The sequence below is a fragment of the Rhopalosiphum padi genome, chromosome 2 (genome assembly GCF_020882245.1).
Source record: "Rhopalosiphum padi isolate XX-2018 chromosome 2, ASM2088224v1, whole genome shotgun sequence".
Taxonomy (NCBI): Eukaryota; Metazoa; Arthropoda; class Insecta; order Hemiptera; family Aphididae; genus Rhopalosiphum; species Rhopalosiphum padi.
The window spans coordinates 73,307,822-73,449,120 of record NC_083598.1 but is presented as its reverse complement, the minus strand read 5'-3'; the positions used below and the strand labels follow the sequence as shown (position 1 = coordinate 73,449,120).

General features: G+C 25.1%; 6 protein-coding genes, 1 long non-coding RNA gene and 1 other non-coding gene across 22 annotated transcripts; 5 read left to right on the top strand and 3 right to left on the bottom strand.

Moving 5' to 3' along the window:
* Nucleotides 1–6,125: 6,125 nt before the first annotated feature.
* On the bottom strand, nucleotides 6,126–6,207 carry Trnal-aag (transfer RNA leucine (anticodon AAG)). The gene has a single exon. It is a non-coding gene; the product is annotated as a tRNA-Leu (tRNA).
* A 28,130-nt stretch (nucleotides 6,208–34,337) lies between these two features.
* On the top strand, nucleotides 34,338–44,204 carry LOC132919824 (solute carrier family 22 member 21-like). The gene is given in 11 exon segments (XM_060981700.1): nucleotides 34,338–34,466; nucleotides 34,468–34,505; nucleotides 39,340–39,589; nucleotides 39,661–39,767; nucleotides 40,624–40,778; nucleotides 41,132–41,300; nucleotides 41,417–41,579; nucleotides 41,689–41,783; nucleotides 41,912–42,126; nucleotides 42,917–43,098; nucleotides 43,226–44,204. Coding segments are annotated over 11 exon segments (1,623 nt in total). The 5' UTR covers nucleotides 34,338–34,364; the 3' UTR covers nucleotides 43,373–44,204.
* A 3,099-nt stretch (nucleotides 44,205–47,303) lies between these two features.
* On the top strand, nucleotides 47,304–51,852 carry LOC132919826 (uncharacterized). 2 transcript variants are annotated; one of them, XR_009660673.1, is made up of 4 exons: nucleotides 47,304–47,454; nucleotides 47,578–47,859; nucleotides 47,947–48,188; nucleotides 51,172–51,852. It is a non-coding gene; the product is annotated as an uncharacterized LOC132919826 (long non-coding RNA). The 2 variants fall into 2 exon arrangements; XR_009660674.1 differs by having other exon boundaries at nucleotides 47,305–47,454; nucleotides 47,947–48,124.
* On the bottom strand, nucleotides 51,802–53,336 carry LOC132919825 (proteasome subunit alpha type-3). Its single transcript, XM_060981703.1, has 6 exons — nucleotides 53,152–53,336; nucleotides 52,910–52,992; nucleotides 52,721–52,844; nucleotides 52,403–52,651; nucleotides 52,144–52,256; nucleotides 51,802–52,080 (listed from the first exon to the last, which is right to left on the bottom strand). Exons 1-6 carry the CDS (start codon nucleotides 53,170–53,172, stop codon nucleotides 51,909–51,911), a joined length of 762 nt encoding a protein of 253 aa, XP_060837686.1. The 5' UTR covers nucleotides 53,173–53,336; the 3' UTR covers nucleotides 51,802–51,908.
* A 1,272-nt stretch (nucleotides 53,337–54,608) lies between these two features.
* Nucleotides 54,609–62,842, top strand: LOC132920895 (biotin--protein ligase). The gene is made up of 18 exons (XM_060983622.1): nucleotides 54,609–54,900; nucleotides 55,023–55,252; nucleotides 55,319–55,467; nucleotides 56,004–56,174; nucleotides 56,262–56,421; nucleotides 56,500–56,592; nucleotides 56,652–56,760; nucleotides 56,829–57,182; nucleotides 57,259–57,513; nucleotides 58,714–59,043; nucleotides 59,113–59,272; nucleotides 59,390–59,554; nucleotides 59,618–59,800; nucleotides 60,272–60,404; nucleotides 60,610–60,773; nucleotides 60,837–60,951; nucleotides 61,019–61,232; nucleotides 61,308–62,842. The coding sequence occupies exons 2-18, from the start codon at nucleotides 55,105–55,107 to the stop codon at nucleotides 61,477–61,479; spliced, it is 3,075 nt and encodes a 1,024-aa protein (XP_060839605.1). The 5' UTR covers nucleotides 54,609–54,900; nucleotides 55,023–55,104; the 3' UTR covers nucleotides 61,480–62,842.
* Nucleotides 62,843–65,384: 2,542 nt separating this feature from the next.
* Nucleotides 65,385–75,138, top strand: LOC132922821 (uncharacterized). The gene is given in 24 exon segments (XM_060986542.1): nucleotides 65,385–65,767; nucleotides 66,611–66,813; nucleotides 66,884–67,024; nucleotides 67,086–67,170; nucleotides 67,232–67,268; nucleotides 67,271–67,380; nucleotides 67,535–67,713; nucleotides 67,781–67,954; nucleotides 68,908–69,018; nucleotides 69,099–69,297; nucleotides 69,365–69,624; nucleotides 69,924–70,168; nucleotides 70,227–70,340; nucleotides 70,403–70,534; nucleotides 70,746–71,188; nucleotides 71,265–71,341; nucleotides 71,416–71,487; nucleotides 71,551–71,705; nucleotides 71,781–71,939; nucleotides 72,451–72,613; nucleotides 72,682–72,880; nucleotides 73,990–74,113; nucleotides 74,467–74,594; nucleotides 74,890–75,138. Coding segments are annotated over 24 exon segments (3,591 nt in total). The 5' UTR covers nucleotides 65,385–65,705; the 3' UTR covers nucleotides 74,909–75,138.
* A 2,061-nt stretch (nucleotides 75,139–77,199) lies between these two features.
* Nucleotides 77,200–79,491, bottom strand: LOC132922820 (GTP-binding nuclear protein Ran). The gene is made up of 5 exons (XM_060986541.1): nucleotides 79,322–79,491; nucleotides 78,280–78,534; nucleotides 77,839–78,027; nucleotides 77,606–77,776; nucleotides 77,200–77,546 (listed from the first exon to the last, which is right to left on the bottom strand). Exons 2-5 carry the CDS (start codon nucleotides 78,520–78,522, stop codon nucleotides 77,502–77,504), a joined length of 648 nt encoding a protein of 215 aa, XP_060842524.1. The 5' UTR covers nucleotides 78,523–78,534; nucleotides 79,322–79,491; the 3' UTR covers nucleotides 77,200–77,501.
* Nucleotides 79,492–86,666: 7,175 nt separating this feature from the next.
* On the top strand, nucleotides 86,667–112,895 carry LOC132922819 (syntaxin-1A). 14 transcript variants are annotated; one of them, XR_009661057.1, is made up of 11 exons: nucleotides 86,667–86,952; nucleotides 88,881–88,985; nucleotides 91,940–92,039; nucleotides 103,891–103,965; nucleotides 104,041–104,223; nucleotides 104,990–105,063; nucleotides 105,120–105,257; nucleotides 108,487–108,597; nucleotides 109,139–109,247; nucleotides 109,945–110,003; nucleotides 110,080–110,427. XR_009661057.1 is itself a non-coding variant. In XM_060986532.1 (10 exons), the coding sequence occupies exons 1-9, from the start codon at nucleotides 86,920–86,922 to the stop codon at nucleotides 109,223–109,225; spliced, it is 906 nt and encodes a 301-aa protein (XP_060842515.1). In that variant the 5' UTR covers nucleotides 86,667–86,919; the 3' UTR covers nucleotides 109,226–109,247; nucleotides 110,481–112,895. The 14 variants fall into 14 exon arrangements, 9 of the variants coding, with proteins under 9 accessions (XP_060842515.1, XP_060842517.1, XP_060842513.1 ...); XR_009661058.1 differs by having other exon boundaries at nucleotides 109,139–109,257; XR_009661056.1 differs by lacking the exon at nucleotides 108,487–108,597 and adding an exon at nucleotides 108,043–108,153 and having other exon boundaries at nucleotides 109,139–109,257; nucleotides 110,080–110,423.
* The last annotated feature ends 28,404 nt before the right edge of the window (nucleotides 112,896–141,299 follow it).

Below are 141,299 nucleotides of genomic sequence, written 5' to 3'. Positions count from 1 at the left end.
GCCTTATTGTTTTCAACTTTGGTCATTCGTTGTAAATTTTTTGATAGTAAAAGTGGTTTGTGATTAGTGGAGTATTTACAAGGGAGGGAGGGCATGGGATCCGAACCCCCGCTGTAGTAAGCCCAAACACACTTTTCTATAGAAATGCGAACATAGCATATATTAATCATAGTAATTTGGGGAATCTATAATATATGTAAAATAGAGTAATATTAATAATTTACGCACGGTGCATAAACTCGACTACAAAAATAAGCCTAGGTCAAAAAGGTGAAAACAACATGTTTTTTCCGATTCATGTAAATTAGAATAAAATATATTAATACAATGATCGGATAGGCTAGCGGGGGCTCGCCACAGCTGATAGGACCATATAAATACGAGTAGAGCATCAAGTGTAGTCAGAAAGTAGTCAAGACTCTATACTGACTACTTACCCCATTGTACGATTATTGCTCGTCGTCGACTTTGTCACAGCTACATCGCCGCGATTACTTAATCATTCCCAGTAGTAGGTAGTATTTTTATGTTAGCAGTAGCTAAAGTAATTGTTTGTTACAATAAAGTATAACTTACTTACTAAGAATTTACAAGTGTTCATTATTTCAACTATCTACCTTCTCAATACCACTTCAAGCTCGACAAGGGCGTGTGACATAGTTAAATAATTAACGTGGAGCATATCGCAGTGTCCTGCACAGCGATCACTACACTACTGATCTCCCTAATTCTTATCTAAAAATCTAATATATTTTATATAGGTATATTAATACATTTTATGCTAATACAAGCTGTAATCTGTATACCTTTATAAAATGTTATTTTTTCACGTAATCAAGAAAAAAAATGGTATCATAATTATTATCATTCATGGTTTGAGTTTTGAAGTAATGCAATCTTGAGTATTATCATGTAATTGACTTTAAATATTTTAATAGAATTTAGCAAATATTATTGACGTAAAAATATCAAAAAAAAAAAATAAATGTACAGCAATAGAACAATGTAATAGAGTGAATATTCGAGTTTCTTCTATAAAATATATTATTATAGAATGATAGTGTTTGTATCAATATAGATGATTATATCAACCAACATACTACCCAATTTTTAAATCATATAAATCAGTTTTTAAAGGTATAGCTATTGATTTATCTACGTTAATATAAAAACCGGTATTAAATATTGTGTTCTGTAATCTGTATATCTTTTATACGGTGAATATATTTTATAATCTCGCATATTTTCTCCAAATCAAACCGTTCAATACAATACGCATTGATATAATATATTAATAACGTATACATTTATCAAAAATAATAACATTGCTTAGTACCGCACACCAGTTAATCATATTTAATCAAGATCAAAAAATCATAAAAATAAAACTTTCGGGATTATACAGAAAAATCAGTTTTATTCCAAAAAAAAAAAAAAAAAAAAATGATAAAAATTCACAATCTGGATTATGGAAAAAACTTTTTGGTTGCCTTATTTACCATCACATTTCATTCCTCATGTGTTTGTTGAGATTATGGCTATTTGACTAGATGAAAAACAATTTTATGATTTTGCTGTTTAATTTTTAATTGTCAATCAAATGTATACGGTTTTGAACTATCGATCTTTCAAATTTCCTTTTTTAACAATAGAATAAATGTGTGTGGTATTGATCGGTGTAAGATGTGCGGTTATGACGACTGCCGGTTAAAAGAATGATTTTTTCAAATATAAATTCTTTAATTAAGTTCATTTGCATGTTACTAGTGTCAACAGCAACGCCGGAAGATGTTTTTCGATCTTTTCAAAGTTGAAAAAATATCTAAGATCAACAATAATTGAAGTTATCTTTTAATTATTTTGGAAATATAGAATATATAACTTATAACTGTATTTTTAATTTTATTATTATGTAGACAAGGTTAAAACGTCTATTCATCAAGACGTTCATCAAGATGTGAATAAAATCAACAACGATTAGCATTAAGTCTTAGGAGATTGGATTTTGTATTAAAAATGTTGTTTTATTTTATTAAAAACTAATAATAAATTATCAACATAAAAATGGTGTTATTTTTAATGAATTATAAAAAATTGAATTTCTATTTCAGTATAAAGCTGGCGGTTAAGGGCGGGTGGAGAAGCACTCCAATTAAATATATTTTGAAAATTAGATGGACCTCTTCATGAAAAATTCCTAAATACACCTTGCTCCTGAATAGAAAACAATTTGTTGAATTATGTATAATGATTTTTGTCCAATATCTTAATATTCGTTAAGATATAACATTATAATATGTAATTTTAATACATAATTATAATAGTATTTATTAAATTTAGTGTATTAGTGTATAATGTGTTATATGTTTATACATATTAGTATATTACGATTATTATTGTTGATTATATATGAATTAACTCGTAAAATTAGATAGGTTTATGAAAAACTGAAAAAAATTATGGCCCGTGTAGGTAAAAAGGTTGCAGACCCCTGCTTTTGATTTTAGACCATACAATTACATAATACGATATATTACCAAATAAATTTAGAGACATATGCACAATATTAGATATGTATATACTATAGACAGTATACCTATGACGTATCTAATTTCATAATAGTTTTCAAAAATTCTGATTTAAATATACAGTAGACACCTATTAGACCTAAATAATGTACATAAAATAGTTTCGTTAGAAGACTTATGTTTTTGATGACAGTCGTTACATTATAGTGTAGGTATTATTCATTGCTATAAATAAAACGCGTATAAATCGTATAATATTTCGTAATACGCAATTTATTAATAACAATCATAACAAATTTACATAAAATATATAGGTATACTTTATAATATATTATTAATATATTATCACATGCACTATAGCTATATCCAAGCTACGACGATAAAATCAAATATTCACATGAGAATTCAAAAAATTTGTTCTACATAGATAAAAATGAAAATAATTATTTTTCTTTTGTACCTAATTAAAAGTTATAGTAACTTTAATAATTTATTTTTTGTATTGAAGTATTTAACTGTTTAGTTTCTCACACTTACGTCATAGAAATTAATAATTATATAATAAGTTTTTATATTATAATATGATTGATATAATATAGGTATGTTTAACTGTTTAAGTGACTGTATTATCATCAAAACAATGTATCTAATACCAAATTAGTATAATTGTGTTATTCTTAATGTATTTATTTACAAATTATAATATCATGTAGTCATTAATTATTATTCGTTAATTAAACCTTTGTTAATTTATAATTTCTTTTAATTTACTTTGCTGTTTTAGAGTTAGGTACCCAAATATTTTTTGGATCACAATATATATAATTTTATTTGGCATTATACGATTATTCAATTTTTTTTAATATTGTTTCACTTTATTATGCCGAAAGAATAATCAGAAAATATTATCTTGGTTATAAATTTAATGTAAAAAAAACACACAACTATATCCGTGAGGGTGAGATAAACAAATAAACATCGAAATTTAAGTTCGATTTTGTATCCCTATAACTAATAAGTTATAAGTTCAAGTATTTATTTGTAATTAAGACATTAAGTATACCCACCTAATAATGGAGGTTTTCATTTTTCGCCAAAATGACCTTCGCCCATTATCATCATCACCGTTTTCCGTCAAAAGTTATATTCCGATTTCTACCAAAAAAAATTAATTAATTACCTATTTAAAATGTTTTTTTTGAGAACCTCTGAATCTAAATCCGTCAACTAGTAATGATTACGATGTACACGCCTCGCCTTGTTTTACAGATATTGATAATAAACTATTATCTATATCTTATCTTACTTTCAAATATTTTTTGTAAACATCTTAGCAGCGCAATGTTTATTTGTAGCACTTCCGTGGAGTAATGCCGTTTTTAGATGTATACACTGTATAAATTAAACATTTTGTATATTAGCATAATATGACCACGGTTACTTGATATCACTTGGAAATGTTTTTGAACTTTTCGTTTACGTTGTCGCAGACCGCAGTTTCAACTGATAGGTGCAGACTGATAGCGATCAATAACCCGTTAATTATTTGCGGATAACGATGAAATAATAATAATAAATTAGTAGTAATCATAACTCTATTTCCACCACAAGCTACATAAGCTTACAGATGGTAAGTTAATCAAATCTGTAACTAATCATAATATCAAATCTATAATTTATTGATTTATGTTTGATTTTTTCAATAAAAATAAATAAATAACGTGATGGGATATAACTGATATAATGGGTTCTTATTAACTATCTTAAATAATAATTAATTATTAATTTGTTTTTTTGGCAGAAAAAAGTCACGGTGATAAAGGACGTGGGTTATTTTGGAAGAAAACGGTTACGTCCCTAATAAAATTTAAATTTAAAATAATAATTTTTTAGTAATGGTTATTACTTTATTCAACATTTAAATTCACAGTCATCAAATATTTGTTATGATTTTGTATACAATTTAGTCAGTACCTATATGAATAATTACCCAGTTTAAAATATGTACATTTATAAATCACTTAAAACATAAAAACTTTCCTGGTCGATGCTTGTAAGTGGGAATATAATATTACTGCAGATGGATCAAATTAAGTCACACTAAAATTTAACTCACATTCACCCAACAAATAAAAAACCTTGGAAACCCTTCCAGGACACGAACATTGCAAAACATATGAACAGAAATATAGAATGGTTACTTTATCATCTATGTGACTGCGGCTGACTGATTAACACGTGAAAGAAAATAATTATTCAAAAAGTATCAAGCTATTGAGTGAAATAGCCAAATAGGTATATCTATACTGAAACATGAAAACATTCCAATGTTGTTGAAGTATTTGAAGATTATTCATAAGTCAGTACCTACCTAAAATATTATACAACTTAATTTATAAGCAAAATGTATAGAACACATGCTTATAATTCTTTTGTGTTTCAATCATATCGTATTTTATATTATTTTTTCTGTATGCAATGTGTTTATTTTAGTAGAAACTACGGATAATTAGGTACTTTATTAATAATAATGACAAAAACACTAAAAATGTTTTCTAAAATGATTAGATTTAATTTTGTCAGCTAATTAAAATTTACAATAATACTTTGTGTTAAACAAAAATATGAAAATTATTATTTTAAATATTTATAGTGAAAAAAATCGTATAGTTTTAACTGATAACTAAGTTTCAGATATTTCGTTTTAAGAAGACTTTTACTTGATATATGAATATTCCTTAAAAAAAAAAAAATTGTGATATACGGATATATGATATTATAAATAAGTTAATAAATTATTACTTTTAAGAGATTATATTTAAATGGCGTAATTCTAAAAATAAAAATTTTAAATTTATCTAATTTAATTTGTTAAAAGTATTTAATTCAAATTAATAATTTAATACAGTTTTCGATTTGAACATTTTAAAATAGCCATAATTTACTCAGTAGACACAGGCCTGACTCAAGTGTTTAAACATACCTAGCAAACTTGAGTTTTGCGGTTTTGCCACCCCTTACATATAAATACTACATAAAATATTTTTTTTTTTACAAAAATGTTATATACCGTCTCTGAAAATTGCCACTCTAGGTCTATGTCGCCTACCCCACAAGTAAAATGTTAACTTCACGAATTCATAAAAATTTAAATTATAATTAGATTATACAAATAACACGAGAAAAATTATTTTTTAGCCTAGAAACTATAATAATAAGCAGTTTTTAATTGCAGTTGTTATCTATTTAGCATGGTAAGTTTAAACATAAATATTAAATATAATATTGTCTATTGTTTAAAATAAACAGGAAGCCGGCTTTCAAAACACATAAGTGCATATATCATAACTATCGAATTATCACATTTTTACCAAACCGTTTGTTTAAAATAATAATAATACTATATGAATCTATTATATCTTATATTATCTAGGTAAATATAAACCTAACTTCGGCTCGGCCCGAATTGATTACCAAATAAAATGTTCGACCCAGTTTAGTCCAGATAGGTCTTCGTCTTCATTTATCTACAGACAATTGCTAATATTAAGTTTATTATTTTTCAGTTTGTTGATGACAAATATAAAAAAATTTATGTGGCAGCGGTGGGATTCGAACCCACGCCTCCGAGGAGACTGGTGCCTTAAACCAGCGCCTTAGACCGCTCGGCCACGCTACCTCAATGACGTTTAGTAACAAAACGGAGGTACTTTCGATGCGGGTAAAATATTTCTCACTCGTCTTATTATTGATCACACAAAGCTTCTATGGTTTTTTACAAGAGAAGATCCCCCTAAAAATACCACATGAGGAGTACCTGAGTACGTTTCACTATCAAACACATTTTAATTGAATACAAAACCTACCATACTATATGACACTTGACTACTTGAGACTTGAATCAATTCATATCTTCGACTCAACCGCCCAAATAATTAGAGGACACTATACTAGCATGTGTTGTTTCAGTCTAACAAATCATTCACAATCAATTTCTATCACTATATCAAATATATCGCTGCTCAACTGCAAAACCAAATATAAAATATTTTCCTTATTATTATTATTTTTTTAAATATTTTTATTCTGTTTTTATTTGCACATAAATAGGTAAGTGTGTAAAAATAAATGTTAACTCAATGGTCCATGTCACCAGGAATTTAAAAAAATGATAATAAAAAAAAAATACAGGCGTCGTATACATATAATAATATATACTATACTTATACGGTTATTGATTAAATTAAGATTGCGTGTAGAGATTATTATCTACTTAAGTCAACTATAGTTTATAGTGAAATTAAAATATCTATACATCAAGGTGAATTGTAATAGTACGAAAATTAGAAGAAGAATTTACACAAGTTCAATTTTTAACTATAAAAAATTTACTTTGTGAGTTATAGAGTTGTATTGCATGAAGTAGATCCAGATCATATAAGTATTAAGTAGATTACTTGATGCTAAAATAATTATGTTGGCTAATCAGACTAGAGATTAAGAATATAAATTTTAAAATTTTAACCCATATGTATGTCAATCAAAATGAGGTGCTCTATAAACAAAACATTGATATCTAGCATATAAATCTGATTAAATTATTTTTAATTTTGTTTAAACCTTGGATTTGTGTTACTAAATATAGATACTACATTATAGAAGCCAGAAGGGCAAAATCAAAATGTGAACGGATTAAAGTATTATATAATTTATTTTATGTAGATTTATCTCTAAACTTTCGACAGGTTGCAGGTGCGTTTTAAAAAAACCAAGTAACGAGAATTCAGGGCAGGGTAAGTTAACGATTTGTTTTAACTCGTTAAGTTAAGTTATTTAAAAAAATAATAAAGTTAAATTAAGTTAAAAGCTATTCATATTTTGTTCGTTAACTCATTAAGTTAAAAGTTAACTTTAAAAATAAAAGTAACTTAACTTAGTTTAAGGTTAAAACTTTCTAATTTGCAAAAACAAAAAATTCCAGACACATAATTGTGTATTGGATAGTTTTACTTTACGTTCAAAAAAATTACCAGGGAAATTTAAAACGACATTAAAGTACCAACTAACTATCGAAAAACCTGATTTTCTAAAATAAATCCTAAAATTTTGACTTGATGTTAAAAGTTAATTTGAAAAAAAAGTAACGAGTTAATTAACTTAATTTTAACTTTAAATTCGTTAATGCCCAGCCTTTCGAGAATTTTTTCAGAGATAATTTTTGTATTTTATACAGTTTGAGTACGACCAGAAATGAAAAAATAAAACCAAGAAAGATAAGTGGTTCAGTAAATCTTAAAATTTTAAGTTTATTAAATAATAATTTATGATTCATCATTTAAAAAGTTTTTTTCCATTTCGGTATAAATGACATCTGTTTGTGATTGATTTTTAAATGAATCTAGGATTGCATGTTTATTTAAAATGTACCTATGTTGTAATACATGCATGAATTTGTTATTTTTAATTTATATTGCCTAAAGCCATGTTGGTTATTTGATAATAATTTATTGCATAAAAGTGTAATAGTTTTTGGGAAGCATGAAATTAAGAAAATTAAATTAGGTATTTATTCGCGGGGCTACAGCCTCCCTAATATTTGGTAATGGCCAAATGGCATGTCTATAATTAAAGATATTTTATCTTCAAATAATATAATTGCCACCTACATGATATACACATATAGTTTTTGAAATCTCTGATGTATGATCGCATCTTTAATTCCGATATTGTGTTAAAAATAAACAAAATTTATTATACTACTGTTACAATACTTCCGCATTATAATGTTTACTATACTCGGACGTGCTCGTTCCATTTAACAAACGATATTATAGTTTTATAATTATTAAGGCAACTTTGGTGCGTGGGAGTCTATTTTACGGACAGATTTATAAACAAATAAATAAAGTACAGATAAATAAATACCACATTTCCGTTGAGCACGAATAAAAATATACAAACAAGCCAAATATCTATATATCAATTTAATTAACCCTTTGTCTGCTTGTCGGGGCTTAAATAAACCCCACGTGAAATTTCTTTGTGTAATATAGATTCTACTAGTAATTAAACTCCATACAATTTTCTCCTCCGTAAAATCCTTCATTAATAAGTAGGTACTTTATGATTAAAAATAGTTTTGGTTAAAAAATAACTAAATGCTTAACCGTTATTATCATATCATGAGGTATGTATATGAGTGATATCGATTTATGGGTACCTATTTCAAACCTCTACACATTATTCATGTATGTTTATCAGTGGCGGATTAAGCATTCATTAAACATTGTTAATTAATAATTTTTTTTTATAAATAGATATTTTAAAAAGACATTTTAGAACTTGGTAAACAAAAAACCAAAAGATAACAGAATAACACCTTTAGTTTATAATTTATTGTACCACGAATAGTATACGATTTATTTCAATAAGTAATCATAAACACAATTTAAATTTTAAATTTGGAATAATAATACTAAACAGTTTATTTTATTTTGTTTCAGCTATTAAAAAAAAAAATCACTCACTTTTTTTATTTTTCATCTTGACATTATTTGTAAATTATACAAATAGCTCTACAATTTTTATACGTGATTCAAACCAAATATTTAATTAAATAAAAAAACTAAACTAACATTCATGAATGTTTGTGCACAAACAAACTCGTGTTTTTTTATTTTCAAAATACATCCTAATTCCTATGAAGTTCCTATGAATTCCTATGATAGTATAACACAATTTTTTTTTTTTAATGACGTTTTTTAAATTATTATTTTATTAATTAAGGATAAAAAAAACAATATTAATTATCTGGTACAATGTTGATAATTATTAAGAAGTTGGTTAATTTTGTATTTCAAACGTAAGTTATAAACAAATATGAAATGCACGATTGTTGTGTCATAAGTCATAACTCATAATATTATTATATAAGTATATAGTCACCAAGATGCGATTTAGCCATCAAGATCCTACCGAAATGTCAAAATATTAAATCCACGTGTCTAATTTTAAACCGTGGATTCTGGACTACCGCCCGTCACCGGAAGCGCACAAACCGAAACCCGCGATGATGATGCGTGCTCCGTGAACGGGCGGCGCGGAAGCTCTATAACTTGGACGACTCGCGCGGTCGTCTGTACACCGGCAGCGCGCCGAACTTCCGCTCACGACGTACGCGTGCGCGTGTACGTACTGCGTGGTACAAAAATTGCATTTATTCAGTGGCCTTATTAACGTTCTTTACGCGTTAACTAACAACGACGACATCGAGAAGCTGCCGCAGTAGTGGCGTGCAATGTGTCAATGTTTATACAGTATTATATGAATAGGATAAAATTAATATTATACAATTTCCGCAAAGGTACAATAATAATAGGATAAACCTATAGGTAAACGCGATGGGCGGAGCGGCGTCGGTTACGGCGGACGGCCGCCAGACGCCGCCAGCAGCAACAGCAGTAGCAGCAGCTGCAGCCGAGGCGAGGTAGTTTGAAAACTAAAAATTAAAAACCTCCGTACGGAACGCGACGAGGTTTCTACAATAATATTTATGCGCAGAGGGAGACACTGTGACGCGAGCGCAAAGCGAAAACGGGGAAAAAATTACAAAATATTATTGCAAATAACGTAAAACAATAATAATAATATAATTCACGTCGACCACCACCTGCACCGGCCAACCACCACCAGATCAGTCGGTGGGTGGGCGGCGACGTCGGTACGTCACACCGCGTACAAAGATAATATGTGTACCATTAATGTACACGATGTTGTGTATTGCGCGGCGGACGACGATATATACACACGATATCCGCACATTCAAATATATATATTTATTTGCACGGACCGCCGGCGCGGAACACGCGAACTCTCCGGCGCGCCGTCAGTGTTGTCTGCGGCGTCTTTGGCGTACGTCCATACACGGCGACCCCACGACGCTCGCAGAACACAGCCCCCGCGAAACTCGCGACCAGACTGTTGTCGTCGTCGTCCTCGCCGTTTTCAGTGGTAGTCGCGCACCCGCCCGCAGTCGTCACAGTTTACGCCGACGACAGTCGTGCATGCGCGCACGTTGCCGCCGCGGTCTCGTCGCACGTGCTTTTTTTCTCCGATCAAACCGCAGGGACTGTGATAATAATAAAAATAATCATATTGATATAGTCGTTACCGTTCCAGAACCAGATCGCCGCCAAGATGTTGGTAAGTGGCCGTCGTGTACCTATTATTTTGTTTATTTTTGCATTTATTTATATCTGTTATACGCACCAATATAATAATATATCGTCCGTGGTTTTAAATAAATAATAATATATCCGCAGAGTCCAGAATGATATTATCGTGATCTTGATTTATATAATATATTCTAAACTTCCATATGGGTGTATTTTTTTGCTACTCGCCACGTTGCGCTGCGTATCGCATATTCGCATCCCTATACATATTGTATGCCTGTCTGACGCGAATCGTCTATAATATATTTTTCGAACCGCGGTATGTTTTTACGGTATTATTCAGCGAATTATAATGATAAAATATTTATTAAGTCCTTGGAAGTTTTGAAAAAAATCGTACAATAAACTGCATTATTGTACACGTCAATTACAAATTGTAAGTAAGAAGTGAACGTTGCATTGTGCGGTACAGGACCGTCGCCTGGACGGACTAAAAAATAACGAGACTCGTGTCGAACAAAATATTAAATCGTTCGGAAAATAAGGGAAAAGTTATCGCAGTCATTACAACAATATATTAACGCTCGTTTATTAGTTATTACTTATTATATACCTATTTATATAATGAAAATCTGGCCGATTTGCGTCAAAATAATCCACCCTGTACGCGTTCGATAACGAACGAGAAACTGAGGTCACGCGGACCGTTTTCCTGGATAGGAGTACATACGATTTACAGATGAAATAGTTATTCGTCTCAAAATTGGTCTCTGTTCGCGTACTTAAAATACTTATTAATTATTATATACTATTCTATATCGGTTATGTAATCTGATCGTATTAATCCATTTAGTAATATTAAACACTATTTAAACGTACATACCGATAAATGTTTATTTCTTTGGTTCATTTGAATTTTATTACGATGGAGACGAAATCGAACACTTTTACAGCTAGTAATGCTAGAATAACATTAAAATGCGAGTAGTGACCCGCGCCGCCGTCGCGACGTCACGCGTAAGAGACCGCGTTTATTGCGTCATCGTTTTTCCCGCCACCGCTGTTGCAGTCGTCATCGCTAAAGCCACAGGCACCCCCCAAATTTGACGCATACACCAAACGGCGGCACGTTTGTTAAATATATTTTTTTTTTTGGCACCGCCGTCTCTTCTAACTGAAATGAGTGCCACATACGCAGACGTCAACCCGTTATCGTTGCAGGCTATATCGGAAAATGTCTTTTTATATACCAGTCCGCCATCATCCGTTCATTGAGTATACGAACCTCATTGTCCTCATTACTGATGAGTATCAGTCCTCACCTATACTCATCTGTCACCTACAATGCAGTATAGGTACGCCGGCAGTCATAACTAGGTTATTATTTGATTACACATATACGTTATAAAATACAATATAAAGTGCAATATCGGATAGTCATTAAACCGTAAATTGCATGTTGTTGATCTACTGCCGTGACAAAAATATACAGCCGATTATAATATGGGTTTTCATTGTTTTTAATATTATAGATATTTATATTAATATATTAATGCATAATAGTCGTTTATAAAAATTTCGTATAAACCTTTAACAGTTATTTCAGCGGTGTGTTTTGTCTGTAACGACTAACGAGTAAAACAGCTTTAATTTTTAGTTATTGTGATTTGGCCATTTGGGTAATGTTTAGTTTGACTTAAATTTGTATTTCTTAGACTTTGTGTCTTTGTAAAGCATATTAAGTTTGGTTAATTTGATCGATAATTCAAATCTTACTTTGTTATTTAATTACTTTTAATTATTTAATCCGTGAATATATGTCTTCAATATCTCTAATTTGGATTGAAATTTGAATATTACCTATATTCAAGTGTTTAATTCAAAATAATTAATTTTTTACGCAGATGAAGTACAAAATAATATTTATAGAAATTAAAAATATATATATTTATAGATTACCGTGATAATTTAGATAAGGTTAAACGGAATACATAATATATGTACATACCTTATATATTCATTATAGGTACTTATTAGTCATTACTCATTACTCATTACCCATCATTGTAAGTTTCTACTTTTTATAGTTTATCCAACCATTTATTACAATAGTATTATAGCTAGTCGTTACATTTGTGATCCACAAATCATACATATTCATTATTCTATCAAATGCTAAAAATTTTGGGAGAAACTAAATAAATGAAAAAAAATTTGAACATGCAGCCAAAAGAAGATAAAATGTTTTAAATGAAAAATATAGCCAGAAATAACGGTAATCAAGTTATTCGAACGATGCTAAATTATTATGATTTAAATTAATGAACATTTTATTATTTACGAAAGCTATTTAATATTCGTTATTTTTAATCATAAGTTATACATTATCTATGCAATATAAAATGTACAATAAGCGAATGTGATGTAAGTAAGATTGGCTATAATTTATTGTTACATATTTAATTGAGAAAGAAGTCACTAATTAAGCGATACTTTCAATCTATGGGAGATTTCTATTCTAATCAAAAAAATAAAGGACACGTAGTTATTGTAAAAATGTTCAAACCTATTATTACATAGGTATAGTTTGGTTTCAAATCAATTGACATGATTGTAATCATACTTATTTCATTTTTTATATACATTTTTATTTAAAATAAACAATCTATACATAAAATGCACAGTAGCATTATAAGTTATATGCTAGGGAAGGAGTCCAATATTAGCGACATTTATCTTGATTCATTTTTTTAACTACTATTTATTTTAAAACGATTATGATGGATATGGATTATATTTGTAGTAAGTCACAACACCACTTTTTAACTTACAAAATATTATTTATTTAAAATATATTTTCATTGTACATTTTTTTGTTTTTACTAACTTACTTCTTATTATTCTGCAATAATTATTGCTTTTCTTAAAATATTGTTATTTATTCAAATTTCTACTAGAAATATATCTATATTTATATTCTTGAAAAATGTTTAATATTTTACTTTATTTTTTAATATATGTTTTTAAATAGATGTTTTTTTTTCAATTAAAATTTTTTTATAATAATTTAGTAATATTTAATAACATTAAAAAAAATAACTTGGTAGACAAATTATTAATCCCAGTACCTAATATATACCTAAATATATTTTTACTATGGATATTGTATTTTACCCTACTCAAGTATACATATAATTATGATGAAATATTAACAAGTTTTATTATACGATTCTAATCACGTATTAATACTTAATAGTTTCAGTTAAATAAATTATTTATACCTATGGAAATATTTATGATACTATGATACTCAGATTATGTAGACAAAAATATATTAATTTATTAATTGATTAAAATTAAATAAATTGTTTATTGTTATAATAATATAAGCATTTACTAATCCATTATCCATATGTTATATTATATATAAGTAAAATTGAGTTGTATTATTTTTTTCGTTGCCACTTAAATTCACTATAAACAGTAAACCATGTACTTCAACTATCAGTTATAGTTAATAATATATGATACATTTTATTGCCTACACGGTTTCACATAAATGTAAACTTTTATTATCATTTAGTAGATGACATTTTTACTTAAAATAAATATAAATAATGAATAAAATGTATAAGTACTCATATATATTATTAGTCTTTAAAAACAGATGAGTTTAATAACTAATTAGTAACCTTGGACAAGAATAAAATTATTTTATATTAATTTAACTTTTACATTTTTAGATAATTACAGTAAAATATTTAATAAAAATAATATTATATTATATATTTTTTTAATATTTATAAATCATTCCAAAGACTCTAGATTCTGGGTGAACTGCGATAAATGCGTATTAGTTTTATAACGATAAGTTGTATGTCATCACATTTTATAGTATCAAAATGCTCGTATCTTCAACTTTGAGTGTGGTTTCTGGTCGAATTTTAAATTTAGTTAGTGCCTTGGAGTGGTTAATTTTTCGGGAGAAAAAATTAAAGAAGATGTTTACGAACTAAACTAGTTTTTGAACAAATCGATAGTGATTCAATATCGTTTATATGTTAAATTCAAGGTTGAGATAAAAATCAAATTAATTATGATTCATTATAATTTCTAAACCCACATCTAAAACTAAACTAGTCATTTTTAAGAAGTGTTAATAAATTATTGAACGAGTTAATTTTCATAGTGACAAAATTATTTTTTATTTTTATTTTTACTATAGTCTATATATATATTTAATTTAAAAAATATCATGTTTGTAATTTGTAATGCTTTGTTTATAATTATATTAATTATTTATAGTATAAATTATAGCTTATAGGTATTTATATATTTTCAATTTTAACTATTGATTTTTATGTTAAAAATGTTTTTAGTAATTTTTTGTGTTACTGAGTCTTGATAAAATTGTAAAAAAATTGATCAACTTTTAAATTACATATTAGAATCACATGGATATTAAAATTTATTCTCAATTTTTATCAATAGAAAATATTTTTATAGGTAGAATGGTAGAAAAAAAAATAACTAGCTCAGTCTATGGTTATATTACGAAAACACAGTTCCTTAGCAATATTTATTTAAAAAAACACACATATATATATAACCAAATATTACAAATATACAATGTCACTAGGAGACCATCCAGACTAGTATACTACTATAATAGTCAATTGCTTACCTATATTATGATGAATTGATCAATCGTCTTACATACAAATTTTATTATTTATTAATTTATAACTTTTAATTATTTGACAGCAAAATATGTATGTTAACAAAATATTAAGTAGCTATCCAAATATCAACATTATCCTTCTTATTTATAAGGTTAATTTTTCCTATGTGTATATTATGTTAATCCAGGTATACCTATTATTTATTTTATATTTTGACAGTTAGTTCGCCAATGCCTATAATAAATATTATTATTATTTCCCCCGTGGAGTACCAACTTTATTCTTCACATGCCTAATATATTTTCCATTAACGTCTGAAAATTACATTCTTTAGGAATTAAGAGTATTATCCGGTTCTATATTTAATGGATAGCTCTTTTGGTTTTTCGGTCTGATTTTAGTGATTTTTTTTGTTTTTAAATATTTTGTTATATTAACAACTATTTTTAAATTAATATTTTTACTATAACTATATAACTACCCACTATGTCCCCATACACAAATTTTACTCTTTAAGTACGCATATATATTATTGCAAATAAAGAAAAAAAAATCTAATGAACCATAATTTTATTTTACACCGTGTTTATTATTGAGATATTATGGAAAATATTAATATCATATCATATCATTACATATCATTGGATTCGAAAAACGATTAAAGACAGCAGTAGCAAATTATAATTTTTTTTTTCTCAAAAATATGTAGGTAATAATACTCTACATAGTAACCCTTTGCTGTTATTGAAATTTATTGTTATATAATTTTTTACTTTTTTTGATTGACAATCTACAATTTTAATTTCATATTCTGAAGCAGAGTATTTTTTGGAATATTTCAATTTTTAAAAATTGAAATTTTGACGAGTTTTTAATGAGTTATAACTTATAAATATTTAAAGTATAAGTACACGGAATAATAAATAAACTTTTTACAAAGTACCTATCCCCGTACTGTTACATCCAAACTTTAAATACCCATCTCATAAATTACACATCCAAATTTCGATTTTTATGTATCGAAATACTCTGAAAAATATTCTGCTTAGGAATATAAAATTAAAATGTATCCTTGTCTTTAAATACAGTAAAAACCTTAAAAATATAATTAATGATGTAAAAACAATATTTTCAAAAACATAATAGCATTTTAAATTATGAGTGTAATTTTTATTGAAGTAAAAACTATTCTGTATATGTATATATTCATAGTATTATGGCAATGGGATATAAGATATAACCCAATTGAACAACCGCTGGTGAATAACAAAACTTATTATTTATAAATTTTCATTTTGGTAATTGTTCTCTTTTACTATTTTCTGGAACTGAAAGATTATAGAAATGGAAAATTATTAATACATGTATACCTTAATTATATAAAATAGCTAAATTAAATTAAAACTGAAAATACCGAAAAATTCTCTACCAACAAATATTGATCCAGTTCCGATTTAAGTTCCTAAGAAAATCTAAAAAGGGTTTCGGAAAGGGTTCGTATATCTGTATTTTTAATTTCGGTACTAAGTGCTGGTCCTATTATGTACTATTTAGTATTTACATAGGAAAAGTTGAGAGTAAGTATATATAGTGCAGTGCTACAGCCTATTTTAATTAAGTATAAGTATAACTGGTATGTTGTGAAATAACTTGATATATATTATTATCACATAATAAAAGCGATACTGGACTAAATCATTTTTGCAACTTTATACAGTTTTATCGGAGAATATTTAAATTATTGTTATCGTACACTACGTACACATCAAAATAACGTTTCATCACGTCTCAAAAACTATTTTTAAACAGAATGAATCTCATCTTTCCTGCATTATTTTGTAATCTTTGTCTTACAAGTGTGTAACATTACAATTCGCAAAAATAAATTCAGTAGTTTTGTGTTTTAGTTTAAATATTAGAGAAAGATTATTTATTATCAAAAGCTAATAATATAAACATACTTCATATATGGTCTTTTTTTTTGGTTGGAATTGTTTTAAATTCTGAGCGGAGCGATGTACGTATTCATTTTACAATGATAAATGTATTCTTTTGTGTTTATATGTACACGATAAGTAATATAAAATGATACGATTTTTAACATAAAGGGTGTTTTTGGATAGAAAATTAAATCTAGTTTTTACTTCAAACTTTAAAGAGTTCAAAAGTAAATATTCCCAGTACTTATTTTTTAAATAGGAAAAAACCAAATAAAAAATTAAGAAAAAGCGATAATTTTCACGTAAATCCCATAAAAAAAAAAAAATTGGTTTTGTTTTTTTGGTAAAACTTGAAAACAAATAGGTAACCGTAAATACTTGAAATTTTCATAAAATGTTTGTATTATCATATTCTTATTTACGGTTCAATTGAGAACATTTCGATTACCTATTTTCTATAAATGTCGATTAAAGATTATTCGCTGGGCAGAAATGTTTCAAAATTTAATACAAAGCCTCATAAGTTGTTGATTTATCAATTTAAAAAAAAAAAGTAGAAAATCTATAATTCCAAAAAAAATTGACAGCATTTTAATTTATAATTATGTCAAAATTCAATAAAATCTTAAAAATTTACAAACTATTTGGTAGTTAGCAATTCATAAACATTTTTGTTTTTATATCTAAAATTTTTAAATTTGATAAAAAGTTATATACAAATAGTAGTATAAATTATAAGTTATACAAAAATTCTACTGGAAAGTTAATTTACATTTTTATGAGCATTTGAGTAACACATTTTTACGAAATTATATATTCATACATTGAATAATTATTTCACCACAAACAATTTTTTATATTGGTTCCATTTCAAAAAAATAATAATAATAATAGTAAATATTTGAAATTTTCTTTAAATATTTATATGTATTATCATTTTAATTATAAATTTATATGTTAAATTTAAAATTTTTTTTATTTATAGACATGACAAATTTTCAAAATTGTTTAGTTTATTTTCCTTACGTAATTGTCACTTAAAATTAATTTGCTGATTAAAAAGTTTTGAAAATTTAATACAAGATATCACGTAAATTATAATTGATATCTATATGAAATATTAAAAATTCATAGACAAAATTTTAAATTTATTCAATCAAATTCATGTATAAACAAAGTTGTATAGTTGTAAGTCACATAAAGTTAGTTTGAGTTAATGTTCAATGAAGAACATTTAGTTACTTAAAACTGTTGTATTAGCTAGGTATGTACCATAAAATTAAACTGATCAGACTGTTCATATTTATGAAAGTGAGTATATAACTCACTAGCTCGTTTAATAAAACGAGTTTAATTCCTGTTATATTGAATTTTTTGCTTATTATATTGAATTTTGAAGGAATAAATAAATTGCAGTGACCATTTGGAAAAAGACTACTCTTTGTTAACTTGCCGACCGAAACTTTTTGCTCGTTTTCAAATTCACTTTTGGTAAATAAATTAGTAGAAGATACGTATTATAAATATTAATTGTATTAAAATAGTAATAATAATAACTTGAATTTTTTTTAAATCTTAAATATATACTATATGGTTATTAATTTATTATTATGTTTATAAGTATATTATTGTATATATTAGGGGTGTATCCAGGAATTTTTCAAATTTTTTTAACATATAAAAATACAAGTATACAATCAGTAGTTTACACCTTAAAAATATTAAATTCTATCAATCAATGATGGAAAGGATCTAGATCCGACTCCCTCCCCCCACCCCTTGGGTACGCCACTGGTATATACATGCATGTTTATTGTATATACAGTAGACTCCATAGTTAATTCGGCCGTACGGTAATCCGGGTACATCCAGTTATCCGGCTATATTTTATTTTTATTTTTCTATTTTTGCTTAAAAGACTACAAGAAAATGTTTTAAAAGTTAAAAGCATCATTTCAAACAAAAAAACAAAAATAAATAATTTTTTACACCATTCCCATCAAAAGATTTATTCAACACAGTAATAAATTAGTATTTACCTATAAGTATATGTACCATTTATATGTTTTAATAAAATAAAATAAAGGTTTTCAATAAGTAAAAAATATATGTTTTATGTGAACCTCCATTAATCCGACAGTTCTCTGGTCTGATATCTACTGGATTACCGAGAATCTACTATATTATATTGATTATTGTTTTTTTTAAATTATCAAAAAAAACTTTGTACAGTAACACAAGTAATGTAATTTTTCAAAATTCTAGTAAATTTCAAGAAAATTATAAAAACATCAAATAAACTACTTACACATTTTTATCATTTTAAGGTATATCAATAGCTAAACTTAGAATTATTATTTATCGATTACAGTAACTTGAATAACAATAATTACTGTTCTATTCAACTTTAAAGACGCCCGTTTCATTTTTAAGTAGAGGTTTTCTTTAGTTGAATTAGTTATAAATATTTTTTTTTATAACATAACTTTTAGCACTAATTATTTATACACGGTCTTTAATAGTGTATATTTTATAGTTCTGATGCCTTAATGATAGTATAATAGAATACATTTTTTGTATCGACATATTTTATGATAATAACATTTACCTGCTACATAACACACGTATGTCCAGGTGCCAGACAGATAAATTATTTTGTGCATACAAAATATGTTTTCAAAAATAAATTTACATTTTAAGTTTTGAACGGTGCGAAGAATAAATTGATTTACAATGAATAATGATTATATTTCTAATATATTTAGGAGCAGAAAATTTGCTTGTAAATCTAAAAGTCTCAGTATATTTTTAATATTAGAAAAAATTGTATGAAATAAAATAGCGATTACAAGAAACTATAATATTCACATAACATCAGTTTATGATAAAACTGTTTTTATTCTATTCATAAAGGATTAATCGCTGTAATTTAATATTTTCATGAATTTAAACATCAATATATTTTTAGATATATATTATATAACTTTCAGAATATTTTGGCTTTTTTCGAGGTATTTGTACAGACATTTGAAACTTTTTTAGTTTTATAAGTGTCTAAAGTTCAAATATTTACAGTATTGCATGGTTATTCAAATTTAGTATAATTATTTCTACTCTAAAGTTTTTAGTTATTCTGTTGTTATACAAAAAATATTTTAAATATTAAATATTGAAACTATAAACTGTTCACCACTATATTATACATTTTTATTTTCTATACACAATACAATTTTCAAAATATTTAGATTAATTTTAAGTTGTTTATACGTTATACCACAAAATTATTCACACCATTATTCCGTACGTCCGTACGTTGATATTAAATTATAAGTTAAATTACATGTTTTTGGCAAAAGTTAAATTAGCATACCGAATTGAGAAATAATTATAAAAATATAATATAACATAACATAAACTATCATTTAATATAATACTGATCCACTCATTGTTTTTGTCGTTAGAATCGGTCTTTTGTGTATAATGATTTATCATTGAATTCAAATTTAACGTATCTATTATTATAGTGTCACAATGACGATGACCTACTCTATATGATGAAGTGCACTCAAAACCTCTTATACGACAGGGCGAGTTTCACGATTTTATCAATTTAACTAGAACTGAATAAAGAATTAGAAACATTAACAAGTTTAATAAATTTAAATTATTCGCCAAAATTGTATTGACAAATTTCACATAAAATGTATAACAATATTGTTATGAATTTATGACAATAGTGATCACATGATGCGCATAAATTATAATTTAGGTGTTTGTCTCGTAAATATTATTAGTACAATTATGGATAAAACATTTTCGCTGACTATCATCTTAGTAATTGTCCAATAAAAAAAATAACGTATGCAACACAATTTATGCATTAATGCATTTACATTTCATGGTATGTATACTGAATGTTAAATTAATGACAAAAAACAAATATGATTTACGAAAGGCGAAAGTAGGATAATAGGTATAACGGTTAATATATATAAATTAAGTATACACATACTCAATCTGTAATCAATAATAAATAATAGTAGGGATACTCTAGTGGGGATCTACTATAGAGATGCTCATAAATTGCAATCGGATTATACTAGATGTAGTAGCATCAAGTATCGAGAACTGTCAACACCGACGCTGTTTTTCTTATTTAATATTTATCCACCGTTTCAAACTCACAGTCTCATTCAAAACAATAACCTCAGGTGACGTATATTGTTGAATATGAATTGATACATATTATTGTTATTGTTATTATTATTATTGTGTTAAAAAAATCGCTTAAATATCAATTATGTCTACTCAATAGATATTAATTCTAAAACGTATACGCGGTTCACACATCCTTTGTCGTTCTTGTTTGTACTTATTTTTAATCGGAAAAATAATGAAAACCATATTTCTTTAATACCAAAATAGAATATAAAAGTGCATATTAATGAAAATTGTGTTTAGTTTTCTATAGATGGTTTACTATAAAGGTGTTTTTTTTGCACTGAGAAAACTTTTTTTTTCAATGCGGAAAACATTTCAAATTTAATATTACTTATAATATATTATATGTTTAATAATATTTGAAATTAGTATTAATTTTAAAATTGTTTCGTGTAAATAGAGTAAATTGTTTATGTTATGTAAGCATAATAATTGTATAATATTTCATTTTTTGATCGCTATCACATTTTTATAAAAAATAATTTTAATTTTTCTAAATTTCCTGTAAACCTCCAATGTTTAAATTTAATTTCAATCCTAACAATTAATCTTTTTTTATTCTAATTGTACAAATAATAAAATTATTTACATAGGTACCTATACCAATATATCACAGCTATTACTTTTGACATATTCCAAGATAAGAATAGGCAAAATAGGCATATAGGATAAATGCTTTGACAAAAATATCAATTATGATTAAAAGTCAAATGTTTATTATAATCATGGTTGACCCAGAGTTAATATATAAATTGATAAAAAAAAATAATTATAAACATCGAATGCTTCAATATTACTACATCGAATAAAATATATTTAATTTACCTTTAATAACAAATAAGGTACATATTATACCTATGTAGACTTAATTTAGTCATACCATTATAATAATTGTAATTTGTAATTCATTAGACTATTATAAAATCTGTTATTTATAACTTTATAACATGTAATTTATATAACGTAAGATGTACATTAGGTCTAAGTATTTTACATTTTTATAAATGGTACCTATTAAAAATATTTTTAATTATTTTATTTACCTGCGTCTTCGTATTTACATATGTGTTAACAGATACTGCATCAACTATTAAAAGAAAAAAATAACAATAATGTTATTAACTATGAATGGGCCTCGTAGGTACACTTCATGTGTAAAAAGAATATTAAAATTGTGCATTGGCACTTTTCTTGATAACCGTATACCATAACGACGTAGATCAAATCGTACTTTAAATAAATAAAAAAAAGTAATACAATTAATAACATTGTTTTATATATTAATTTTTAGCATTTTTTATAAATTATAATTAACGCTTGTGTACTAACACAATTTTTAGTCACCAGTCTATGGACATCTAATATAATCTGATACTTGGGTTTAGAATAAACAAATATACAATGAATTACGCATTAATCTGATTTTACAATATTTACTTATATGATGATTAAAATAAATTGACAAATGTATTTGCTGTTTCTTGTATCACACTAACGCATTTACTTAAGTATCCAATAATTTATAAAATGTTTACGTAAAATCAATTTATATAGGTAGAAGCTATACTCAAGGTGCAACACAATTCTTGTACCCACTATGTAGTATGTAGGTTATTAAATGGTTGTTAATATTTTACGTACATAACTATATATTTTACCATGTAAATTCCGAAGATATTATACATATATATTGTAGGTAGGTACTTCATAAAACCATATTTCATACACTCAATACTCATGCCTTTAGATCATGGTACAGTAAGTGTGTGTACTACATGACATGCTTTGATTTGAAAAAAAAAATGAATGTCCATTATAATCAACACAGTTTAAAGCCATATCAGTAAGTGTATAAAAATACATAATTTCGATTCATTCTGGCAGATTAAAATTGTTTTATATATTTTTATATATTAGAAATCAATCAAACATATTTTAGTCCAGATTTGTCAATTACACTAGTCTTATCCATTTATATAAACTAATCTACTTATAAAAATACCTTGTAAATCATTGTGTACGAAACGAGTTGCGTGAAAAATGTTAAAAAAAATTACATTTAAAATAACATTTAATGCAAACGTATATTATGAAAATAATTCTCGACTTTCACATCTTCATTTAAAATCTTTTGTGTATAGCCATGACATATTTATGAGGAATGGGGTTGGAATTCAGTCGAATTGCTTTAAGTTTGTGGTCTGACAAATTAAACGAGTTTGTCAAACGTTTAAAAATCATTTAACAATCTTAATTGACTTCTTAGAAATATAGTTAATACCTAGTGAAAAATTGTTTGTTTCGGCTTGGAAACTTTTCAATATTTTTTGGTTATAATTTTATAAATATTTATAGATAAATGTTTTGTATTAAGATACATTGCATACTCAAAAATAAAGTAAAAAATGTCAACTCTAGAGCAATTGAACTTTACACTTATGTGTATTGTTGCATTCTTATTAATCTTAAAACTATTACAGTTTTACAAATTAAAAATACACGATATAAATATTTTTTTATGTAATACTTACTTCTTAAAAACATGATTTTGTTTTTTAAACACGTTTAAAAATAACGATATCGTCATCAAGGTTCATTTTATACCTACACTAGAATAATTTATTTAATCGTTGTATATTTAATTCGTTTAATTTTAATTTTAAATATTGTATGTGTTGATAACCATATATATAATTTTCATAATAATTGATATTCATTTTAATTGATTTTAAATATTTTCCTTGCATATTATTATTGTATTATCATAATTCAAAAGTGGAAAGGCCAATTGATATAACCCTCCCTTTCTTCGAAATTGGGGTAAGATAAACGAGTCACAAAGACTCTTATTATAGTTAAAGTATCGTATAAATAATTGTTTTCTTTAACCACTAAATCAATGTTTTGTTAATCAGATATAATGAGTAATGACCAACCCTAACACAAATTTAATAATCATATTATTTAAATTATATAGGTAGTAATTGTAAAATTATATTATAAAATTACATTTTATGAAATGTAATTAAATTTATGTCAACATTTCCAACGCTTATCGATCGACCTTTTTAAATCTTAAAAAAAAAAAAATCTAACAAACTATAGTATATTAATAAAAGGTAAACGCCCTCCAAATAGTTATATTATAGTAATAGTATAGTTTTTTAGTACCACACTATTATACGGAACATTCAAATACTAAATACACGATCACCAAAAGAGGTAGACCTGGGTTCAACCCCCATCCCGCCCCCTTCTTGGGCGTTTAAAATGTCAAATTAATCAAAAATCAAAATTTTAATTCTTTAAATTACATTTTTTTTTAGATAAAATGTAGAAATTAAGTGTGGTCATTTTTATAACAACAGAAAGAGTATTTTTCTAGATTTGCACATTATAATTAGTTTTTGTCCTATAATATAAAGATTTTTTTCTTGCGTTGCGATAATAATAGATAAGTAGTTTTTTTATAACCCCTCTTTGAAAAAATCTTAGTTGCACCACGTGGTATATTTTACATTGAATATAACGTATTTAACGTCATGAATCATAATACTTCTGCAGCAAACAGCATTTATGTAGGAGATATACACATGTCATATGTATACTGAAACTTAAATATAAATATCCGTTTCAAAACTAGTATTGTTAAATATTTCATATGAGTGATATGACTATTGGACTCAATACATCATTTCACCTAAATACCTGATACGAATAAGTAAAATCTCAACGCTATCGATTAAACTGCGATGTTTTCGTAAACATTCCTGACCTTGACCTTCTGCATCAGTACACTGTAGTTAGTATCATTCGTTGTTTTTTCTTTCGAAATTGAATTATTCATAAGTAGTCGTATTATTTCTTCATCTTACTCATATTTTACTCATGAAAAATATTTTATGTCTATCCAAAATTGTTTTCTACTTAATTGATGAATAAATAACGTGTTTTTATAGCTGTAATATATATAGGCATGTAGATAGTAGTTGTTGTAGATATATTTATACATTAGGTTCCTACCGAATTTTGATTGTATTTTAAACTCGTTTTTCGAAAAGCAAAACCTATGCGCATGACTTCAGTGATATAATTAAAACATTTTTTTTTAATTCATAAACGTGTACGCAGATCACTCTGCAAACGATAAATTGCGTTGTCTTACACAATATTATATTTATTTTATTTTATTAATATTTTAATATTATTATTATTACATGTTTTACATGTTTACAATACATATGTACGATTGAAAAATACATTGAATATTAATATTGAAAAATAATTAACGAATGAAAAAATATTAAAAATGTAGACATTTTAAAGCCAAGTTGTAGTTTGATCACTCTATACAGAATATTAATCTTACTGCGGTTGATATTGTTTCATTTTTAAGTAATTTATAATTATTTTAAAAGTATTAATTACTATAACTTTAATATGATTAAATAATTTCAATAAATTATATTTATTAACTAAATGGAAATTAATATACTTTACATTTTACAGTTAAATTGCACACAAACAAAATGTACATGTTCGTCATTTGCTTAATAGAATATTATATAATATTAGTTATTACGCAGAATAATATTCGATAAATTATTAGTTCATATGTTCATATTCATCACAATATAACTGTCTCCAATCTTCGTATGTATGATTTTAATTAAAATATACACTTTTAAATTTTTTAATAGTACCATTGATTAAAAACGGTAGTATTTACAACCAATGCTGTAGTACCCATTAAATAAGCCTAAAAATAAAAAAAAGCGAACAAATCATTACATTAACAAGTAATCGGAAAATTAATCCAATTGCTCTTGATATTTATTAGTTATTACGATATACTAACACTCGATTTGAGTACTAGATAGTTGATGAATCTCGGGTGTTTACATAAGATACGTACATGTCTTTAGAGTTGTATTAATGAGAAACTAATTGATCTAAATTATACGTTTCTTAATATTTTAAATGTACAGTTATAATGAAATTAATTAAACGCATGTGATTTTTTTTACTGGGATTTCGTGAACCTAAGCTGATTCCACGACTATTGTATTTCAATTTAACGGTCTATGAAACATAACACACAGGCGCCAAAATAATTAACAGATGACCCCGAATTTCCATCCACTCAAGCTACTAGTCTTTTATTTCCACATTATTATTATTATTTTTTTTTTTAATTTAACGAAATTCAAACAACTTAGGTGTGACATGAATACATGATTACAAATATTTATATACTGCCAGTATAATGTATACCTTAATAAAACAATTGCTTCGTATTTAACCCATTTATATATACCTATATTTTTCCTGTTATAATTTAGGCTAAATTATAATATTATAAAATTATTATAACTATACCTATTATTTCGAGGATGCGTGTGGCGTGTCATTACTATTACTTTCTATATGTATGCGCTTGTGGATATAATTTAATTCTAATAACAACAATAAATAAATAGAACTTATTTTAAAATAATGTATTTAACGTCAAACTCTATAGTACTTATATCAATAGTAATGAATAATTTTCTATGCACGTATGTTATATACATATATATATATATATATGATCTAATATTTCTTCGTTGTTATTATTATTATTTTTTAAACATTTGTCGGTATCCGTTTACCATATCTATTATAATTATACGACAGTTCGATCAAATTTTCTTATAGACTATACAATTTTACAATATACATTACGTAAAGAAAAATACTTCTACTCAGCATATTCTACAAGATATATATTACTGTTATTAGAGTATACGTTTTTTCAACATTCGAACAGAATATTGAGAGTCGACACCGTCTTTTGGTATAAGTATATCCGAGTATTGTAAAATTTTTTATATTTTGTCGATAAACAATAAATAATAAATTTAATATTTTTAACGATTCTGAATGGAACTAATTCAAAAATTGAATATTTTATGAAAGAATAAATAAAAATATATAATTATCTTGAATTAATCAAAACATACATATACATACCTAAAACTTTTAAATGTAATAAAAAAATTAATTTTCTGTGTATATTGCTATTCTAATAGCAACGGGCAAGAGTTTCAAACCACCGTAGCATATTAGCATTGATAATTTTTAAATTCAATAGGCAAATATAAAACAGGTATGTGTATGTCATAGATTTGAACGTTTTTCGTTGCCTATACGCATTAATGCATCGTGAAGAGTGAAAATACGTGCATGGAAATCAAAAAAACCCACCAATGTCTAAAGTGCACAATCTACATTAAATTACAATACATGAATATTTTCAGAATTTTTTTTATTATCCAAAATCTAAGACCTAAAATTTAAGGAAAATAAGCTTAAACGACACTGTAACGCGTGATTATAATGATATATATAGTGTATCGTACGCGGCATTGATTTTTTCAAGTGCGATTCAAACAAACGTTGACAAACAATAATAATGTAATACGACGATAGGCCGATCGTCTCTGAGAATCGTCCTTGGGCTGTGCGTTCGCTCCAATATAATAATTACATGTCATGTTGTCGTCGGAGATGTACGTCTACCGCAGCCAAAGAACACGCACGGTGAATGCGCATTCGTTCGCGACGGGTGGCGGTCATTCGCTGGTCGGTCGGTCGGTCGAAACAAAACATTAACCCGAAGAAACTCGCAGCTTATGAATTATGATAATATGTATAATATTATATATTTCATATACTCTGCTGGATCATCCACTCGATCGTATGCACAGTATAAATAAGATTGCAACATTGACGGATATTTGGTCCGGAGAAGGGGATAGACAGATAGGCTAGACAATTTGTATCCATTATCAAAATTACGCAGGCTTGTCGACCTTCGACTAACAGCATAAATGTTGCCCCCTAAACATATAATAAATGATGATACATTTATATTTTAACGTCATAATTAATAAAAATTTATTAAGGTTCGGATTTAGTATCAAATACTTTTTTGGCGGTGAATATGTTGAACAAGTAATACTAGTAATTCTTAAAATAATATAATTATATTAATTAATGTATGCATTCGTTTCGTATCATTCTGAGTGTAATGAAATACAATTTACTTTATTTTTTTTTCCCTAGTTGTACTTTTTTTGATAATTACTGAATAATTTTCATAAAAATCGATATTGTCATAAATGTATTTTTTGTATTATAATAGCCAAGTTAATTACTTTCTGTTATTGCTAGGCACAGATTAGTTTTTTTATGTTTCGTTTTCGAAATTATTTGGTTTGTTATCGAGAAAAATATAGGTTATAATTGATAGATGGTAATGAAATAATCAGAATACAGGTTATTGTGGTTTCAATAAAACTGCCTTTTTTTAATTTTAAAAAAAGAAAATGTTTTGACAATGTACATTTTCATATGATAGTAAATTCATTTTTTAATCTTTATATATTATACCTAAAAATTATTTTGATATTATTTGTTTTAAATATTTCAAACTTAAATTAAATAAATGCTTTTTTAATGATTTATTTTGCGACAAGATCCGTGTCCTATAAACATACAAAACTATATTAAAATAACGCCACACCCACGTGTTCGTCAAACAAACATACAACATGGATTTTCATTCAATAGAACCAATTTTGTGTGTTTAACTTAACATTTAGAGTGAAATGACCTATTATCAAATTTAAAAGTAAGAAAATTATCTGTTCTCTAGACGATTTTTTACGGAATTTTAATTTGTAAGTAAGTTATGAATATGTAAAATATTAATATCAAAAAACACTCATAATTCACTGAAAATTTAAAAAACCAACAAAAGAACACGGATAATGTTCTTACTTTTAAGTTTGATAATAGGTCATTTCACTCTAATATTTAAGCTAAACACACAAAATTGGTTAAACTGAACGAAAATTGTCATGTTCTACGTTTATACAATACATACAACACATGCGAATATATAAGTGTTGTTAACTGAATGAATACATTTTTTTTTGGAGGGGGAGGGGCTTGAAATTTTTTTTGCGTAAGGAGCTCTTCAACCCTCCCACCCTAATGTCAGCATAAGGATTTCAGTATATTCAGTATAATATATATTTATTTATAGAGAGAGATTTTTTGCTGGTACTCTGATTATGTTTTACTCGGACGGACGCGTGGTGGACGGAGAGAAAAACCTATGTCTGTACCGTGTCGAAAGAGGTGCGTTGTAAAAAATGCGCTTAGATTTTATATTACGACGCACAATGTAGTATTATGTTACGCTATCACTATATAGAGTATATACATACATACATCTATGCGCTATTTGTGTACAATATGATGGCTATACCGCAATCGTAGTTTTTCTTTTATTTTTTTGTTTTGTTTTTTAAAGATACTTCCTTTAATTGCAATTTTTAAGACCAAACACGTGAAACGCAAGATTATTTACGAGTAATAAGTGACGTTAGAAAATCAAGGTCAACATCGTTATTCTGTAATTATACAACAATTGACGAGTAAAATAACAAAAACACACATTATGCACAGGGTGTATACCGTGGGTATATAATATAAGTTTCAAAAAACTTTGAAATTTACCAATTGTTAGAACGAGAAGAATTTAAATACGAAAAACTTATTTTTTGCGCTCTACTAGAAGTGTGGAATTCTTTAGGTTACATGTTACTTAGCGTTTGATTTAATTTGGTTTTTTTAAATTTTTTTATTTTAAGATAGTCAAACTACTTATCTTGATACAAATCGATTTACGATGACACTGAAACAATTACAACACATAATATTATGTCAATGTATAGTACGTATACGGTGTATACCATGTGGAAAGATTATCTGTATTATAATAGTATAATACAATAATGTTGCTTATCATCGTACTTATATAACTGTTTAAGATTCAGCAACTTAGAGCCAATGTGATTCTATTTTAGAGTACCTGCCTACTAAAAATGTATCGTTATAATTTAGTATGTAAAACCTGCAGAAGATATAACACATAATTGTTATTTGTTTGCCAAACAACAAAATACCTAGGCGTTTTTTTTTCAACAGTATAGTTAACAAAAACGTTTGCTGAAAAATGTGTCATAGTCATTATAAATAATAACTTAATACCCGTTTAACTTTAATGTTTTATTTTATTTTTCACTTACCTACAAAAAACGGTCTACTAAATCCACGCCATTGAATATTTTAAGTAATTTTAACGATGTAGTATAGACATTGTTTGTTAAACAGATTCGACTGACTAAATATAACTTTAAAACTCTCTTTAAGTTTTTTAGGTATTAAATAAAAAATATTGAAATGCCTTTATTTTATTTTTACAGTACCGAATAATTGTGTTTCAGTTGGATAACTGTTATGATTTAGAATTTATATCTCAGCAAATTAATTTTCGAAAAATCACATTTTATCGTTTATCGTGAATGTCTGGAACAATTGCACGATTTACATATTAATTGACACACATATTTTACACACTAGTTGCTGTCCGATATTAGTAAAGTCGAGTCACTCCTTAAGTTTCTTGTTCTCGAATGGAAAACCACTAAATCATTTAAATACCTTGACATGCCATGTACTATAATTAATATAATTATTAACTTTCCTCTCACCCCTACCCGGCCTACCCGACAAAAAAAGATATTAATAAACGTTATTCTTATAAGATATTTATTTATTTTAAATTTTAACAAACAGTAGCCCAATATAATATAAATATAAATTATTTTAGTTTATATTATAATAAATGTTTTAAATTATAACCCTATAACGCATTAAATGTTGATAAACTATTTTTAATAAAATTCCTTCAAGTGTAATTGTCAAAATATAACAGCCATCGTTTAAAATTTTAATGTAAAATAAACATGACGATTTACGCAGTTTTATAAATTATATTATACGAATTAGATTACGTAAAAATTATCACAAACAATATAAAATGTATAATAAAAGTGGTTTTCACTTCAGAAATTACGTCGAGATATAATATGTATTACGCAGAAATATCTTTTGCCGATTCATTGGCGCTTGATGCTATATTAATTAAATAAATAATACATTTTGGAATTAAATTTAATATAATATAATATTTTAAATGTTAATTCAAAAAAATACTTATCGACTTGTAAAATGATCATGTTTATTTTTAATTGTCTATCGTTTTATTCATTGGGAGTTCAAAAGCGAATACCAACGGAAAACTATATATACTATACAGGTAGGTCAAGTAGTAAAATCTGCCAACATACTAGCATCAGAGTTAATGATAGATTTCTTATAACTCCGTCCAATATGTACATAATATGTGATCATGTAACTACTAAATATAATGTCAATTATCATTAATCAATATGTATTTATATTAATGTAAGCTTTAAAAATAAACTCTAAACATTTTATTTACCGAATTACATTCACTACATCTTATAATCCATATTAATTATTAAGTGATTTATTTATCATGAGAGTATATAGTTATTGATAAGGTGATTGGAGTGGCAGGAAAATAGTTTTACATTCTTTAATTTTATATTGTAATATATAGTAATAGTAGTAATACCTATATACAATAAATAATATAATAGATATCTTATAAGCTATTAACAAAATATTATAATTTTTATGAACATCCTGTGAAAACTTCAAATACCTATCTAAGATTATTAGTTTTTAAATTACAACCAAAAAAAAAGCAAAATCGATTTTGTTGAAAACTAGTTATACCGTTTTTTTTTTAATTTTGTATTTGTTTTTACCATATATTTTGTAAAATATTAAGAATTTTTATTTTTTATTTGTATAAAGTACAAACTAAATTCAATTTTCTATCAGAAACCCTCAGCGTTTAAAATCGAAGCATTTTTTCAACTACTCATCGTGTACATAGATAGATACAAAAAAAATATTATAAAATCAATATTTTTATCACTCCTGTCAGAATCTAAAATAACTATCACCATTTGAAAAGTGCAATAAGTAATACTTAAAAAAAAGAAAAAAGAAAATTTGATTTTTTTTCTTGCTTATATTATATGTACAATGTATATAGGTATTATAATGTCAGTACAGTACTAACTTACAAATTAAAAAATAAAGATTGCTAAAATTCATGTTGAATAAGATTAAAAACTAAATTCTTTAAGAATACATTTTAAAGAATAATTCCAATGAATTTAAAATAAAATATGACTATTTAATTCATAGTATTACCATTGATTATTTATATAACTGTATATCAATTAGTGACAACTATCTATTTATTAATATAAAATAAATGATGTGGACACTGTTGTAATATTCATATTAAATACTACCTACCTATTTCATATATATAATATTTATATGATTATCATTAGTTTTTAAAACAATTTTATCTATCTCTTAAAGATTTTTTTATTCAAATTGTTTTACTGTTCATACAAATATTCGTAAGCATAGTAGGTTCTACATTTGATAATGATATCTATTGCTACTTACTATAAACATGCAGACATGATAGGCATGATGAACAAACATATTCAGCGTAGCACATAATATAATATGGACTGTAGAAAACTTTAGCTTAATAATAATATTATTTTTCCCATTTTTATTTTAACGTACTCTAAATCCAACGTTTCAAGTTATATCTATTATTACATATTTTATCGTTTGTTTTATTTACTCATTAGTATTAATGTTAAACATTTTAATTTGTCATGCATATAAAAATAAAAATTATAATTGTATATAATTATCATATTATGCATTTGAAATTTCATTCGTTTGCGTTTTCAAAACACTCGCTATTATTAGTCCGCTTTTGTTCAACAATATACGTACAACTCGTACAAGTGTACTACACAAACGTTTTAAATGCTATTAGTGCGTTTAATTACACACTTTAAAGTTGAATGTAACCTATCTAATCTAGTATCCTGAATATTATTATCTCATATCATCGTATGTTAGTGTTGAATAAAACAACGATGATACATTGCCTATATTATTATAGCCGATAATATTATATTTATATGTACTTACCACCAGCGGCGTGGCTGTATTATAATTTCCATCCCATATCGTTAAATACATCATTTTAACAGCATAAAATAAATCATTTTACTGAAATCTCTACAGTATATCATTCACCGATTGTTTTTATTTTGTTATTATTATTTCTATTGTGTATCATCAACCATACATCTTATTATTATACCTACATATACAACACTACTACAGTACTACAATATGAATGAGTGTAACGGTTCTGATAATAAAATTTAGTGATATCGCAGTGACATTATATTACTCGTAATATATCGAGTATAAGACTACAGCGTGGATTGTTGTAACTTTAATTTAAATCCTATCCTAGAGAATTGTCTATTTCAAATCATTGTTATTTGTATTTATTCCGAGAAACTATACTATAAAAATCAATATCGTCCATTGTATCGTATACATATTATATTATATAATACCTATATCTTTATGTTCTACCTATAATTAATTTTTTCCTCTATTATTTTGACCAATAACTATTGTTCACTATCATTATTATTTATTTTTTTTAACCGAAATATATACCCAACTAAAAATAATTATGATATCTATATAATCTATAATATAATTTTATGATAGACCTTCCTACATACCTACTATTATTTAAACGCTTGACCATTTTCGTAAGACATTATTCGAGGGTATTCAACTCGCCGCACTAATCATGTAATGGTGTAATACTATATAAACACGCATATACTGTCGTTCTGTGATTTTAATGATCGTAACGTTGTTTTTTTTTTTCGTGTATAGTACCAAGAAGTGAACTCCGGAGAAATAATGGATTTAGACGAGATCTTAAGCAACTTTGGATTGGGCTCATACCAAGTGACCGTCTGTGCTCTGATGGGACTCGTGCTTATGTACTCAAACATATCACCGCCTTAGTTATGCTATTACGGCTAGTGACCTTAAATACAGGTAAGCTTGTAACATTTTTTTTTATTTTTTTATTATTCAAATTGACTGCCAATCGGACAAAATAATATCGTTGACTCCTAAAACCGCACATTTTTGATAAAATACAGGATAAAACCGCAAAATTTTGGTAGGTTAAAACCGCACACATTTAATATGTTAAAACCGCACAATTTTAAATATTGTCGTATCAAAAAACCGCACAGTGATAATTTCGACCCCCAAAAAGATCGATCAACAAAAACACATATGTATATGTATAATTAATTATTTATTCTCATTATTCTCATATTTCATCAAAAAAAATTATATATTCAAACATTTAAAATATTAATTTAAAAAAGTTTAAAACTTTCAAAGTTTGATTGGCTGAAACCAATTGCCAACGTTATTTAAAAACTTTTATACGATCTCCGTCATGTAAAAATTCTTCCTAAAATTGAAACAAATGCTCCTAAAAATAAATAGGATACTAAAGACTTGATTATTGTATAGTACTTATCTTATAAGTTATAATCTCATCGTTTTACTATTTTCACTAAAAATAGTTGTACGGTTTTAACCCTCTCTAAGACTCTAAATGTTCGGTAATTTGTTATAAAATGACCGATAAGCTGTACGGTTTTTGTCTATGGACCTTTTTAGGGTCAAAATAAAAATTGTGTGGTTCTTGGACGCAACCAATAATTACCTTTTAATTATAATATATATCTTAGTACATAATTATTTAACTGGGTGGATAGTATATACTATATACTATAAAATTAACAATTAATACATATTATATGATACAAATTTGTAATTTGAATATGATATTATTGATTTTATAATAAATTATTTTATATACGTTATGCAAGGCGTCATTTAACCGGAAATTTCTTGATAAATCTGCATTATGTTTTTTTTTTAAACTCCAAAAAATCTATTAAACAATTTTATTTTTAAAATAATTATTATACATTTATAGAACAGTTAGTCAATCTTAAATATGTTATAGATTTGTGTGTAGATTTATTATACTTCAGTGTTATCAAAATAGATAATTCATATGTAAATATGACCTATTCGAAACGTTTAAAATAAAATTTAAATTGTCAAATACACTCAATAATTTAAGAATCAATTTGATTATTCGTGAAGAAGTCAAATTCTATGATTAGGTATTTAAATAAACTCAGGTAAAAAATAGTTAAATTAGTATTTCTTGATAATTAGAAATAAATCATAATTAAAATGTTCACTTCACTTATTAGTCATTAGTATAAATTGTAATATATTATGATGTATAATGGAACTGTTTAGTCTATTTATTTTATTTTTTATTTGAGCAAAAGTATATTTACAATCTATAATATTATTATATATAACAAGTAAATTTTCTAACCTTGTGGAAACCCTCTGAAGTCTAATTAAAATATTAAACTATTTTATCTTTGCTATAGTCTTTATCTTCAATGCATATTATCGTCTTGAAACATAGCAAGATCTGTTAGAAGAATTACCTTGAGCATAAATAGGCTTCTAATCAGTGAGAGATGGGACCGTGGGGGACAAGGCAAAGTATTCAAAGATTGGATAGATCACAACTAAATATGTGTACACATTGATAAAATTGTATAAAGCACAAAAGTAGTGTTAAATCCATAACACAAAACTATTACCTACACGGTTATACACATTTTTTGCTAAACTGTTTTTAAAATGTTTAATTTAAAAGTGTTCAAGACTAAAATATTGTTAAATATTATTTATTCAATATTTCAAAATAATTAAAATTAATAAGTAATAACATTCAACTTACACGACGTTTTATATTTATATATATATATATATAATTTAAAATTTAAAACTAAAATATAAGAAAATAAAATGCAATCTCCGACACGAGAGTGGGGAGGCGAATACCTCACTGCTACTTCTTCGCTACGTACATTCGAAGTGACATTCGAAGTGACCGAAGTACAGTTACATTTTTATAAAAGACCTGTATAATAACAGAATTAATTAATTAATAAATAATTTGTAAGCTACATAATTGTGTTATATGAATAAAGTTAATCAAATAGCACAGTTACATACACAAATTGTCTAATGGAGTGCTACTGCTGCTACTCGTATAAGACATAACTATAATAAGTAAGCAAGTGATAAATAATAACTAAAAATATATAATCTGTACCTATAATTTCAATTTTAATTATTTGATTTATTTTGACTTAAGTTATAAACACTTAATGCTGAAATGTATTGTATGTTTTGATGTCTTGCGAGCATTAAATCGTTTGATTCGTTAAAAATGTATTAACATAGATATAAATAAAAAAATAGATAAATATAGATAAATAGATTAATATAGGTATTATTTTAGGTATACTTATATTTGGAAGTTGAATATTTACAATATTAAATAATTACCAAAATTATCGTTTGCGCATAGAATAATAAAAGATAAAAGAAAAGACAAAATTACATATTTTTTTTTTTCATTTTTTCATGTCTTACTTTATCCAAGTCTGGTATGGATTTTTTATGTAAAATAGTGTGATTTTTTAGCACAAATACGATTTGCGATTTCCTAAACAAATTCTAGAGAGACCTGAAAGTGGCATTTAAAAAATATCATCGGAGTACAATTTATAATATATAAGGACAAACTTTTTGAACCACTTATTTTACAAGGAAATATGATTACATAAATAAAAACTCCATCATTGTAAAACCAATATATTCCTTCAGAAATAAAACCCTTGTATATCTATAAGCTAAATTTTTTTTGTCGTGTTGGCGACGGTACACTTTTATAATCGAATTTCATCGTTACATTGCAAAGAAAATAAATTGAATTTAAATCTATATAAAAAAATTTAATTTAAATTTCAGGAGAATACATATCAGCAAATAAAGTTTTTATAATTAAAAAATAACCAACTTATCTTTTTTCTTACTCGAAACAATCAAATAATTTAATATAATACATAGAATAAATAATTTAACTGCAGTACAAATAGTATAAAATTATATTTTAATGCAAAGTTAACGAATCTTGGAAAGTTGGGATAGTTCAGTACTAAGCAAATAATATGTAAATCCTCCAAGCTGTTATTTAATTTTGTTACAATAATTGATATTATACTTCCGAAATTTTTTAAATAAATTTAATTGATTTTTGTTCAAAAAGTATTATATTGTATACTATACTTTTATTGACTATATTTTTTTGCTTAATTATTTTATTATTTCCGATTTTAATTTAAAATACATTTCTTTTGAGTATTTTTTTTTTATATATATAGTAGTATGTTTGAAATTAGTTGAATACAAACAAAAAAAAATTTTAAAAATGATAAATCATCTTGAAATATCATTAATTTTACTTAATAATGAAATTTTATTATAGAAAATGCACTTAGTACCTAGTACCTACAAGAAAACAAATTTTCTATAATCTAATATAAGGTATTATTGTGTCAAATAATACAATGATAAATTAATTTTTACATCCACTCTCATTTCTTTTAATTAAACTATTCACCATATGCAGTACCATTTATATTAATAGAAAATATATGCTACTACTGTATAGGCGTACTATTTCTTAAATTTTCTTATGAAAACAAAATAAGTTAAATAAATTGATTAAAAAAAAACATATCACATTATAAATAATTATTAAGTCATATGCAAGTATTAAATGTAAAAACATGATGGATATTAAATTAATATTATGACATATTACATTAGTATTAACAATTAAGTATATCGCTATTACCTCATTACATTCAATATAAAAAAAAATATATTTAAAAAACACAACAGAAGTGATGATTTTGAATAAAGTAACAATCATTATATAATTTAACTTCATATTATTCTTAATTAATGTGCAAGGTTAGAAATGATTAATTTGTCAATCTTGCTGCGTTTTTATAAATGCACATAATAAAATACGCATTACTAAATATTATCAATTGTATTGGTAATTAATAATTATAATGCATTTGAATATGTAAATCTACTCGAATAATTAGATTTTTTTGAATATTTAATTAGGTATACATAATATGTATTATTCTAAATAAAAACGTTATTTGAAATAATAAAAAATGTAAAATATAAAATAAAAATATTATATTTAATATTTTTTAACCAGGCGCATTGAATAGGCATTTTTAGTACATTCATGCAAATCAGCTTTATTGTTATAATAAAATACTAAATATAATAATTAATAGTTTACTTTTATAGTTTTATATTATGAACAACAATTCGTTGATCGTTTATTAACATTTACCATTCAATTATAAAATAGATTATTAATTTTTTTCTAGATTAGAACTTAAAAAGTAATGATGTAATTATCTAGAAATTAAAAAGGTTCATGTGCTTATCTGTTGTAACATATCGGACTAAAAGAGGTATGCTTCAAAAACTCCAAACAACTGTATCTATCATATAAATCGAAAATATGAGTAAAACTTTATCAATATTTTTTTTATAAGAGGACATTTTTTAATTTTTTATGATTTTAAAAATACACAGATTGTTGTATTCAAACAAAATCATAGTTGTAATCGTTTTCCACTCTCGCGGTCGTTTAGTGAATACAATGAATTATCATTTATGGTTGCTTTTAAATTTAATAGCACTGTATCAAATATCGGTCATGTCATAATGTGGTACACATATAGTGTCTTACACAATTCCTGTTATAGCTCTGTTTTTAGATACCTAACGAACGTAACACAAATAGAAATTAGTGTAGGGTTATTTTAGGTACCATGTATATTCAACGTATTATTATTTTTAACTAAAAAAATTATTATTATTATTATTCTAGATGCGAAATCCCGCAGTGTGATAACATCGAAAATCCAATATACGATCCGGTCTGGTTAAATCGCGTGGTACCTTTTAATGAAAAGACCATAGAGCCATACAAATGTCTAAAATACCACTACCAGCCGACTATAAACGGGACAGACATCTCTGCTAATGGCACTTGTAATTTCAAAGCATTCGATGAAAATTCCAAAGAGAGGTGCAACAAATGGGTATTTGGTGAAACGGAAAGAACGATAGTGAACGATGTGAGTCTATAGTTATGATTATATAATTTTTAGTTAAAACTCTCAATACCTCAATAACCATTTTGTCACAGTTTGGTATTATGTGCGAGGAAAGCAAATGGAAACTCAGTATGGTGGGAACCATCAACAGCATTGGCCAGTTTGTTGGAATTCCTTTAGCAGGATTTATTTCAGACAAGTGAGTATAATAATACTATTATCTATAAAGTTATATGCTTCTGCTACGTCACTCTTCAGCACACGATTTATCATAATTTTATTAGGAATTTGTATAGACAAATATGCTGCAGTAATTATTTATCTTTAAATATTATGTGTTTTATTTGTCTGGATCAACTCCATATCACTGATCCCCAAAATGGGGCATAAAAAAATAAATGTGTGAATACTACTTTAACTTATTATCAAAAAAATCATAAAAATAGTAGTTTATTCATTCAAGCTCGTGAAAGTCGTTGTGGGAAATTAGCTTACCGGCTTTGCCAGATTAATTCGATTATGTTACTAATATTTTACAAATAAATCATTCAAACATTATAAGCTAAAAACTATTGTGAAGGGATCAACTTTACGTAGCTCTCCAATTTTTTTCTATCAACTCAAAATATAGACCAAACAATGAATTACACGTTTATAGAATGATTTTTATCTTATAAAGCATTTATTTGTTTTATTTACTGACGCCATGATAGGCATTTATTCAGACACAGCTTAAATATATGTTTCGAATGAAAAATTAAAACTATGTGTACTTGAGGGGGTTGGAAAAAAATTGTATTGCGAATTCTAAAATCCAATTTGTAATTAATTAGAAAAATATTAGCATAAAAAAAACAATACCTATAAAACTAAATCCATTATCATAGTGGATACGTTTTCAATTATCTACTTATTCTACCTATATTAATAAAACCGTTTTTATTTTGTACAATAATTATTAAGATGTATTTTATACAAATTGTTTCCATTGTGTTTCTAATGAGTATGTTATATATAGTATTAAATAACATACTTTTTTTTTTATAAATATAAAGGTATGGACGCAAGTTTATCTTAATTATAGGATCAGTTTCATCGGCCATACTCGGTACAGCCCGGTCTTTCACTACCGATTACTACTCATTCCTTCTTTTCGAACTTTTGGATTCCATGGCTTCCAGTGGAGTGTATGCAGCCACATTTGTATTAGGTAAAAAACCAAACCCTCGTAATCATAAAATATGATCTAAAATAAATATATATTTTTAGTTATTAAATTAGAAATAAGTTAAATTAATTAAACCAAGCCCTAAATAAATATTTATAATGTTTTATATATGTTTTTAAATATTATTTATATCAATTGACTGTTATTAAAATATGTAATTTAAGTAAATATATATAATTAGAGTTAGTAGTTACTAAGAATTGTTATTTACTGAAAATTGAAAATATTTTGACCAAACCGAGTTATTAAACATTTTATTTAATTAGAAAAAAATCAAACTACATATAACATAACATTAAAAAGTATTCACTATAATATCAAAATTTATATTTAAGGTCTAGAATTAGTCAGTCCAAAATCACGGGTTACCGTCAGTACTCTGATGGGCTGTTTCTATCCCATGGGTGCGGTTATCATGGGCTTCGCAGCTTACATGATTCTCGATTGGCGGATAATGCTTAGGGTACTTTACTTGCCCGGACTTCTTATATTAGGATATGCTTGGTAAGCTTAATGATCATTTATTGTCATTGCTATCGTATACATATACGATTACAGTTTGAGTTAATATGTAATGTTTTAAACACATTTGTCTGGATGCCGTTGCAATATGTTTATAGGTATGTGCCAGAATCTATGCGATGGCTTCAAACTCAAAACCGAATCGAAGAAATGGCTAACGTGCTGTCCAAAGTTGCTAAATCCAATGGCAAAACACTACCGTCTAGCGTTAAAGAAGCACTGATCGCTAACACCAAAGCCAATGCCGACGCAACGAATTCGGTAATGATAATTTATATAATATTTATATCCCCACAAAATTTGTAAAATATAACGCTCGACTGTATTAAAGTTATAAATTGACATGATATATTTATCGGTGTCGTTTCAGCCCGACGAAAGCCAATTATCTTGTACTAAATTAATGAGTAAAATATTTAGTTCAAAGGAGATTTTCCTGCGACTGGTCAACTGTTCGTTTTGCTGGTTGGTACAATATCTAAATAATATATAACATATACATTATACAAGTATCTACGTTATAAATTATTTAATACTTTCAATCTTGTTATTTTGATGTGATTAAATATCTTGATACATTTTTATGACTACAGGACAACGATTACGTTAGTTTATTACGGCCTTTCATTAACTTCTGTGGAGTTCTCCGGTAACAAATACTTGAACTTTATGCTTGTAAACATTGTAGAAGTACCAGCGTTTTTGACATCATGGTACTTCATGGAACACTATTCCAGACGAAATACTCAAGCGTTTTCATTCCTCTTCAGTGGCATCGGATGTATTATGGTCAACTTAGTACCTACGCGTAAGCAATCACTTAATTTTAAACAGTATCTTATCCCACCTTACATTATATAAATACCTTCGCATGTTATCTGGAATATATAATAAATAAATTTGAAGCTTATGGCCGAAGCATCAAGTAAAAATATGATCCTATTCAAAACATATAAGAATTTAAGTTAATATTATAATTTATAAGTTTATAACTAACTCTTATTATAACATAATATGCAAATATATTAATAAATAATATATAAATTATAGTTTATTTTATTGAGGTAAATATATTTTTGTATGTTTATTTTATTTTTAATTGTATATAATATAACATAATACATTTTCTTTACTTAAAAAAGCAAGTGCATTTTATATTATATGTTTTTAATTTAGCAACTTAGTTTAAAAAAAGTTGGTTGTTCAATATATGTCTAATTTTATAATTTTGTTTACTTAAAAAATGATTAAGTACCTTCTTTAGTTTTATAAAAATAAAACTGTTGCTTACGGCGTTTTTATGCCGTATTCATTATTTTTAAAATCATTAATGAATATATTAATTGGTAAATTAAGTTAAAGAGTTAGAACAAGTAAATGAGACTGCACACCTTGGAAAAATATTCATTCTAACATACTCTAATTTTATAAAACAACAAAATGTTAATTTAAAAAATAGGACTTGAAATATTGTGTATGTTATTAAGGTCCCAATAAACTTAGGTGTTTCGATTTACTTATACACATATTTATAAAAATACACTAATTCTATGTTTGTATGGCTTTTGCAATAAAATTCATGTATCATAAATTTATAGATTATTTGTGGGTGAAACTGACATTGTTCTTGAGCAGCAAGTACGCCATCACCATGGCATTTAACACCATGTATGTGTTCACCGCAGAGATGTTCCCCACCGAACTTCGTATGTCACTATTTGGTATAGCTTCCATGTTTGGTCGAATGGGTTCTATGTTCGCTCCACAGATGACGCTGTTGGTATGTATTTGAAAAATTTATTTTTTAATAACCAAGTTTAATGAAAAGAAAAACACTATGCATACGTCATACACGCATTGTAATATGTACGTCAGACATGAATAATTATATAAATATTGTTTCACAGAGTGCATATTTTGGACCATACATACCAATCTTGTTGTTCGGAATCATATCGTTTATGGCGGGAGCGTTAGCTTTCTTGTTCCCTGAAACAAAAGATCAAAAATTACCTGACACAGTAAAACAAGCTGAATTCGTTGGAGAGGTCTAAAAAGATTCTAAATTGTTCGAAATTCAACGAGAATACACCGCGAGAAAACACATGTATTGCAGTCGTGCCTTATGAAATTTGTAAATTAGTTTTATTTTTAATAATGATTCCATGTGACTCATAACGTATTAATTTATTTTTTTAATCATCTAACACTAAGCAATAGTATTTTATAAACTTTAAGAGAAGGAAACAAGTTTCTATAATCATTAAGTCCACATCATTCATGTGTACTAACTCCACTAACTGTGCATGTATGTATTCATAATATATATATATACACATTACACAATCTGGATCATTTTTAATGTATATACAATAGATATATTACATAATATAATGTAATAGTAAATAATATCTCAAAAAATTCCATTTCCTCACCCTTTTTTTCGGGTGTTCTTTTTTTATATTTCTGAAATTTCTGTGATATTAAATATGTATTAATTACACGATTTTAAAATCTAAAAAAAAATATATACTGTATTACTATATAGTATATAATATTATGTATTATTTATAGTTAATATATATATATTTATGTATTAAAGTGCTAATAGTGTACCAACACTGTAAACATAATGAGTACTGTTAATCTTAGCAATAATGTTGATTAATGATTATTATTATAATATGTTTTATTAGAAAATACTTATACGAATGTATATTAGCATAAATAAATTTAAGAAAATAAAGACATCATATTATTATATTATTTTAGTCAAAATTCTATGATATAATATAATATTTTTATTTTAAAAAGAAACCATTGTTTACAAATTTGATGTATCGGCAATTTTTGTTAAAAAAATTAATAAAACACTTATATTACAAAGTTTTTTTTTATTAAGCAACTAGAAATTAATTTAGTTATAGTCAATATCAATATTTTGTTGAAAAAAATAATAATTATTCAATATTGTATAAAATATACAGGACAATTTACCAAACATACTCATCCCCTACCATTTTAAAATTCATACGTTTTTTTGTAGCTTGTATTAAGGAGTATTATGTTTATTAAAATTCAAATTTTTAAAATTTAATTATTTTAAATACAGTCTCAAAAATTTTAAAAATTATATTCAAGAATATCTTAATTTCAAAAATCAATTATTGAAGAAAAAAACAGAGCGACCATATGATTATTGAATCACCTTATAATTTTTACATGCATACATACCATATATTGTGTATAATATCGGATCTCCAAATTATCTGCGTTCCGCGATTCTTCGACTATCAATTCACATATGACATACCGAATGCAGTCAGATATTTGTAATTTTGTATTTGAATCACGTTATCTGCACTTCGATGCCATTCTCACTCCCCTATCTCTTCCAGCAATTGGTGCTCTTGGAATGCAACAATCTACTACAGTGTTTAAGCGCACTAAATACAAATTGAAAGACATCTATTTTAAATGGTTTTGCAGCTATACCAAGCCAATAATTCAAAATACATTATAGTTTGTCCGAAAAAAATTTTTCTGAATGAAATAAATTGCATATTGCTATTTTGGTGTATACAACATTTAAAAAATATATGCCTATCTATACTAGACATGTAAAAACATCAACATATTATGTATATAAATGTGTTTATCGTGTGGTAGTTGCAGTGAGACACCGGCGCCGCGCCGGTGCCTTATAGTCATTTGTCCGTAATTATTACTAATTGCAAACAAATTGTCACTAACTATCACAATATTGTACATATTATTGGTATGTTGACTTCCACCATTTCACCATCATCTGCCGTCGACGATATACAGTTGGCCGTATGGTAAAACTGTATGCATTTATTTTTCACACATTTTATGATTGGGATATTAATAACCACGATGCTTAACATTTTATTTGGCGATAATTTCTTTAACACTAGATCAATGTCATGCGGTCAAAAACCGGAATATCTTAACACTCCATATTCCCTCACCAAATAATGACTCTGAATCATTAGATTAGATAATTTTTTTTTAGAACTGTCTACAATCGATTACGAAACTTATTAAAAGTTTTACAAATTGAAATCAAAACCGAAACCAAAATGTTGTTAAAATTAGAGAATGAACAGTAACAGTAACAAATGCTAATATAATAAGAGCTCGAACAGCACGAGCTTCGCCAGTGACAGATCCAAGGAGGGGGTGACAGCCTGGGCCCCCCTTGACAATTATATTATATATGTAAGGCCCGAAATCAAATCCTAAATAGTGTGTTTACAAAATTATATGATATGAATATAATAATATGAAAAATTTTGAGCCTCCCCCCCCCAAAAAAAAATTCTAGATCCGCCACAGATCTTTGCACTATACAATGTACTTTCATACTATCCTTGTCAGCAGACTCGTATTTATTTAATAACATAATAATATATGTGTACAGCTGTCTGAACCTATACCATCACATATATTGTACACTATACACTTGCGTTATATACCTACTTATTTAACACGCACGTTGTTGTGTGTATGAACTATTCAATATAGTTACCATGAAGCGTATGTTGCGCCAACCAGAGAAAAAGTATGAGGAAGAGGGCTTTAAAGACCCAAACAATAAGTATTATAAGTAATTATGATATTATAAACTGTATTTTTAGTACGAAAAACTTCCCAGCAAGTTTTTGAGTCTGTACAACTATATATTGGAGGAGCTAGAGCTATGTTTTAGTGACCACAAACCCCTATTATAATCGCGGCTACAGTACTATCACAAAGTGTAGCAGATGATGCTCTATCGAATTCAGTGGGATTGAGCAGTGTTATATAATTACTATATATCTTATAATAATGGTATTGCATACGTCATGTATTATATCGGTGTGGTATTTTGACTACACTTATACTAGTTATACTTATACAGACTATTATCTCAAGTTTATTTTGTATTTGAAGTCTTCGAGGTGTGTAGGTATAATGTATATAGTGCGTTTCTCACGCGTTTGTTGACTTAAGAGCGCCATAAACCTAACCTAAGGTACATATACGCACAACGTGACACGAATGCGTTTACATAAGTGTTCTACTATATCTACAGGTGTAGTGATAATAATTGTACGACGATTTGAACGAAGCGCGTAATAATAATTAGTCGAGAGAACAATAATAATTTATGTACCTATATTTCAATAACAAACGTAATTCGTGAATTTTTCACTCATAGAGTAGATATAATAATATAGGTATACTAATTTTCAAATCGACGTCTTTGGAAAAATAATTTTTGTGTATTCGTGATTCTACATTTCTACAAAAATCATCTAATCTCTTATTATTTTTTAGCGTATCGATTTTTTAATTTTTTAATGACAGTATACATAATTGTATTTTTATAATCAGAAATATAGAAAATAGAATAATACTTTACTAAAATGCTCGTTGTATAAATATCAAATACTCAACACTGAATACGTAGGGGAAAATGTTTTTACTTTATATAAATATTAAATACTGTATACACACTTTAAGTATTTAACCACAGCTTAAGATTTTACTCGGTATCCCTTTTTCATCTTATACAATTCGCCACTCGCAATAATTTATGTCTACCTTTTTAAATCCTGACCAATGGTAGATAAAAAAAATATATCTGTTCAATAGTATTCGATGTTTGTATATCAACAATATAACGAAAAAAATATTGACGGCAGACGCAACGTTGACATGCGATGTCACACATAAAAAGTACCTAATCGTAACCTCCCGCATTCGTAAAAAGTGTTTTTTTATATTCTTTTATATCGTTATATTTAATAAAGTTTTAAATTTATAAAATTGTCCGTATTTACCGAATTATATTTTCAAGGGACAACGTCTGGAATAATGAAATTCTGATCTGTGTGTAATGTCTGTATAATGGGTTATCGCGTGTTAATATCCGTACGTTCGATGATCGGGTTTTTCGACATTCCCACAATCGACACAATCCCACCGCGATGGTTCTACGATAATAAAATTGTCGTTATATATTATGTATTATTTTGACGTTAATACTGCGGTATGTCATCATTTGAACTGTAACACACGTTCCCGGCGCACGCGTTATACCGCGCACGACAACGTTTATGATATTTAAGTATTAAGTAGGTACCTACCGATATATTGTTTTTTTTTATCAATGGACAATAATTATTTATTATAAAAATAATGTATTGCTCGTGTATTTATATTGTACTCTTCGGAAATCATCTTATTTTAGACCACGAAACGCAGCAACAAAAATGTTCAAATACGTCTATTTGGCTGTATGCATATTGTGTCTGTTCTACGTGCTTGCCGCTGTCTATGTGCTGTTCAGCGATTTGATATTGGATCCGTTGTACGGTTATCTGTTTGGCTGAGGTTAGGGTATTTCCATCGCAAATCCCGACGTATTCAAACCGTCCGCACAACGTCCTACTATTATTAGGACGTAGGTACCGGACTAATACTAACTGCTCCCGATGGACGTAACCATTATATTCACGACCAACTCGACCAAGTATTTATCATATTAATAATTACAATTAATTATAACATAATTAATCATATTTATACTGTCATCGCCATGATCATAATATTCATTTAGATACTGCGACCGCAGTCCGCATCGTGTTCCACCGCAGTATGGTCGACGGTCGTCTGCAATCACTAACCGTCGTCCGACATATCACAATATTAATGTTATAAACTATAATATTAGATATCCGACGGATCGCGCGCGCCTACACGTGGAAGGACATAGGGACAATACTGACAGTTAAACGGTTCGTGTATAGCCTACTAATAAATCGATTAAGACTGTTAAGGACTTCTGCATAGCCAACATAGGTAAGTATTATGCAGTATAGTTGTATATTATATACAATATTATATATTTATATAGTATATTCAAAGTGACTTAAATATCATACGACACAGCATTTCAGAAATAAAACGTTTTTAAAATTAGTATTTTTAAACATAATTTTATTCGTTACAAAACAACACTTTTGAAAAACTATTTTTTTTATTAATCTTTTTATCATTTTTAAAAAAAGATTTTAATTTTTTTAATGACAATATAAATTTTTTATTTTGTATTCCAAAGCAAGTATTATCAAAAATGTACCTAAATCGATCTATAAAAATCAAATTTTGGACAAGTAGTTTATATTGATTATAAATATTTAAAGTGTAAGCTAATGTATAATATAGCTAATGGACCAACATATTGCACGGTACCCTTGTATCATTCCATTCCGCTCATCAAAAATTTAAATACTTTTAATTATAACTCAATTTATGTATCGAAGAACTCAAAAAATATTTTACATATCTACTTTAGCATACGGAATTAAAATATTTATTGTCACTAAAAAAAAGTAAAAATAAAATAAAAAATATATATTCCTATAAGAAAATTATATCAAAAATTCAAAAAATATAAATAGATTTTAAAATATTAAGTGTCTTAGTGTTTGTCTTACTATGAATTACTCGTAATAGTACCTATGATAATGCATGAATTTTGTTTCTATCTTTGCCTAATGTCTTTGGCGACCGTACATTATAATATTAATAATATGTTATATCTTATATGGCCTTAATTTTATATTTTCATACTGGAAAAATGGAATTTAACTTTGATAACTTTAATCATTTATGGTCTTACATAAAGGGTGAAAATGTGCAATACTGCATTGTAAATTTGTAACCATTTACTCCCCTCCGATGACCAACTTATTTTTTTTATAGTTTTGATGTTAGTTTTCATTATAAAACTATAATAATACTTGAAATTTATAATATTAATTTTTATTGTTCAATATCAATAGTCAATTATCGTATAATTTTTTTTGTATTTATAATTACCAATAATACCAATTAATCTTTAAAATTCTCCAAAAATGTTTCTATAATTCTAAAAGGTATGTCACTGATCTCGAATATTATTCCATAACTATAATCCTAAAATAGAAATCATCTTTTATGAAAATAGCTTTTATTCTTATCAGTTATCGCAATTTAAGAAAACAAAATATGGTTATCTTGTTCTAATAAAAAATATTTACACTTTAATAGTAAAATCAAGATGTAACTAACCAACCATAAAACTAACTACTATTTACTAACTAACCACAAATTTAAATGTCCTAGTAATAATAACATACTTGTTATTTGTTAATTCGTAGTATCTAGGTTCCTTAGGTACCTACTAATTAGAAATTGTTTCGAAAAAATTAGCTAATCGAGTTTTAGTTTACCTAGTTATCTTTTAATTTTTTTTTTTCATCACAAATCATAAATAAAAAAAACCAAGGAAGTTGGCCTGTTATAAAATAAAAGTCGAAATATTGAGTGATGTTTAACAAAAAAAAAAAACCATTATAATATTAAATATAGTGGTTATTATTATTATGTTATCAGGCAACATGAGCGTCCGGGGAATAAAGAATTAACTTTTTTTAAATGCACTTTTTGGTGTCTGATTTTATTTATGCCTCTCTTTGATATATTTCACGTGGCGGCGGGCGCCCAGTCACTAGCTGTCAACACCGACATACCATAATAGATCGGTGTGAATAAGTTTGTCATATAAACTATAAATAGCTTATTATTAATCAAAATATTTTAAAAACTTCATTGTGTGCCCGAAGAAAATAATAATATACGTAATACGGTGAAATGTTTTAAGTCCCTGATGAACTGTTCGAATTATATTTTTTAATCACAATAAAAATCGTTAATTTTTGCTTAAGTAAACATAAAATGTCAAAATGTTTAACCTGGTATCTGTAAAAACAATTATACAATGTACATATATATTTTTTACAATTCTGTAAGAACAACTTATAAAGAACCTGGCATTACATTTCCAAGCGTTTTTATTATTTTGTGGTTATTGAAAAAACACTAATCATAGAACTTGAAACTTACCACATTGAGATCGTTCTGATAAAAATGAAACGTATACAACACTAAAAAGATTTCAAAATATTTTTACGAATTTAAAGCTATTAATATTTAATAGGCATTTGATGTTTTCAAGTTTTATTTTAGACTTGATTAAAAATTAAAATGTTTAATTAACAATCTTGAAAATACAATATCCCATTGTTCTAATAAAAGCTTGAAAATATGGAAAATACATAGGCAGGATTTTGTATATAATTGATGGAATTTCAAATTTTTAAACAATTATCTTCATCACGATCGCGACAATTTTTTATTTTTTTTTATAATTAAAATGTAAAATATTTAAAAAAAAAACTTTTTAAAATGATTGAAAATTAAGTATAAGATTTCTCATAAATTATTAGAGAAACAGCCTAAACAATCCCTCCAATTACATTTACAAGGACTAATGTGATATATTTTTTCATTAACTTTTACAATTTATAATATAGATAGTAGATACACTTATTTTTTACTTGAATGATCAATCTTTGGCTATGAATTATGAATAAACCTGTTAAACTTATAACATTTTTTTCCCCATTTTCGGGGTAGGCTCCTAGTTTTCTTATAACAAGCCGACCCTGACAGTATGTTGATATTGACTTGTAACTCAATAAAAAGTAAATAGTTGATAATATTATTATTACTATTTAATGTATGGGTTGTTTTGGAAAAAATTAATCCAACCTATTATTGTATTGTATTATACTAATATTAAAACTATACTTATACATTTTTTATTTATATCAACTACAACAATTTAAAGTATAATTGACTCTAAATAAAATAAATGGTTAATGCTAATTCATTTTTAAACTAACAAACAACTTTATGAAAGTAAAAATGTCTAATTTTAATTGCTTTGTATGTTCAGAAAATAGTTTTGCACATTGAAACTGGATTTGGTATGATTCATAAAGAAAATTGGCTGGTTAAAGAAAATGGTAGCAAACAATTATGGAATTACACGTACCAGGATATGTCTATTGTTAATTTTAATGCAATCTATATTACTTTTATTTTAATATTATTATTAAATTAATACATACATATTGCTTTTAGCTTTTTGTTAATGTAATTAATGTAAATAATATTGTAAGTTTTTTTTAAGTAAACTTTATTTTATAATTTTATATTAATTCTTGTGATATATATTTTGTAAGTTGTGAATATACCAAGAGTTATAGTTTTCTATAATGTACTGTTATAAAAAAATATTTATCAAATACTTGAAAAAATGTTAATATTACTTATGCCAGAAATCAGAGTAGGTATAGTAAAAAAAATAATACTATAATGTGAACATTTCTTACTTATTACTATATCTAAGGCTAGGAAATTATAGCATTTGTATTTTTAATCATAATACTCAAGGATATAGCTTATAAAAAACTAAATTGTAGTGTTATTGGTAACTATTTAACACCTTTACTGTAAGTTTTCAGTATATCATTTTCCTAACCTTAAATATATATCTATTAAAAGGTAACAAAAATAAATCAAATTCAAAAATGTTATTATTTTTTATTAAATAAAAAAAAAATTATATTTTTAAGCTTATGTACCGTAATTTGACAAATAGTCAATTTTCCTTAAATTATTAACAATAGTTTACTCTCCATCTGAACCAGAATCATCATCTAGAGACGCCTTAGCATATTTCAAAGCATCATCAAATACATCTTTTGAAACTTCTTCATGTTTTCCATTAGTATGGCTACCAACCCAGCTAAGTTCAAGTTCAAATTGTTTGTCTTTCAATTCATCATGTACCATATAAATTCTATAAAATAAAGTCAAAAATGTTTAAAACCATACTAATATAAAATAGGAAATATTTATATACATCTTAGCTGCTTCTTTAATCAATTCTTTACATGTCATTGTCTTCAAATTCAGTTTTTCTATTTCAGTTTTTGCTGTTTGCTTAGCTTTACCAATAGCACATCCAAAATATCCCTAAAATTAAAATAAAATAATAAATAAAAGAAACTAAATTTATAGTTTTTCCTATAATATAGCATTAGAAAAATTATTTTATTGAAATTTTGGTGAATTTTTTTACAACCAATGTATAGGTATAATATTTATAAAGAAAAACATACAAATGATACTCCAGCTGGATCAATCATATACATCTGAGGACCATCCTTAGGATCATAAGAACCAATAATGACAGCACATCCGAAAGGCCTAATAGCACTGTACAATGTATGAGCATGTATATACATGGATACTCGTTCATTTAAATATTTCAATGAAATGGGCATATTGTATGACTGGCGATATGATTTCGCTTCCTCGCGTGCAACATCTAATATGGCACTAGCATCAGCAGTCAATCCACCAACAGCCTAAATGGAAAGATATATTATTAATTTATAGGCTACAGTAAATATATAGTTGAATGTTTCAAGACTTACCATTCCAATATGATCTTCCACACTAAACAATCTTTTTCCTGTACTATCTTCATGAAGTTTTGACGTAACCAATTTTTCCACGGCAAAAACAACACCATCAGAACCACGTAAAGCTATGGCAGTTCTAGCAAATATAAATCATGGATTCAATTAAAAATAACAAAACAATTATAGCTATATGGCATTTACCCGCTATTTTCAACTGCTTTAAAGGCATATTCAACTTGAAATACTCGACCGTCAGGTGAAAATTGAGATGCTGATAAATCATACTAAACAAAAAATAATTCACATATATTTAATAAAATCCAAAAAAGTGGTCAAATAATTTAATTGATTAATTTTTTTTTTGTGATTCAAACTTAATAAATGATAAATTACCAAAAATATAAAATGAGTATTGTTATTGAAAAATAAAAACATAAACTTACACCAGTTCCAATTGAACTCATTTTGGATGATTTATAATTAATGCAATTTATACAAACTAAAAAACTCTAAACACCACTAAATAGTAAAATAAATTAAAAGAAAAAAATGTATACTATTTAGTATTTAATTGAATATTTATCAAGCTTTTTTATAATTAATATTATGTATGAAATTTTGCAAACTAACACTGATAATGCAAATAAATTTGATTATAAAAACATAACCTAACAAAACCAGTTTGACCATTTGTCATTTACCTATATCCTAAATATCCCTATTTTGAAAAAATGTGCACAGAACGCAATTTAAAAATTTAATTTTAAGCTACAAATCTTCAATGTATTTCAAAACGGAATAATCATTTCAAATACTCATTCATTTAATTCTTAGTTTGTGGCCTCATTGACTTATACTAACTATCAATATATTCCCTTGTTCATGGACAAAACGAACGCCGCTTTGTTCGCAAATCACAATAATCTATTCAAGCCGTTCAAGGAGTTCAAGTATTAAATTGTAGGTAGTCTGGTTGTTCTATTTTAAATTTTAATACATTATTTAAAATATGTTTGTCCTCATCAGAACATTATTAAAATTCCACTCTTTATTCGAAAAAAAAAATCAAAAAAAATTGTTAGACGCGTGTTAAATATGTATAATATTTTGGTCCAGATTCCAGAGTATTATTGTCTATTGATTACTATAAATTAGAAATACTAATTAATTTAAATTTATAATCAAAATAATTATCACGTGTATCATTTACTCGTATATACAAATTTTGAACAAGACTGGATGAAAAATGAAAAATAAAAATTATTATAATAATTTATTAACGCTTCACGAGTTCACGATGTAACATAAAACCATAAAGTTTAGGTAGGTACCTACCCTATGTATAAAATAAAACACTACTTACTTGGCCAGTAGCTACCATCTACCTAGTACCTACCAAATACAATTTATAAATCGTAATAGATATGTTATTGTGTTATATGTATGTATTAATAATTAACAAGTAATAACTATATTAAATTTGAAATTATTAAGTACCAAAGTGGACTGTTCATCACGTTAGTTCCAAAATGAGGCAACTTAGGTACTTATTAGCTTACTATAGTTATAGTATATAGTCTATATACTATTATACTAAAAAATAATAATTTATAATGAAAAAAATAGGTACAAATCATTCATTAACACCCACCTCTTAACCTCTAGCAAATTACTTATTTTTACCCAAAATTAAAATCAAGGTGGATTGATTAATTCACCTTGGTTAAATTAGAATGAGAATTAGATTAGAATATTTATAAAACGTCAAAAAAGCAAAAATAAATTAATAATATGTAACATTTGTGCTGCCATCTAGGTATTACCTGCATACCTGTCAGAGGCATTGGATTATGACAAATTAGATTATATTATCACAGATTATTTTTTATAGTACTTACAATTGGTTGTATACAAATAATTAATGCAAAAAACAGAACTATTAAAAATAAATAGTAAATAATAAATATGTAATTTTTCTCATATCAACAACGATCGACAACTATCGAATATAATATCCCTATAATTTCTAATCTGATTAGTGATTATACCAATTGTCGGTTTAAAGTCAGTTGAATGTCATTCTGGCTATGCAATTACATAGGATCTAATAAGAAATGTAATTTTTCGAGTTTAATTTAATATATTATACTTATTTATCACCATCGTAATTCGTAATTGTCGTCCAGATGAAAGTAAGTGCACAGATGACCTTCTACAAATAAAATTTTTTATTTTAAACATGGAACATAATTATCATTATGGTGTTCATCAAATTACAAGTTATGTTGTAATTTATTTTTATTTTATATTTCAGATAGTAATTGTCTGATTGTTGGTAAACACTAATGTTACCAATTTAAATTTACGAGTTTTGTTGATGGTATCCTAAAGAGACAATGCTGCTGACGCTCTATTATATGGCTACAACTTGGTTTCAATCATATAGATTATCGATTATAAAATCAAATTTAAAAAAATACCTGACTAACAATTTAACTCTTGTGCTGTACAAAGAAAAAGATTTTGTAGGATTAGACAATGAACGTATGTATATTATTAAGTAACTTTATTTTTATTTATGAAAACATTTTTATGAGATTCTAATTTTAGAGTTGTACAATAAAGAAAATAGTGATATATTTCTGTCCATAAGACCTCGTGGTATTACTTCTGACAGTTGCAAAGATGCTAAGTCTGCTCAACTTGATCAGATCCTATCATTTGTTGGGCACAAAAGGTCATGTTCAGTTTTACCTGAGGTAAAATATTTATGTATATTTAAATTTTATAACATAGTTAGAGTTGTAAATGTTCCCTAAAGATAGTAGTTATTGCTTGATTTAGATTTCAAAAATATTACAATGCAACTTTTAATTAATAATGTTTAATTGCGGTATACAACTTAAAAGTTATAGTATAAAAGTTTAGGAAAAAGTAATAGAAAGCGAGATTACAATTTCAAAGAATATTGATTATGGAACCAATATTAAATATAAGGCAGATTGTGAAGAAGTACAAGAAGAAAATACTTTTATGTATGATGTTTATAAATTTGGAGAAAGCAATATGAGAGTTCAAAGAGTGGGAAGGAAAAGAGTACTAAGGGTGTATGTGATAGAAATATGGTTCCTTTAGAAATGTTAAACAAGGATGGCTGATCCTAAATAGTTTGGATTAAAGAAGAAGATGAAGAATTAATAATTTATAAAACAATTGTATTATAGATAAATTATATTATAATAATATTATCTAATTTAGTTATGCCAGTCTTGACTAGATTATTTTATTTTATTAGCAAATACTAAATGTGGATAGTTGGATTCTTATTCCAAATAAACCTATTACATTTCCTGCACTCTTGAATACACACAAACCAATAACTTTAAGTCTAGAAACAAGACTTCATTTGTTGGTTGAAGCCACTTATAGAATGTTCAACGTTCATCAAAACATAGACAGATGTTTAGTAAGTTTATAACTTGATTATATTTTTTTATTTGTATGTTGTAATTATATATTAATATTAATAATATTATATATTTTTTTATTGTAGATTGAAGATTATGGTGTGCTTAAAGCTTGGAACGCTGGTGAAAATTTTGGACTTTTGTTGGAAACTGATCTGGATCATTTTGCTAATCTTACTAGTAATTTTATGGCCAATTCAAAATCATTATATCTGGGAAACCATATGGAATTACTACGAATACAAAGTCTGTTATAAATTATTTTTAAAATATATTACTAATAATATTGTTTAATATTATATGTTGTCTTCTTTTTTCGTATAGCTGTAAAAGTTGAAGGTCAGCCGTGTGATATTGAAAATAATGAATCAATTGCTTCTAATATTGACTTTATTTATAGTTTACATGATAATTATGGTAAATTGTAATTTATTTTTATGAAAACATGTAATTTTACAGAATTATTTTCCACTTAGGTATTAATAATGTTACAACTGTTCAGTGGAAAAACTACTGTGACACACTTTATGCTGTATCTGTTGCTGCAACAAATGTGTTAAAATTTGGAAAACCCATTAATTTTTGGTAACATTTTTTAACCAATTTTAAATAGTTTTTCATAATTCTTTAATGAGTTATCTCAATATTTCCAGTTCAGCAGTGTTATCAAAGAAACTAGATGATGAAATAAGTATGGACGATTATGTTGTTGTGGAAAATTTACAAGATGAAGTTGACGGTACTATTGTGAAAAGTGTTGAATCAAAATGTTTTACTGAGAGTAAAATTCATAAAAACACTCTTCCTGCACTTGAAATTCCAAAAGAAAATCATTTAAAATATGTTCAATTTAATAATGAATGTGAATTAAACAATGAATCTAATGGAAAATCAAATAGTGAATATGACTATGAAAGTTCTTCAAATACTAGTTCCAGTGATTCTATTAGTTTTCGAAGAATAGTACTCACTCCAATTGAAGAAAATGAAATAAAGTTATCAAGCGGGTATGAAGATTTTAACTGTGTAACAAATATCAATAAAAATATTTCTGTCAATTATTTATATTATTTTATTTTTTAGAATGAAACCAATCAAAAGTAGCCCTGATGTATTTGGACTATATAATAACTCATTAAATAGTTCAATGATGAGAAGTCATCGATCATTTTCAGATTTTAGTAACAATATTGAATCAAGACCTCGATGTCATACACCTGTACAACATAGTGGTGAATCAAAAACTGGAAAACCACCAAATATTATTATATTTAGTGAAAGTGCTTCTAGTGCACAACAAATTCAGCATTCATTGGAGTCTGTTTTGCATAGATACAGGTAAAATTATTTTCAAAATATTTAATTTAACCTGTCATCGATTTCGGTGTTAACATTTCCCTATATTTATTATCTTATTGGTATGATAAAGTATTGGTAAAACTAAAAACAGTATTTAATATTCATTGATATCAATACCACAATGTTATATTTATGATGATGTGTATCACAATAATATTATGTGTCTAGTACCTACAACTATAAATTTATACCCGGTTTTTATTTTTCACATGTTAACCAATATTGGTAAATTAGGCAGTAACCATAAGACATATAAATATCTGATGTATCCTTATGTAGTGTGGATACTTGTGTTTATTTTCAGTGATAGTTACCTTAAGTGTATACTGTATACAAATTTTACATAAGATAAGAAAAACGCTCAAAATTATATTAAAATATATTTATTTTTATTTTTTATGCATATTTATTTACTAAGTAAATTTTTGCTGAAATGATTGGCATTTGAAAATATAATTGTATGTATAAAATACAATAATAAACGTAAGAGTTTAATAACTTCACAATAATGTTTAAATCATAACAAAATTAATAAACATCTTTATTCATAGTTTGAATATGTTATTTTGTCAAAGTTTAATTTAAAATGTTTATAAAAAATAAATTATGCTAATATTTTAAAAAAATATTGTGACTATACATTTTTGATATTTTCTTATGGTAAATAAACAACTTATAAGGAATCTTGTATTAAATTTTCAAGCATATTTTACTAGTGAATTATTTTTATTGACATTTATAAAAATGGAACATAACAAGTATCTAAAATTATTACTCATTTTTAAGTTACAGCAAAATAAAAACAAAATTGAATTTATTGAAAACTAGTTCTGTATAAAAATTTCTATTTTTTCTTAATTTTATATTTGTTTTTCTCAGGTATTTTGAAAAATACCAGGAATTTTTAATTTAAACATTTCTAAAGTACAAACTAGATTTTTTTACCCAAAACCATAATTTTACACAATAGGTGCATAATTAATACTTGGCTTATGATAATATTATAAAATTAGAGTATTTTATATTTTAAATAATAACAAATATTTTTAAAGCTCCCTAGTTGTTTAGAAGATGCTTCAATATTGTAAACCATTTTAAATTATAAAGTATATTGATTATTATTGATGTAGGGTCTTCTAATATTAAATGTCTATATTTTATTATCAATCAATGATATAGATACACAATCTATACATTGAGCTTAGATAAAATGCTTCATTCACCATGGACATCACAGGCCACAATGGTAGTCGTCTACGGTGCTGTACCTGATGAACTTTATCCATTACTAGAACAATACCTGTTAACAGAAGGAGGTCGAATCTTATGCTTGTGTTCTGATTTTCTCGGTACACTGCTACCAACTGCTTTTAGTACAGCTGAAGTGTGTTCTGATGACATAGTCAGCTTCACATACCGTCCATTATCCATGCGAACATCTCTCTTACACCACATTCTCTGTTACCAACCCAGCACCCCCAATAATGATCATTTTCCATCTGAAAACGGGTAAAGATAAATTACTTTATTCAGTAATTATTTGAGCTGCAATAAAAATGATGTATGTTAATCCATTAGCATTAAAGAAGATAAGAATTTAGACATTGTAGATATGTTTGATACAAACAACAAGCATCATACTATCAACATTGAAGTCCTAGCTGCTGAAGATACTTGGGAAACACCAAGTTTAATTTTAGCAACTGCTCCATCTGGAGGAAAAGTTATTTTCTCTCAAGTAATTATCAATAATGACTTTCTCATAAAATCTTTAAAATCTTTAAAGAGTCTATGTAATATTGTATTCAAATATATAAATAAACAAATAAATATATTAACATTATAACTACTTTAGGTACATTTGGAAATCGATCCTCATCAAAATGGAGAATACCATTCAACTACTGAAGATAGATACCTATTAATTAAGGATTTGTTGAGCACCCATTTGGGACTGGATTGTGTGTCATGTGATCAAGAACCAAAACATACGGCTGCTTATTTGCTGGGAACTGAAAATGTATAATTTAATCTTATCTATCTTTTTTACATTAATACTCAATTTTTTTAAATTTTCTTATAGGATAAAGTTAAATTTTTAACTTCTTTAAATGGAAAAGTATCTAAAAATAATGTATTGTTATTGAAAGACTTAAAAGTTCAGTTTTGTACAAAAGATGAAATGTGTATTGGAGCTAGTGAATACTCCTTACCTGTAATTTGTAATGATTTCCCAGTGGACTTCAGTGAAGAAGAATATTTCAAAGTAAGATTTACATATAATTACTAATAATAAAATATTAAATAACATATTATGACATTTTAATTAAATGTTTAAACAAATATATTCTACTTATACATTTAATAATTTAGTAATTAAAATAAATAAGACTGAGTGATGTCTCGGAATGAGATTTTGTGTACTACACATTTTTAAATAAAAATGAAACAAATAACTGTAAAAAATACATTTTACACTTAAAATTGTTTTTAATTTTGTCAGACTATTTCTAACTTGACCGATTAAGTGTTTTCAATGACCCATTAATAAATAATATATGTTTTATTAATTGATTAATTATAAAAAAAAATGAAATATTATAAAAAAATTTATCAATAGATGTAAAAAAACAAAACAAATCAAACAGATTTTTATGCCATATAATTCACTGAATGATTAATACAAATATTTCATACATTTTTTATTATATTTTATTACATAATCAAATGTTTATAGAATCTTCATACTGAAGAATTAGGACGTTTAGTAATATTTGGAGAAGTCATGTCATCGTCTATGAAACTATTAAACGATCCAATATCCCGACATGGGCTTGTAGTCATTCCAAAACAACAAATTACTGGAATTGGTAAACTAATTTTTTTTTTCTAGTTTGTATTGTAGTTTTTATTAAAATAACAAAAAAATTAGAACCATTTGTGAACATATGCATATAGCATATACCCAATTGCTTTAAAATATTAACATTAATAATTATGTTATAGCAGGCTAATGGCCTAGTTTAATAATAATAAAAAAAAAAAAAAAAATTATGTTATATTTTTTGTAAATAGGTAGAGGCGGTAATAAATGGTTGAGTCCAAATGGCTGTGCCATGTTTTCTGTACAGTTACACATTCCGTTTGATTCTCAACTTGGTCAAAGATTAGCATTGCTACAACATGTTGTTGCATTGTCAGTTGTGTCAGCTATATGTTCACTGCCCGGTGGTTATAATGTAAATATTGGTATTATTTTATTTATTGTACTTTATATAGGTTATTATTTCAATTGTTTATAGAAACTTGATCTCGGTCTAAAATGGCCAAATGATATATATGCTGGAGGAAATGCAAAAATTGGTGGCCTAGTCATCAGCAGTTCTGCAGCAGGAAACACTGCCATCTGTTCGATTGGTATAAGATAAAAATGATACAATTATTTTTTATTATTGTTGGTTATTTATTATTATTCACTTTGCAGGATGTGGTGTAAATTTAAATAACAATTTACCTACCACTTGCATAAATGATATAATAATTGAGCATAATGCTAACTCTCATAACCAACTCAACACATTGACTTATGAGCAATATTTTGCCACTGTATTTACTGAACTCGAAAGGCTGTTGAATCAAGTTCAAAATGGCAATGTAGACATAATATTTGATCTTTACTATAAATACTGGCTTCACAGGTAAAAATAATTTTTTTTTAGTTATATTAATATTTTTTTTGCATAATATCTATTTATTATGTATTTTTCCATTAGTAATACTGTAGTAACAGTGCTTAAACCGAACAAATCGACATTCAAAGCCACGGTGATAGGACTTGATGACCATGGATTTCTAAGGGTTCGTTCAGAAGATGGAGACATCATAGATGTCAGACCAGATGGAAATTCCTTTGATATGCTTGCTGGTCTCATAGCTCCAAAATAAATTCCAATCTGATATTTATGTTAACCATATGTGGTTTTTGCAAATTTTATTATTTTTCAATACCTCTCGGCCTAGTTATTCATGATAATTATATTATCATATCAATTAGAACAATTCATAATTATTATTATTTTTTTTTTTTGATAACATTATTATATACACAAAATTACTATGATTTTATTTAAATTATCTGGTTATTTTACAATTTTAATGAAATCTCGTATTTCATTAAATTTCAAAACTTTCATTTGATAAATAATAATAATAATTGGATCATTTTTTAGAATTAAAAATAGTCTATAGCATATTTAAATTTATTTCATAGTAAGCTTCAATGCTTAATAATCATTATTATTAATTAATAGGAAAATGTTTTCAACTAAACATTTTTTGTTTCTATCAAGACTGGGTCGGCTTATAAACTATATACTTAATTACTTGGCATTTCAAATATATAAGACTAATATTAATCAGATAATTTTTGATTTTTTTTTCTAGTTGGTTTAGGGGTTTATAATATTTATGTATGTGTGTATTTCAAGTACCAAATATTGTTACCAAAAAAGTTATGTTTAAGTACCGATTTGTTATACTTTGCATTATTCAGTACATAGTAAATAAATAGAAAATTAAAAGGAAATATTTTTTCTAATAAACAATAAATACTTTATAGATACCTCAGCAACTACTAAATAATATGATTAAAATATAATTAATTGTTATTCTCCTTATTGTATAAATGCTCATCGCTTGTTATCGGAATTAAAAAATTTTATCTTTTATATATGGTTATATGTATAATGTATCCATTGATATATATATATATATTATTATTATATAATATTTATTGTGTACCTATGCGCAAAATTAGTGTAGCATAACTCATTTTACCCCTATTTTTTAATGTAATACACATAATATAAAATTGTTTGATAGATATATAACTGTTTTGTTCAACATTTTTAACAAAATGTTTTTCATATTATATTATAAAGTATATAAAAAAATATATCTTTAATGTTTGAATAGTTTATCTTACTGTTATGTATTTAATAGACTGATTATCTGTTTTTTTTTATATATATATATATATATATAAATAGGTACTTAATCATTCCATTCATATGATCTTCGGTTGTAGGTGTATGATAATGTAATTTGTTTATGTTCATTTATTTTTAATGTAATAAAATGTTAAATATACTGTACTAATTATTAAGCACAAAATTTTTAATAGTTTTTGGACCACTTATTAAGAATTTGTTTTATCCATTCAATGCAATATAGGTATTTATACTAGCTCATGTAATTGTTTCAACATATAAAATATACCAATAAATATTGATATTGTACAATTAACATACATTAATGGTTTTTCTTATTTGTAGACTTCTGCTAGTGATATATATATTGAAGCCTAAACAATAGTCAGATAGATAAAGTTTTTAATGGATCTAAATTTAGCTGTCGATTTTCTGATCTATGCTTGAATGCACAATTTTTATCTAACAGAGCCTGCATTATGTGAATCCCAGGATCATTAATGTTTGGATCAATCATTAACTATGAGATCTTTTTTCTTCAATGGAAAATAGTGGAAAAGTTTATCTTGTGGACACAATTTTAAAAGCAAAATAAGAGAAATTCAAAATATTTTAGATACAAAAAATGTTGACTTAAAGGACAGTTTGTTTCTACCATTTTGTTCCCAATAAATATTTAGATGATACATTTGGTCTCCTGCCTGAGAATTCTTAGCTTTAAAATGTTTGGTTCTATCCGGTTTTTTAAAATTATTATTTATTAATTAATTTCTTCAAATTTATTTAATTTTAATGAACGATTTAATGTTAAATGACAATAATGAAAGGAAATTAAATATTTAAAAGTAAACTGATATTGTGATATATTATAATTTATAATAAAACAGTTAAATATTCAGGCACTATAGGCATGTGCCTATAGCGGCAAATTTTTCAAGGAATTTTTTTTTCAATATTAATGGTGTTGCATATTGACTCTGTGAGAGTTATTATATTGTTTTCTGTTATTGTAAAATACTCTAATAGCCACAACAGCCAATACTATTATTTTAAATTATTGAAAACAATGGAATTGGTTTAAAATAGAATTCGAATTTGTTATTTTTAAAGTTTTCTAGATTGACACAACATTAAGAATTTTCGTGAGTGTACCAGTATCCAATTGTACAACCGAGAGATCGTTTTAGTGCCTCAAACGCGTAAAAAACTATTTAAGGTCCATTCAAGCTGATGAGAAGTTGAACAGTTTAACATTATTCTTGATAGAGAATCAAGTGTTAAACGAATTGAATTGCTAGAATTTAATTGACACATTTGCAAGAACCTAATGTCGACGTAAATCGATCGTCTAACAAGTAATTTATTGTGTAAGAAATTTAGAATGTATACGACAAACATTTTGTTATACCTACCTTTTTTTTTCTAATGTTATTCAACTCCATTAAATTGTTGTTTTTGTATTTAAAATATAATTAAAATTTGTTTTGCATATACCTACCTAATTAAATTGTATTTTATCATAATTCATAATTAAGGGTGGCCATTTTCCACAGGCCTACAAGCAGTAAATATATAAATACGCTTTTGTAAATATGTGAACTAAATTCCTTGTACTTGTCTAGTACAAATACGTATTCAGATTCAATTATCGTGGTAGGGGGAATAAAATATTTATAATACATGAATTAAAAATAGATTGTTTTATTATTGTTTTAATAATAAAAATAATTCTACTTTAAAAATTTCTGGGAGTTTGAACCCCTAAAACCAACCCCCCTGTATATGGGCTTGGTGGTGTATATAGCCATATAGGGGGGGAGGTGGTTGGGTGTCGTATAGCCCCATATTATTTTTTTTAAATACTGGTTAACTATTTACTGATTTAACAATAAATATTATTGAATATTTTGTAATTATTTAATATGCCATATACGTAAATACATTTGTTGCACCTAAAGGAGATGATGCTTATGATAAATAAATTATTTTGTAGTTTTTAATTTATTAATATCAAATATCAAATTTGAGCAGGCGAATCACTTGTTAATTTAGATTTTTCCACAATTAAATTTTTATTTTTGTCGCAGAAATAAAATAGGTACTAAATTTTTTTCGGGACTTTTTTTCCGAGTAACGCTCGTAGACTCTGTTTTGGAAGACCTATCATCAAATAAGTTGATTGATTCCTTTAACAATGAAATTAAAAACATAATTATATTAAAATTGGAAATGCATGTTTATGAACATGACAAAATTTTGTTATGATTAATGATTATGAACAGCATTCAGTATTTATTTAGATTGTCAAGCATCTACTACATTTAAAGGAAGACTCACGGCCGTGCAAAGGGGAGGAGGAGTAGACAATTACGGCAAGTGCCCCAGGCGGCAAAAGTAGCAATATTTTAAAGGGTGGCAAAAACTTTCCAAATTTTGTTAATATAATATTACGTAATAAAAATTTAAAATAAAAACAAATACGATATAGATATAGAATTATAGAATAAACCAACATTGGATTAAATAAAGCTTGAAACAATGAGCCTTAGAACAAAAAATATACTATCGAACAATTGGTCATTGGAGCACTTGGAACATAAGATAATGATCCATTTTGCGCTTTGAACGTTTTTTTGTTGTTCAATTGAATATTTTAATTTTAGGCACATGTATATTATGCATTTGCTGATTTTATACCAACACCTATGGTTTCAAGTTGTAAAATTTACAGACATTAATCTTATTATATAAAATATTTAATAATATGTTAATTTATATTTTTAACTCAAAATTTACTGATAACTGATAAGTGATGCAGCCTCTACAGTCTATATAATCACGGTTGTATAGCCATGCTATTGTGTTTGTTATCTTAATCCGTTTTTCATGGTTAACGATCTTCGTTTGTTTTGAATACTCGTCCGTTCGGAATTCAAATATCTATCTAAACGTCTAAATAGGTATTACCTATATAGTTCTTAAATCAATTTTGTTGATAGTTCAAACTATTTTTTTGGTATTTAATGTTTACGATAAACTATTCATCTTCAAGTGACAAGTGTAGATGACTTCACTACACGTATTACATACTTATTAATTAGAATGATATTTTATCAACTACAGTGGTTTAATTATCACATTAGTATTTAGAAATAATTGATGTTATAACTTGAGTTTATAATCATGTCCAAATCAGGAATAGAACCTAAAGCTTCGTCTACTGCTGTCAAATCTCAAGATCAACGGTATGTTGCAAATTATAAATAATATTAATAATATTGTTACATTATGTAGTATAGCCAGTATAGGGCTTATAAGAATATAAAATTTAAATCTTTTACTTAACAGGACATTATTCTAACATATTTTGCCTTTAAAGCAATATTTGAGAACTTGATATCTCTAAGATTATGTCATGTTTGGTTATTCAAGTAAAAGAATATATTCTTATATTTTGTTAAGAAGTAAATAAACCATTTGATGTACATTATACTAAAATAGGTAATAAATAGGGTAATGAAGTTATTACATTAAAAAAACACATTCAATTTGCATTATTCTTTTATAATATTTTAAAAATATTTAAAAAAGAGAATAATAAAAAAAAAAAAATTCAATAAACCAAAATTAAAATAGATTTTAAGATTGCTTAAGTTATTGCATTGCATAACAAGAGATTTTTAAATTTTTTGAAGGTGACAGATTGTCAGTTCTAGTACCTACAGTAAATATTATCATTCCTGAAAAATCTTCTTTAAAATTTAGAGTGTGTAAGTGTAATAGACACATATTAGAAATAAACTAGTTCATTGTTTTGAGCAGCAATCTTCTGATAATCATTTTACATACTTTATTTTTTCATTCAAATATTGAATAATAATTTTTATATTATATATCATTGACTTAAAAATTAAACATTATATTAAAATTGTACTAAAATAAAAAAAAAACGCAAATGCTATAATTTCACTGCCCTAGTAGTAACTCATAGTCATTTAAGCCAAAATTGATTAAAAAAATTTAATTTCAACAACTTAGGAAAATGCAATTAGTTATTAAATTACCTAAAACTAATTTATATTTTTTAGATCCGTAAGAAATTACCTTAGGAATACCAAAAGTGATGAGACATTTTCTTCGACATTCTCTGATGAATTGACTGATATTAATTTAGGAACTAAAACTTTATCAGAAATGTCAAGCAATAAAAAAAATGTACAAATGGAAAGTATGTATTCATCATTTGGTGGTCAATCTTCTTTGGGAATTCTTGAATTAGATAATATGTCTGGTAATAATAAATAATAATACAGTTACTTACTAAATATTTTGACATTTTTTAATATTTCTTTAATTTCTAGATATAGGTCATACATACAAAAGAGAATCATTTCAATATAATATTCATAATAACCAGCCTGCTCTGCAACGTCGTTTAAGTCAAGCTACTCAAGCTAGAAATACTCTCGCTAGAGCAAGTTCAATAAAAAATATTGTCAATAGTAAATATATTATTTTTCCCAGTTTAAATTCCATTGTAATTCATTTATTTATTTTTTAAAGATAATGAAGTTAATAAGCTGAATGTCAGGACATCTTTAACAAATGTAACCAATGCGTTCAATGATATGTTAGTTATCAATTTGACATTATTTTTAAAGGTGAGGTATGTTTTTTGTGCGCGGGTTGTTGTTGAGAGAGATCACGACACGACGATGTTGTTCATTTTCCAGTGATGATTTTTATAATCTGGCAGTGAATTTAAAGAAAAATTAGCTGAAACTGAAGAAATTAATCGTAAAGAATTTGGTTCATTGTCCTGAAAAGTCGTTTTGATTTTTTCTTTAGAAGGGGAAAAGTAAGTAATGAGTATTTATAATTATTAAATTGGATTTTTTTTTTTTTTTAGACATGTTGACAACCTGTTACTGTGATAATGATTTTCAGAAGTCCAGTAATAGATATATTACTAATAAAATAAAATAAAAATGTAAAAGACATTAATATTATAGGCAATCAAATGAAAATGCATCGTTTGCAGCAAATTACTTTGCTGCTAAAAGTATACCTGTTGAAGACTTATCTGCAATTTTTCCTAAACGAAAAAACGGCAATGAAACATTTATAAAAGAGTTAAAAGAAAGTCATTGTTCATTATTAGTTCCTAATAATGTCAAAAATAACCAAGAAGGTAATGTATTATTACATTTTGTAATCAACTATGTTTCTTGTATAATATGTATTTATTGACTATTCAGATCAACAAGCTCATATAGGCTACAAGACAATGTCTTCAATTACATCTTGGACTGACAGTCATGTATCCAATAATTTGTTAAACTTAACAAGTTTGTCTGATATTTCTGAAGTATTAACATCTAAAACAAATTCAGCTAATCCAAAAGAATTGACTGAAGTATTGCTATCAGGAGGTTTGAAAATTGCTTCAATAAATTATATACTTTAGAAATATCGCTTACTAATTCTTCTGTAGATTATTAAATAATATTGTATATTATGCTTTCGTATTATTTTTAATGCTTAGTAATTTTAAAATGTCTTTATATGTAGAAGGAAAGTTATAAATGATAATTACCAGATAATATGAAATTTATCAACTTAATATAATAAATTATTTAATAATTTTTTTATAAAACAATTAAGCTTAAATAATGAAAGCAAATAAATTATTATCACATTGTTTTGTATGTAGCAAAATAGAATTTAATTAATTTAATAGAAAATAATGTCAATTAACAGTAAATAACTATTTCATAAAAATGTAATTGTTTCACTTTCTATTTTTCAAAATTATAAGATCAAACACAGTCAATGTTTAATCTACCATATCATGAATAAAATATCAATATTATTCAACTAAACTTAAATATCTAATTTTATTGTAATTTTTATAATTTCCACCTACATTGAAAATTGGCATGTTTGTTTATGGGCAGTCTTAAAACCATAGCTTTCTTGCTCATGAGTCATGATTTAATATTGACAGATTGAATAAAAATAATGAATATCCACATTAAATAAAATTTCTTTATTAATTCAAATTATATAATTAATTCATTATAATAAGCAAGCCTGTTTATTGTAGTAACTGGTTGTTTAAAAATATAATATGAAAAATTCTTAACAAATGCCTAAAAATTACAATTTGTCTTTATTTTTGAGTGATAATTAATTTATCATACTATTTTCTTTTAAAATTTAAGCTTAATTATTTTGGCCGAGTTTTGAAGGTAACAACATATATTTAAAAATAAATATATATATTTAATTTTATACTTTATACACGTAAAATGAGTATTATATATTATTTATATAATGCATTATTTTTTATTTAACTTAAGTATCTCATTTCTTGTAAATATAGATTTGTCTGATGATAGACAGTTGAATGAGTCTTATAAGTTTCCTCAAAGACGATTATCTACTTCCACTAGATTCTCTATTGCTTCGCAAAATCTTGAGCATGCAGAATTATGTAAATTTCTATTTAATTTTCTCTTGGATGCATTTATTTTTTTTTCTACATAACATGTGGATTATATTTTAATTTTTTAGGTTTTCAATCTTTAGACAATTTAAGTTTTATTTCTCCTCAAAAAAATATTACAAATATCCATGAAACAACTTCAGAATTTAATAAAAATGTTAATTTGGAAACGCATTATGAAAATAAAAACGAAAAAAGTGAAATGTTTATTAATACCTTAAATCAGTGTACATCAAACAAGTACAATTTATCCAATAATTTTAAGAAGTAAACTCATTACACAAATAAATGCCATCTTAAATGTAACGTCTAATTTATAATTTAAATGTTTCAGAAAACAAACAAAAGCACAAATAAATAATAATTGCACATTTTTTTTAACACCTAAAAGTGGATATTTTGAAGACTGCACATTGGGAACATCAGAGATATCAGAAAACAATATCGATCTTTCAAATTTTTCTATTTTAACTAATAATCATGAAGTTTTGACTGAAATGTCATTTAATAAATCTACTAATATTTCTAAAATTGTCTATTGTAATGAAGCTATACATCAAGATAAATTGAATCAGTCAAACGTTCAAGATTACAGTAAGTTTTAATTTCTTTTTATTTAAATACAGTGATCTAAAAATATTTTGACAATGAAAAATCATTATATTTAAAAATTATTTTAAGTAGAATTTGTATATTAGATAAATTTGTACTTAACAGTTATATTTTATTTTATTTATTTTAAATAATGCACAATAATGATTTTTCTTGATCTGGATTCCCATTTTACAAAAAAATTATTTACTATTTGGTAATGAAACATACATTTTTAGGATATAAATAAATATTTTCCATATTATTTTATATTTTACTTTTTTTTTATATATAATTCTAAGGGAAAATTAGTAAAAAACTTGAAATTGGTGATGTATGTATTGGAACTTACTCTCAAGCTGTAATTACATTGGAAAATAGATTAACCATTGAAGCAAAATATACATTACATTTATTGGACATATCACTTAACCATATAAATACTTCTAAATTTGTTGATGATAAGCTGATTGGATCAAATGTGGCAACTGTATTTTGTTCAGATAAAACTTGCATCATACCTCCATTGTCTGAAGCTTCGTTTACTGTATGGAACTAAAAATTGTAATTGATGTACAAATATATTTATGAAATTATTTTTCTAGATTGGGATTGTTCCCTTAACTTCTGGAAGTATAAATATTTATATAGAGCTTAAAAGTAATGATATAACTCAAGAAATTTATCGTAACATTCAAATTCATTCTATTGAGCCACAGGTATTTTATTATTTGGTCAAAATTTTTAAATAAATCATTTAACAAAATATTTTTATTTTTAGGTTACTTGGATAAATAACAGTTTTGGCTCTATGGACTTCGGCTTATTACCAGAGTTATCTCAAAAGTCTTTACCAATCAAATTATTAAACAAAGGAACTTACCAAGTTCCAATTAAATTTATTTTAAGCCAGGTTTGTTTAAATTTATCAGTCATATGTTATCATTTGCCTATACATAAAATAATGATATAAAAATAAATATTATGATATTATAAATAATTGTATTTTAATTTAAGTTTAAAATATTTTTGGTTTGTACAATATTACAATGTGAAATATATTCACCAAAATTATAATGCATAATTACTACTTTATATACAATAATATATTATAATTGTTTCAGGATAACTGTGATGTTATTCAGGGTAAAGCCATTCTAAAACCATCTGAATTATGGCAATGTGATGTGAACATCCTCACAACACATTTTTCAAAAATTAATTGCAAACTAACTGGTCGGCTTCAAATAGTTTTAGATTCTGTTGAAGAATTGTCTACCAATTATTCACCGTTATTATTCTGTTCCAATTTAACAGGATGTGTTGGGTTTACATCTATTTCTTTTGATCAAAATCCATTATTATTGCAAAAAACTGGACAGTTTTCACTGAATGGTACTATAGAAATAACCAACAATAGTGAAATTCCAATAAGTTTAGTTGTACAACAAAATAACAAACAATGTGCAGAATTTACAATTCAGCCTGATAAATTCAAATTAGCTATTAATGAAAAAGTAAAATTGAAAGTTGTGTTTTTCCCATCCAAATCAATTAATTCTTTCAAGTAATATAATTTTTGAACATTTTAATATTTTATTGATAATTAATCATGAATTATTTTTATTTTACTTTATTTTTAGTGAAACCAGTATTTGTTTACAAGTTGTGTCTTCACAGAAACAATTTTTTTTCAAAGTCAACTATATTGAATCTAATTGTAATAATTTATGTCCTTGTATTTACATTATAAAAAATCGAAAGTATATTTAAAGTTATTTTACTATTTTTTAGTTGAGTTTCAACAAATGGGTTCACCGTCTTCACGACCTATATCTCCTTGGAGTACAAGTTCATCTAGCGCAGGTTTATTTTTATTTAATTTTTATATTTATTTACTAGCTTATTTTTTTTTCAATTTGTTAATAGTTGGGCGGTTGGAATTAGAATCTACAAGTTCAAGTTTAATATGGGGAAGTGTACCTCCAAACACTAAATCTGTGCAAATTTTTACCTTACGTAACCGTGGTTCACACAAAGAAAAATTGCATTTAAAAATAAGAGATAATAAAAATTGTTTTAAAGTATGTAATTTTTGTTTTTAAACTTAATTTATTTTTAGTTTTTGTATAAGATGTTTGATTATCTTTACTTTTAAGCTGATATCTTCTGGTGAAAATCACGTATCAGAAATGAAATTGTTATTAGAACCAATGGAAAGTCAAAAACTGAGTGTAGCACTTATATCTACATCAAATGAAGGCCAGGCGTATGGTCAATTAGTCTTACAAAGACAACGTAGTGATGAAAAACGTGTGGTTAGTTTGTAAATTATTGACTATTATACTATTGATATATTTTACAACCTAATTGCAAAATTATTTAATTCTTAAAAAAATTATCTAGGTTATAAGAGTAAATTAGCTCAAAATTGTTTTCATTTTAATCTATTGATTATCATTAAATATAATTTTATATTTTTAAAACAGTATGTAAGATCAAATATTCACCGATAATAAATTGATTTATTTTCAAAATTCTACAGTGAATACTTTTAATTAAATATTATCTTTTTTTTCATATCTATATGGTATAAGTATAATTATAAAAAAAAATATTAATTTTCAAGTTGAGTAATTAATTGTCAATCTCTATATAGCGGAAACTGTAAGATTAAGTAAATTACCTAATATTTAAAATTTATATAATTGAAAAACTGTTTTTATTATTTCAATTTTAATTTTCTGCTGTTAAGAGTTTTATTGTCATTCATGTTGTAAAATCCTTTTAATTTTGTAACTGTTTTAATATATTATTTTTAAACTTCAGATTTCATTATACGGCTACTGTGGTCATTCAGTTATTGTAATTCGTGGTCCATTTGAAGACAACTTTGGTAACATGTGGTTATATCCAAATCCCCAACTTATGTCATCTCAATTGTCCATTACAAACTCTGGAAATACTGCTGCATTTGTAAAAATTATTCAAGGTGGCATTTTATTTTAATTATTTTGTGTTTTTAAATACTTGCAATTACAACCAAAATTAATGTTTTAGAAAATTCATCAGAAGATATAATTCATCCTCATGAGTTTATATTAAAAAAAGGAGAGACTACTAATGTTGAAATTACAATAATTATGAGTCCTGAACGGTTAGAAATGTTAATTGGACAAAATTGTAGTTCAAAAGTCATTAATATAAATAAAATATCAGTGATTTATGGTGATGAAGCATCTAGAATGCGTGTGTCAAGGTTAGTATAACATATTGATATTAAATTTATTAAAACATATATATTATTTATCATATTTTTTGAGATTAAATCTATGAATAATTTATTATGATGAAAGTGAGTTGATTTATTTTTTCATTATCATATTTATATAAATGATCACTGATATAATATACTTTGTCACAGTCTCAGTTATAATATAATCAGTGGGTATTGTCACAATACTATTGTGTATAAAATATTGAGTAATAATCTTTTTCAGTGTCAAAAAAAATATACATAAGAATAAACAAGTGTAAAATATGATACAGCTATATAAGAAAAGCTTTTAATATCGCCATATTTTTAATGGCTCCTTGAAAATTATTATTCAATGGTTCGCCACAACTAATTATTTTCTGTATTAAGTATATTGATGTATACTTAATTTAAATATTGCATATCAAAAATGTTATTTATTTTATCTTTTGAAACACAGTTAAGAGGACATCTCACCCGCATATTGTGTTGTCTCCGTTTTACATACGTATGAGATAGTAAATTTTCGTTCACTAATTTCAATAGTGTGCTTTTAGTTTTAATATTAGAGTGAATTGACCTATTTTCAAACTTAGGCAAGAACTGTATCTGTGTTCTCTAGTTGGTTTTCCATAATTTAATTTTGTTGTGAGTATGAAATTATTAAATATTTGAAAATTCTCATAATTCACTTAAAAATTAAAATACCGTAAAAAACTAACGAAAGAACATAGATAATGTTCTTGCCTAAAAGTTTGATAATAGATCAATTCACTGTAATATTAAAACTAAAAGCACACTATTGAAACTGATGAATGAAAATGTACTATGTCATACATGTGTAAGACAGAGACAACACATGCAGGTGAGACGTCCTCTGAAGTATTTTTTCCAATTTCATTTAATGTTTTAAAAGATTATATTATTATGATATTGATTTAGAAGGGATTCTAATTTTATACTTTTGATAGTTCCAAAAGTATTATTTTTTATAATTTTTAGAAAAACTAAAGTTAATAAATAATTCATCTCATTCCTATACAATATTTAAAATTATATGTTATTTAGTTAACAAATGTATGTAATAGATAACTAGTATGTGTTTTTTATAGGCTCTGGAAAAATAATAATGATAAAAAAAAAATTGTATACCTAAATCAACAACGTTTAGATGAAATATCAAACATGTTCAATGATGTTAGTCTTGTTGATGTGAGTCATCTCGTAGACACCGAGGTAAATTATAACGTTTATTTATAAATAAATACCTTATATAATACTTGAAAAAGTCATTTAAAAATATAAAAATAATATTAATGTAATGGATAAACTCCTAATAGTAAATTTATTCTCTAAATAAAAAAAAGTATCTACTATTTTTAATATTATTTCTTTTTTAATTTTTATTTTATTGTTATATTATGTTTAACCAAATTATATGAATACATAATTTTATGTTTTGTTTTTAGCTCTTTTCTAGTTATTGTTTCTTAGCTTAGCCTTAATTATTTCCAAACAAAAAATAATCTCCCGCCTCCAATATAATCATACACATCTAATAAGAATCTTAACTAAATGTTTGTTCATAGAAATCATTGTCTAAATTATGGAAAACAGGCATAAGTGAAGATAATATTGTCATTTTGATGGAAACAAGTAATTTAGAGTCATTATTATGTGACACAACAACAGTTTTTAGTGAATTAGAGACAACTGTGTAAGTATATGCATGTTTACATTTCTGATTCAATATGTCAAATTACATTATACATAATTTATTATCATTACAATTTAAAATACATTAATGAATATTTAAGATACCTGTTTTATGCATATCACATAACATGTTTTAATTTCGGCTTTTGTTAGTATTAAAAATGTTTTTTTATATTTTTACCAACTATAAATCAACCAGCGATATGATTTAGTAATTCCATGTATACACATATGTATTGTATATTATGACAAATTAGTAATTAAAAATTTGTTTAACATATTTATTATTTTTACAGAATCAGCAGACTCCCGTAGCAATTGGCGATTTCCTTGTCTAATATTTATAAGAATATAGTAGTAAATTGTTTTGAATATAAATATATTTTTTTTTATCTTTTTATATATTTAGAATTACTATTAATCATATTATTTGGTATACATTTTTAATATTTTGATGATCTCTCATATCTCTATTTTTTATGTACAATGTGAAACATGTTTAATAATATTATTTTTGCTTTTAAATAAATATAAGTTGAAACATATTTCTTTTGGCAGTTATGGTTTTCTCTATTTTTCTACAAAAAATAAGAACAATCGTCAATATTCTCATAACTTAGTAGATACCATTGTAATAATTATTAAATTAGTGATAAAATTTATGCTGAAAAGAAAGATGTTACCTTTAGAGGTATATCAATATGTTGTAACTTCTAAGTGATATTGGTAAATATTGCTGTGGTTTTTTTTTATGGGGGGATGGGTTATAGTTTATTATAAATGAGGTTTAACCAGGGGTAGCTCCAGAGACTTGGTTGGGAGAGCTGTCATATTATTCAGAAAACTATAATGAAAAAAAACTAATTTTATAATTCTTCAAAATCTATTTTTAGTATTGGCAAAAGTATCAATATGGTATCTTATCTATAATACTCACTTTATTATAATATAATCCTATTAGTCTTAAGTCATCTTCAAATTAAATCAGGTTTAACTCTTCTTAAGTTTGGGGGAAACTACTTTTAGTAGAGGTAACAATTACTAATAGTGACAAATACTTGTATTAATATTCCAACAGTGGTCTTATGTTCTTTACTAACAATATACAATTTTATAAATGTACAAGCTTAGATCTCTTGGATTAACTAGCATCAATCTATTTGGTATGTTGAAAATTTGAAAATGTATCATAATATTATTTCAGTATCAACCTTTATCGTTTATTAATATGTACATTCAACACTGAAAATTACTAAATTTTGTGGCGGCTTCAAAATTGTCATTTTTTTCAACTAGTTGAAAAATCAGTTACAAAAAAAAAACTTATTTAAAATATAAGTAAATTCCTGAAATTTCCCTTATTTATAACTTAATGCAGAGGTTTCCAATCTTTTTTTGACTCACACCCTTAGTCATTTTCTAATAGTTTAGCAGGAGTGGCGAACCTATGGCACACAAAATAATTAAAATAATACTATATAATAATTATTTATACTTTATCTAGCAAGAAAACATGCCACAGACCAACCAAAATCAGTTTTTCTACACATTCCCAAGTAACACCCAGGTATAGACGAAGTAGTTTTAATAGGATAAGGAGGGGGGGAGCTTGCGCATAATTGGTATGTTCTCGCTGGATAAAGTATAGTTGGCTCTAGTTTTATATTTTACGGAATACTAAGATGTTTATAGTAAACTTTTTTTTAACATATTAAATTAAAATATTAATGCATTGAATATTTAACTTACTTGTCAATTATAAAATTACTTTCCAAACTTAACTTTTTTAACAGTTAGTGTCTAGCTTTGAGAGTAAAATTCCCTTACACCCAATATGGCAGATCATTAATTAATGATTATAAATACTAGAGATTGCTTAATGACTGGGTTTTTGCTATTGCGGCAATTGATGGAAAAATCTCGCTTATAGAAAAAAACCCGAAGAACTAAATAAATTTAAATGAGAGGCATAAAACAAGGTAATTAAGTAAATGTTTAATAAGAACTAGGCAATAAAACTAAAATGGGATAAGCTTATCTAATTTAATAATAAAGCACATTATTTTTAACTGTAAATTGAATTGATATTACTCAATAGAAAATTAAAACATCTTGTTTTATAATACACGTTTTAAACAGCATTCTAACAATTAACATATAAAATAAGTTTAAGCAGGGTATTCTATAAAGTTTGTCCAATTGTATTTTGTAAATACTTAAAAATTAGGTTTCTATTAATTTTAAAATAAATATTAACTTATAGTAGGTATGTAACATGAGTGAGAAAGACCAAATTTTAAATTGATTTATAAATCATTGTATAATATACATATTATTCTATTATTTATTAAGTAATTTAAAATAAAAGAATATAGTTGGGTAAACTTGGTTTTCAAAGATAAAAAAAATGTAAATATATATAATAGATTTACTACTACATTAAATGATTTAGATAATTGATTTTAATGTAAAAAAAAATAATAATAAGAATTAATAACTAACTTCAATTTAAAATATGTATTTTTGGTTTGTCCCATTGCAAAATGGTTGAATTAAAAAGAAAAATTAATATTTCAATTTAAATAAAAAACGTGTAAACATGATAATTCTGTTGATATTTACTGAGTGTAATTAAATGTTCATAATAAGCCACACATACTATGACATATAATTACAAAATTAAATAAAAAAATTAATAAATAAACTGTACATTAGATTGATAATCTGATTTTTGAGTTAAATAATAACTAACTATTATTAGGTTTTGTTTGTTTGTTGGAAAAATACAGGCAATGTTTATTAATTAATAAGTATATATATAAAAAAAAGGTTCAACTTAATGTGCAAGATAATCAATTAATTGAGACAGTTCTGACAGACAAATCATTGAATTATGGGGATTAATAAATTACAAGTCTTCATCCTCGTCAGGCAATGCGGTTTCTTGAGCCTCCTAAAATAATTATTAATTTTTAAGTTTTTGTTGTCATAATTAAATTTTTTAATTTTTACCTTGAGGTCTTGTTCAATTTGATCTTGCCATTGAGGGTCCATCTTAATTTCAGGAGGTACAAGAGCAGGCATTGCAACAAATTCAAGGTTGGGATCGCCGATTAATTTTCTGGCCATCCACAGGAATGGTTTTTCAAAATTGTAATTACTCTTTGCACTAATATCGTAATACTAAAAATAAAAAATAAATGATTAATCAATTGTCCTTCTAAATAAAAAGTAATGAAACGAACCTGTAAATTCTTCTTGCGATGAAAAACTATTGTTTTAGCTTTTACTTTCCTATCCTTGATATCCACTTTGTTACCACAAAGCACAATTGGAATGCCTTCACATACTCTCACCAAATCTCGATGCCAATTAGGTACATTTTTGTAAGTGATGCGGCTAGTAACATCAAACATGATAATAGCACATTGACCCTAAAAATCATTTTATTTAAAATTTTAACATCATAATGTAATCTTTTTAAAATAAGTATGTGATATATTTATAATTTTAAATAGATATATGCAATAATAATATAAAAGAAGTGCTTAATGTTCTTATACACTATAACATTTTTTTATTTTTAAAAATTAAATTATAATTTAAACTAATTCGACTTAGAGGATTATAAAACAATTGCATACTATTATGTAATATGATTTTGATAATGCAATACACATAATTACTTGAATATAATATCCATCTCTGAGACCTCCAAATTTCTCTTGACCAGCAGTATCCCAAACATTGAATCGAATAACACCACGAGTTGTATGGAATACCAATGGATGTACTTCTACTCCTAACGTGGCCACATATTTTTTCTCAAATTCACCCGTCAAATGACGTTTAACGAATGTCGTCTTGCCAGTACCTCCATCACCAACCAATACACATTTGAACGTAGGAACATCATCGGGTACATTCATTATTAATGTTTACTGTATAAAATCAACAAATATTAATAAATGAAAATAAAAAATATAAGTTTTTAAAAGTCAAAACTAGATAAAATGTTTTTGATTATTTACAAAATTGATGTAATGGTTTCAATTAGTAATAATTCTTTGAGATATTTAATTTTATTTCTTTTATTGACAAAATAATCTTATTTTATATGTTAATTTTGTACATGCATTAAAATTTTTATAATTTTGCATACATTAACTACTTGATATTTAGCAAAAATGGCAAAAACCAATATCAGTAAATAGTACTATAAAAATTTAAGACATTTTATTCTGAGTAAAAAAAAAGGTTAATTGTTTTGATAAGGACACCTAACCTAATAGTCAATAAATACGTAGTAACCAGTACAAATATCATTATAATTAAAATAAGACGATTGTTGTAATTAAATCATAAGATATACAATTGATAAATTATAGTAGTAATACTTTATCAATAATGGTACGATAATTTATTATAACTTTTAGTGAGTACAAGTAGGCGGCAAGCCTATGTAACTAATAAATCACATGGTTTAGAGAAAAATATTTTGAAGGAAAGTTGTATGTAATTGAGGTATGCATCCTAAAACAAATTAGATGATTGACATGACTTAGAAGAATTGAATAGCATTTCATTCAAGAGTAACCAAAGATTATAACCTAAGATTTTATGAATCATAGTTTAGGAAAAGATGCTCAGTATAATGTACTGCAATAGAAGCGACAATAATTGTATTCTCCTTAAACACTAACAATGGCAAAATATTTGATTACTTACGTGTTTAATAGATTTGTGTAAGTAATGTAGGTGGAAACAAATAAAGTAATGACAATGCCGTACAGCACAACTGTAACGGATCCCAACGGCTTCGTCGGAGACGTGAAAAAAACGCGCTCGAGAGTCGGTGAATCGTGATTGCAAACAAGGAATGATGGCGTCAGGAGAGTAGGAGACCGCCTCTGATGCCGCTATCACGTCACAACCCGCCACTGGAACTGTCATGAAATACAGTGTCGCCAAAATCTAAGTGTGATTTGTATTTTTAAGCGCCATTATTTGAACATTATTTACTGTGTTTTAGATTCTCAGCGTACCAATGAATGTATTGATTGATGATGCGTTTTTTTTTGTGTATGAGTACACGATAAGTAGTCGATAAAATGCTTCGAATTTTAAAAATGGAAATGATTTTGAATTTTAAATTGGATCTAGTTTGTATAGAGAAGTCAATCTTAAAATTCCTAGTACTTATTTTTATAATTGGAAACACAAACAAAAACAATAAGTAAAACCGGAAATATTTACGCAAATCCAATTTTCAACAAAATATATAACTAATATAACTCAAAAATTAATAAATGTACAAAATCCGAATTAATTTTTGCTGAGCATTTCAAGTAAAATTGTTTATGACATTCGATATTCGCTCTATTTATTGGTACTTTAATATTTATTAATCTATTTTTACTATTTTTCAATATTTACAGAAAATTATTATTACATTTTGAGTTTTATAATTTTATATAATATGGTATAAACATAAGTATATTTAATCAATAGTTGTATTATAACGATATAAACGTCACTCGCGTTATTCCAAAATTAATTATCATTTGATGTAGGTTGGGTTTACTTATATTGTTTATTTTTTTAATTTTTGATCATTATTCTAAATACTTGCGTTAAATATATAGGTAGGTACTAACTTTTGAATAAATATATATAACTATGTAAATTGTAGGTTATAGTGGACAGTGGTTATACCTTCTATGTACCATTGTGAATTATATTATTATTGCCTATTAGAATGAAAATAATTTATATTGTATGTATAGTAGTAGGTACTTAAATAACATAATATCTTTTTAAAGAAAAATAAATGTTGGTAGGTATTTTTTTAAATATATGGTTTGTTTAAATAAAACATTTATTATTATTACACCTTAAGTGTAAATTACACACTAAACACATAATAACAAAGAATTGTCAACAAAATTTTTTTTTATTTATTTATTAATTTTTTTGTTTCAACAAATGTTTTGTTTTACAAGGTTTTTAACAAATAAATCAACAAAAAATAAACACCCTCTACAGTCTACCTACACTTCTTACTTCTTAGTTCTGCACTTTACGATGTTCTCCGTGAAACATTGAATTCAAAGAGTTCAGTATGACAGTCGTATTACTGATTGAAATAACGTCTCACTAGCATGTGTTTTCAGCTTGTGCCTTTTCTACAAAACTACAAAATGTGTAACATAGATGTAGCAAATTTATGTTTAGCAGTTCTCATTTAGTTATTAAAGAATATTTAATATATTTTATGTATATCTACATATAATAGAAAATAAAATAGTTTTCATAAATATTAATCGTTTCTAACATTCCAAATATCCAAAAAATTGTCTGGTTTTTTAGATTTCTACTACCCAAAATGTCAGAGATAACTCATATAAATATAAAAGTCAAGAAACTAAAAAAATGTAAAAAAAATCATCAAACTAGGAGAAATCTTATATTTGTTAATCTAAAAATATGAGCTGACTAAATTTAAATATGGTAAATATCCATGATTTACCAACTTCTTCCTCTATTAATGTTTGGTGGCAATATATGTGTACTCAATTTTTTTTATCATTTGTCCAGTTCAAAACTGTACAATACTCGTATTATATTTAATTCAAAACAGTGATTCAAGCCACACATCCATTGTATAGCCAACTCCCGAAATCTTGTCCGCCGTATTACTAAACTCAACATTTACTGTTGTAGGTACAGTATAAAAATAATCTACAGGTATTTTTGTTGGGTTCCAACCATTTTAATACGATGAATAAGACATAATGTAGGTAAGTACATCAAATAAAATATATTTTATTCAAACTAGTTAGTTTTATTTAAACTTAAAAATAATTATTGTAACCATTTTCGAAAAATTTATTAGGTTAGTATAATTAAGGTAGTGTATGATATTTTCACTATTTCATGATACTAAGTTGTCAACTTTGTAATAATTGATTTATATACTTATAATACAAAAAAAATACAATTTTTTAACAATTTTTAATTTTATTAACTTTTTTTTAACAACAACAATTTTTTGAAGAAAATCAAAATAAATTGTGGCCGAAGGGCTCAAACGGTATATATTAAATTAAATTTTGTAAATGTGTGAAACATTGTAAACAATAATCAAAACAAAACGTGTTAACAGGAACAAAAATAATTAGCCTTTTAAAAAAGGAAAAACAAAATCAGGTAAAAAAAAGGGGGAGGCGTGTAAGCGTGTAAGATAAAGGCTTCTGCAGTCACCTGTACAGCGTTCTCACGACCGACCTCGCGGGCGGTCGAGCGTGTTGCTGAAGCGTTTGTCCGGCAGCGCGTTTCGACGACCATCATGACGGCAGGCCAATCCAGACAACTTCGGCTTAGGGAGCGGCTTGTGCGCGTGTGGTGCAGATCTGGCGACGGGCAGTGGACAGCGGAAACCGAAACGCACGGATCGGAGACGACGTGACGGCCGACGTAATCGCCGCGGGATGAAAAAGGGAGTCAGCGGACAACGACGCAACGCTGTCTTCGGATTCTCCTTAAATTTCGTCCCGGCGGTCCCGTCTGCCATGTTTGCCGGCTGGAGTCGTGCACCACCTGATCTTGAAACTTCGAGCCGCTAATCGGCCCGGATGCAACACATGCATCCCAAAACCCGCCGTACCCGTTTCCACGCCGTCGAAAATCTTCATTACCGTTACATCTGACATCTGGTGCTAGCCACCTGACTAATTCTCCAAACTATTTCTTACTTCTTCGCCCCTGGCCGTCACAACGTCCTTTTCTATCGGCTCCAGCTCATCGCCGCCAGCAAGTGTGCCTTCGGACAACGCATACTCATCGATTTTTGACGGCACAGTGCCCTTCTCTACCGCTTCCTCGTCACTTGCACCAACCAATTTTTCTTCGCGTAACGCCTTGTCTATTTTGTCTGGTATACCGGTCATTTCTATTTCCTGCTCTTTACTTCATTACTTGTACCAGCCAAGTCGTCTTCGGGCGATGAACCTTTTAATTCCGTCTGCACAATTTCCGTAGAAATTTCATGTTCGTCGTCACTAACTAGAGAGCGATCTCCGCTAGACAATAAGGGTCGTAAGAGTAGATCATTCTGTATTGCTCGTACATTTTCGTTATTGAATGACCGTAGTTCTTCAATAAACTGATCTATATTTTCGTGACATTGTTATACTAATAATAGTATTTAGTCGTGTGTACTATAATTCAGAATAAATGTGTAGTTTATGTCTGGAGAATTTATTGTAAGTGAGCCTTTAAAATATTTTACGCTAGGGCTAGGTAACGAAAAAATTGAAAATCTCTCTCAGACGACGGGTACAGACGGTACAGTATTGTTTATTAATAGCCAGCGACGAGTCCCGTATGTCCGTTATTTTTCCAAAGACCATTATTATATTGTTAAAATGTTAATTATTTAAAATTACCCACTTAAGTATAGGTACTATAATATTTTAACGAGAATTTTGATTTCTGTACTATATCATTTTAAACTTATAGATGGATCTTTTTTTAAATATAATATATTTCTTTCGATTTAACTCTATTATATGACATTTTTCCGATAAACAAAGTATTTTCCAATTATTTTATATTGATATAATAACGATCAAGTAAAGATATTGTTATTTATTATCAATATTATATTATTTTGTAATTTAATATAATTTAAATAATATATTTCCGTGTATAATACATATATTATTTATTTATATTACGACTCTGCTGGTCCAAACCATTTTACCATTTTCATTAAATTACGTTGCGGCATAAATAGCTCTTGGCTGAAATATGGATAGATAAATTACGGTGTGGATCCACACGCTCATTATCACATTAAAAACATATGAACAAGTTCCCAAATACATGACGATATACGTCTGCAATTGGATGTATTACAATTTAATTTAAAATTAGTAATAAAATACTATTGTTTTTTTTTTGTCTTCGCGCATCTTTTAATTACCAATGGGAATTTTATAATATTACGTTTAAACTGTTTAAAGTATTGGCATTGAATTAATTAATTTTGTTTTATCCGTCAACTTTTCTAAAAATTAAAATTATTGAAATAATAATGTTTAGTTTAGCATTAATTTAATTTTAGTTATTAAATAATTTTTTGCTCAAATTATGTAGGTATAACTTGTAATTAGAAAAGTTTTAACTTTCTAAAATAATTATTATAGACTTTTAATTGCTTCACCTTGTATACTTTTAAATATCTTATTTAAATTTATGTTATGTGTATCAGATTAAGGACGATACCCAGTGATAACACTCTATAAAATGACTAAAATAACAATGAAAAATTTTAAAAATTGTAGTGTTACCTGGTAACGAGATATAGATCTACAATTAATTTTATTTTCTCTAAATTGAAATTTAATATACCTATTGAATATGTCAAAAACTTTTTGAACATCAAATTATCTTGCATGTTATTATTTATGTTTTTGAAATATGGTATTTTTCTATACATTAAAGATTTAAATGTATAAACTTGTTTTTAATAAGTTCATTAATAATATCTGATATTGCTCTTTGTAGGTATTAAAATAATATGCATACAGTAATTAAGTTTCTAAACTTATTGAACACCTGATATAATATATGATTATATTATATATATACCTTATGCATAAATATATAAAAGGTGTTTCAAAAAGAACGCCGGTTTTAAAACTACTATGGATTAAATTTATTTATGTAAAAATAACGAAAAACATATCATTCTCTTCAGAAGAGGTTAAATTTTAAACATGAAAAATAATATCGGGCATACACCTTCTCTCTACTATAATAGTCTTACAACTTACAAGCGATCACTCGGTCCATGAAATTCTTCATCACCCGATTGAAGTTTTTTACATTTTTTGAATTACAGCACACTCTTTTGATTTCATCATTATATTAAATGCATTATATTTCAAAGCAGAAAGTTTTTAATATCAATTTTAATGATACATAAGTTAGGTATGTATATGCAGTGGCGCCGAACACGTACTTAGGGTAGTTCAATTGAACTACCTTGAAAATTGGGCGGGTGGGTAAGTAGGTATGTGGGTGCAGTAGCGTGATACTGATTAGGTATAAATACTATGAAGTTCATAGTATAAAATTATTAAATTATAGTATGACCAATGTATAGGTAAGAGGTAAGTGGTGGATACCTATATAATATTACTGCAAGTATTTAAAATGTATATGAGTGAACAGTGAACCAAGATTTTTCGATGACATAAGGCATTCGTTTGAATCTTGATTTTTATATAGATATACATAGAATTCAATAAAAATATTCGGTGCTAATAATTCGGTTAGGTAATTCTACATGTTTTGCAGTTCTACACTAGGTCCACGTTAGATACGGGGATATTGGACAACGAATGTACGTGTTATCTGTATCGTTTTTATAATTATGACATGTTGGGTAGGTTTTTATTTCGACTTTATTATCTAATCTTTAGTCATCTCTAATTATCTTTACCTTAAATTGTATTAAGTACTGTAGGTTTTATTACAGTCGTCTTTTCGGTTTTCAGTTACATATCACGGAAAAAACTAAATAGCTGGTTTAACAATTTTTATGGTTGAATCAACTATAAACTATAATTTAAAGTTACATATTATGTGATAACATAAATTATTGTTGAATGTACTAAATGTATTTAGTTAAATTATTTTAGTTGTTTAGTCATTATTACTTATTTGGATTGAATTTTAGTTAAGTAATATTTTCTTCACAATATATACGTATTTAAATATTTGTTAAGACTATTACTATATTCTAGTTCAGTTAGTATCTAATATCTATTGCAAAAAACCTATTTTTGTTGTTGTTACTATTATAAAATGTTTATTGAAATTCATTAATTTAAAAATAAAGGTATATACTATAAACGAATAAGACTAAATTCGTATAGTGCAGTAAATTTATAGTATAAAAATTATAAAATGTCCTAACGATTTTAACATGTTGTTGCGTGTTCTGTGTTCTATTAAAGCAACAAAGTATATTTACGACTACGTAAGTAGGTATCTATTATATTAAATTATTTAGGTGTAATAAATATTTTGTTAATTTCTTTTGCCCTTTGGTCATATAGCATTCAGATCTGGGGCCAAGCTAAACACTCTTAACAGTCTAACATAAGACAAGGCCAATAAGCCGTTCAATCCAAAGTCTTAGACAAATCGTTGGAGTCCGATGGAACATATAATAAATTATAAATGTTCTACATAGCGATAAATCACAATAGTAAATGAAGTAGCAATTCAAGACTACAAAAAATTTCATTACAAACTATTTAAACCAGAACTCAATAATCTGTTGTACCCAGGTTAGGTTAGGTATACAGGCTGGTATGTCGGGCACGTAAACAGGGGAGGAGGTTTCGGGGTTTACCCCCCCCCGTAATAATTTTGAGTAACGAGGAAGAAATTGTTTTATTTTATGTTGTGGTACAATTTTTTATTGCTATATTTTGTAACCCCCCTCCACACGAAATTGTATTTTGTATACGGGCCTGGTCGTACCTATGTCATTAATTACCATTTCTAATAACCCACCAAGAAGACTTAAAAGAAAATGGAAAAGAGACATTCTTATTTAAATAAAAATAATAGAAAAACATTTTCTCCTCAAAATCCATCAAATTAATCAGGAGGTACTGTTGCTGGACGGTTTCCATTTTCTAGTCTATTCAAGCCAACTTTCAATATTATATTTCATCATATCATTATCATTTACTTATTTTATTCATTTGTATAGACTAAATAATAAACAATTCCCCCAAAAAAAAAATTCTTTTGAAACGTAGTTGTTATATAATATATATTATACTATATACACTACTTTAACTTTTACAATAAAACTTATTATAATAATATATAATTACAAATAACAATATGAGGCGAAATAATAAAATATATTGAAAATGTTAATCAATATTATCGAAAGGCGCTAACTTTTTGCGTTGGCTAGACTGGTATAGATTCGTTTTTTGGTCCACGGTACGCGCAGCCGCGCAATATTTCACTCGCAGGTCTGCCGCTGACAGTGCTGTAGTTAGGAAGTATGTATTGATTTTTATCTCGTCCCTTTTTCGAGTTTTCCGCACGTTCGGAGTTTAATATTATAAAAGTTAATTTTTTATCGTTTTTCTCGGTTATTTTTTTAATTTTTATTATAGTGTTATTTATACTTGTGTCTGTTTCACCGTTTTTACCAAATGACGCGTTTATGAGACCCAATCGTTTTCGGCTAGTCTGTGTATCTATTTCGCGTTTCCATACTGTAAATAATGGCTAAAGACAGGCTAGCGGCTTTAAAAGCGGTATGATTTAAAAAAAATATTTTTGATATTGGTGGCAATTTTACGTTATAAACATTCTTAACCGTGTACATCTAGTACAAGAGTTTTATCATTATCAACAACTTAAAATCTAACATCGATTTGCCTATTTAACTTAATACTTATGGTTATCAGACTGTTACTTAGACGTGCGATAGAAGCACTCAATTTTGAGAATGAGTATACGTAAAATTGATGTATACTTTTTATTGTAGATAACTACTATCTGCTACCTATGTATTTGAATTATTTTATTCTAATTAGGTAGCCAAGTACCTAGTTAGTTAAAAATTAATGAGTGAATGAACCTATGACTAGACCTATGTTGTTTTGTATATACCCATGTTTAATTTATAATGATTAATGATTTCCTACCTATTAAATAATATAATGTTTATATATTGTCAATGATGTTTAATATTTCTTTAATGATGAAAAATTATTAAAATATTTTAATTATTTCTTCAAAATATTATTCCTAATCATTCAATAACAATGTAATAATCAGGTTCATGATCATTATATTATGTATGGTTATTACTGTAGTAGTAAATGAAATAAAGGTATTAGTAGTTTTTAGTTCTGAACTATTAAAAGACAATATATTATATTATAATGACCCTACTAAAGTACTAAACTTAGGTAGCCAACTAAAAACTAAAAACCAGTCATAATTTTACTCAGATAGTTGAAATGAACAGTATTTTTTTAAATATTAACTTTATGATGGGTGTAAGTACTTATAAAAGGTACTTGTTTATTTTTTTCCTGCTACCAATTTTTATTAAATTAATCACTCTGCCACCAGATAACATGTTTACAAAAAAAAATATTTCTGTGTATCTCTATCACACACGAGTAGGTTAATCTATTATATGATCTGTTTGTGGGAAAAAGGTAAATACTAATAATATTTGAAATTCAATTTTACTATATTTTAATCATGTTAGTATGTTGTCAGTTTATTGCTAAATATTGTATGTGCAGTTTAAAGTGCATATCTATCTTATATAAATGTTATCAGCTTATTTTAAAATTTTGTTAAAAATTAATTTTAATGAGTTATTTCCATTCAATTAGTGTACTGACATTCAATTTTTACTACAAAAATTATCGTTTAATAAATAATATGTGTGATATTTAAGAATTGAATATAATGGGCATGAAACTCTTATTTTTATATTTGTAACAAATGTGAAATATTAATTATTCACTATGTCTACGATTAATTTTAAATTATTTATTATTATTATTTATAATCATATGAAAGTTTTGTAACGGTATACAAAAAATATTCTACTATGGTTGGTTATCCAGTGCCAGGGTGATACATTTTATATGGAATGGTAGTGGTGATAACAAACAAGTGCCAAAAAAAGTTTTGGGGATATTTTAACTTTTTGATAGCAAAATATTCAATATTTTAAACTATATAAACGTTTTTATTTTCATTATAACCATCAATTTATAAAAGGTATAATTTTTTTCTATTTATAAATCCTTTTAAAATTTAAAATATTTATTTTTGCTTGCACTATATTTATATAATAAATTATTATACCGAGTTACCTAGTATTTGTAATAAGTAATAATTATAAAAAAAACCTACAATTTTGATCCAAAACAACTTCTTTATGTATATACTAGTTCTATTACCATTCTATGATTACTCACTATTTTATTAAGACCTTAGTGATTTGGATTTATATTAAATATATGCAATATTTTCTAATTATATAAACTGAATTACAAATATTTAAAGAATAAAATTATATGTTAGCTTTTATCAACTTACATTTACTACTTTCTGAAATTGCTTAAAAAATGTCAATTTAATTAATAGTTATTTTCTTTAAATTTCATAAGTTGTTTTTATTAAATACTGTACTTATAAATTATATTTATTTTAGGCTCAAAGTGATGATGAAGAAGGAGGCACCGATGATGTGGCTGTCAATTTGGAGGGCCGACAAGATGGATCAGGAGCTGGATTTATGGATAAATTTTTTGAAGAGGTAAATATTTTGACTATAGAAAATGAAAACAATAAATCAAAGTAGATCATTATTAAACTTAAAAATCTATTTATCTTATAAATTATAATTTATAAATAAAAAAATTAATTGAAGTTCATATCCTGTGCTTCAATTTCAATAATGTAATGTATGCCACGTTTGTATAAATATGATATAGTTTGTAAGTATTATAAACAGTTATTGGTTAACACGTTCAGTTCCGATGACAACGCGTAGTCGTCATTCGATGTCGAGCATTACAAGCCGATGACGACCCGTAGTCGTCATAGGACAATTACTTTTATTCACTATTTAAAATATTTGGCTGGTTGTGATCGATTATTTTACTTAGTATGGCCATTCAGTATAACTATTAGAACATTTAGAACAACAATAAACAGCTTGTTTTGATTTTCCAGCATTTTTATGTTTATAATTTGCCTAGTCTTCATGAGTGTATAATATTATCAATATTTATGCGGCTGGTAGCGCCTGACTTCTGAAATGTACGCCTACTTGAACGTGTTAAAAACAATTTCAAATTTATTATTTATTATTTGTTAAAAATAATATTTTTGCTACTTGTGAACTAACATTTTAGTTTTAAATTAAGTATTTAAAATTAAAAAAAATTAGGTTGGTTATAAAATCAAAGGATTAAACAATTCAAAATTTAAAATTATTTTGTACTAACACTTAATAGTAAATATCAATAAATATATTATTGACATTCTTTAAATTTTTAATACTTTATAAGCCAATGTTGTATAATATAATATTATTATAATAATTAAAAATATATTTCACATCATTATAATTTATAAAAGTTGAGCTAAATAAAGTTAATTATGGACAATGATTTAATTTTTAAAAATGGACCATGATTTATTTCACTTATTACTTGGTTTTTTCTTATTAAATTTGATTTATTTGAAACAAATAATACTTCATCTTAATTTATAGTATTGCCAAATTTAATGGTCTTGTAGTATTTATTGAAATTAATACATTTTTAACTATAGATATATCTAAATCTTTTAAACTATAGCCATTGGTTATTCAGAGCAATTTAAGTTTTTCTGTTCAATGCCGCTAATAAGTATTATTTAAAGAGCAAAATACTAGAAATTTAAACTTGGTAAAGTGATTAATAAATAAAATATTAATATCAAGTTTAATAATGAATTTATACTTAATAGTTTACTATTATAAACATTAAATACATTATTTGTATATATTATTTATTTTAAAAGGATCAGTACAGTATTTGTTTTTTTCTACAACCTTTACTCAACATACAACAATTGTGTTCGGCAAAACCAATTGTGTTAGCTTTAATATTGAGATGAATTGACCTAATACTAAACTTAAAGGTGAGAATATTTTCTAGAACACCTCTAGGCTTATATTGATATTTTTATTTTAAAATTTACATATTAAAAGGACTCAACACCCGCATATGTTGTTTCGGTCTTATAAGTGTGCATCAAAACATAATTTACGCTCAGCAGATAACATTTAGCTCCGTTGGTTTAAAAATTAGAGTGAATTAATCTATTATGAAACTTGATGTTAAGAACATTATCTGTGTTTGTATGTTGGTTTTTTACAATTGTTCAGTTTTTAAGTGAGTTATGACCATTTTTAATTTACGCTATATTATATATGCATAGCTTGCTAAAAAATAAAACTCATAAAAACCAACATACAAACTCAGGTAATGTTTTTACCATCAAGTTTTATAATATGGCAATTCACTTCAATTTTTAAACTAATGGAGCTAAATGTGATCTGCTGAGCGTAAATCATGCTTTGATGCGCACTTGTAAGACTGAGACAACACATGCGGGTGTAACACCCTCTTAAACCAAAAACTCACAATTGGTTTTACTAAACAAAAACTTGCTATGTTGCATAATTATGTGTAATCAAAAAGATAAAACAAATAAAATAATATAAACAATACTTTTTTTAAATATTTATATTAATTTAACTAGTTGAATGTCTTATAGTATTTTATGGGTATTGCTCATGTATCAGAAACTGTGTGTTGATGTTGGCTCTAGCGTAACGCTAAAAACCACTGAATAGTCACATTTAAAAATAAAAGCATTGCCTTGATGTCTGATGAAGTTAATGTCATAGTTGTTGATCAAGGGTGTTGTTCAAGGTGTTAAACATAATGATTATATATTATAAAAATTATTTAATTTTAAATTGCAAATATAGCCAATTGTAATTTCTAAAATTTTCTTAGACTTACTGTAAAAAAAGTAACTACTAAAATTAATTTTCTGAGATAAATTTAAGACTTATTAATTTAACCATATTTCTATTTTATATATTTATAAAATAAAATGTAATTAGTTAATTGATACTTTTATAATCTACGAATAACTATGTTATGTTATAATATGTATTAATTAGATACTTACTTGTATAGTTGTATCATGAAGTATTAATTTGTATGACAATAGTAATTGTTAATAAAAAGTTAAAATTTAACAATTTAAATTATAATATACATTAATGATTTATTTACTGATTTAATTTTGACAAAATAATTATTACTAAGGTATAAAAATGAATATTCTTAATTTTTAATATATAAATGAAGTAGTTCAATACTCATTAAAATCTTCAAAACTATGTTTTATATAAGTACTTCATGATAATATTAGTTAGTCAAATAAAAGATAAACCTGTTTACAGATAAAACTTTTTTAATTAGTATAGATAATTGTATCAGTTTGTAAGTTATTCTGCTAAGAAAATGTTCATTTTTGTGTGATAAAAATTAGAAGTTTACTACAATGAAATCAATTTACAGACCCTTATTGTGCGATTTTAAGCTTGAGGTTATTTTTAAAATATCTAATTTAGTTCTATTAGTATATATTTATTATATAAGATTAGTGTACATTTGTTAAAACATTCAAAACTATTTGTTATAGGTGGAGGGTATCCGAGGGATGATAGATAAGATTCAAGCAAATGTGGAAGAAGTGAAGAAAAAACATAGTGCAATTTTATCTGCTCCTCAGACTGATGAAAGTAATATAACTTAATTTATAATAAATAATTAATAATTTAAGTTTTGATTTTCTTTCAACATCTTACAACAATGTAATATAAATTAATATTGAAATATTTGTTGAGGATTTATATACTGAACTGCAGAAATCAAACTTGTAACATTTTTTATCAAAAAATTAATTATGCCATGTTATAATAATATAAGTATTAAGCTTAAAACTCAAATTTGAAAATTAATAGAAAAATCAAATATTTGAGTTGTTTATTTTAAAGTAGTTTTTATTGATTTTTTTAAGGATATATTATAATTGTCTATTGGGACTATTACATTTTGAAAATTCTTCAAAGTTTGATGTTTAAAAGTGAAAGAAATGATATAAATGAATAAATATTATTTTACATAGATTTTTAACGTGTACTGAAATAAAATTACTTTGAATATATTAAACCATAATAAGTTTCAAGTAAACAAGTCTTATAGCTATATGAATTGTTTATTAATATTTGTAGGTAATAAAGCTTTAATATAAAATTTATTAAGAAAAATATTTAGTATTGTTTTATTTAATATTTATACTATTATAAGTAACCAATCATAATAAAGAGGTAGTGCCAAAGTGTAGTGTTCCAGCTCAAACTTGGCCACTTGTGACCTCTTTATCCAGGCAGGATACGATTTTAAGAAAAAATGACCATTATTTTCTCTCTGTCTAGCCTAAACAAAGAATAGAGATTCTTGTTAAACAAACATAATAGTTGTAAAATAAAAAATTGAAGTTTTAGTTGAAATATCTAATTAGTTTTTGTTTTGTTTATAACTTTTGCTTAATATTCTCTTTTATAATTACATTAATAATACAAATAATACATAAAATGTTCTAAACACAATTTAGTGATGCTATTTCTTTTTCATTGTGTTTTCTTATCAACATTTGTTTCAACTATTATTTTTTGTATTGAGTGGACCAATCCGGCCTGGTTATAGGGTATTAAGTATGCTATAATTATTTTGAATTAAAACATTTAAATTATTGAAAAACGGCGATCGTATATTGTAATTATAATTTTTTTAAATAATATTATTAGCATGATTGTCAAGCTTAATAAAAAATATGTATAATCAATAATTTCTAGTTCGTATATATATTTAAAGTTTACTTTTAATATGATATTTTTACTTATACCTTTTATTTTACTGTCTTCTGTTTAATACTTTAAAGTTTTGACTTAAATAATGTTTTCTAAAAATAAAAATAAATTATATCCTATTATATCTTATTGACACAGTTTGCAGTTTAAGTATACAAATTAAACATCTCTATTTTTGAAAAATATTTATTAGAATAATATAATTAAAATGGATTTAACTTAAAAAAAAAAAAAAAAAAAAAAAATACATTTTAGATTCAGAGTGAAGTAATAAATGTATTGGTCAAGATATTGGATTTCAATTAAGTTTGTTTTTTTAAATTTTTATCTATACTTTTTAATAAGTAGAAAAACATCAATAAATAGATTCGATCTTTAACTTCAAGTATGGTTCCTAGTAGCAAATTGAATTTAATTTGTGCTTGTGGGTATGAATATCCAATTTTATTTTTATATTACCAAATATAATACAATTATCAATATTTTGACGGTTTTTGCGCTATTCATAAATATTTGACATACCTATATTATAAGATGGTTCAAAGTAAAAAACTGAAAATTTATAGAAAACTTTCTTGTTATTTGTTCTTATAACAAATAAAAATATTTTAAATACATAATCACAATTTTTTTTACAAGCCATAAAAGTTCAAAATTTTACAAAATGTATTAAAATTGCAAATAATTAAAAATTCATAAATATTTTATTTTATCACCTAGGTTTGAAACTTTGATATAAAATGTTTTAAGAGTTAATTTCTGAAAATTAATTAAAAATGTGTATATTATAGTAATTTTTTATAAGCGATTGAAGTAAGTTAGTTTCTTGTATTACAAGATGATGTTAAAAATTTAAATGTTCAATTTTTTTTTTTATGATGGCTTTGAGTTACGATGTTAAAAAGGTCAAACAATATTTTTAGTATTGTTTGTCAAAAATAAATATAACCTAGTTACTGTATCACTATTTGAAAAATAAATTACTAATAGCAATATAAATAAAATATAAAATATCCAAACGAGATCTCAGAATTATTTATCACAAATTCATTGATAATCGTGAATTTCATTTATTTTTTTTTATGAAAATTGGTGTTTTGTTGGTTTTACTCAATTTACTATATATACCTAACCTATTATATTTCTTTACCATGATGTTCGTTATTTTTTAAGGCAACTCACAAGTCACAGTTAATTTTTTTTTGATTCTATGCTACCTCTACACACTTGCTATGTATCTCGTGACCATAAACTGACTGGATTCGCCTCACCTCGTGGGCGAAATACATAATCTAACTTATTGTTCTACACCAGTGGTTTTCAACCGGTGTGCCGTGAGCGCACAAGTAGTGTACCACGAAAAATCTATTAATAGTTTTATTAATATGTATTTATATATATATTGTATATATTAAATATGCTTCACATATTATATGGATTGGTGTGCCACGAAAATTTTGTAGGAGATGAAGTTGTGCATGGTTAAAAAGGTTGAAAACTACTGTTCTACACTCTTGTGCTCTTGTTACCTCGAGCCCCGCCTCGGCCAGAAAGAGTGAGCATAAAAGTATATTGAAACATAGTTTTCTCCATTTTAAAATACTAATTTAATATTATATTAATCTAATTTCTTATAGCTATTTTCCTAATATAGGTAAATGCAGTTAGGATTATTTTTTGTTACTGTTTATTATATTGAATATGTATCAATATTTTAATTTTAGAATTATTGTTATATTAGTTTTCTTCAAAAATCATTTATAACTTTGTAAAATTAGGTGCTAAGAATGAAAATTTAGTACAAGGTTATATTTATAATGCCCATTAGCCATAATTTTGTTTAACTAGTGGGTGTTGGACGTTGGTAGCTATGTAATTACTATAATAATATTCAAAAATATTTATTGACAATTGTAATTAATTACTCTGATATATTTTATAGTTCCAGCCTTAATATAATATTTTGAGTTTCTTGTTTTTTTTTTTAATTATAATATTGAAATCTATTTTATTTTAACTTCTAAGTATAGTTTTGTAATGAATATATATATATACTCGTATATTCCCGAAAGTTGATAATTTAGTACCACGATTTAAGATAATTTACCTTTGGTCTTATGATAAATTTTATAAACATTAAGGTACGACGATGTAAAAAACTAAAAACCATTATCGTTTTATAATTATTTAACCTAATCTTACATTTATATTTATGAATGCTATTGCCGTTATTACAAAATGATGTCTCTTGTTTTCAAAACACGTGTCGTATCTATTTTTTTAAATTGCTATAAGGATTTTATGAAAATAAAAATATTTACTACAGTAAATTTTTATTAATTAATTTAAATTAATTTACTTACGAATTAATAAAAATTTTAATTTATTAAAAATAAAAGAAATATACAAGTCGGTATATTATTTAGTTAAAAATTAAAAGATCTTGAAATATAACACTGAAGCAGAATATTGAGAATATTCCGTTTACGTACGCCTTTAATCGAATATTATAGTTACGATCATATTATTTCTTTAATCCGTGTTAAAAAATTAATGTTTTTAATTAACTAACTCCGATTTGTGATATTTAAAGACATCGGCTATAGTTATATTTTCAATGCAGAGTATATTCACCTATAATTAATGGTATTGAAATAAAAATATTTAACAAATCAAATGTTCAATTTAGCATGTAGGTATGGTATAAAATTAGGTAGGTATATTTATTAATTACGCTCGAGTTAAAATCTGACAACTGTAATTTTTCTAATGTGTTTATTTGTTTAAAAAACAGTTTTACTAGTTTCAGCGGACGTAATACTCGCATGTGTTGTTTCCGTCTTACAGATTACACACGTATGACATAGCAAATTTTCGTTCTGCAGTTTCAATAGTGTGCTGTTAGTTTTGATATTAGAGTGAATTGATCAATTATAAAATTTAAATGTATTATCTAGCGTCCCACGTAGTCTTTTATTGATATTATTATTTTTAAATTATGATCTTTTAATTTTATTTTTTAAAATTATCATAACTTAAAAATAATATTGATAAAAGGTTATGTGGTATTCTAGATAATAATTTTACCTTTAAATTTTATAGTTGGTGAATTAACTCTAATATCAAAACTAACAGCACACTATTGAAACTGCTCAACGAAAATTTGCTATATCGTATGTGTATAAGACGGAGACAACGAATGTGGGTACTATACGTATACTCTTAAACAAATTTGATTTCTAATTACAGCGAATATTTTTGTACTAAAGATATAGACAATTAGTTAGTTGGGATCATGAAAAAATGCAATACTGCCATTTCAGGTTGTGTATGTTTTATTATTTATGCTGAGTTAAAACATTTAGAGGTTCTACACTTCTATCTTATTATTATTTAGTAATTATTAATTACTTCCATCAATTTGCAGAACAAAGAAAATTGGAAAGGTGTATATTTAATTTGATTTTTAAATTATTCCACTTTGTTCATTTTAATATCGTAACTAATTTATAAACTGCGTGGTCGTTGTGTAAATTATTTTTATAAACATTTCTCTGACATATTTTCTATTTGAATAGTAATTTCAAAAAAATTATTTTTATATATTTAATCGTTGTGGGATTAAGTTATGTAGATAGGGATATAAAAAGATAATTGTATACATATATTAATGAAAAATACATAATATAAAATCGTGTATTGTGTAGTCAAAAAATGTATACATTTTAGCTATAGTAAGCGTATTTTTTTTTTTTTAATAGAAAATATGATGACACCGATGTGTAAAGTCCTTCATTGTGAGTTGATTTCAAACTCAAGGATGCTACATAAATTTATAGCTTAGTTACCTACTAAAATTACTATTTACAAAATTTAAAATATAGATTTACCTCTTCAAATGTAGATAATCTGATTATGTATCTAAAATAAAATATGTTAAATTAATATAAAAAAAAAATCCAATTGTTGGTTAAAAGTAAAAATGTAATAACATAGTCGGTTTATTATGTATAACTTTGGTACTTAAAGAGTTAAATGCTGACGTTAAAATTAACAGTGAAGTTTTGTTTGGTTTTTTTTATTCATTTTTTTAACTTAAATTATTGATTAAAAAAAAATGTTATTTTTAATTTTAATATAGTATATAATAATAATTATTTTCATTAATTTAACATAACATAAAACAATTAGATATACTTAACACGTAGAAGGTGTCGTCATTATATTTAAAAAAAATTATCAATGCAGAAATTCAGTTAAAATTGATAATGGAAGAAGTTAGTTTTGAAATTTTTTCTCACAATATGATAGATACTCGTAATTTAAGATGAACGTACTTATAAGAGTATTTTTACTTTAGATTCTAAGAGAATCGATGAATGTATTGATTTTACAATGGTGTGTGTATTTTTTCTATCTGTCATCAACTTTTGGGGCTAAAGAAATTAAAATTTCGATTTTCAAAAATTAGGGTGATTTTTGGTGGTAAACTGGAATATTGGTGGGTCAAAAGTAAAAATTGGGAATACTTTTTTTTTATTATCAAGAAAATTAAGGAAAAATGGTTATTTTTACGCGAATCCAATTTTTGATAAAATTAATCTTGTTTTTTTTTGTGTAATTAAAATACGAATAACGGTTGATATTTGAAATTATCACCAAATGTTGATGTTATATCTTTCTATTTACGATAACATATTAAAAATATTTCGACTGGTTTTAGTTATTTTCAGGCATAAGAATTTTCTCTTTTTCAATTATTTGCCGGGTAGAAATGCTTGAAAATTTAATACAAAGCACCTCGTAAGTCTTTAATTTCTTAATTAAAATTATCAAAAATCTATTTAGTCTCAATGTTCTTCTATAAGCGATATTATTGATTGTATTTTGATAAAATTCGTCAAAATCTCAAAAATGTACAAATTATTTTGTAGTTAGAAATTCATAGAAAAAATTTGTTTCCATAACTAATATATAAAAATGTAATAGAGTAAGGGTTTTTATAAGTTTTTTAACTTAAAAAAAAATCTACCGGAAGTCCAAATTAATTTTTTTATAAATTTATTCAAATTTAAATATTTGATATTTTGTTGTATTCCAATAAAAAAAAAATAATAATAATTAAATAATATAGTAGTTCCATGAAATGTTCACTAAAGGTTTATATTATTTTTATTATTACATAATACAATTTTTGAAATTGTTTAACTTTTTTGAGCTATTTATAGACATGCAATTTTTTTTTATTATATGTTGATAAAAATTATTCGCTCGGTCAAAATTCTTGAATATTTAATACCAGATCCCACATAAGTTCTTATTTCAGTATAAAAATATTAAAGATTACATAAGCATAATTTTATTTATATGTATTTGAATTTAAAATTTTGACGTATGTCGTCAAAATCATAAACTATTTTGTAGTGAAAATTTCATAAAAACTTTTATTTTTTTATCTAATTTTGAAAATGTTATACAAGATTCCTCATAAGTGGTTCAAACTGAAACCATAAAATCTAAGAAATATATAAAGAATTATTTTATTCATACATTTTAAGTTACAATTTGGACGAAATAATTTACTTAAACGTCAAATAACAATGTTAATTATTTTGTTTTAATTTAAATATATACATAATTAGTGGAAACTTTGAATTATTATGAATTTTACCATATGCATGACATTTTTGATTTATTTTGTTTTTATTTAATACGTTCATCTTTTAAAAATTATTAAATTTTTCAAAAAACTTTACAACATTTATTTGTTGACATTTCACTATTATCGAAATAATTTTTAAACTTGTGATTTTTTTATAAATTTTTTAACCTTGAGAATTTAGATATATTATTATATAATTATTTTACTTAAAAATCAATAAAATATTAACTATAGAATATTATAAAAATTATTTTAAAAATTGACTAAATTTTTTTAAATTTAAAATTTTTAATTGTGTTATTTGTTGAAATCACACAGACATTTAAAGCTTTATGATATTAATCATAATACTTATTAATTATATCAACATTTTTTTCTTTGTTACTTCTTACGAGTAACCTTAATCTTTAACGTTTTATAAACACTTTTCACTTTAGTAAACATAAATCTCCTAGAAATCGTTTTTTTCAATTTACCGAATTTATATAGTTTAATATTTTTTATAGCTACAGTTATTCGTTGGTTAAACTCTAGTTTTATAGATTCTTAATACAATCGATTTGATAGTAGTATATTATCAGAATGTATGATCTTTAATTGTTTGATTAATCTTGAGAAATAACTCAAATCATTAGAAGTTCTTATTAAGAGAATGTCGACGTGTTCACGTTCATTTTTTTTCAAATAATCTTAAAGTAAAATAATCCATTTCAAAAATTATTGAGAATATTTTTAATGATATATTTAAATATTGTTTCAAAATAATTTAATAATCATTTAAATTTAAAATTGTTCATGAATATAAAGGCAAAAATACTTGAAATTTGTATAAATGTTAAGTTTTAAAATAGCCCATTGATTACTCACATTTTAATATATTCAGCGTTAAATATATAGGCATAGTACTTTATGGCGCTTCTTTAGAATGTTAGTTAGTTAATCTTTCAATGTACAATTAATTTTATGAATGTGATTATAATTTTTATCGTTTATAATATTGTGTTATATGAAAAGTATACAGAGTGAATCTTGTCACGAATAAACTTTATTTTTTTCTAATGAAAAAAGATTTAATAATATAATGTATCCAAAATTGATGATTCAACTATCAACATTTTCAGAAAAAAAAAATACATTACAAGAAAACTAAAATAAAATAAAGTTGATTTTTTTGTTGATAAAACTGTATGCTTAAAAATTTAAAAATTGTTATACAAATAAAGGAATTTTGTCGTTTTTTGAAATTTTATATAACCGTTAAAAAAAAAAAAACGTAAACAAGATAATAAATAACAATATGAGATACGCCCTGTATAATACATAATACTTGTACTTGATTACTTCGAAGCATTAAATTTGTTTTTTAACTATATAAAATGTACTGTATAATTATAATTTTAATTTAGATGCTAACAAAAAAAAAAAAATTCAAACTAAAAGTATTAATTGCCATAATCGTATACTTTTCTGTTAATATTTGATGTACGTTGCAATATACTGTGTCTTTTTGCCTTTACAGTGATTTTAATCGATAAACTACCCAACCCAAAACTCTGAACCTACTCTCTTTCTACCGTTCTACCCTCCTTCTAATACAGTCTAGTCACCTTGACAACTCGATGAATATTGTCAAATAACTTTTATACTATATTGTTAATTTTTATTTCTAGCCATCATCACTTTATTCTAAGTTTGCTCTGTCCTCTGTATGTGTATTATTTAAATGCCATTATTTTCTAAGTATTTAATTTGTTTGTTTCGTTTTGACATTAAGTATGCTTGATTAAAGCTTAAAACTTAATTTCATGTGAATATAATATATTATTAAAAACCTAAAAAATGATGAAATATTAGGTTAAATGTCTGTTATAGTTTTTAAATGTAGGTATTACAATATAATGTGTGTAATAATAGACATTAAATGTGTTAAAATATTTAAAAAAATATTTATATATATTTTAAGAAAACGCATTTAAACGACAATTATTTAAAAATAATGATTTTTATTAACTTAGTTATTAACATAAAAGTATACATGTTACGGATAATGTTAATATTTAGATAATGTCAACATTAGCCATGCTTTTTGGCTAATGTGTATTTTTTTGTTTATAAACATGAAATATTAACATTATCCGAATAATGTCAACGTTAATCAGTCAATATTGGATTATGATAAAAGTTATATATTAAATAGAGAAAGAGTTTTTGTTAGCAGTCTATATACCTACGGGTAGAACACGATTGAGAACGGTCCTTATCGGCCGGGATGGAACATGATTGAGAACGTTTTTACCTGCTAACTTTTATGCAACTTTGCTGCATTAATTAAAAATACGAAATAGTATATCTAATATTAAATTTTAATATGATAATTGATATATTATTAATATTTGAAATAGATTTTTTTGTCATTTGAAAAATATACTAATTTAATATAAATTATTTGTCTGTTTAAGATACAATTTAAGTTTTTATCCCGAATACTTATTTCCAGTTAATTATAGATATCGCATGAAGTCATGATATCTTTACTTTGTTTAAACTCTTAGTAAGAATTAATTGTAAAAATAATACGATCATAGTCATTACTGGCCATGGTTTTGATAATATTGTTTTCGATTGATTTGATTAATGTTTCTTTCAAAACAGAAATCACTACATGTGTATAGAAAGATGCTTGTTAAAAATTTAGATAAACGACAACGTCGTTCAAAAAATCGTTCTCAATCATGTTACTAAAAAAGTAAATGTTACCTATGACTTTTATGGTACTCACTAATTATTTCTCGAATATATTTAATATTATTAATAATTTTAAATTATTTTATCTCGTGTATGATAATTGATATATTTTTATAGTTATTAAGACATCATCTAAAAGTTCTTGGCTAATTTTATATTATCCGATTAATGTCAACATTACCCGTAACATATATATATGCATAAAATATGTATCTCAATTACTATGAATTTTAATAAGTTTAATACTAGGGGTGCAAATTCACAATTTAATGCATCAGCCTAAACGGGTATTTTAATTACAAGATGGTATTGAAATCGGATACCATTGGGGTATTAGAAACAGTAGTCAGTATTAGTATATGGTACAGTATATGGTTATATCGGTACATAGGTACCGGAAACCCCGTAATATTGAAACACCAAAAAACCTTGATATGATAATGATATTATATGTACTATTAACCAGTACAAAAAAAAAAATCGTTGATCCATATGGTAACCGGTATTACTTTGGTATCGAACGAAACTTTATATAAATATAGCGGAATCTCTATTTTACAAAATTGAAAGTACTTCGAAAAAAATTTCGAAAAACTCTTTGATATCTTGTTGAATACAACTTTTATACCATTCTGACTATAAAAATGCTCCCATTTTTTTTTAAATAAGTCTGTCTGATTTACGAGTATGTACTTTATAAATATGTAATAATACAATAGTTTTTAATATAGAAAATTTACACAAAATTAATTCGTTAAATAAAAACATTTTTAAATGAACATTTTATGGTTTGTTAAATAGAGGAAGGTTCTACTGTAGAACTTATAAAGTGTGGAAATTGGAAATGATTGCATTTTGGAAAACATTTTATAAGTTGTTAAATGAGATCAAGTCTCCCTAAAAATATTATACGTAATTTGTATTTAAGCTGGTATAAATTACAAAATGTTCACTACCTACTTAACGAAAAAAACTTTTATAAAAAAATAATATAAGCATTATTGTTTATTATTAAATAAGTAAATATTATTACTCATGAGTAAATTAGTTCTATTCAGAATTGAGTATGAGAATTAATTGTTTTTTTTGTTTAAAGTGACAGCGTGTTTCTAATACATTATTTTAATACATGTTAAAAGAACAAAATATTTAGATCAGAGGTTCCTAAACTGTGGGTCGCGATTATAATTTTGGTGATCGTGTTAATTTTTAAATAATACATTTTTTAATCATTTATTACTTTTAGTTGTTAAAACAGCAAAATAGAAAAAAAAAAAGAAAGGTCATTCATTGATATTGTGGGTCGCTAAATTTAAAAAATTTCCCAAAATGGGTCGTACAATAAAAAGTTTGGAACCTCTGGTTTAGATCATATAGCAAATTAGATTATTGACGTTTTACAAACTTGTGTGGATTTTAAAATGTATTTTAAATATTATTAGGAGCATTGAATTACTCAAATTGAAATCACATATGCTGAAATTTCTTAACAGCGGTTAGCGTTGCTGAATCTTAAGTCTACCAAGGCTAGTATAATATTAAATTTCGGGGTTCCTTATATAGAAAAAAATTATTATCCACTTAACTATTAAACATCATTTCTTGAACTATACATATATTAAATAAAGACATTTATTTAGTATATAGTATACAAAGAATATGCATGAATACTAAAAAATTGAATGATTAACAATACCTAATTATTAAAACGTTTAAATCAGGAGAGGTCAAACAAAAAATATTAATTCTTTCTTGGTTTTTTGTTGAAAAAATGTTATTATAATCTATTATAATATGTTTGTTTCATTTTTAAGTAACTTTATTTTTCAAAAAGATTAATTTCTGTTACAGACTTTAGATAAGAAATGAAAATTATAAACTAAAAAGTCTCCAATATTTTTTACATTTTTATTATGTGTTGTTTTGTAGTGAATAAAAATAGTCATACAAACAATTTTGTATTATTTATTTTTGGTGGGTGGGTATCAATTCTTAACCCTCTTTCCCATTTATGGCCCAGACTCAATTTCTAATTTTTATAGTTACTACATAAATAGTTTAAGTACTCCTAATTCTTATCCAAAAAATGTCCCAAGTACAATGTTCACTCTACATAATTTACAAGCATGTAATTATTATTTATATGAATGATAATTCACCTTCTAAAAATGTATTAATTATTTAAAACCAAAAATATTTAATTATATGATTTTAACACTTATAAAATAAAATGGAAAATAAACTTAATAATAATTTTATTTACTATTTAGGTATATTTCTTAATAATTGTATTAACAAAAATTGTTTTATTAGAAGTGAAACAAGAATTGGAAGATCTTATGGTGGATATAAAAAAAACTGCTAATAGAGTCCGTGCCAAACTCAAAGGTTAACTTTGTTTATTCAATAATATTCTTTGGTATTATGTATGTATTAAATATTTTTTTTTATTATAATTATTAGAAATTGAACAGAATATAGAAGCAGAAGAGCAATTGAACAAATCATCAGCAGATTTAAGAATACGCAAAACACAACATTCAACATTGTCACGTAAATTTGTTGAAGTGATGACAGAATATAACCGTACACAGACAGATTACAGAGAACGTTGTAAAGGTCGAATTCAAAGGCAATTAGAAATAAGTAAGTATATACTACATTTCAGGTTCTGAGCAGAATAATAAATGTTTTAGTTTTAAAATTATTTTTATTAAATTGTAACACCTAAGTTTTTAAAATTTAATAAAAAATTCCTTATACATTTATTTTATCTGAAATTAAAAAAAGTTTAGATTAAAGCTGCTTAAATTGTTTATAAGTGATTTATATTCAAATTTTGGTAACATTGGTTATTTAAACATAAAACAACAATTTTTGTTATGATATAATATTATACAACAAATATTGATTGTAAAACCTTAAAACACTATTACTAAAAATATAATTTTCCATACACAATAATTATTAATAATTTCAAGATATTTAAACATAATCATTTTATGATATTTAAAATTTTTGAATTAAGTAAATGATCTTAGACTTTGTCAATAAGCTTGAAGATTTGATAAATACTTTTGATAAGTTGTACTTAAGCAGTTAAAAATACCTTTAAAAAACATGGACACATTTTTTTGTGTTGGCTTTCAAATTTTGATAAAATTCATAAAACTATAAAATCGTGTCTACTTATTTATTTTTTGATATTTTTAAACTGTTAAAAGAATAATGTATTGGAGATATTCAATTTTGTATCAAATTTAATATAAGGTTACTCATAAGTTTTTACAAAAATCTAAAAATGTGAAAACTATAAGTTTGTACAGTATGTTTTATATATACATAAATGTTTTTTAATACTTTTATAAATTACTATTTGTCTATTTTGTATTAATTTAATATTATATTTTAGCGGGAAGAACAACTACTAATGATGAACTTGAAGAAATGTTAGAACAAGGAAACCCGGCTGTGTTCACGCAAGGCGTAATTATAAAAATATAATTAATTTTTTTTGTTTTTTCAATATTATTTTGTTTTAGATAATTATGGAAACACAACAAGCTAGGCAAACATTGGCTGATATTGAAGCCAGGCATGCTGATATTATAAAACTGGAAAACTCAATCAGAGAACTTCATGATATGTTCATGGATATGGCAATGTTGGTAGAAAATCAAGTATGTATTTTAAAAATTGTGTAATGGTTTATAATCCAATTTTTATTCAGATAATGAGTAGAGCAAGGAAGCTGTTGGATTTAAAATGTGTGGTTTTTTGTCTGTTAACAATTTTTTGGATAAAAGTAGTATTCTAAAGTTTTATAAAATCTTTTCTATCCCAGATTATGGCACCAAACACATACTAGAGGTACTAACCTTATGATGTGCTGGTGAATTTTTGTGTATTTATAATAGTTTATTGGTACCTAATTTCTTATGTATATTATGAAATTGGTTGTTTGGATTGTCATTCAAAATAAGTTGTTTTAATTTTCTATTTTTGGAAAAAAATGTGTTTTGGTGAATAAAGTTATTGGGTAAAATAGTATGGGTTGGTGTGCTGTGGGTTTGTACCAACTAATGTTATTTAATGCTCCTTTTTAAAAAAAAAAGAGTTTGGTGCCACTGAACACATATTTTTTATAGAGATAACTTTTAAAATATCCTAGTCAGGGGCGTCAATTCAGTTTTAAAATAGGGCTACTAAATTAATAAGTAGACCAAATTTGTCCATCATATCAGAATATAGTAAAAATAGTATAATTTATTACTTTTTTAAAATATATTATACATTTTTGTATGCAAATATTGATTCTACAACACATTGTATTTCAAAATTATTTAAAACCTACTCTTTCACCCAGATAATGCATATTATAATATATTTTTTTCAAAGCCAAATAAATTTATATTGCCTATTATATTACTTTGAATGTTAATTATACTGTCATTATTTATAAATATAATTCATACATTTAACTTTAGCACCTCAGATTATAATGAGGAAAAATGACTAATATCATTAATTCAAATCAAATTTTTGATTATACAAATGAAGTTGTAAGCAATATATTATAACAAAAATTTAATGTAAGCTATTAACATACAGTTTTTTTGTAAATCATTAAATTATTTGAAGTTTGAAACGAAAAGTTTTTAAATAATTAACTAAATGAATAACGTAAGATTGATTTTTACAATTTTTTAATAATTTATATATTTATATCACAACTTAAAAAGTTAAGAGGATGCCATACCCATATGTGTTGTCCCTGTCTTACTAACATACATCATAACAAATTTTTGTTCAATAGAATACATTTTGTGATGTTAGCTTTAATATTAGAATAAATTTACCTATTATCAAATTTAAAGGTAAGAATATTATCTAGACAATGACAAATGATTTTATTAATATTATAATTTTAAAGTGAATTATAGTTATGTAAAATATTACAACTTTAAAATGTTCATAACTCACTTCAAAATAATAATATAAATAAAAGCATATGTCATTGTCTAAATAATATTCTTACCTTTAAATTTGATAATAGGTAAATTTACTCTAATATTAAGGCTAACATCACATAATGTATTCTGCTAATTGAAAATTTGTTATGATGTACGTTAGTAAGATAGAGATAACACATGCGGGTATGGCGTTCTTCTTGATAAGACAGAAATAAATATATTTTTTAATTTTGATCCATTGATATAATCTTACAACTCTCAAGAAATGTTAGCTACAATAAAGATTAAAACAATATATTATTTATAAAATATTTTTCAATAATAATTATTATAGTGAATTTATTACATTTTAGCTGTATCGGTGCAGTATAAAATTAAGGCAGGCCAATATGGTACAGGAAAAAATAGGACCACCAATGTACCCTGCGATGCTCTTAATGGCGCCCCTGATCCCCAGTCTTTTGAAAAATAAATGACATTTTTGACAAATATAAAATCTTAATTAATTATAATATTGCGTCATTTAAAAAACAATAATTTTATAGAATTAAGATATTTTGGCATATTATATTAGCATTTTATGGAAAAATATTGTGGATTTTTAATAAATAACAACTTTTAGCTCTATAATAAGTACTATATAAATTTAAAAAAATTAGCTATGGTTATTACATATAGTATTATTGAATAATAAAGAATTTAAACTATTTATGATAGTAATTTAGTTAAATAAATATCCAAATAAGAAGTTATATAATCTTGTATTATAAATGTTATAGTTGTGTTAGGTTCAGCAATAATATAACTTAACTTTTTTCTCACTCTCCATTAATGTTACTAATGAAAATATAGTGGAAAAATATTATTATATTTTTTAAGAACATTCCTTGTATCAGTAATTACATTTTGAAGTGCTCTTTCAGTTAAAAATACAGTCCTTGGACATAACACATTATGGTCTGTCTTTCTATACATCATAATCTATATTCTATATTTAAAATCTATACTTATCTCATTAATCATTAAGCATTTATAAAGAATTTTGAAGTGAATTTCAATACATAAATGTATTGTTTGTTTCTCATAAATGATTTTAAATGCATGTTATATTAATTTTTTTGTTTGTACTTAAATTTACTATTAATTACCCATTTAATAATTTTGGTTTTCATTTAAATAGTTATATAGCCTCTTCTACTTATTAATAACTAAGTATTAAGTTACATTTATATGAGCATTGTTTTTTGTGTGTAAATTAATTTATTCCTTTATAATATTATTTTATTAAATAAAAAAATATCTTTTATTACCTTAAATTTTATTTAACTTAATTGCATTATTTAATTTTGACAATTGAAAACAAATAAATAAAATAAATAATTACAATCAAGTTATTGTTTTTATTTACATAGTTTTTTGATATAACCATATTTAAATATACTATAAAATAAAATTAGTTTCCTATTAATTTATAAATCAAAAACAAAATTAGGGCGAAATGATTGATCGAATTGAGTATCATGTTGAACACGCCGTGGATTATGTACAGACGGCAACTCAAGATACTAAGAAAGCGTTAAAATATCAAAGCAAAGCGAGAAGAGTAAGTCAAAAGGCGTAGAAGTTTGCAATGGTCCCACTCGCTTTGCTGAATGCATTTGTTTGTTTTTGTAGGTTTTTATTATTTATTTGATATTTGTTTGTATTTAGAAGAATTAAATACTATTAGTTTTTAGTGTTTTAATATTAATTGATTGCCATTAATTAATTATTACTAAAGATTGTTTTGTTTTGTTTTTTTTCCTTTTCAAAATGTTTTGTTTACTTTTTTTTATTACATAAATAATTTTGGGATTTTCAAATAATAATTCCTTATCCTAATCTTGTTCCAACTGAAAATGTTATCCAAAAAAAAAAAAAAAACAAAACCATTTAGGGTGAACTTATTGATAGAATAGAATATCATGTATCATTCACTGTTGAAAAAGTTGCTGAAGGCAAAAAAGAATTGGATGTTGCTGAAGATTATCATAAAGGAGCCCAAAAAGTAAGTTATTAATTATTATCAAAAAAGAAAATTTATCAAACAATGTATCCTTCCAAAATATAAGATAACTGAATTTTGAATTTTGAATTATTAATATTATTTAACATAATATTATCAAACATAAATTGTTTTTTCTAATTATATTTACTAATAGTTATCTAGGAACATCCTTAATTTTTTTTAATATGTTATTCTGTGTTTGATATAACAATATACAATATAACACCACGTTACAGTTAAATAAAAGGCAAGTCAATTGTGTTTGTATTGTACTATTATTTGATAATTGAATTAAACTTGATTGTTTTCAAAAAATTTAAGGGAAATTTAGCTGTTATTATTTTTTATTAGTTATAGTTGATTTTGCATTACCAATAAGTATTAAATATTGAATAGTGCACTGTTTGTTTGTGTAAACACTGTTTTTTTGCTTATGCTATTAGCTTCCCCATTATTAAATTATTTAATTGATGTTTTTGTATATTATATTAATTATTGTTATTTTCATACTAATATATAATTATTGTTGTTAAATGATTAGAAGAAAATCATGATCCTGATATGCTTGACAATTCTCATTGTTATTCTTGGAGGATTTGTGATGAGTTTTCTTCCCAAGCTCCATTAAATTTATATCTTCGTGAAAATAAGTAAGCATAGGTAAACTAAAGTTTTTAGAATTTAATAATAATTTTATGTAAAATAAATAATTTAAAATATATAATTTATTTACTATGATACTATGTTATTATATATAATATTTATCATGCCATTGTCAATTATTGTAAAAATCTATAATTTTTAGATTTTTAATTAGAACAGTAATAATAATTTAAAAAAAAATTAATTATACTTAATTAATTTTACTTAGGATCGGTTCTTTTTTTTACCTTCTGTTATTAATATTTTTTACTGTACCTATTGAATAATTTATTTATTTTAAAAATTTAAAATATTAACTTGTGATTATTATTTTTGTGTAACTAAATGTTACCATTTTTAAATGTATTTACACTGTAGAAAGACTTATTTTATGTATAGTGTAATACATACATTTATAAATTATACTTTTGTATTTAATGGATTCTATCTCAAATGTGTATGTTCTCTAAGTGTAGTCATACTGAATATGACTAGTTTATCCCATTGTAAAGATGAATATTTTGTTGTTACAAATTAATTAAATTAATTTTAACTTCTTAATGGCATGTATTATATGAGATTCATAATCTCATGTATTGTTAATAATTTATAAACTATATTAAAATAATATTCTCTTTAAATTATTACAGTTTTTCTTTGATTTTTTTAAAATTAAATACCTATATACTGAATCTCTGTTTACAGGCATCCCTCAATAATTGTCAACTTAAATTCCCTGCCTGAAATAAACGTTTATGTTATAGGTAAAAACCACTCAATAATTCTCCCTCTGTATCTAGCAAACATGGGTCTTATGTTCATAAAAATACTCTTTCTTAGGTGCATCCAGACAATGGTCATGATTGTTGGAGGGTATATTGCTAACACTGCATATCACTCGTGTGGTGTTCCTGGCATTAGATGCACATATGAAAGTGTACCTTTACGTACATACATTTATGATCAATGATATATATATAAAATTCAGATTAACTAAGTTTTTGTTGTTGTATATAATTGCATTTTTATTAAATTATCATCATATGTTGTACACTCAAATTCAGTATATCTATTAACAAATAAAATTCTCAAAATACATTTTCTTAACAAATATTCATATTTACATTCAATAATAAATGTATACCAAGAATAAGATTTTACAAAATACAAAATTTAGTACAAATCTTAATACATATTTATGTATTTAATGTATTAAATTGGTTTATTTAAATAATTTACAGAGCAATTTTTTGACGGGTACATCCGGCAGAGCAGTCACTCAATACCTACTAGTTCTTCGGCTTGTAAAGACTGGAATAGTGTACGAAAAACAACATTTTATTCATTTAATTTATTAAATTTTTATTTCCTTTTCCTGCCTAAAAAAAAAACAAGTAAAAAAGTCCATGTGATTTATTTATGAACGCTGTCTGTCCTGTTTTAAAAGTAACTATATTATAATATTTATTGTTTTTAAAACCTCTTTCTTAATTATTTATAGTTATATTGTTATTGATAAAATTATTAGATTTTTAAAACCAATTTATATATCTATATATAATAATTATTTACTATATATTATAATATAGACATTCATGTGATAATTCGTTAAGATATTCAAAAAAAATTTGGCTTCCTCGTTTTATCATTTTATAATTTCTGCAGTGCGATGCGTAGGTGAATTGGAAATAATGTCAATTTTTAAATAAAAAAAAAAAATAGTTGTTTTGTTCTACTTAAGTATTATTCATCAGTATATGCTTTAGAAGGACTAATGTATTGTTTTTACATTGGTTTTCTTTTGAGATTATTATTTTTTGTTTTAGTTTTAGTAAATCCCATAATAGTTTTAACTAAGTAAAAGTGCCTTGGAGTAGTCATCAAATACCAACAGTAATTTAGACATTAATGCTTATTAATATTTGAAAATGCATATTATTATCAATATTAATGTACATTAACTATGTATTATTATTGTTGTAATTCTAAATTTAACATTTTTTTTTTTTTTTAATTATTGTTTCATTTTGAAAATTTAATTTTCCTTCACCTTTTTATTAAAATTATGGTAATAATAAATAACAAAACTGTTAGAAATGTATAGCCATTCAAAGTTTCAAAAAGTGTTTACATAATACATGTTTTCCCAACATATATTTTGTAGATCTCAATTTACTACTAAATTTCTTATATAAAGTGGAATTCGCTCAAGACATATTATTTATTTCTGAAGTTTTTTTTTTAATTATTTACACATCTCATTTGACAATATTATGTCTTAATCAATTATTTTTTATTTTTCCTGTGTAAGAGTGTTACCTATTTTTATTTTAAACTATTATACTAGTATTTTCGTAATTAATTTTTTTAAACTATTTTAACAATTATAATGTAATTTTAAAGATATTTGGTACTATGCTTTTTTTCTTGATATTCTATGTTTTTAGTCACAGTATTCGTATTTACAGACTTTTTTTTACAATGTAATTTAAATTAGAAAAAAAATATAAATACATACAATTTTACTGTAAATACATTTAATTATACTACATGTTTTGCCATATTGCTGTTATTGTGTTCTAATCAAATTACAATATTAATAATTAATACCATTTTTAGAAAAAATAATAGATTATTTATTATACATTTCATAATTATTATTCTCTTTATTTATTTATGTTTTTGTTTTATTTTATTATTATTTGTTAATGATAGAAATGTAATTTACATTTTCAATCAGAATATACAATTTTATAGATTAGAGAACTATTTTCGTTTTTTTTTTAATTATAGAATATTAATTAAATTATGAATATCTAAAATATAAAAATTGTACAGTGAAAAAATTGTTTCTTGTTAAATTTGTTGATCTTTGCCTATAATTGTAGTGAAGATATTAATTTTTTTTAATGTTTAAGTGTTAATATTGTAAAAATAGTGCAATTTAAGTCTTTTTAATAAAACAATTTGTTTTTATTAGTTATTAAGAGAGCATTTTATTAAATGATACAGAAAATCATCAATAAGATTTTTTTCTTTTTTAAATTCTTACAGCCTAAGTTATAAAATTAGTACGTCAATTTTGTTTTTAATTAATAAGTAATTTTAATAGGGCCATGACAAATAGTTTTTTTTTTGCACACTTAGCTTTACAATAAAATCAATTGAACAATGAAATTTGATATTTGAAAGAAAAAAATGTTTAGTGTTCTAATCACCATTAACCCATTGGGCACTTAATATATTCCAATGTCATTTTTCTTTTGTCAATATAACTTGTACTTATCACATCTATTTTGTGTACTTTGTTTTGACACATTGTCAATCATATTTTTAAACAAAATCATACTACTATTTAATTGTAGTTGTTTTAGCAACATTTTAAGATGTTTTTCTGTTTAACTTGAAGTATTTAAATTTTTTGCTATACATATTATATTTTTTGTATGATCTATATAGTTTAAAAGTAAAGTATTATAATTATTGTAGATTTTTTTTTCTAAAAAAATAAAATGTTGATATCTGGTCATAAATACATTTTTTTATTGACCATTGTCAGAAGTCATGATATTGTATCTACTTTTTAATTTTATCTGATAATAACTCATTATAAAGTAATATCAAATTGGTAATAAACTCGTAATAATGTATTAATATATTTGTCGTTATTAATATAGCTAATTTTTGTTAGACTAACCAGTGGAATACCAATTATTGTTGAATATAAATAATATAATATATATACTTAATATAATATAATATAAATTTTAAATTTCTATGTTCAGATTACATAATTTTTCAGAAATCTGTTTCATTAGTTTTAGGTTACTCTATTGTATAGTATATACACACCTACACACCTAGCTTATATTTCTCTTGCTTTAACTGTTCTGTATTCAATGGTATGTCATTGAGGATATAGTGTATACTCACTTATCTAGTATTTTTTATTTTATTTTATTAAATTTACTATAATAATATGAGGTATACAGCTTTATGGACCTATTATAATTATGAGTACCTAATGTAAATAAAATATTCTATTATTATTTGCTAATATTAATTCATAGATGGTATTTGGTAGATATTATGTGATTATCAAAAAATATTTTGAGAACCAAAGATTAAACCACCAATAGAGAGATACATACCACTTTTAAGTATTTTTAATTTGTTCTTCCTATATGTGATAATAATAAACTATATACCTATTAATATGTGTGTGTGTGTGGGATTATTTATGTATTATACTAAAGCTTATAATCTTATAAATAATGTGTGAACATTTGTGAACTTTTTTATTGCTATAACCTCTAAAAATTTGCTTAATTTTACTTTATAAGTATACAAGTTATAATAATCCTGCCAAAATATTCTAAATATTATATTTATAGTACTACCTAAAGCAATGTGAATATTTAGACTACTTTTTGCTTACTTTTAGTTATTTAGCCTACTTTGGAAAAGTTTCAATGGATGTCCACCAAATTTTAATGAAAATCTATTGATCAGTTTTATGAATAGTCATCAATGAAACAAAATTAAAACCATTATTTAAAAAAATTAGTGATAAATTAAAAAATTTTATAATAATAGGAATTTAAAACAGATATTATAAAAAATATTTTTACATAATAATTCTTAACTTTTAAGAAAGTTTAATTTTAGAAATAGACAACTTGCCTTTTGATTAGCGAATGAATTTTTATTATATTTCCATTTTATGATAATAAAAAAAAAAAAAACAAGCCTTACTTCGAACAAGACAGTTCACGATAACAGTATTACAGAAATACTACCGGGATTGTCGAATTAAATTTAAACACGAATTAATTCTTAAATATTATATTATATTCTACATGGCTGACATTCAGGATCTTGGTTTAGCGGCAAGCATAGACTATTTATATTTAAAAGTGTCAAAAAAACGGTTTTTTATATAACGCACATAATACTTAATTAAAATGAATCAAAATAAATATAATATACATTATTATACATAATTTTTCGTCGGTATAAAATAAGAAATTTTCTAATTTTTTTTTTACAAATAATGTAACTTAATGTTCATTAAAGCAGTATAGAATTTTCCACCTTGGCGTGGACATTTTTCCGCCATAGACAGCTGCCTACTTTATCTATTGGGAAATGGAAATCCATCTCCCAAATATAGATAGGTACTTTAAATTGGTCATGTTAAAAACTTTGATGATTTTTTTTTTTTTGTTGATAAAGTACCTAGGTATTACAAGAAATATCTAAAATTCCAAAATCGTCCTTTTTATAGTACAAATTACCTATACTAGAAATGTTTAAGTACGTTATCGATTATAATATGTATATAAAATCATAAGTTAGCTGGATTTCCTATGTTTTTTTCGCTTCATGAAATATAGGTGTTGTCCATTAAATAATTTTCCTTTCAATTTTACAGGATTAGGACTGACCAAGGTAAATTGTAGGATTTGTTAATAAATGTTTTAATAACGTTAGTACACAATACACTATTTAAAAATATTAATGAATAAAAAACTACATACACCTCTATATACGTACTTTATATTAAATAACCGGTTATTATAGCTAATAGATTATTGGTCTTGAAAATAGTATGTCTTTATTTGTACCTATATATCGGAGAAAATACTAATGTTTATTATGCCATATATTAGTATATTTAATTAGGTACTTAGTGTGTTGGAAAATCCGAAAATTGTTAAACGGACATAATACTTATATTTCACGCGGTGTTGGTGAATTGCGGCCCGGGTTTAGAGGTACGTACAAGTTGCGGTCACTTAATAATGTATACATATTATATTACATTAATAGTAGGTATATACACATTAAAAACTAATAATAATAATATAAAATATAACATAATATTTGAATATTTCACGTTTAAAGTTTTGTATAAATAACATTGTTGTGTCGGTTTTTTTTAATTGTAAAATAAAATATAATAATAATGTTAGAAAAATAAAAGTATTTGTATAAATCATAATGTATTGATTCTACAATATGTGTTTTTTTTTTGTGTCTCATCACGTTTTGGAGTTGGAGTAGTAATAATGCTTTTGATTTTCGACTTCAGCCCCTCTTTGAAAAGGAAAATTTATCTAGTTGGTACTTTGAGGGGTCAAAAGTAAAATTTCCAGTAGTTTTTAAAAGCGTCAGGAAAAACCCTGAAAAAATATCGGAATAACGGGAATTTTTACGCATAACCACTTTACGACAAAATCGAAAAAATTCGAATTTGGAAATTCGTAAAATTTTTATGATTTGTACCTAATGTTAAGAAACTCAATATAAGGTTATCGATAAGTTTTCCTTCAAGTAACTATAAAAAAAAACTCCAGCGTCAATCTAGAAAAAATTTTATGAGCGTATGAAATTTATTTTTTTACGAAATCGAGTAAAATAACGATATATTACAATTTAATTATAAGTAATAATATACTGTAAAAACTTCCATATAACGAAGTCGAATAATCAACAAAAAAAATTCGTTATATGGAGGAATTCGTTAAATAGAATTACGTACCTATTCATTAAAAATGAAGGTCGTAATTCTTAAAAATAATTCGTTAAACAGAAAATTTCGTAAAATGGAATTTTGTTGTATAGAAGTTTCACTGTACCTAATATATCCTACTAATTATCCTAGGTTGACAAATCATCTCCGTTCAGAACTTCAGAATCGTTTTTCGTATACAATGATACCTATCATTGCATTCAAATTTAAAACATCCATTATAGTGACCTACTCTCCATCTCTACTATACAGCAGAGCAATACCCACTTGCTCATCTTTTTTTTAAATTGTTTATGTTTAAATTTTTATGGTAACATATTATGTTTATTATGAAAGGATACTAATTGTCAAAATATATGGGGAGAGTAATAATAATTTACAGGTTATAGAAATTTTCCTCCAATAACAAAATTAAGATACTATTTTCCTCCAATTAGGAATTAATAATATAGTAAAATATTTATTTTTAAGTCAGTTACATTGCATAAATAAATAAAAAATTTTTACCTATGAATAATTAAAAAACCATAGGATATTTCAGTAATAAATTTATACTTATTTTAAGAAATTAAATATAAAAAAAGTTGAATAATTACTATTTTAATTTTTATTATTTCCTAGATTTTTTCGTTTAATTTCAGATCCGTAGCCAGAATGGAATCGTTAACCGATAAAACGTAAGCATTTGACATGATCCACTCTCCCATTATAGTTCGGCACATAACACTGCTGTACTCAGCTAAAATATCGGCTTAATATTTTAATATTTGGTGGAAAATTGATATAGTTTTAACTTTTAGTTAAAAAATATATTTAGGAGAAAATGAAAAGTATAACCTTTTTTTGTGTAGGAAAATGGACCCGCCCAATATAGAGTGTGTCCTAAAAGTATTATATCACCTTTAGTATCTCCTTGGAAACTGGCAAATGGCATAAGTATAAAACTTTTTATCGTTTCTATTATTTTCAGCAGTTTTAAAAAAAAAATATTTAAATCGTCCAAATTGCGTAGATATTAAGTAATAGAGGTGTACATACGGTGAGGGTTGGGGGTTTAACGAATTGCAATGTTATCGTCATTATAGAATTTCGATTAGGTTCGAATTTTTAAAACTTCAAGAATTTTTGTTAAATAGGAAAATTATAAAAATGTAACTCAGTTGTAATGAGTAGGTGAATAATTAAGCTAGCTTTAACATAAAATATTAATGAGAGAGATCCGATATCACAACCCAAACGGGATAACGATTTGAATCCGTAAAAATGTCGGCGTGAACAGTCCCAAAGTTTCTATTTTTTAACTTTTCTCCAAAACTATTATAGCTAAAATGTTGGTTGATAGCTCATTAAAAAGGAATGATCAAGTAGATACAAAATTTGAGATTAAAAATTTTCAAAAAAATTATTTAATTTTTCACAGTTAAAATAATAGTTATTTTTTGCTAGATTTTCATTTAGCGTGGTAGATTACCGAAACTGGGGAACGGGTTTTGTTATTTGGGGTCTTTTTAGATTCAAATTGGCTAGGAAAAGTGCTGTGAAGATTTTCAGAACTTTATCTTCAATCGTTAACTCACTATACAAAGCTATAAAGCTGAAAAACATAAAAAAAAACCCAATAAAATGTGTTTTAATTTTTTTTGAAGCTCTGTAGTGAATTGACTATAAAAGATAATGTTCTGAAAATCTTCACTGTATTTCTCCTAGCCAATGTAAATCGAACAAAATCTATAAGAGATCTATCTCACTAAATAAAAATAAAATACATTATACATACATATTACTTAGAATTAATAAATTTCTAAAAATTGTAAATCAAGAAAATGTACATGCCGATCTCTGACTTGGCAAGCGTTTTTAATCCGTATTCATTACATTTTATACTGAAAAATAATTATTTATATACAGGACAGATTAAAATATAGATTGACCATGTTGTCACTTGTCTGTATAGCGAGCTGTGCATTTAACTTATGAATAGGTCATTGATGAGTTGGGACAAAAACCCAGGAGAATAGATATTGTTTTACGATGAAAATAATTAATAAATCTTAGTTAAACAACATAATATTATTTTGATTTATTGATGTATTAAGTAGGTATATATGTATATAATTTTTTTTATTACCCCCCCCCCCCATTGAAAATAGCTGTGTACGCTACTGTTTAGGTCAAGTAGGTAGATAAAAGAGCGCAACAAATGTTGACCACACCATTAACAGAAGTGTATAATTGTATCTTCTAAATTATTCATTCGTTAATGGTAAGTATATAGTGATCAATGGTGGCATTTGGGGGGGGGGGGGTAAGCAAATTATCCATTTTTAGAACGTTACGAAAAAATCGGTGCAAACCATTTGCGCCCATCACGCCTTTTTTATAACCCACTTGCGCCCGAAATCATAACTCATTTGCACCCGAAATATTTTTAATGAAAATGGGTTAAACCCGTGCGACGTTGCCAAACTGTATTCTGGAATACAAGCAATACTACTTATTCCTTATAAAGTTAAAACTATTGTACATATTATTTTTCCCTTTTTTCCCGTTTTAACTATTTTTAATTTTTATGTTACACTCTTATCGATATTATCAAATATCGGTCCATTTTATCTTAATTGGAATTCATGACGACACTCACTTCTGTCTGTGTATTCGTTGTGCAATCTTGAAAAAACTAAAAAATTTTTACTAGAGTATTATGCGTGAGTTTCGAGTGTTTAAAAATGGAATTTAATATAATAAATACTACTAAAAATCGTGAGTGTTTAATTTTTCGTAAATTTAAATTCCACTTTAGTAGAAATTTGGTTTCGGGAAATATAAGTTGGCGTTGCGTTAAAAAAGATTGTAGTGCGTATGTAAAAATGAATTGTACAAAATCAACACTAATCGAGATTAAAGACATCCATAACCATGAACCGAATACTATTGAAGATTTAAACTTGCTGGAAGTCAGAGGTAAGTGCAAAAGAAAAGCATGCGAGGATTTAAATTTACGGCCAAATAAAATAATACGCACGAAGCTATCTTCATGTAGTACATCCAAATTTTCTGATATAAATATAGTATTAGCAAATCTATATACCGTGAACGACGAAAAGTGCTGCCTCCTATTCCTAAATCACTTGATGAGGCAATCGCACAAATTCCCGATTTACAGGTTTTGACAAATAAAAACGAGCAATTTAAATTTGTTGATAGTGACGATAGTGTAAACAATATTATATTGATAACGTGCAAATCGAATTTAAACTTTTTATGCAATTATAATACACACATATTTGGTGATGGTACATTTACATATAGATCTTCTTATTTTTATCAATGTATGGTATACATGGTTACAAAAATGGATTTTATATACCTTTAATTATTGCAATAGTTGCAATAACCGGGTATGTCCAAAATCAAAAATGGATATAACTAGTTATTGTTCACATGACCACACCAAATTAATAAACTACTCTAATCCCTTCATCCGCAATATGTCCTTTGTCCTCCTTATCTCTCCCAGGTTATGTTAAACATCGTTTAAATCGGAATCCAGAGATTTGCTCTTAAAAACTATAGTTCTTAATGAACAACTTCCTCGCAATTTATTCATGTGCTGTCAATATTTTTATTAATAAAAAAAAAACTTGTTATTGCAACTATTGAAAATGTATTTATCAACATTTTTTAGTTTTTATTAATTATTTTCCTGAATAAAGTAGGATTACCAAAAGAAATTAGTTTATTTGATATGCCTTATTTTTACGCATATAATAACACCATATTTTTTGTTTGGTTAATTTATCAATTAATTGAACTTTTTTTTTTGTCTTCTGAAAAATTTAAAAAATGGATTTATCTGATTATTACACCGATGCCTTCAATTGTTATCTTTTTAAATAATTTGGATTTTCTGTGCCCGACAGGTTAGGTCTATAAGACTATAAGTTCTATAGTTCTCTTTTGTACCTAATACTTAACCGGCTAACCCAGTGGCGTATTTACTGGATGGTACGTTGGGGGGTGCTCGGGGTTTCCACCGGCCTAGGTTAGGATTTTTTTTTTAAAAACAATCGTTCATTTTAAACTTATTGAACAACATTTTTAATTTGTCAAGATAACTTTATAAAAACTAAAAATAATCCAAGTAAAGTAATAATAAATCAGGTGGACACGGCCAGAGCTAGACAAGTCATGGAAACTCGTATGAATATTAAGCCTATTATTAAAGCTTGAAGCCATAGCTTTATGCGGAAGACAAGACCTAGCACTTATAGGACAAAAAGATTTTGGTCAACTGATAATAGAATTATCTGAGAATGTTAATAAAGGAAATTTCCGAGAGATATTACGATACAGGACACTTAATGACACATTTGGGAAATGTTTTTGAAAAACCCAGGGCATCGAAATAAATATATTAGTCCCGTAAGTCAAAACGCTATTATTGATTTTTTTAACAATGTATTTTATGTATTGTTAAAAAAATTGTATCTCGAGTAGATTTAGTAAAATGTTTCACTATTATTGCCGATTAAACCACCAATGTATCAGGTGTCGAACAAGTTTCGTTATGTGCTAGATAGAAAATAACATTTTACGGGAAGATTTTTACAGTTTGTTCCCACTTATATGATTTATCCGGAGCAGTATTAGCAGATTTGATCATAGAAAATTTAGAAAAAATTTGAATTGAAACAAAATGAAAACTTAAAGGCCTCGCTTTATTATCAATTCACCGACAGCTATAACATTTGAAATCGATGAAGTGATTGATGATTTAGCAAATAAAAATAGAAAGTTTGATTTTATAATTTGATTACATTTATATACATAAATATAATATTATAATGCAATAAACTTTTCACCCCCCCCCCCCCCCCAAAAAAAAAAAAAACAAAAAAAAATTAGTTAAATACGCCATTGGGCTAACCTTGCATATTAATCTTTATTACGACGTTGGAATTAAATACAATGATATATTTTATATTATTTTAAATACCTAAATGCTTAAAACAATTATAATCAATAAACTATATTCATTATTCACTATTAACATTTTTCTGCCTTTTCAAAAAAATTTAAAGTATTAAATTCAAATTTTTGAGAACACGCCTAATGGCTAATGCTCTAACTCTAAGGTTCATCTAGTTGCTCTTTTCTCTAAGACTGGATAAAAATCTAGTTCAAAAATGTCCATAACAATCTCATAACCTCTGAATTTCCCAGTTACGGTATTGTTATATACATGAGCACCAAATGAACATCCTTGTGTTATGAAGTATTTTTTAAATAAATTAGTTATAATTCATATACAAATTAAAGTGAAAATTATACTGTAGTTAGAATTATAATAACGTTTATAATTATAAGTATCACTTTAATAAATAGAACTTTATGTCAAACCTAAACAAACCTAACATAATTATTTTCAGAGTTAAAGTTAAAAAGAAAACTGAAAATTGCGCGAATTTTGTAGTTTTTTTGTTGAACTTGGTCAATTTTGGACTTAGAAAGTTGGTTAAACTACCAAAATTCATTAAAAAGTTGGTAAAAAAATAAGTAGCCTAATTAAGTATTTTATTATTTTGTCATTTAAGAAAAAAAAAGTTACACTGCACTACTGCGCATGCATATGTATAATTATGTTAAAACAAGTCATAGGCCATAAAAATATGTATTTTTATATCATATAATAAACAACCAACTAAAAAACAGAATTCAAATTGCAGGGCTCTACACAGAAATATTGAGTGTTCTCAATTATTGTTTACACACTCTATAGAGGTACCTCGTACCTACCGAATGTATATTTATCAATAAGTAATAAGAGTTGATATTTCCCTTGAAATTCCACTTGGCTTATTGCGTAACAGTAGCGACGCCCGGGACGGACAAGGTAGGGCCATGGCCCTATAACATTGACTTAACCTTAGACATAATAATATACATACTCATTTTTAATTTATTGTGGCCCTACCTTATAATTGTTGGCCTCCCATTGGCCCTACGTAGAAAAAAATTCTGGTGCTGCCACTGTTGCGTTATCATCTTAATGTCAATCATACTCACATATCCCTTATTTTTTTGTTTTCAAAAATTTTATTTTTACGAGAGTAAATATTTTAACTAATTTTCAACTTTAATATTTTTACCTGTAGCGGTTGTTTATCTAGTATTTAGTACCTAATTCTAGCCTCCTAGGACACAATTAAAATTTTTCAGTAGATAGTAATTTTAAAATTAAATTAGGAAAATCGGGAATTTTTATTCAAAATTAATTTTCTTATTTTGTTGTAACTCAGTAATTAATAAACGTAGATAATTGCAATATTCACTAAATTATTAAACCAGTAATCTTTATAGAAAATTGATTTATCCTTTTGTAGGTATAATTGTATGGTTATTCTATTTTTTTCATCTACCAAATGTTTAATTATAATAATTTTTCGGTTTATATGTCTTTAATGTATAATTACTAATTATTATGTTGTTTGATCCAGCTCCTGATTAATTAATTCGGTTGCAAACAGGTCACCTATAGTCTAATAATCTAATATAGGTTCACGTAATTGTAGGTACTAAGAACAATATTTTTACAGTATAAAATACAAATAATAATAAATGACTGTCAACAGCTAAGTATAGGATATAGGCACTTTATAAGTAATGAGTACTGCGATACGGGTATCTATTTACTTAATAGATTAAATTATTATATTCCACCCGTATGTAGGTCAATAAAAAATAATAGGTAAACGTGGTTACTAGTTGAGACGCTATTCGTAGTTAAAATTTCGTAGATACGCAAGGAGCCAAGGATTAATAATTTATATTTAGGTAATGATAATGGTGGTTATCTCTATGGTGATGAATGATGACTCTTATTGATGGTAAGCCAACGAATGGACAATTTAGATTTTTAAATATATAATTATGTTTAAAATATTTAAATTAGTGTCAGTAAAGGAAAAACTGAAAAGAGCTATTGGAAAACTGTGAGGTTTCTATGCTTATTGTCTATGTGTTTATGTCTGTATGCATAGTAATTGTCAAATTAATTTACCTCAATTCCCCATCACAGTACTACAGTATTCATATTCTGATTAGATTATTATTTATAGGTTTTTAGCTGCTAAAGCTAAACCGTGCTCGTAATAGTAAAAAGGGGTGACATATAATTTATGAATTCAACTCTACCATAAGTTTTTGAGTTGCATATTCGTGTATTATTGTAAATATATTTAATAATTTAAACACTTCTCATATTTTTTCATTAGCATTTCGCAATCTAAAAACATAACACGTTATACATGTATAAAAAGCTTGTAAAATAATATATTATTTTATTTGAATTTCGCAAAAAGTTATCTGTTTGATGCAATTAATTAAAAATATTACACAGTGTAAATAGGGGTTTCTACCCCAGAAAAAAATGTCTTATTATTAATGAAAAACGACTATAAATTTACTGGAAAACGGAAATGATTTAGAGTCTATGAAATTCACCCATTAAATTATGAATATAAAATCTTTTAAATTAATTTAATTGATTACACGCCAATTATATGAGTGTCATTTTAATGGAATAATTTTCTTATAATTAATTGAATCATATGATTAATAATAAAATGAAACTTATAAAGTGTACTCAATGCTATGATGGACTAGCATTATATTTTGATGGAATTTCTTTCTTTGTTATCATTGCCATAATTTAATAATTTAAAAAAAATTCTTAACTACCTCTATATACTATCGGTAAAAAAAATAATGGAAAGATTAAATAAAAAATCTATTTACACATAATATTGTTGTATAAAAAAAAACTAAATAAATTTAATACAAAACAGTCATATCGAAATTTACAAGCATTTAAAATAATGAATTACTAAAACGAACATATAATTTAAACAATGTTTAGTAAATAGTATTGTATAGTAAGTGTAAAAATTACAAATTTTAGATAAAAAAATATACAATACACAATATACAATATACAATACCTTCCTACAAATTACAATTTAAATAATTTTAATAATTAAGCTCCAATGTTATTTGTTTTGTTTTAATCTTATTATAAACTCATTAGGAAACATTGGAATTTCATACAAATGAATATAGGAGTGTCACTAAAATAATTTATTAGTTTGAAAACATAATCTTCATTCATAGGTTTATTTATTTTATAGCTTGCTAAAGGATTTTCATAACAGATAACATTCATTTTTTGACAAAAAAAAATATATATAGTGTTCACAATACATCAAATATAAGTATGTCTATTTCCTGAAGCCAAGTTTAAGGTTCGATTTGGGGCTTTGCTCCGAATCATTTATTCGGGTTTCGGGTGTTGGATGTATTCGGACACCAGAACAATAAAACTAAACAAATGTTTGGGTGTTATTAACAGTTATTATTCGGGTTAATATTGGTTAATACATGTATTCAAATAAAGAAAAACCACAACTTTTTATTAAAGGCTATTCCTCCCTAAAAGTTGTTAATTCGAAAAAAAAATTTAAAAAAATTTACAATTGATAAAATAGAAATTCTTAACATGAGTACACAATATTTTTTTTAGACCAAACTCAGTTGATTGAAGTACAGTAGTTACATATTATGTCTGAGAAACTTTTCTAAACACAAGTACTAAGATAATAGGAAATTAATTAGGTAGGTCACACCTTATTGTAGGCCATAAGGGCGGCGTAGGAGCCATAGAGATAAAAATAAAATATAAATTATGATTTAGTAAATTTCCGGAAAAATGGTAAATGAATTACGATATTCACTACTTAATTATAATAATATCGCCGCTTGGGAACTTGGTTAGAAAATAATATTATAAAAAAAAATAGGTATTAATTTATTATTACTTGTTATTGTTAGTATTTGGTCACGATTGTCAATATGTTGATTACGTTGTTTAGTTTAATTGAGACCACATATATATTTTATATTGTTATTGGATATATTTGGATTTATTTTAAATAATTAAATTAAAAACTAGTTTAAAGTAATAAATTATTATATTATATTTAATATTTATCTTTTAAAAAATAATTTAGTATTAGGCTATTTGGTTTAATCATAATCAATTAATTATTTTATTAGATTTTATTTTCATGAAAATATTTATTGAGTATACGTATAATTAATTGTAAAATGTTTCCTGTTAATAGTATTGTTAAACCATTTACAAAATTGAACTAATCACAAGAAATACATACAAAATGAAATTTTATCATATGGAGATTGTAAAAAACAAAATTATTCGGATTTCGGGTTAACTAGAATATTTTATTCGGGTGTTTTGAAAAAAAAATCATTCGGGTTAATTCGGGTACAAAGCCCTTGTTCGATTTATACAATATGTTCGTAGTTGATGAAATGAATATTAATTTCATGAGAAATATGATTAAGTGGATGCGACATGTAAATAATATATAATATACTAAAAATGATATAAGCTATATTATATAATATTATAGTAATACAACTTTTGTCACTCTCTTTTGAATAAATTATTAAAATTTGAAAAATATAATATATAATTTAAATATATTATATATGCACATTGTATATCTATAGATATGATTATTAGTTAGAAAAAGACACTATTGTTAAAAATGTATATGCACAAACATTTTTAGAATTGTAGGTACCTATTATTTTTGAGAATATGAAATCAAAAATATAGGTTTAATTTATTTAAAACCCAATTTATATATCTGTAATAATAATAATATATAGTATCAATTAGACAGACCGATAGAAGGACGAACAAAATATAATGTCAATGAAAAATGTTCTAAGTTGTATCTACTTTTGTATCTTAGGTTTTCTAATTAAAAATTTTTTTAAAAAAAAATAATAACAAAAAAAAATTTAAATAATTGATTTTTAAATATGAATTTTGGAAAAATATTAGTTATTTATGTTTTTAAGTACATTTATTAATTATTTGTTTATAATATCTAGGTAATCTTTAATCAATGAAATTCAACTATCTACCTAATTATAATTTTATTATATTAAGTTTAAATTGCATGAAATAAAATTGTATTGAAACAAATCTACTGAAAAAAATATTATATTGTGTAATCAGAAAAATAAAAATATTTTTGTTGGGAAATTGAAATCTTCAAGTAAAAACTATTTTCACCAATTTTCCGTATGTAGGTATAATGTTTTTATAAATATGTATAATTTTAATAAACTTCTAACTTCCGAAAATTGTGAAAATTAAAAAAAATATATAAAAAAAGTCGCCTGTATAACATAAGAAATAATACTTTTTTTATGTTTAATGGTTTTAAAAAACATTTTAAAAATGTTGTAAGTTTTGAATTTCATTTAAAAACGATTTTTATGAAATTATATAATTCTGCTTACAAATCAAAATACACGGAATCACAGTGAACTTCTATATTCGATCCACTCACTTCAAAAATGTATTCATATTTCTGAAGAAATGTACTATTTATGTTATAAATGTGTAACATAACATTAAATTCATCAAGTTTTAAAATGTTTACATTAAATCAATTATTGTATGTAATTTAGATGTGAGAGTGTTTAGATCTATGATTATAATATATATATCTATCATGTAGTGTTTATTATAGTAAGTTAAGTACGTTTTGGAGTTTAAAAAATAAATTGGATAAGATAGTTAACCGATTATACTTTCATATTTCCATAACGTTAAATAAAAATTAGAAACAACAAGGAACTTAAAGTACCTATAATAAAATAAAACTCATAATGTGTGATTTTTTTTTTACCTACCTATATAATTTTATAAAGTCAATTGACACGTGCCAATTTCACCTAGGTTATTACAGGACATTGACGGTAGGTAGGTAGGTACTTGTTTTCCACCACTGACTTTGATGTTTGTATTAGGTTCGTACGCAAAAATCAAGGGAAACCACATTTTTTTTTATATACAACTTGATGTTTTGGTACAACTGGTCAATAATGAAAAATATATAAATAAATTATAGTTATATTTATTATGCTATAATAAATCATAATATACAATATTTAACCATAAATGATTCATATAAAATATGATTAGGGTACTAAAATTAAAATCAGATTCAACTATTTAATATCATAATGTTATGTATTGTAATTTTACCTTATTACTTACATAAGTATTGACTGAATTATTCAATACAAACTTTAAGCTTTTATTATCTGAATTTATTATTTAAAATAAAACTTTATTATATTTAAATTATTTGATTTGAATTTGTCATCTAAAGTTAAACTTTTGTAACTGATTTCAAATTAATTACAATAGATACCTGAATTCGAATACCTATATCTATTAAGATTTTTCTATTTCTAAAGTACTTTCCAATACATTTGTTAATTATCTTATCTTTATTTAAAGATATTTTTGACCTTTATAGGGTATATGATAGACCCTTAGAAATATTGATATTAAAAAATATATACTAAATTTATATTCATTTAATCGAAAATACTTATAACTTTGAACGCTTTGGTAACAATAAATAAGGGTCAAACGCGTTGTGATAGGTATCTTGTAGTTCATAGTAATTGTTTATTCAATTAGTATCATCTACATTATTCAAATGTTTTGATATATTTTGCACATCAACCAAACGAAATTATCATATGTTTGACAATTGTAATGAATGTTTTTCCTTACTTGTTTTTTATCAATCATAAAATAATTTTTTATAAAGTAAGTATGAGATTTTTATTATTTTCAAGCTCTTTAAAATCTTTAAACCAATGTATTTTTGTATTTTCATAAAAAACATAACTTTATTAATTTTTATTAAATTTCAATCAAATTATATCTAACATGAACAATAAAAGTGCAATACAAATGAAAAAGTGATAAATCTCCTATAGTATAATAACTGTTATTGATATTATCAATGTAATTAAATATCTTCAACAATTGATATTTTACTAATGTTTTATAATTATATTACGCAGCTAATATCAATATGTCATAACTTAACATAACTTAAAATAATGCATATACCTAATATATAATTTATTGATATATTTTATTGTTGTATAATGATCACTTCTTAGTCACAATTAAATGTTCTAAAAGTTTAATATTCCTAACTCCAACAAAATATAGGTAGGCAGTAGCATGAGTGATTGAAAATCAGATAAAAATATTATGTTAAAAGTTAACAAAATAATAACTCAAATGTTTTATGTTGTAGATAGGTATTTACGGAGACATCGCTTCATGTGGGTTTAAAATTAATACATTTTTAAAACTAAAATAAAATATTAATTTCAAGTTAACTTGTACGATAATATGTAAGATGTGCAAATTACTAAATAAAAATGTCCACATATTTTTATTTTAACGAATATTTAAAATTCGAAAAATGACTTGAAAATCATGTACGATTTGGCTACCATAGTAAATAGTAAACCGAACTTTGTTATTCGAATGGTAGATGTGATATTTTATCATTATTATTGCTTAATATTATATAATAATATTTAACACAATGACGTGTAGTCGTATCTAGAGGTGAGCAAAGCGAGCAAGGCCCCACACGACAACACCCAGTTTCTGTAGTGTTCTATCTGCACTTAATATACCCGTGTCCTTGTGCGTCTACGACCCATCCAAAATAGTGGCCTACTCAACGTGCAATGATTGTCCGATTTTTTTTCAATAATAAGTGCATATAAAATGCAATTATTGTTTACTACAATAGTTAACAAATGTTTCAACACATTTGCAGTGATGGCATGCGGAAAACACCTTCAGCTAAAACTATTTATAATGGATAGAGCAATCAGCAATTATTAGATGATTCACGACCTTGCAATATTATTATAATGCATTATTACTGCATTGCAGCAACCGTTCATATACAAATATTATTGTATTTTGAGGTGTCAGTTAATTATAACAGGGAAAATTGTCTTCAATATTCATTGAGTTGAAGGTTATAATATACCGGTCAATCATAAAATAAATTGTCGGAAATAATTTTAGGTTGTGAACAGAGCGGAAAAGTAATATTTTATACTTTTATATAACTATGTAGATTATATCATAATTTATTTTTCAGAAAATACATTTTGGGGCATTTAAATAGGTATTTAATTCATTTATGAATATATAAAAAACAAGTATAGATAAATGCATTTTAAAGTAGGTATGCTTTAAGTTCATAGTTTCTTTACGTATTTATGAGTTTCAGAAATATAAGATTATGTGTAGTAACTACCTCAGTAATATTATCTTGCTTACTAATGTAAATTTCAGAACGTTTTTAGTAATCTCGAATCTTGGGTCAACTAGTAAAAAAATCAGTTTTTTATTCACAAGAGATTTATAAGTTAACAAAAAAGTTTAATATAATCATACAGTAAGTAAATTAATAAAACGTTGAACAAACTTAATATTTCTTATTATTAAAAATTAGCTACCTGTATTTTTATATTATTTATAAATATGTATTATTATTATTATCCATCAGTATAGTCCAGTAATGTAAACATTAAGTATTGAGTAGGTATATAAAAACATGTGGTTTCCCTTGATTTTGGCGCATGTAGTACAAACGCTAGTTATGAAAAACAAGTGCCGTCAATGTCCTGTTTAACCTAGGTGAAAAGAATGGCACGTGTTCATAATGCATTTACGTCACATTAATGCGTCTGCGAAATTAATAATTGTACTATTAATTAGAAACAATCTAATTTATGCTACAAAAAAAAAAAAATTCAAGGTTAAATGTCAAAATTTAAATTAAAAAAATCTCAATACAAAATGTACGATTTATAATAATAAAGCTAGTACCTTATAAGGATTTTTCAAAATTTTTTGTTTTTTAGTAAGTACCTATATTTCAATTATTTATCCAAGTAAATAAAACTGTCAACAAGACACTTTGTAATTTGTATGTATTTTGTAACAATGTTTAAATTACCTACTGTAACTTGGCCTATTTTTCTTAATCTTGTAAATAATATTTATGAATTAATATTTTGGTAGACGAATTTTTTAATTTGAGATTATTGTTTATTTTATTTTGTAAATTATAAATATACTTAATCATTATTTATTAATACCCATATATAGGTTTCCATAATTATACTACATATTTTAATTATAAATTTGATTTTAAAAAAATTAAGTTAATTAGTAATTAATTTATTGTTAATTTATTGTAACTATTTGTAATACATATTAATTCATTATAATTATTTAGAAAAAGTATTATTTATCTTCATTCTTTTATAGCTGAAATATTTTTTATAGCATTTTGTCAATAGTTTTCGTTCATTTTAGAATTTTTTTAGATCATTATTTAATATTTATTCGGTTATAAATTTCAGTGCTAAACTAAAAAAAAATGGTATATTACATATTATTGTTTTTTTTTGAAGATAGAATAGAGTTATAGAGAATTATAAACTTATATTATAATTAATATATAGACGTAACTAATGGTATAATAAGCTTATTTATTATAAAAACGAACGTACTTAGTCTAATATATCTATGATAATTAATGAATGCAATTACTTAGAATGATATATTATAAATTATAATGAATACATAACTGTAATTAAATAGTACTTTAAAAATATTGATAATTAATACAATATGCCAATAATTAATTAATAAATCAAATTTACTCATTCAATATTATTTAGTTGGCAAATATCTTCATTATAACTTTGTTTTCTTTCAATTTCTTTCAATTTTTTTTTATTTATTTATTAGCTTACAAAGATAGTATTGTGTATACATTATATTATAAACACGTCTTATATTTATGTAATTGTTTTGTTATTATTTTATGTAAGACTATACTACAAATCAAATTGCGTACTTCCTATGATATAATGAAATCGTATTATTATATTATCATCAACGATCAAAGACTATACTACAAATCAAATTGCGTACCTACTATATGATATAATTAAATCGTATTATTAATATTAACGATTAATTTAATATGTTGAAATTAGAAATAGCTAGGAATATTATTCTATGCATTTTTATTTTATTTATATAGCTGTAACTACTATTATTATTTATTTTACAAATATTGATATTTTTTAATTATCTTATTTTATTTAAGAAAATTTGTTGTATTTCCAATTCTTGGTCCGTACATTTTACTTCTTACGGTTGTTACACTTACGTCTGTAAACGATATAGACATATATATTTATACATCTACAAATTAAACTATTACAATATAATCGTAATTTATAGTTTAATTGAAGATTGAAATCCAAAGCGAATTAGTTATAATATAATTCTATACGATGTACAAAAAATATATAACAGTATAACCTAGCGTACTATAGTAAGATTCAAATTATTTATTATTTTATTATAAAATCTAATTTCAAAAATTGAAGTTAAAGTTGTACTAATAGTCCTAATGTCGAATATTAATAAATTGACTTGTACAGTAGTACCTCAATATATCTATATTTTTTATATCGTATATAAAATAAACGTAAAATAAGTATATTTGATCTTTGATAACATATTGATATTAACATAAATATTCGTGTTTTATAAATAATAGAATATTAATATTGAATAACGGACCTAGATTTTAAAATTCACTGACCATGGCCCGTATTTCGTTTCAAAATATGATATAATATAGGTATATATATTTACCTATATATAATATATTGAGACGTGCACTAGCCGTTACATAAAACATATTATAGTGTATCCACCAATTTAAATATTGAGCTTAGTTTATAGCAGACGATTTGACATTATTTATTTATTCATAAAAAAATTTTTGTTGAGAAAAATGTTTAAATTAATTATTTTAGATTGGTCGACAAAGTAAAAATTTTTTTTAAAAAAATGAATGTTAAATAAGAGCAATACATTTCTCTTTGTATGTATTAAATTAAGTTTTAATTAATTTATATTTTATATTATTAAAAAAGAACCTAAAAATAATCCCAAAAATAAAGTATAGACATTACCTACTATTAAGTTAACCTTGGAATTTTTTTTTTTTATTGTAATAATAATTGAATGTGTTCATATTAGATTCTAATTGATTGGTGTTATATTAGTAACATTCAACCATTCAGGCAATGTTTAGCCTTGACATCAATTCTATTGAAGGCCGAATTATCGCTACAAAAGTTAGGGAGGGCCTATTTTTATCCACAAACCATACTCTTATAGTTTACCCGGAAAATTAGTGTCATCGAGTACTTATGCCTATGTTTCTGTTCATAAAAAAGTTCTCTTTAAATAATAAATTGTACATTTTGTTAAATTAAAAGTTGAAACACGAGACCATAAAAAGAAATTGTATTATTCAAAGTGATTAATACATAATATTATAATAATTAATACTACATTATTTAAAAGTACAATGTAAATATTAATAATAAATAATAGTACTGCTTAAAATTGACATTTCAAGGATGAAAATTGCTATTTTTTATTAGGATATTAAAAATGATAAATTTTTAAATTTAAAGTAATTTTAAGTGCTGTTGAGGCATGATAATATATAATTTAAAATATTTAAATTACATAGTGTAATTAATTTTATATCTTACACGGTTTCGTCTTACTAAAGAATAAGTATTTCACATAGAATTAATTTGTTCAAATGCATTTTTTTACTTGGTTTGTTTACAAAATCTAGTTTTAAAATTTTTAATATATCCAGACGAGAAGTGGCTAAGATGCTTGGATGCTACAGCATCCTTTATCCTAAAATAAATTTGCTCCAATTGATATAAAGATATCTTTGGTATAATATGACATTTTAATGAAAAAATTATTTTTCTGATAAAATTATAGATCTATTATTTATAAAATAACTATAATAATCGTAAAGAATATGTGTGGTAGTCAGTAAGAATGTATAAGTTAATCAGTTATTTTATATATTTACTTTATTGTTATGTATTAACTGTATTATTTTTCAGTTTTTTTTAATACTTATTACTTACCAACTGAATTTGTTGTTTTAAACACTGTACCTATATCAAATTGTAAATTACACAATCTACACATTTTATCCGAGAGGTAGTTTTATAAAAATTTTACCCCTTTTGTTGTTAATGTTAGACCATATTATTTCATTTTAAATGTAAATGAAAAGAGTTATTATAGCCTATGGATAAGTATAATGAAGATTAAATTCATAGTATGATAATTTTTAAAATTTGCACATTAACATTCATCAATGATCAACTATTGGACAAAAAATATTTTAAACAACACACTACAATAAAACAACAATATTTTACTTATCTTAAATTGACTAGTTTTAAACATTTAAACGTGTTTGTGTCAAATTCGGTGTCAATTATCTGCCGTAAAATGTTAATAATAACAAAATAACAATAATAATAATATTATGTTAATATATGTATAATTTACAGATGCATAGCCAGATGAAGTATTGGATAGTTTATTAGAATCAGTCTGTATTATGCTTTCTGTTAGTTTGTTTTAGGAATATATTATTCTATAAATAATGATAACGTTTGTTTAAATTATTTAGTTTCTATGTAGTAATATAATTAATCTATATATTATATTGAAATTATTATTTACAAATAGGTATAGTAAACTTCACTGAAATATTTTGTATAGTAGGTACGTGTTTATAGAATGATCTTTGTAAAAAAAATGTTTTAAGTTTTCAAATAAAGTAAATTTACATCTAATATAATATTATTTATAAAAACATTTTCGGTTTTTATCTATTGCTGTTAACAGTTACATATAGTTTACAGTCTTAAAATCATGATTAGGTTGTCTGCTTTCTCAACAGTACTTATTGCCATTCCCGTAGGCTATTAACTTTTTTCTAATTTAATTTCTCTACGCCATGTTCATTTATTTTATTACATTATAACTCCAGTAAGAGTGCAAACATGTGTAGTTTTTAGGTATTTTGTGTCACGTGTTTATAGATTAGAGATAATTTATTTTTTCATTCGCCTTCGCCGATTTAATTTTATTTAGTATTAAATCTGAGTTTAATTTAATTAAATGATATAACAATGTCTGGTAATAAAGTCATATAAATAATTAATAAATAAAGTATAGTTAAATGTAAGAAATTATTATTGGAACTTATGGTTTAATTTTTACTTTTTTAAAAACTATTTTAGGTGTCCGATTTATTTAGGAATTTATTTAAATATGTTTTAAATTTAACAAGACAATGTAATTTATTGTATTATTTAAACATTCAATAAATATTTTAAAATGTATTATAAAATATACCGAAATTTCACGACAATATCATGACCACGAGACTATAATATGTAGCGTAGTATCAATAATCAGTCCTTTTATATGTATTATTATTTTTTTTATAAGAATGTACCATGACAAATCAGTGGCGCCGATCTACATTTTTGTGTTGTTACTGTAATAGTAGTAGTACAATATATTATTTTAGAATAAGACATGGGTGTTTTAGCCATTAGGTAGATACAAGCAAGTTTTACGAAAATATGCCAATACCTATGTCTCTATGATTGAGACAGCCTAAAAAATATGTATATAGGTACATTAGGAATAGGATGTACTAACTAAAGTGTTCGTATTATGTAGGTTGGTTAGTTAGATCAGAAATAATAATATGATTATTTATTATCTATATTTTTAGTACATTCAATAAACGACAATAATACTTTCTTATATTTATATAGTTTAGAAAAAAGCGAGCTAATTGTTGTTATATTTATGTAACATGGCATTATATTATAGTTAACTGTTTTTATTTTTACTTTTTAGCCTATTAGATAATACCTACATAAATATGTAATACAAACTTGTTGGATTGATTAACTAAAATCGTTTTTTAAATATTAAGTTGAATTCATTATTTGAATGCAGTTTCTTATTTGTTTTCTTTGTGCTCTGATAAATGACTAAGAAAATTAAATTACGATTAGATGAAATTCTTAAGTTATGTGTTATGTGTATGTTAATATAAAATATTTGAAGTATACATCCTAAAAATAAAACATATATAAAACACATAATTGTAATTGTAAAATCGATATATAATTAATATATAATATATATATATACTATATATTATGAATATAGAATTTATTAAAAAGTTAATTATATTTTATAATTCTAAAAATATTAATTATTATTTTATAAAAATTGTTTAAATAAATATATACTTATATATATATTTTAGGTGTACGAAGTGGGTTATGTTCTATTACATTATTCAGAAATCATAAAGCAGCTTAATGTGTAAACGATGTTTTACGTAACGTTTTATATTTTATCACCTTGAAAAGTGTGTAAGTACCGCAAATAAATGAATGGGTAGAGGTAACTACTAATATTTACTGATATACCTTAATAATCAATGAAAAAAAATACAATAGATTTTTTTTATATAGTATTATTAAAATGTATACTTAATTAATTTTTTTAATTGTTTTATTAAGCATTAGGTGTAGTGGTATTAAATGAAGTTGTAAATTACATAATATTAATTTACTATAAAGGTATTAATATTAATAGGCAATCTATTAGATTTCAATGATATTATAGAAAATTGAATAGATACCTAACCAGTACATTATTAAATATCACTGCCGTATTGTATAAATATTAAATTAATATATTTTATAATATTTATATACAGAGTGGGTTGTCTAATAAAGTAATAAATTATCATGTCACATTGTCGCTTATATCATAATATCCAATATTCATTTTAAGAGGACCCAATACGCAACACTTGAGTATTTTGTCTTACGACTAACACATGCGTAATAGGTATATTAAAATATGTATAGGTACTTTCCTATCGCTTATGAACATTGACGATACAGTTTTTAGTTTATTTTAGGTAATATCTATTAAAATATAAAATATTTTACTAGGTACTTCTCAAATTGTTCGAGAAGATTATAAGAACGTAATTATTTATCTATTTATGAGTATTTTAAGTCAAGCTGTATCAGTAATTTAAAAGTATGTACCTATATTTTCTATACAAGGAGTTACTTATAAAAATTAAAATATAAAAACCTCTTTTTTAATGTCATAAATCATTTATTTTAATAAAAATAAAAATGTATCGTATTATATATGTTATGTCATTATGATGTGTTAGAATCTACGTAATTTAACCATGTTATATGGATGTAATACAAATAATACACATGTAATCGCTCGAAGATACAATTAAATAAATAAAAAATAACTTAATAATTATTTAATTAAACTCGTTCTTGATAAATAAAAAATGATTTTTATGGCCATTAGTAGCCAGAGTGGTATATGCCATACGGTTTTCCATACAATAGTTACAATAATACTAACATAATAATGTATTTTGTAAATTTGTATCTGTATAATAGACGTCATAATATAAAAATAAATGTTAAATAACTGAAAACAATAGATAGGTAGGTATTCTTACATACTAAATATTAATTTTATGATTTAAAAAGTTAGTGTATTCGTTGTATATGTTTAAAATAATAAGATTTTTTAAGTGTTTATACAATTTAATCTGTACTGTAATGTATTTAAAAATAGATTACTTTATAGTTTTAGGGACTTCTATTAAGATTTAGTAACTAATGACTAATAACACAAGTGTACATTTATCATTGTTAAAAAAATATTTATATATATTATTTTTAAAAACTAGGGAAAAATCACTATATTATTTATAATAGTAGTTGTCAAAATTGTTGAGTGTATTTATTCAATGAGTCTGAGTGGGTTACTGTAATGGATGTGTTACATTTTAATTAAATTCTAAATTATTGCATACGAAGAATGATTCCGAATAGTGACTAATTCTAATACCTTTGTTGAATTAGTTTTTGGAAAAAATAAATCTCATATATTGTATAATATATTTACTTATAAGTTATAATATTATTTCATATAGTATTAATAGTTTTTATTATTAATTAGCCAACACCATTCAATTTACCATTGAATGACTTGATTGATGTAAAAAGGTTTATGATATTATTACACAAATAGTTTAAAATTACTCAACATTTTGAAAAGACCAATTGTGTTTTTATATAGTAATTGCATTTCAAATTCCTTAAAATAATATTTTTTAAACTATAAAAAAATAACTAAAATTATCATTTGCTAATTAAATATACAATTTCGTCATCATTTTAATATTAAACTTTAAACGCTTATAAAAAATTGAGCCTATGTATTTATAATATTTTTAAATTTTTATATGACGTAGAACTTTAAGGAAACTTATTTTAAACGTGCAAACTTTTGACCATACATAAAAATGAATCAACATTATAAAAAAAAAAATTGAAGTATAATATACCTATCTTTTTTTTTATTGTAATCATCATTACTTTTACTTACATAAAATAAAGTACTAATTAGCTTACATGTTTATTTATTTCTTTTAAGCTAAAAACTTATGTTAGATATGGATATTGTATACTAATATATTTCTAATTAAAAACATATGTTACTTATACAGTTATATACTTATAAGGAAATATATAAAATAAATAGTACTATAACTACCTAAAAATAAATTTAAATATTTTGAAGTTGTTATTATTGTACTTACATAAAATCTAATAAAGAAAAAAAATCACCAATAATGGGATGTTTTATAATATACCTGCGAATAATAGCTTATTTTTTTTAAAGTATAAATTATAATTATATATGTTTGAATATCTAATGTCATCAAAATCTGAACTTCAATTGCTCATAAAAAAATTATGTGGCTGTATATTATTTTATTTATATTTTCTAATAAAAAAAAATAAGAGTAATTTTGTATTAAATTTTTAATCCTTAAATGTTAAAATTAAAATTTGTATACATTTTTAAGTACAAAATAATTTTAAATTATTTTTAATTGATGAATAATATAAAATGTTGAACTGTGTATGCTTATAAAATTGTTTTTAAGTATGTATTTTGATATTTTTTAATTTTAGTAATAACAACTTATGACGAACCTTATATTAAATGTTCTTTTTATTATCATATAAAAATGTTATCATATCGAATAGAACTAAATTTACGAATAACAAGAAAACACGAAAAATGTTGAGTGTCATAAAAATACTTATATATAATATATTTGTTGAAAAATTGAAATCTCTACGCTTAACAATTGTTCATCTTTTAATAACGACGAAAAAAAATAATTCCTATTGTTTTCCGTAATGGAAATTGTTCCTCTCGGAATCTAAAATTTGCCAATAATTTAGATTTACACCCTAAATATATTTAGGAATACTGCGCTATTTGTTAATTCATTCATCATTCATAATAATATCACGGTGACAACATTCCGGTTAGATGAAATGATTCTATTTATTATCCTTATAACTTTCCATTTTATTGCAAGTATTTCACAAGGAAGCGACCTCTCTTTTGATCTACCTAATGATTCTAATGTATAAATTCGTAAATATATCAGTATAAATATCTGAAAATGATAAATACATATAGTCCAATTATGACTGTATAATATGATATCACATTGTCACTTATGGAAATACAGAGATGCACAAGTATTCAGGACCAAGTGCCCTTAACCCTACACACAATAACCTTGAATTAGTAAATAACTGGTTCCCTAAATAGATAATTGAAATAAATGCAGAAAATCGTTAGGTATGTGTATTTTTATCTTTATAAATATTTTCTCCGAATTCAACAAAAAAAGTAAATATTTTGTGTTAAAAATCAAATATACAGTTATTATACTTCCTAAACGATTAATTTTAAACTCTTACCTCCATCTAAAATGTATAGCATTAAATAGCTGAATATTTAACCTATTATGAATTATAATAATTAAATTCACACTTTCGATTTATACAAAATAAGTATTATATAAATCTATGTTGTAGGAATCATTAGAACATGGTAATGGTTGGTGTACACCGTACACTACTAGCGCGCGAAGCGTCAAATCATTTCAAACCTGTAACATCCGCAAGCTATACGATTCCCAATCCATTAGGTATTTCTCGACTTACCATATGCTATTTTTATACATAGTTATGTTACGACTCGAAACGTTATATATAAAAATTACACTTATAATACTTTCAAATATATTTGACTATTTTTTGGTTGACATTTTGAAAAATTGACGTCGTCTTCATTTTTATTACAATAACATTTTTATTTTTATTATCAAACTTGAAATTTTTATACATAGTTATGCAGATAACAAATTAAATATCATTCACAATTTTCATAACATACTCAGAAATGTAGTTAAGCTAAAAATTGATCACATGATACAAAGAAGTAAAATTGTATGTATAATAAGTTGTTATTATTTTATATTAAGATTTGTACTTATCTTTGTGTCACAAATTATATTAATAATATATTATAATGACTGGATAAATATATTCAGAGATTTGTTTTTGGACATTTATATTACTTCACTCGCATCAAGCATTCAAGCAGATGTAAATTTATGATACAGTCAATTATATTAATACATAGAATAAAATTAATACAAATTATACCAATTTTTTATAGTTTAATCTAATACATGAAAATTAATATAACACATAATATATAATATATTATATTTGTTTACAAATATTATATTTTAGCTGTAAAAATGTAAGATTCACGGAGAGTCACTGTTATTCAAATTGTATACGTGGATAAGCATTTGTATACGTTTAATCATAGGTAAATACATTTTTTATATTTTTTAGTCTTGAGTATTTTTATAAAGAACTATTAATAATAATTATATGACAAAATATTAATTTGTTTATTTTAATAGTTTATAACATCGAGTTACTATATTAACCAAGTACAATATTATATTAGCTATACGCCTATAGCTATATAGTATACTTACCTAATTTTGCATTAATTCTATGAAAGATGTGATAACCTTGGTATGATATCAAGACACAAATATTGATCGAAATTCATTTTTATATACTTAGATAGTTTTTGTCTGTACAGTAGTCAGAAATAGTAGAGTTTGCTTCAAATTGACTATATTCCAGCAAGGAAAAGGTGCTGTCGCCTCAAGTGTTCGAGGTCATTGACCGCATAGTAAAAAAAAAAAAAACCAGTTCATCATTAGACACAGTGACACACTGAATGGAACCAGACATCCAACCTGACCACTATAATGTTATTTAAATTATCAATCGTTTGATATTCTTAAAAAAGAAAAACCTCTCATAAAAGAACATTAAAAATGTTTATAGTCACATACACACATCGTACAGCAATTCGGTTCGTTTGATTTCATACAGTTGACTGTACGGTTGGATGTCACGCAACAGCTATGTGTCTGGATGATCGACCAGAGGGAACACGGATATTACCTAAACCTTGTTTGTTATGTAGATCTTGCTTAAATAAGGAATGGGCAGAAAGGTTATAATCTAAAAATCACGATGTGTTGCGCAGGTTATTGGAATAACCGTTCTCAATCATTAGTATTTGTATTATTAACTTACGAACTACTGTAAAAACTATATGGTCGATTAATGTTGCTAATGAAATATAACTCACCTTGACCATGATGGTAACTAAAGTTAATCAATCATTGATATTTATTAAAATAGTACCTATATCTATATAGATACCAACTATAATTGAAATATTTTAATAATTAAAAACATTTTAAGACATAGGTAGGTAGTAGGTACATATAAAAAAAGCATTTATGTAAATACATAGTACATACAGTTAAAAATATAATAGGTACATAAAATAATTTTTTACAGTTATATAATATACAAATATGAATAGATTTAATAAGTATAACTTAAATGGTATTGATGTTATTAAAATAATAATTTTAAAAGTTATGTACCTTTATAAGCTACTTACAGTTATATGATTATATAATATTATGCAGAATATTAAGTATTTTAGTCCTATAGCGTAAGATATTTTTTCGAGAGTTAAAATATAAGACAGGTATACTTACTATATACACAGTCCCTTCTAGAGAAGGTAAATATGATAATCTAGATTATGATAATTAGGAACTTAAATATTTTATTAGTGTTAATTCAATATCATATTATATTAATATACCGTTTGATAATGTGTATCATATTATATATCATTATTCATTATTAGTTACATTAAGATTTACGTAAATTGTAAACTATAAGTTTGCTTATACAAAAAAAATATATGTATAAAAAACCGGCTTAAGGAACCACTGCTACTATATTTTGGATTGTAAAATCACTGAAGAGGGGAAAACCAGACCCACACAACATATAACTAAGAGATTTTTGCTAGAAGTATTACTTTCTCCGCAAAGACGATGCTCATTGAAAATAGCTGTCAAAAACATGCTAATTTAAAAAAATGTAACTAAGTACCTAATAAAAAAAGGTTACTAACCTTCTCTACATTTAAATTATATACTATCTTATATTTGTTTTTTTTATATTTAAATTGATTACATTTTTTTTCCACATACTAAGGTCAGACGTAAGTTTGGGGGTGCTGAATCAATAATTA

Excerpts from the sequence above, each read along its gene's own strand:
- LOC132922819 (XM_060986532.1), top strand. The coding sequence starts at position 86,920 with ATGGCTAAAGACAGGCTAGCGGCTTTAAAAGCG. Across the intron at positions 86,953-88,880 it reads GGCTAGCGGCTTTAAAAGCG|GCTCAAAGTGATGATGAAGA; the intron begins GTATGATTTAAA and ends TATTTATTTTAG. Across the intron at positions 105,258-108,486 it reads CAATGTTGGTAGAAAATCAA|GGTGAACTTATTGATAGAAT; the intron begins GTATGTATTTTA and ends AAAACCATTTAG.
- LOC132922820 (XM_060986541.1), bottom strand. The coding sequence starts at position 78,522 with ATGAATGTACCCGATGATGTTCCTACGTTCAAATGTGTATTGGTTGGT. Across the intron at positions 78,028-78,279 it reads GAGATGGATATTATATTCAA|GGTCAATGTGCTATTATCAT; the intron begins GTAATTATGTGT and ends AATGATTTTTAG. Across the intron at positions 77,777-77,838 it reads ATCGCAAGAAGAATTTACAG|TATTACGATATTAGTGCAAA; the intron begins GTTCGTTTCATT and ends TTTTATTTTTAG.
- LOC132919825 (XM_060981703.1), bottom strand. The coding sequence starts at position 53,172 with ATGAGTTCAATTGGAACTGGT. Across the intron at positions 52,993-53,151 it reads TGAGTTCAATTGGAACTGGT|TATGATTTATCAGCATCTCA; the intron begins GTAAGTTTATGT and ends TTTTTTGTTTAG. Across the intron at positions 52,081-52,143 it reads ATTAAAGAAGCAGCTAAGAT|AATTTATATGGTACATGATG; the intron begins GTATATAAATAT and ends TTTATTTTATAG.
- LOC132920895 (XM_060983622.1), top strand. The coding sequence starts at position 55,105 with ATGCTGCTGACGCTCTATTATATGGCTACAACTTGGTTTCAATCATAT. Across the intron at positions 55,253-55,318 it reads TGTAGGATTAGACAATGAAC|AGTTGTACAATAAAGAAAAT; the intron begins GTATGTATATTA and ends TTCTAATTTTAG. Across the intron at positions 60,405-60,609 it reads ACAACAAATTACTGGAATTG|GTAGAGGCGGTAATAAATGG; the intron begins GTAAACTAATTT and ends TTTTGTAAATAG.